The sequence below is a fragment of the Hylobates moloch genome, unplaced genomic scaffold (assembly GCF_009828535.3).
Source record: "Hylobates moloch isolate HMO894 unplaced genomic scaffold, HMol_V3 SCAFFOLD_10, whole genome shotgun sequence".
Taxonomy (NCBI): Eukaryota; Metazoa; Chordata; class Mammalia; order Primates; family Hylobatidae; genus Hylobates; species Hylobates moloch.
In genome coordinates this window covers 2,273,652-2,417,830 of record NW_026652285.1, presented here as the reverse complement: position 1 = coordinate 2,417,830, position 144,179 = coordinate 2,273,652, and the positions used below count along the sequence as shown (strand labels likewise).

The 144,179-nt window shown below is 39.7% G+C and overlaps 1 protein-coding gene across 7 annotated transcripts; it reads right to left on the bottom strand.

Moving 5' to 3' along the window:
• Window positions 1-39,645: 39,645 nt before the first annotated feature.
• PCTP (phosphatidylcholine transfer protein) lies at window positions 39,646-130,511 on the bottom strand. 7 transcript variants are annotated; one of them, XR_009215234.1, is made up of 8 exons: window positions 130,331-130,511; window positions 115,163-115,280; window positions 111,433-111,512; window positions 108,722-108,893; window positions 107,760-107,827; window positions 60,650-60,813; window positions 54,221-54,330; window positions 39,646-39,944 (listed from the first exon to the last, which is right to left on the bottom strand). XR_009215234.1 is itself a non-coding variant. In XM_058445395.1 (7 exons), exons 1-6 carry the CDS (start codon window positions 130,469-130,471, stop codon window positions 60,661-60,663), a joined length of 732 nt encoding a protein of 243 aa, XP_058301378.1. In that variant the 5' UTR covers window positions 130,472-130,511; the 3' UTR covers window positions 60,508-60,545; window positions 60,650-60,660. The 7 variants fall into 7 exon arrangements, 6 of the variants coding, with proteins under 6 accessions (XP_058301378.1, XP_058301379.1, XP_032018700.2 ...); XM_058445395.1 differs by lacking the exons at window positions 39,646-39,944; window positions 54,221-54,330 and adding an exon at window positions 60,508-60,545; XM_058445396.1 differs by lacking the exons at window positions 39,646-39,944; window positions 54,221-54,330 and adding an exon at window positions 92,339-92,421 and having other exon boundaries at window positions 60,738-60,813.
• Between the last annotated feature and the right edge of the window lie 13,668 nt (window positions 130,512-144,179).

Sequence of the window (144,179 nt, the reverse complement as noted above, 5' to 3'; positions counted from 1 at the left end):
TTAGGTAGTGGGTCTCAACCAGGGAGTGGTTTTGTTGCTCCAGGAGACACTTTTTCATTGTCACAACCAGGGAGAGAGAGCTACTGGCATCTAGTTAGTAGGGACTGGGGATGCTGCTAAACATCCTACAATACACAGGGCAACATCACTTCCTGCCCCCACTGCCCAACGAAGAATTATCCAGCCCCAAATGTGAATAATGCTGAAGTTGAGAAACCCTGTCTAAAGGACAGTTGAGCAATACGATGGAAGGAACAGAGCCTTTTGCACTCCCAGGACTGTTACAAGAGAGCAAAACAAATATCCATCTTGTTTGACTCACTGTTGTTTTGGTCTCTACCATGGCAGTTTAGCTAGCTAACGCAGGACAATATTATCATTATTCTTCCAGCCTCAGAAAAATTAATTTTTCAAGGTCTCTATGTTAATAAATGGCAAAATAAGGATTAACACTCATGTCTGTTTGAATCCAACTCATCTTCTTATATTCTGTAATAATTCTCCCCCTTGATTGCCATGGGAGAAGAAGAGATGACAAGAAGGAAAAAAGAAGGAAAAACTGAGACTACCTTGGGGACCCATTGGAAAAATACTGGTCCACGGGAGGGAGCTTCCTAGCTTGATTTTAGCACAATCACTAAAATTATGGTACTGGCATAAAAACAGGCACATCAGCTAACAGATTAGACTAGAAAACCTCGAAATAGACCCATGCAATGTGGTCAAGAAGGGCACCAAGAATACACAATGGAAATGAATAGTCTCTTAAATAAATGGTTCTGGGGAAACTGTATGTCTATACGCAAAATAATGAAATTGGATGCCTATCTTACACCATACACAAAAATCAACTAAAAATAGAATAAAGTCTTAAACATAAGACCTGAAACCATGAGACTCCTAGAAAAAAAATAGAGAAAAATCTCCTTGACATTGGTCTTGACAATAATTTTCTTATATGACAACAAAAACATAGGCAACAAAAGCAAAAGTAAAAAAGTGGATTACGGGAAACTAAAAAGCTTCTGATAACAAAGAAAACAATTAATAAAGTGAAAAGGCAACCAATGGAATGGGAGAAAATATTTGCAAACCATGTATCTGATAAGGAGTTGATTTCCAAAATATATAGGAAATTCCCACTGTTGGTGGGAATGTAAATTAGTTCAGCCACAGTGGAAAGCAGTTTGGAGATTTCTTTTTTTTTTGAGACGGAGTCTCGCTCTGTCGCCCCCAGGCTGGAGTGCGGTGGCGCAATCTCGGCTCACTGCAAGCTCCGCCTCCCGGGTTCACGCCATTCTCCTGCCTCAGCCTCTCCGAGTAGCTGGGACTACAGGCGCCCGCCACCACGCCCGGCTAATTTTTTGTATTTTTTTTAGTAGAGACGGGGTTTCACTGTGGTCTCGATCTCCTGACCTCGTGATCCGCCCGCCTCGGCCTCCCAAAGTGCTGGGATTACAAGCGTGAGCCACTGCGCCCGGCCTGGAGATTTCTTGAAGAACTTAGAACTACCATTCGACCCAACAATCCCATTACTGGGTATCTATCCCAAAGAAAACAAATCATTCTACCAAAAAGACATGCAAACTTGTATGTTCATCGCGGCACTATTCACAATTGCAAAGACATAGAGTCATCCTAGGTGCCCATCAATGGTGGATTGGATAAAGAAAATGTGGTATGTATATACTATGGAGTACTAAACAGCCATGACAAAGAAGAAATCATGTTCTTTGCAGCAACATGGATGCAGCTAGAGGACATTATCCTAAGTGAAATAATGCAGGGACAAAAATACTGTATGTTCTCACTTTTAAGTGGGAGCTAGACATTGGGTACTCATAGACATAAAGATGACAACCATAGACACTGGGAACTACTAGAAAGAGAAAGAAGGGAGAGGAGCAGGGATTGAAAAGCTAACTATTGGGCACTATACTCACTACCTCAGTGATGGGATCATTCATACCCGAAACCCTAGTATCATGCATTATACCCATGTAACAAAATTGCCTGTGTAGCCCCGATTCCAGAATAAAAGTTGAAATTTAAAAATAGACAAACGATCTGAATAGGTATTTCTCCAAGGAAGACATACAAATGGCCAAAAAGTAAAAAGATGCTCAACATCACTAATCATCAGGAAAATGCAAATCAAACAACAATGAGCTATCACCTAACACCTGTAAGGATGGTGTTATTGTAAAAACAAAAGACAACAAATGTTGGTGAGGTTGTGGAGAAATTCAAACTCTTGTACATTATTGGTGGGAATGTAAATGGTGCAGCCACTGTGACAACATTTTTCTCTATCTTGTTTCAAAACAGTGTCATCCTTCTCAAAAAACTGTGCCATAGTCTCCTACTGAAATCCAGATCTCTCTGGATTTACTCTTGCCCATGTCCCATCCACTTACCCCACAGCAGGCAAGGGTATCTTTTCTTTCCCAGCTTTCTCAACATATGATTGACAAATAAAAATTGTATATATTTAAGGTGTACAACGTGATTTTTTGTATACATTCTATGCATTTTAAAATCGTGACCACAATCAAGATAATTAATATATCAATCACCTTCAGTAGTTACTTTTATTTCTTTTTGGTGGTGAAAACACTTGAGATCTACTCTTTTAACAAATTTCAAGTATGCAATACATTATTATTAACAAAGGTTATCATGCTGCACATTAGGTCTCACAGCTTATTAATCTCATAACTGCAAGTTTGTACCCTTTGATCAATATGTCTCCATTTTCTAACCTTCTGACCCCTGTTAACCACTCTTCTACTCTGTTTCTGTGATTTCAACTATTTTAGATTTCAGAGAGGGATCTCCTAAAAATGTAAATTAGAGCTTCTGTTCCAAGATAGAGGACTGAACTTGTACATTTACTCCTCGACCTTTGGAAGGCCACTTGCAATGAAAAATTAAGTAAAAATTCATGTGCGTCCATAAAAACAAAAAGAATGAGAGTAAAGTCATTAGGAATAGAATGCTTCAACACCTGTCTGCAGACTCAAAGTTGATGGAGAAATATTGACTGGTATAACAGATTAGAGGAGAAAGCTGAACCCCAGAAGAACTCCAGACAGACTCTTGACTCAGAGATACCTGATGTAATAGGGGTAGGCGGCATGGTAAACACGGGTGTGAACATGTGTACACAGACGCTAACTACCTTTTTCCCTTCTCTGATCCTATGTCTACCACAAAACAGGCTTTTGTATGCTTTATGGAAAATGTAGTTGTTTCTTACTTTTAAAAAATGGAATAAAATGTAAAATATTGCTTCCAGTGAAAGAAGCAACGTGGTCTTGTGTTCTGGCACATTATGTGTCCCTCCATGCACAGCAGGACCCACTCCTGCTACACTTAAAACGAATCCTGTTAGTAAACAAGTTTCACTCCCAAACCTTGTCTCAGCTTTTCTGACACTTACTTCTTAAGCATAAACGAAAAGTCCAGGATCTATTGACCCTTGAGGAAAACTTTCAGCATGAAGGAAAAATAGCAAGAAGGAAACCATTATCAAGTTGATCTTGAAGGAAATACATAATTCAGGAAATTGAAAAGAAAAATCAAATTAAATCTAATTACAATTCTCAAAAACATCAAAAACTATTTCATCTATTAAATTAAGGAGAAAGGGACAATCAAATAATGAATCTTTGAAAATTCAAAATATGGTGAAAAAGAGAAAGAATGGAAGATTTTGAAAATTAAGGAAATCTCATATACTGTAAGAGCAAAAGGCAGTGATAAAAAGTTTGAGAGACTGGAGGTCTACCACTTGACTAATAGGATTTTGAGAGAGAAATCTGGAGAAAAAGCAGGAAAAAGCTATTAAATAAATAATAGAGGTAAATGTTCAAAAGTTAAAGAACATGAATCTTCTCATTAAAAGGCCCCTCTGAGTACTTAACTTGGTGAATTTTTAAAAAGGAGATACCTTGTTATCATTATGAAATATCAAAACACCTAGGATAAAAAGATGGTTCTAAGTGTCCAGAGAGAGAAAAAGCTAAAGGCAACAGTACAACTGTAAAGGAAGAAGAGTCATGCTGGTCTCAGACTTCTCCTCTGCAACACTGCTCACCAGAAGAAGATGGATACTGTCTAGTGGGCAGAGGGGACTCCAACTCCAGTGAAACTACCAATTAAATGTGAGGATAAAATAAAAGCAGGGCTAGGACATTACTGCCAGTGGATTTTGTTCATAGAAAGTTACTGGAAAGTTTAAATGAAGAGAGAGCAAAAAGTGGGATCCATAGAATCATGATTCGAATCCAAAGAGTAGTGAAGGAAATTCCCAGGTGACAGCTGGTCAGTCATCAAGCCTAGAGAATACTTCAGGATTGAGCAGGACTCCAGAAGAGATGGAACTCGAACAAAGGAGGACTTTGCCTGCCTTGCTAGGTTGGGGAAGTTCTCCTGGATAATATCCTGAAGAGTGTTTTCCAACTTGATTCCATTCTCCCCGTCACTTTCAGGTACACCTATCAAACATAGATTTGGTCTTTTCACATAGTCCCATATTTCTTGGAGGCTTTGTTCGTTTCTTTTTACTCTTTTTTCTCTAAACTTCTCTTCTCACTTCATTTCATTCATTTGATCTTCCGTCACTGATACCCTTTCTTCCACTTGATCAAATTTGCTACTGAAGCTTGTGCATGTGTCACGTAGTTCTCGTGCCATGGTTTTCAGCTCCATCAGGTCATTTAAGGTCTTCTCTATACTGTTTATTCTAGTTAGCCATTCATCTAATCTTTTTTCAAGGTTTTTAGCTTCCTTGCAATGGGTTCGAACATCCTCCTTTAGCTGTAAAGGAAGTTTGTTGTTACCTACCTTCTGAAGCTTACTTCTGCCAACTCCTCAAAGTCATTCTCCATCCAGCTTTGTTCCATTGCTGGCATGGGGCTGCGAACCTTTGGAGGAGAAGAGGCACTCTGGTTTTTAGAATTTTCAGCTTTTCTGCTCTGCTTTCTCCCTGTGTTTGTGGTTTTATCTACCTTTGGTCTTTGATGATGGTGATCTACAGATGGGGTTTTGTTGTGGCTGCCCTTTTTGTTGATGTTGATGCTATTTCTTTCTATTTGTTAGTTTTCCTTCTAACAGTCAGGACCCTCAGCTACAGGTCTGTAGGAGTTTGCTAGAGGTCCACCTCAGATCCTGTTTGCCTGGGTATCCAGCGGAGGCTGCAGAATAGCAAATATTGCTGCCTGCTCCTTCCTCTGGAAGCTTTGTCTTAGAGGGGCACCCGGCTATATGAGGTGTCAGTCAGCCCCTACTGGCAGGTATCTCCCAGTTGGGCTACGTGGGGGTCAGCAACCCACTTGAGGAGGCAGTCTGTCCATTCTCAGAGCTCAAACTCCGTGCTGGGAGAACTACTGTTCTCTTCAGAGCTGTCAGACAGGGATGTTTTTCGCTATTTTAAAAAATTATCAGAATGTGTCCTTCTCTCTCTCTCTTTTCTTTCTCTCTCTCTCTAACACAGTATTATTGGGTTTATTTTATTAATATTTTCTCCCAATCTATGGCTTGCCTTTTTGCTCCATTAGTGGTGTGTTTTGATGAACAAAACTTTTATATTATAATGAATTTCAATTTTTCAATATTTTCTGTTTTGAATGTTCTGTGTTTGGTTTAAAACATTTCTGCATTCTCCAAGATAATGAAGATATTTTCTTATGTTTTCTTTAGAAGCTTTACTGGTTTACTTTACAAATCTAGGTCTAATAGCTATCTTAAGTTAATTTTTGGAAACAGTGTTTTACTTTTTTCCATACAAATATCTATTGACACAGACAAAATGTCTTCTGTTAACACTTCTGTTTAAAGTTGTACAGGAAGCTCCAGCTAACACAGAAAGCAAAATAAATAAATAAATGAATAAATAAAATTTATAAATATCAGAAAGTGTATGTGGAAAATCTGAAATAACCTGCAAACAAAATATTCAAATTAATGTGTGAATTAGTGAGGTCACTGAATTCAAGTTCAATAAACAACAAAATATGCATTTCTACCTCCTAGCAGCAAACAATTAAAAAATAAAAATTTAAAACATTACCATATGTAATAACATCACAATCATCACATACTAAGGAATACACTTAACAAAAGGTGTGCGAGACCTCCACACTGATAACTACGACATTGCTGAAATTAAAGACACTTAAGTAATTATAGAGATGTATCATGCTTATATATCAAAAAACCCTCATAATTTTAAGATTTCTTTTCCACACTGATTCATACATTCAATAGATTCAGTGCAATCCTAATAAAAACCCTAAACGGTTTTTTTGGGGTGTGGGCTCATTGAACAACTGATTCTAAAATTTATATGGAAATACAAAGAGCCAATCAAATCCAAACAACCTTGAAGAAGAACAAAATTGGAGGACTTACATGGTTGCATATTAAGAGTTACTGTGTATCTTTGGCTGTGCACAGTGGCTCAGCCTATAATTCCAGCACCATGGGAGGCCAAGGCAGGGGAATCACCTGAGGTCAGGAATTCGAGACCAGCCTAGCCAGCATGGCGAAACCCTGTCTCTACTGAAAATACAAAACTTAGCGGGGCATGGTGGCGCAAGCCTGAAATCCCAGCAACTTGAGAGGCTGAGGCAAGAGAATAGCTTGAACCCGGAAGGCGGAGGTTGCAGTGAGCCAAGATCACACCACTGCACTCTAGCTTGGGCGACAGAGAGGGATTCCATCACAAAAAAAAAAAAAAAGAGTTACGATATATCTTCAGTTAATTATGACCTGTGCTGTTGGTACAAGAATAGACAAACTAAACTATGGAATAGAACTGAAGATCCAGAAACAAACTCACACATATGCAATCACTTCATTTACAATAAAGATGTTATTGCAGTTCAGTTGGGAAAAGAATGGATTTTTCAATAAATGTTGCTTAGATCAATTGGATATCCTAATGGAAATAAACCATTGTCTTTTAAACTAAGAAAATGTGTTTTTACTTGTATGTGAAATCGAAAACAGTTGAACTCATAGAAACTCAGAAATAATACCACACATCAACAACCATCTGATCTTTGACAAACCTGACAAAAACAAGAAATGGGGAAAGGATTCCCTATTTAATAAATGGTGCTGGGAAAACTGGCTAGCCATATGTAGAAAGCTGAAATTGGATCCCTTCCTTACACCTTATATAAAAATTAATTCAAGATGGATTAAAGACTTACATGTTAGACCTGAAACCATCAAAACCCTAGAAGAAAACCTAGGCAATACCATTCAGGACATAGGCATGGGCAAGGACTTCATGACTAAAACACCAAAAGCAATGACAACAAAGCCAAAATTGACAAATGAGATCTAATTAAACTAAAGAGCTTCTGCACAGAAAAAGAAACTACCATCAGAGTGAACAGGCAACCTACAGAATGGGAGAAAATTTTTACAATCTACCTATCTGACAAAGGGCTAATATCCAGAATCTACAAAGAACTTAAACAAATTTACAAGAAAAAAATCAAACAACCACATCAAAAAGTGGGTGAAGGATATGAACAGACACTTCTCAAAAGAAGACATATATGCAGCAAACAGACACATGAAAAAATGCTCATCATCACTGGCCATCACAGAAATGCAAATCAAAACCACAATGAGATACCATCTCACACCAGTTAGAATGGCGATCACTAAACAGTCAGGAAACAACAAGTGCTGGAGAGGATGTGGAGAAATAGGAACACTTTTACACTGTTGGTGGGACTGTAAACTAGTTCAACCATTGTGGAAGTTGGTGTGGCGATTCCTCAGGGATCTAGAACTAGAAATACCATTTGACCCAGCCATCCCATTACTGGGTATATACTCAAAGGATTATAAATCATGCTGCTATAAAGACACATGCACACATATGTTTATTGCAGCACTATTCACAATAGCAAAGACTTGGAACCAACCCAAATGTCCAACAATGATAGACTGGATAAAGAAAATGTGACACATATACACCATGGAATACTATGCAGCAATAAAAAAGGATGAGTTCATGTCCTTTGTAGGGACATGGATGAAGCTGGAAACCATCATTCTGAGCAAACTATCACAAGGACAGAAAACCAAACACTGCATGTTCTCACTCATAGGTGTGAATCGAACAATGAGAACACTTGGACCCAGGGTGGGGAACATCATACACTGGGGCCTGTCGTGGGGTGAGAGGAAGGGGGAGGGGGGAGGGATAGGATTAAGATAAATACCTAATGTAAATGATGAGTTAATGGGTGCAGCACACCAACATGGCACATGTATACATATGTAACAAACCTGCACGTTGTGCACATGTACCCTAGAACTTAAAGTATAATAAAAAAAAAATAGCAAAAAGTTTGAACAGGCCCTTCTCAAAAGAGAAAATCTAAGTGGCCAAAAAGTAAATGAAAGGTGCTCAATTTATTAGTCACTAGGAAAGTACACATTAAACTACAATGAGACTTATTACCGTATACCTACAGAATGGCTAAAATTTAAAAGACTAACAATATCAAATGTTGACAGACATGTAGGGGAACTAGAACTCTGTTCATTAAGTGAACTACTTTGAAAAATGTTTTGGCAATATCTCCCAGAGTAAACAAATGCCTACCCTACCCAGAATTCCACATGCTACTAGTAGGAATGTGTATATATAATATATACGTGAAATGACTTTCTATGTCCATCAGGAATGGTATGGCATCTACTGGGTGCCAACACTTTGCAGAGCTGAAATAATGCCCTCCAAGATATGTTGTATGCTGTAATTCATCATTCGGTATATGGTATTGTTTACCCATAGTTAGAAGACGTATGTCCGGACATCAAACAATGGAAATGGGAGTGGCTTCTCTCACTATTACCCCTAAAAATTCAATAGCAAAATTTTACAACTTTTGAACCATGCCCCAAAGAGTTAAAGAAACCAGTGACTAAGAGAAATTCTTGAATTTACAGGATGGCAGATAAAAACAAAACAATTTGTTGAAACTCTGAAATTCTCTCAGCTTGTAAGATAACAAAACTGGCTGAAATCGGTTAGAACCAGTATACCAACTGGAGTCTGCACAGAACAAGCTTACTGACATCACAGTCTGAACTTCCACCACATGTGTCATACTAATTTCCCCTGAATTTGCACATGTAATCCATGAAATAGCATGAAGAAATAACTGCGTATGTCCTAGGACTTTCTAGACCTCCCCTTTTCTGTCACCAGTCATCTACTAATCCTAGAATCCACCACCTAAATCTTTCCTAATAAAATTACTACCTAAAATCCAGCACAGGGAGACAGATTTTAGCTGGACTCCAGTCTCGTTGGTCAACCTACAATAAAAAGCTTTTCTTTTCTCAAAAACCTGGTGTCATAGTTTTGGCTTCTAACCAATTGTGTAGTAAGCCCTTTTGCTTGGTAACAATTTGACCTCTGCTGGTTCAAAGATCTTAGTGCCTAGGAGATGTATGTTTCCACCAGGGTACATAAAAATGGTCTTATTAACATAGAAGCTGAGACTGCCACCTGGCCACCTTGGGTTCCTCACGCCACTACATTGGGCAAACAATAAAGTTAGTGACCGAGGTGATTGATCCCGACTCTCAAGTGGAAATTGAGTTCCTACTCTGCCACGAGGCAAGGAGGAGTGTTGTATTTATTTTCTATTGTTGCATAACAAATTACCATAAATTTAGTGGCTAAAAACAGTACCCACTTTTATAGCTCACAGCTCCATAGATCAGAAGTCTGGCACTTTGTGGTTGAGTTCTCTTCCCAGGGTATCACAATGCTCAGAGAAACATCCCATAAATTGGTTCCAGATTGAGAAGGTATGGCGGATAAAGCAATGCTGCCTTGGGAAAATATCCAAATGTACATATGTTTCCCTGGTTGAAAAAATGCTTAGTGTGCTGTGGCTGTCAAATTTGTAGCAGAGAAACTGAAAAGGTTTTGTTGCTGTTGCAATAAACAACCGTTAGATCACAAAACAGGTTGAGAGTGTGGCTGATGAAGCAGAGAGCCTTGTTAGGCAACACAGGAATTATGTGTCTGCTTAGTGCTCCTTATACACAGGTTCAAAGCCTGTCTCAGCTATTTGCTTATTTTGTGATTAAAGAAGATACCGTCCCTCTCCAGACTCTAGTTTCATCGTCTAAAACAACGGCATAGTCAAACTAGGTCATTCCTCTGCCCTATTTGCATGTGACCTGCAAGGTGAGAATGGTTTTTACTTTTTTAAAAATGATTTAAAAAAAAAAGAATACGTGACAGGAATATGTGGTCCTGAAGTCTAAAATATTTACTTTCTGGATCTTTACAAAGAATGTTTGCCAACATCTGAACTGGATCAGTAGTTGCCATCGTGGACTTTTTTCTAAGGCAGAAAAGTACTAGTTTATATTAAACAAAATCTCATATGGAGCCCCAGAAAAACATAAAACAAATAGGTAGAACTGCTCTGGTTGAAGGGGTGAGAGGTTTTATTGGACTGTTTCCTCAGCTTCCCCCTAGTTCTCCTCACACCTAAGTCTCTCTTCAGAACCTTTGGGCTCTACAGAATGTGGGTTGAAAACATTGATTCTAGAAGGTCTCCAAGCTCTTCCAGTGTTAACATTTTGATATTGTTTTTCATATTGGCCAATGCTGCCAAGGAACACTTTGGTCTCCCAAGAGCTGAAATTGGTTTAATAATATAGCCCAATAATTATTAATGTGGCACAAGGGTGTGAACAACCACAGAGCTCCAACAAAATTACAGAACTGTGAACAAAGCAATTAGAACTTTGCCCTCTTTCCCCAAGAGTTTCTATTAGCTTCCTGAAAGCGTCCATTTTACCCCTAAAATCAGTCTTGCTGAAGCTGAAACCACCTCTAGATACAGACCTGTCTGATAAAAGAGACCAGTTTGGGCTTGTCTTTTCAATTTGAAAAGCCTGCTTTTTAAGTGTAAAAAAATAAGCTTACACTTAATCTTTTCTGAAGGGTTTTAAAATGCAGAAACTAAGTTTAATGGGAAATTCTTCCTGGGCTGTGTAACAATTCACTCCTTGCCAAACCAGAGATAAATACCAGTTCCTCTGTTCATAGGGGCTTTCCTTTTTTGGTCTAAGGGGAGAAGTTATGCAGCCAGAGAGTTGTACAAAGGTTCGGTTCAACTGTCTTTCTGGCATATTCTTTGTGGAATCTGCCTCCAAGGTAATGGCCTATATCTCAAAGCTATAATCTACCCACTAAGCCAAAGACTCTTCTGTGCTGAAACCTAGGAGTGAATGGGTGAAGTTGATTATTCTTCTACAACCCTATTTCATATCCTGGAGATTCTAATGCTCTCCCAAGATTTCCATAAACTCCCAGGGGACTAATATTTTTACAATTACCTCTGGCTCTGACTTCCTGCCTCTATTCAACTCTATATAGGGTGGATGGTTCTCTATTTCCACCCTGGCATATTCTCAAACATAATTTCTATCAAAAGCCGTTACAAATTTCACCAGGATGACAGTATGAGGAGTCTCTCTTCCCTTAGGTCCCAGTCAAGAGTCTGCAAAACCACTCCCCAGAGAAATATGCATAACTGATTGATACATATTTGGAAAGAGAGGCAGAGACAGGGAGAAATATATAGTATATAGATGTATATTGTCTATCTATTTATCTACCTATCTGACTATCACCAACCATTTAAAGCGTCTGGAAGTTATCCTAAAGTCTTCTAGAAATAAATAAGCATTTACACAAGAAAATCTACTAAAACTCAGTAAGACAAGTGAGGCATCACATTGGAGCCAATGTCCTCCCCAGAAGCTGAGCAGATGCCAGTGCCATGTTTCCTGTACAACCTGCAGAACCTTGAGCCAATCAAACCTCTTTTCTTTATATTAGGTTGGTGCAAAACTAGTGGTTTTTGCCATTACTTTTAATAAAAGTGCATAAGAGAGCATTAAAGGTTGGAAAATTTACAACATGGCCATGTGGCAGAGAAAAAAAGTTTTTCTGGAGAAGAATTTGGCCAGTCACGGTGGCTCATGCCTGTAATCCCAGCCCTTTGGGAGGCTGAGGCAGGTGGATCACCTGAGGTCAGCAGTTTGACACCAGCCTGGCTAACATGGTGAAACCTCATCTCTACTAAAAATACAAAAATGAGCTGAGCATTGTGACAGGCACCTGTAATCCCAACTACTTGGGAGGCTGAGGCAGGAGAATCTCTTGAACCGTGGAGGTGGCGGTTACAGTGAGCCAAGATCGAGACATTGCACTCCAGCTGGGTGACAAGAGTGAAACTCTGCCTCAAAAAAAAAAAAAAAAAAAAAAAAAGAATTCAAGTGGGCCGTGAAGCAACCACTTGCTAGAGATATTTGCATAACTAAAAGACAGCCAAGTGCTAATAGACAAGACAATAGGGAAAAGGCCTCAAAGGTATTTCAGAGATCTTCGTGGCAGCCCCTTCCACCATGGGCTCATATGCCTAGGAGGGCAGAATGGTTTTGTGGGCCAGGCCCAGGGCCCCACTGCCTTGCAGAGCCTCAGGACACTGCTTCCCACATCCTCACCTCTCCAACTCTAGCCAGGGCTCAAAGGGGCCCCAGTATAGCTCAAACTGCCACTTTAAGAGAATACAAACCATAAGCCTTAGCAGCTTCCATGTGATGTTAAGCCTCCTGGTGCACAGAGAGCAAAAGTAAAGGCTTGGTGGCCTCCACCTAGATTTTAGAGGAGGTATAATAAAGCCTGGGTGTCCAGGCAGAATCTTGCTGCAAGGCAGGAGCCCCCACAGAGAACCTCCACTAGAGCAGTGTGAAGGGAAAGTGTGGGGTTGGATGTCCCACACGGAGTCTCTACTGGGGCACTACCAAGTGAAGCTGTGGGAAGGGAGGCTTTGTCCTCCAGACTCCAAAATGAAAGATCCACTGTCAGCTTGCACCCTGCATCTGGAAAAGCCAGAAGCACTCAACAACCTGTGAAAACAGCTGTGGGGGCTAAACCCTGCAAAGCCACAGGGGCGGAACATTCCAAGGCCTTTGGAGTCCATCCCTCACAGAAGTGTGCCCTTGATGTGGGACATGAAGTCAAAGGAGATTATTTTGAAGCTTTACAATTTAATAACTGCCCTGCTGGGTTTTGAACTTTCATGGGAACTTTAGCCCCTTTGTTTTGGCTGATTTCTTTCCTTTGGAATGAAAATGTTTACCCAATTCCTATACTTTCATTTTATCTTGAAAGTAAATAATTTGTTTTTGATTTTATAGGCTCATAAGTGGAAGGGACTTGCCTTGTCTCAAACTAGACTTTGGACTTCTTTTTTTTTTTTTTTGAGATGGAGTCTTGCTCTGTCACCCAGGCTGGAGTGCAGTGGCGTGATCTTGGCTCACTGCAAGCTCCGCCTGCTGGGTTCACGCCATTCTCCAGCCTCAGCCTCACGAGTAGCTGGGACTACAGGCGCCCACCACCATGCCCGGCTAATTTTTTGTATTTTTTAGTAGAGAAGTGGTTTCACTGTGTTAGCCAGGATGGTCTCGATCTCCTGACCTCGTGATCCACCCCCCTCGGCCTCCCAAAGTGCTGGGATTACAGGTGTGAGCCACCGCACCTGGCTGAGACTTTGAACTTTTGAGTTAAAGCTGGAATGAGTTAGAACTTTGGGGGACTGTTGGGAAGACATGATTGTACTTTGCAATATGAAAAGGATATGAAATTTGAAGGGGCCAGGGATAGAATGATGTAGTTTGGATATTTGTCCCTACCCAAATCTCATGTTGAAATGTAATCCCCGATGTTAGATGTGGATCTAGTGGGAGGTGTTTAGATCATGGGGATGGATTTCTCATAAATGACTTGGCTCATCCTTTTGGTGATAAGTGAGTTCTTACTCTGAGTCCATACAAGATCTGCTCATTTAAAAGTGTGTGGCACCTCCCCACCCCTACTCTCTCTCTTTCTTCTGCTCTGCCATGTGAAATATCTGCTCCCACTTTACCTTTTGCCATGAGTAAAAGCTCCCTGAGGCCTCCCCAGAAGCTGAGGAGATGCCAGTGCCATGTTTCCTGTACAGGCTGAAGTGAGACAAATAAATCTCTTCTCATTGTAAATTACCCATTTACAAAGCATATTTTATATAGCAATGCAAGAACTGCCTGACACGAGTATCTTACTGAGAAGGCCAGGCCACAAATTTTACTTATCCCTCATCCAACTCCAAAATGCAGAGATTAAATTCTTGGTGAATATGCCCTAAAGATCTGGGTTTCCCTTCCTTTTTCCACCCAGCCTTCATGCATAGGATAAAAGTTTTCCCCCAAGCATGGGATACCAATAATGCTGGGCCCCTGATCACCTTCATTCCAGCTCACTCAGAGTGCAGAAGTTTTACACTGAAAGAAGTAAGATAAGTAGACCAGAGGCTATTGCCCTACCAAATACCTCACATAGTGGATCAGAGATGTCTGTCCAGGGCAACATGCAGCCCATAAGAGCAGAGAGCTCCAGATCTCTTCTCAAAGAAACTGACTGTTTTAAACAAAATGTGGGAAGTGTAAACCTAAGCTTCAAAACAATAGTTTCTCTGAATTAAGGGTGACAAGCTAAACCATACTCCAGCTGGTTCACTAGAGAGAACCAGAGGGAAAGACAGTTTAGAACCCTCCTGGTGTCAGAAAACATTCAAAGATGGGCACTGAAACTTACCCTTCCCCAAACTTAATTGGATCAAGCCATGGAACAATTTATGCCCCAGGGCATTTTTTTTTTTTAAATAATAGAGCCATCAGCCTGCAATTAGTGCAGCCTAACATGGATTTCCCTATTCTTTCAAGTCTGTGAGTATTTGCTTTATGAATTTTGAAACTCTATTGCTGGGTACACACATATTGAAGACTTTTATATTTTCTTAGAGAATTGACCTATCATTACCTAGTATTTTTCTTTATTCCTAATAAGATTTCTTGCTTTGAATGCTACTTTGCTTTATATTATTAATAATATAATTATTCCCACTTTTTCATTAATGTCTGCATGGTATATCATTTTTAGCACTTTATTTTTAATCTGCTTATGTTTAAATTAAGTTTCTTGTAGACAGTATAGGGTCTTGTTTCTTGCCCATTCTGACAATCTCTGAATTTTAATTTTAAAATTCAATATATTGATATTAAATGTGATATTAATATATTGAGTTAATATCTTCATCTTGTCAGCTCTTTTCTGACTTTAATTACTTTTACATCATTACATCCTTGCCTTTAGAGCATTAATGAAAACCTACTGCATATTGGGGAAAGATTTAGAAAGAAAAACTCCTATATGTACAAGAAAAACAGGAATAGTATGGAGTCCAGGCTACAGCTGTAAGAGGAGCAAGAGAAGACCATATCTATGATCCCCTAGGATACAATGCCTGCCATATTACTTTTATTAATAACTGCAAAAAACACAATGCCTTTTGTACCAATTTAATATTTAGTTCATTTTTTTTCTTTCTGCTTCCTTACTTTTGTGACTTCTCTTGGGTTAGTTGAACATTGTTTATGATTTTATTTTATCTTCTTCCTTGGCTTATCCATTTATATCAATTAGAAGCCAAGACATAAGCAAGACTGGGTGGATTTATAAAGAAAAAGAGCTTTAATTGGCTCGCAGTTTCACATGGCTGGGAAGGCCTCACAATCATGGCAGAAGACAAAGGAGTAGCAAAGGCACATCTTACATGGCAACAGGCAAGAGGGCATGTGCAGGGAAACTGTTTTTATAAAGCCATCAGATCCCATGAAATTTATTCACTATCATGAAAGAACAGCATGGACAAAAACATGCCCCCATGATTCAATTACCTCCCACCAGTCCTTCCCACAACACAAGGGGATTATGGGAGCTACAATTCAGGATGAGATTTGGGTAGGGACACAACCAAGCCATATCAGGCACACTACCTATGTGCACATTGGATTGAGGCAGATCCCCAGAGTCCCCACATATACCAGTGAGAAGCTGGAGGCAGTGGAACAATTTCCTCTGTTTCCCAGGAAACCACAGAGGAAGGCTCTTCAACAAACCCAATGTGTTCCCTTGGTTTAGAGAAGTCTAGGACAGCAGCAGAATTTCCCCTGTGTCCTCACGGGTGGTAAAGAAGCAGATGAGACAAAGTTTAACTTAAAGTGATCTATGGTTTAGAATAATATAGCGGTGACCTGCTTGACCCATGACTTGTCAACTGACTCTGTGGACCAAGATTCTTACCTGTCAAACTTATAATGGCATTACTTCTTGCACACAACTATGTTCCAGGCATCTAGCTAAGCACATTATATACATTAATCCCCTTAGCAACACTGGGACATAGATCCTGGTGCCATCTACATTTGACGGAAGGAGAGATTGTGGCTTAACAAGGTTAAATAAGCTGCCTAAGATTTCACAGGTAGTGAGGGCAGGGCTGGAACTCAGCATAAGTCTTTACAATGATGAAGCTTACATTCTTAACCACTAGAACTTAGTAACTCTACAGGGCCAGTGATAGGTTTTCTTTTCTTTACTTTCTGAGCTCCAGGGCATAATGTGTCTTTATACCCTACAGCTCAGAAACTTTAAAAAAAAAAAAAAAGGAAAAGACACCATATTCCCTTCTATAACATTTATCTAGCTTTTCTGATCTGGCTTAAAAACAAAATCATCCCTTCAAATAGTACCAGATCGGATAAAATTAGTTTGAGTTACAAATAGAAGTCTTCAAGGTGTTTTTAATACCAAATATCACTGACTATCATAGCTGAAAGAATTTTTTAGATAATCTAGCCTAGAGATTCTCAAAGTATGTTCCCTAGACCAGCAGCATCATCAACATGTGGGAAATGAATAGGAATGCAAATTCGCTGGCCCAACCCTAGACCTACTCAGTCATAAATACTGGAAGTAGAATCTATCAATCTGTGTTTTTGCAAGCCTGCCAGCTTATTCTGATGTATGATAAAGTTTGAGAATCACTATTCTAGTTCAATACTAGAGACCCACTGTGCATCAAAATATGTGTCAAGAAATGAGCTTGGGAAGTTTTGCGGGAGACAGATCAAATTAAAAGATTTGAGCTTTAACCTGTATGTAATAAGGTTGGAGGAGCTTTTAAGCAGGGAAGGCATATTTGGATTGGTATTTTATTACTTATTATACATATTCATCTATTCACTGACTCACCAAATATTTATTGAGTGCCTATAAGTTGTGAGTCTTTGAGCTAATAAACTGAGCTCTTAATCTATCAGTAAAATTAGTTGGATTGATTGAGCAAGAATGAAAGAATAGGAGGCCAATAACAGGTTTATTGTAAAAGTTCACATGGGTGATGACAAAAGCTTGAACAATATGGCACTGGAGGAGTAAAATGATTAGTAGACACTTCGTACATTCCATGCACTTCTCTAAGGCTTTCATTTACACCCAGTTTGGTATGTGTCTTAGTCCATTCAGGATGCAGTAACAAAATATCCTGAACTAGGTACCTTATAAACCATAGACCTTTTTTTCTAAAACCTCTGGAGGCTGGGAAGTTCAAGATCAAGGCACTGACTGGTTTGGTTTCTGTCTAAGGCCCACTTTCTGGTTCAAGAGGGAGTCTTCCTGCTGCTTTCTTACACAGTGGAAGGTGCTAGCTAGCCCTCTGTAGTCTCTTTTCTAAGGACAGTAGTCCCATTTATGGGTTCTACCCTCATAACCTAATCACCCCCCAAAGGGACCACTTTCTAATACCATCACCTTGGAAGAGATTCCAACCTATAAATTTTGGGGTGACACAAAGGTTTGAACTATAGCAGTATGAGAAGGTGGAATAAGGCTAAAATGACCTTGAGATTACCCAACTGAGGCAATTGGTTAGAATATGGTGATATCATTAACCCAATTGGAAATAAGGAAAGAAGAGCACACGAGGGGGTGGGATGACCAGATACTACATGGTATGGGAGCTTCATCAACCCAATTGCAATGGCATGACCTCTGATGGGGCTCCATAGTGACTTGAGTCATTAGCACAGAAGGTAGTCCAAATCCATTGAAAATATTCTTAATGAATAGAAAAAAATCTTTACATTGAACTGAAATGCTGACTTTTTGTAGCTTCAACTCACTAGTCTTGTTTGACTAGCAACTCAGAATAAATCTAATTTGGATATTCCCTAAAGCTGAATTCCCAAAGACATGGCTGTAAACCAAGTGTTTATACACTAACCCTGTTGACTTCTAGTATCATTTGCCTTCATTTCTGAGGATCTGCAATTTGGCAATGATTTGTTCACACCCTAATTGTTTCTTTTTCCATTACGTTCTTATTGACAGTTTCAATTATTAAAAATTGGACATTTTTATGTATCAAGAAAGCTTGCTATTAACTCTAAAATCATCTCTTTTTGAAAAGTAAGTCATTATCCCCTTCTGTAGTCATCTTGTAAAATTCTCTTTTAATCAGGTGAAAATGAACAAACCTAAACAAAATCCTATGCTTACCTTTATTGAATTGTAGGGTATTCCTTCATCATTTGGCCTCTTAACATAGATTTCTCTTAGGTGTTTTATTCACACCTAGAGGTCTGTGTTTTACTGTCTCAAAAAATATCATTATCACACATTTTTCTTACAAAGTAGCACAGTGGAGACCTCCAGGCTCCAGTTATCCTTCTAGCCCTAACATTTTTTACTGCACTCATCCTCCCTGGGCTAGAATAAAATCAACAGTTAAAGGTCTGCCCTTCAGATTCTCCCAGATCTATGAGTTGTTTTAGGTTTAAAGGCCAATTTTTACCATCTTGTTGTTGAGAGGCTACTGATAATACTGAATAGAATGCACATCTAGAAAACATCCATCGCTCAGTGCTTTTTCTGCTTTTTAAAACAAATGTTATTTTCTGATATTAAAATCAACACATATTCATAAGAAAAAAATGCAAAATAAATAAAAGCGTACAGAAAAATATCAAGATAACCCCAAAACAAAGAGAAACAATTACTGCATTTTATTGCAGTCTCTTCCTGAATTTTTTCTATGCATATATTTTTACAGTTAAGGCCAGATATCTTTTCTTCTGCTTTTTAACTTTATATGGCACTGTATCTTTGCATTCAAATTAATATTTTAACATTATTTTTAAATAGCCACGAAATGGTTGATCATATGAATATGTCAAATTCTAGCTTAACAATTCCTGAACTTCTGGTCGTTTAGTTATTTTCCAGTGTTTTGGCTGAAAAACTGGTGAAATCAGAGAATCTGCTCCATACCTCTCTCTGAGTTTCTAGTGGTAACCGGCAATGCTTCACGTTCCTTGGCCTACAGAGACATCACTCCGACGTCTTCCTCCATCTTCACAAGGTGCTCTTCTTCCCCAGTGTCTGTGTGTTCTTCTCTGTTTCTTATAGGCACTGTCATTGGATTTAGGGCCCACCTTGATCTAGTATAATCTCATCCACAATCTTGCTTTAATTGCATCTGTAAAGATCCTATTTACAGATAGGGTCACATTCTGAAGTTCTGAGTGGATATGTTTTTTGGTTTTTATTGGGAGAGACACTATAAAAACCTATAACACAGGGGTTTTATTTCCTTAACCACAGCCGTCTGAATGCCAAGGAGACTATCTGGCATGTGTTAAGTGTTTGCTAAATGTTAAACAAATTGAATTCCCTTTATTCAAAAATTAATTACAGCTGAGTGGTGACTGTTCCTTTACATGGCATTCGGTCTATATCTCCTTATAAGGCCTGCACTCGTTCATGTCATCTGCTGAGCCTTATAGGTGTATAGATTTAGGACCCCTGTTCATCAGGTTTATAGTACCTTTTTCTCCCACTGAAATGGGAAGAAAGGATGAGGGAAGTGGAGAAGGGAGTAATGCCCTGGGGTACTCAGGAAGGGCAATGCAAACCATAGCCAGCCAGCCTGGATTGGGATTCCGGCTCTGTGGCTAACTTAATGTGAGTCCCAACTGACTCAGTTTCTTCATCGGTAAAGTGGGAGTATAATAGTGTCTGTCACTTCGTTGTGAGGACTAACGAAATTGATTCTCATAAAGTGCATAATCAAAAAGTACAGAGCAAACTGCTAGAAAATTGTTAGCTAGCATCCAAATATCTTGATGCCCAAAGTTAATCCAACCTCCAGGAATGCAATAGGAATCAGAAAGATAGGAAACCTACAACCACGTCTTTTCGACCTTCCAATTAGAAGAGCCAAATTATTTCTTATTAGACTTTGAGACAATCTCACACACTTAAACCAACATTTACATTTTTAAATGAGAACCACACCAGCCTGCTTCCTTGTAATAATTTCCAGATGAGGAAGAGATTTTCTTTTTAAGCTAAACATTTGATCGTATTACAATCATATTTTAATTACTCTAGGGAAAGGATAAAGAAACTAGAGAGTGAATCTCTTGGATAATATATCTGTAGCTCCAGCTTGAAATTTTTTCCTGCTAGGTTACCAGCATCTCATTTTCTTTTCTCTCTTACTCCCACTTTGTCAATTATTAGCCTTACAAGCAATTTGGTAGAGGCTGAAAGGAAGAAGAAGATAATGATATTTGAATACCAGAACTTTCTCTTAAACAGTTTGCTAACTTTTTTCATTTGATGCTATAAAATGTATATTATTACTCTCATTTTACAAATGAATAAACTAAGACTTACAGATAAGTTGAGAAGTAGCTTGCCCACAGTTATCCAAATGTTATATGATGGAGCTATTTGATACAGCCAGTTTAACTTCAAAGTCTGCAATATTTATTATACAACACAATGTCCAGCAATTAAAATATAGTGTTATAAATGCAGTTACACACAGAGAGACATGCATACACCACCCCCCCCTACACACACAACTCAGCATGCATTTTTGCCCCAGTACTTTGGCCCATTTAAATACAACCTCTGTTACTAAAATGACTTTAACAAATTGCCTTATATTTTAATAAAGATTAGAAATTACAGGAAAGGTTAGGAGACTTGCTAGCTTTGGTAATATTCACTTTGCAAAGAAGACAAGGCTCATTTGGGATTAGCACTTTTTCTCAAGGCAAAACCGCTATGCTTCATGGTCCAAAAGCCTTATCATATAAGCAGATTAATTTTAATAGGGCACATTGGCTCATATTGTTATTTTTATGCAAACATGTTTTGAATCACCACTTTAAAAGGGAACAATCTAATTTTCTTTTCCTTAAGCTTCTTTTTAATTTTCTCCATTCTGTAAACAAATGAGCTCGTATTGAATACTTGAAGGAATCAGAAAGAATAGGAAACCTAGAACCATGCCTTTTCAACTTTCCAATAAGGAAAAACAAATTATGTGACCAAAAATTGGCAAAAAATATAGCCAAAGACTTACAAGTGATGGGATAACTGTCTGTAATATATGTCTTGTGGAAAAGTTGTTTACATTCTTTCTCTGAGGCCTGCCAAAGATTGCAAAATAAGGATCCTAAGTCTTACTGGGATTCAGAGTCCTTATTTATCCATATATTTGTAGGAAATAAAAGTACAAATTTAATGAAAATGTCTCTATCCAACAATAAAGTGGGCTGCCTTGGGAAGTTTCCAAGTCCTGCCATTGAAGGTGACTGGGTCAGTTGTTTGAAAATGACCTGAAAGTGAAGCAAATACCCTTTAAAGGCATTCAAGGCCTCTCTGAGGTTTCTTCCAGCATCAAGGTTCTTCAATTCACACATCAATGGGCGTGCAGTCATCTATGCCAGATGGTGTTCTGTCACTTCACTTTCAACATCAGCCAATTGATCCTAGTGACTTGAGCCTCTCCACTGTCAACTCTCTAGATCAGGGACCCTACAGGCCATGGATCAAATCTAGACAACCACAAGTTTTAGTACTGCCTATCAGCTGAGGATGGATTTTAACATTTTCAAATGGTCAGAAAAATTCAAAAGAGGGATGGTATTTCATGACATGTAAAAATTATATGAAATTCCATATCCAGTATCCAGAAAGTGTTATTGGAACACTCCGACATTCATTTGTTCATGTATTGCTGATGGCTACTTTTATGTTACAGCAGAAGAGTTGAATAGTTGTGACAGGTACCATATATCTGCAAAGCTGAAAATATTTGTTATCTGGGTCTTTTCAAAAAATGTTTGCTGATCCCTGCTTTAAAACACAAACCTATAAAGGCAGACATTGTGGTCTTTGTTGTTTGTCTTTGAAGCTTTACTATTCAGCACGTAGTGGCTTCAATGAATAAGTGAATGAAGGATGATCGTGTTCAAAATTTATAAAAAGCAGTTAAATCTGACTATAAACAGTTTCATCTTCTAGAGAGACCACCAAAAGCTTCTATCCTTCTTTCTAAACAAGCAGAGGTACATTGCATGCAAAAAGGAGATTCAACCAGAGCTAATATTGAAGTATCATGTACCTGTACAGCATAATGCCAAGCTTCTATTCTGATTGGCCTGGGCCGTACCTCAGTAGTCATTAGCAATTTTGGACATCACCCTGGACACACTACAGGTTATTATCTTAAAAACTTATGACTTATTCAGACCCTACTGAATTCCCAAAATTCCTTGAGAAACTTTGTCTTTTCTTGCCTTAATCAATTGGCAAATTTAATTCTCCCTGGAGGAATAATTGGAGGGAATTATTCTTTCCTTTCAACACAGAGAGAAAGCCAGCTCAGCAATCCAATGACACTTGCCGCAGGTTAGATGAATGTCAACACCTCCTCCTCCCTCCACACAAAAAGAACATTAAAACATGAAGTCACATTTAACAAAAATCTTGCAAACATTTCAGCAGCAACATTTTTGGAAACCCATTTTAGAATGTTAAACTGTGTTAAAGATGCTTACGCTAATTCTCATCTCCCCTCCCAGCTTTTTTAAACTGTTAGCCACATAGTACTAATTATCCAGCTGGCATTTTTGCAACAGAAGTTTTCCAAGTTGCCTCCCCAATTTGAAGCTGTCAGGAGAAGTGCTGAAGACTTGCATTTACTCCTACAGCTTGCTGCTCTAATTAAAGCAGTAAATACGGTTCCCTTCAAGGCAGAAGTAGGCAGGGAGGAAAGATCTCTTCCGATCCATTAGTCTTACAGTGTAGTTTGTAGGATTTAAATTCCAATTTACATAAGACCATGGAAGAACCTTTACACAGAGACAGCAGAAGAAAGGGGCAGCTACTGGATAGAGGCGGGAGGGAGGATAGCTCCAGTCCCAAGGCAAGAGTAGACAGGAGACGGGATGTCCTCTGAGGGGCAAGGACAGCTGTCTCATGAGTTTTCTTATTGCTCATTAGTTAGAACCAGACTGATATGGTTTAGAATTACAGAAATCTCGATGATCTTTTGGGTCACAATTAGTATATGGAATGAAGCACACAATTTTGTTTATGTGTTTGTTTGATATTTGCTTTATTTTTATTTGAAGAAGAAAAATGGTAAGTTAAAGTTCTTGTAACATTATTGCCTGATCTTTTTAAATAATTTTAGACTTGGAGAACAGTAGAAAGAAGAAAACACCTTTGTCACCTTAAATCTTCCGCCAAGAAATATCCATTATTATCAGGGGACTATCATCTCAAATATCATTTTTATATGCATAGAACAGTAATGGATTTGAAAACTTATTTTAAAAAGATCATGCAGTGATTTTGCATAAAAGCATTTATTTTAACTTGATTTTCATAGAAGGGGAAAAAGTGTAATGACCTTATTATTTTCCAAAAATATCCCTCTAAGACTGATGAAAGGCTATGTAGCAGTTGAAATCTATATGTATTTGATTTTTTTTTTTTTTTTTTTTTTTTTTTGAGACGGAGTCTCGCTCTGTCGCCCAGGCTGGAGTGCAGTGGCGCACTCTCGGCTCACTGCAAGCTCCGCCTCCCGGGTTCACGCCATTCTCCTGCCTCAGCCTCCGAGTAGCTGGGACTACAGGCGTATGTATTTGATTTTTTTAGCAAATTTCAATTTTGACCCTGTCAGTCACTCTACCAAAGAAAAATCTCACACTTTCTTCTACCTCTTCTAACTGCATTTTTAAATCTTTGAAGTAATTTTGTTACGTTTATCATTATCTTTATTATATTTTGTCATATGAGTAATCTATTCCATAAATATTATTTGCATAATTGGCTTATATTAGTTTTAGATTTAAAAAGATTCAGCACACACCACTAATACTTTTGTTACTATGGCTCCTTCAGTTCTCATTTAATTTTTTTTTGCTTTATGCTTTTAAAGCAGAACTTGTCAGCAAAGTGCATGTATGCAGTTGGGATAAGAAGGGTTGTTTGGTGGTGAAATACTTCATGTTTGAGTATATCTAATTGTTGTCTTATACTTGAAATACATACTTGCTCTACTCATTAGTTTTAGACACACTCCTAGAACTTTATAGTAAGATTTCAAAATTGAATGCTTCCATGGGAAAGAGAAATGTCCATCTGATCTCCCTTTTCTGGTTCCTGTAAGCATTTGAGTTTGTGACACTTGACTCTGGTCCAGCTCCTTCCTTAGACCAAAAAAAAAAAAAAAAAAAAAAAGCCAACTAATTTTAAATACAGATTCTCACCAGAAGTCTATAAAAATACTTAATCTTTGCCATTCTGATAAATAAAGAAGATTATATGACACTACTGCTTTAACATGCATATCTTTGATCTTTAGGATGGGTTGAATACTTTTTACTAGATTACTTGATAACTAGCTATATTGGTTTTTACAAAACTTAGCAAAGGTCCATCTGGTCATTCACACCCAGATCATATATGTACATTAACATAATAATAATGTAACTGGATCAGTTTAATGAATCAACTGTATAGAGGTCAGCATACCATGTTAACCTGATTAGATCATTCTGAACCCAGCAGAGTAATATGATTTTTGTGAATAGCAAAATACATAGAATAATGAAATTTTATAACTAGACTGCTGCAGGATATTCTAATACAGTGGTTAATAAACATTTTCAGCAGTGAAATCCATTTTTTTTTTTTTTTGGGACGGAGTCTTGCTCTGTCTCCCAGCTGGAGTGCAATGGGGTGATCTCGGCTCACTACAACCTCTGCCTGCTGGGTTCCAGTGATTCTCCTGCCTTAGCCTCCCAAGTAGCTGGGACTACAGGTGCACGCTGCCATGCCTGGCTAATTTTTGTATTTTTAGTGGTGTCGAGATGTGAAATTCTTTTTTTAAAAATCTTATATCAAAACCTAGTCAGTAAAACAGATAAGGTAGATGTGCTGTAAATAAAATGAAATAGGGCAGGGGGAGAATAGAATTCAGCCTGATTTTTCTCTTTCTGACTCTTAGGTAACTCAGAGTACCACAAGACCCTATAACTCTCAATTTGAAGCTGGCGTGATAATTTTATACCCTGAACCTGTTCTCTGCTTGGGACACAGAACAAGGATAGATACATCATTCAGAGCCTGTTTTCTGACCACAGGAGAATGAACCAACAAACTGAAAACAAACAGATCACCAGAAAATTTCTACTCTTTAAAAAATAGTCACTATACTTCCAAATAATTCACATCAAAATAGAATTAACAAAACATAATATAAGGAATTTGAGCTCAATAATGATGAAAGTACTGCTATTAGATGATGTGAAGTAAAGCTGAAGCTATTAAGGATAAAATTTATAGGCTTAAAGTGGATGTATTAGAAAATATGAAAGTATCCAACCTAAAAAAGTTGAAAAAAAACTTACCCTAAGAAAGTGAAAAAAAATCAAGAAATCTTAATGTGAACAAATTGATAAAATAGAAGACAAATTTATTAATATAAAAATTAAACAATAAAATGGTTCTTAAAACAAAACAGGCTAATAAAATTCATGGACTCAGCTAAAAAGGCTGATCAAAAACAGAGAAGGGGAAAACCCCTTAATATCAGACCTTAAAATGAGGTCATCGCCACAGATAGACGTTGCAGGTATTACGAAATAATAAAAGGATATTAACAACTTTATATAAGTAAACTTGAGCGTTTCAGTCAAATTGACACCTTTCTAGAAATCCCCAAAACTGAAATGAGAAGAAATAAATATTAATAATTTCATATATATTAATTAAATTGATCTATAATTTAAATTCTTTCTACTAAATAATCTCAAGGACTAGAAGGCTTTCACAGTGATTTCTCCCTAACATTTAAGGAAGAAACACCACCAATTTCTCACACACTCTTCCAGAGATTAGGGGAGGAAATGTTTAGAATTGGGGAGGGGAATATTCTCATCTCAAATTACTAGGTCAGCATAGCTTGATATTAAAATATGACAAGGGCATTACAAAAAAGGCAACTTAAAGGTCAACAGGCTAATGAACATAGATGTAAAAATTTAAAAAACATTAGTCTAAATATTAACAATTAGAATTCAGTGGTATATAAAATGATAATATAATCAAATGAGAGCTTATTCCAAGAATGCAAGTCAAGCAGGTGTATATTGAGACAATAATATTGTATAACAAACTACCCTCAATCTCAATTGTTCAAAGCCATAACCATTTGTTTCAACTTCAAGTCTGTAGGTGGGCTTTTTAGTTTTCTGGACTTGGCTGGCTTCTTCAAATATCTAAAGACAGCTGAGGGGAGTATAGATTGGCTTAAAAAAAAGAAAGACTGAAGAAACTGTTTGGAAGTATCCACTAATGCTGAACACATGCATATCTATGAACTATGAACTAGCAATTCTACACCTAAGAAATGCACATCTACACCTAAGAAATGCTCTCAAAAAATCTACAATATTGTTCATTCATAGCCGTGTTATTTGTAACAGCTACAACATAAAAATTATCAAAATATACATCTAGAGTAGGATTAATACATTATGGCATATTGATAGAAGAGAATTCTATTTAACAATAAAATAGTTGCTATAAGCAACTGCTGTGGTCTAAATGTTTGTGTGTCTGCAAAAGTCATATGTTGTAAACCTAACCTCAGAGGTGATAATATTAGGAAATGAGGACTTAAAAAGGTGATTATGACAGGAGGCTTCTACCCTCATAAATAGGATTAGTGGCCTTACAAAAGAAGCCCTAGAGATCTGCCTTCTCCCTTCCACCTTATGTGGACATAGCTAGAAGGTGTCATCTATAACCAGAAATGAACTCTCACCAGCCACTGAATCTGCTGGTGCCCTGATATTGGACTCCCCAGCCTCCAGAACTGTGAGCAGTAAATGTCTGTTTCTTATAAGCCGTTGAGTTTATGGTATTTTGTTATAGTAGCTCAAAAGGACTAAGACAGCAACAAAACCTATTATTAAACAAACCAAACCAGACGCCCCCAAAAGAAGTATCACATTATTTATATTAAATTTAAAAATATGAAAACCCACTCCATGCATTTAGAAGTCAGGTTAGTGACTCCCCACCCCCACCTGGAAAATTGTGACTGGAAAGAAATGCAAGGAAGACTTGGGACTTACAGTATCCTGTTTCTTCATCTGGGGCCTGGTTACGTGGACATGTTCAATGTATGAAATTTTGAGTTATGCACTGAAGTGTGCCTTTCTGTGAATATGCTATGCCTCAATTTTTAAAAGGTAATTTTATGATTCAAGATATATGGAAAATATAGAATATGTAAATATAAAATATAGAAAGCATAGAAAAGTCATACAATGAAGAAAAAATGTCATTAGGGATTGAATGACAGATCACTGAATGAGGGAAGATACTTTATACACACACACACACATATAAAAATATATATCACATATTATGTATGTATACTTACATATGTGTATATATATTTCTGGGTGAATATACATATTCATACATATACAAACATGTATAACATATATACATACCTATGTATGTTTTACACATATATAACATGCCATATGTAACATACATATACATATATAACAAGTATATGTTAAATATTTGGGTCTAGAATATACAAAGAAAAGGTAAATACAGACAACCCTTCCTTCAAATAAACCAAAGACTTGAACACCCCTTACAAAAGATGAGGAAATCCAAATTCCAAAAAACTTAATTTTAAAAGATATTCAGCTTCATTAGTCACCAGAAAAATATGTATTACAACTACCAAGAGCCTATACTACACATAAAGAATGGCTATAATGAAAATTATTGTCAATACCAGAAGACAGCATTGTTGTGGAGCAATAGGACTGTTTATGCACTGCTGGTAGAAATAGAGATTGGTGTAAAATTTTGAAATAATGTGTAGTACTAGGAATACTGTGTGGTACTGTGCAGACTCTAGGAACAGCAATTCCGCTTGTAGCTATATGTCAAACCAAAATGTTCTGTTTGCATATATTCTCCAACATGTATAGGAATGTTCATAGGAAAACTATTTGTATTAGCCAAGAACTGAGAAGAAAAAGTCTATTAATAGCAGAAAAAATAATCTATGGTATATTCTAATAATAAAATATAGAATTAGGAGAAGGAACAAACTATTGCCTTACAAAAAAACACAGAAACATTTAAGTAGCACCATATTGAGGAAAATTATATATTTTGCACTATTCTATTTATACGAAGTTCAGAAAACAGATACAACTAAATAGTGTTGAAAGTGTAGATAAATGGTGGTCGCCTTTGTAGGAAGGTTTGTTGAGGGGGAGCATGATGGGGCCTCTGGGGTGCTGGCTACATAGGTGTGCTCTTCATGCTGTACACCTATGCTGTGTGCAATTTCCTGTGTATAGCTTATGTTTCAAGAAGTTGTTTTAAGTCAATACCTGTGTAGGACAGAAAACCACCATAAGCAAAATTAAAAGACAAGCCATGAACTGAAAGATAATATTAATACATATAATATATGTTAATGTTGTTATATTTACAACATATGTTATAATATGTAACATATAAATATACATATGTTTTATATGTTAAAATATGTATATGTTATAAATTTGTTATAATTTAAATGTTATGTTGACTATTAACATATTACATGTTAATATATGTGTAACAGATAACACATAACATATAAAATATGCTATATATAATATATTATAATATAAATATATTTTAATATTATATGTGTAATATATAACATATAACTGTAAATATGTTATATTTATAGCATGTTATAAATATGTGTTATGTAAGTAACATATATGTTTTATATAAATAAATAGCATATGTTACATAAACATGTGTGTTATATACATAAGTTTCTATAACTAGATATATGTTATATTTAAAATATAAATTCATATGTTAATATATTATAAACAGACCTATGACATATAAACATAACCAATAATAAAAAGACAACTATTCTTTTAAAAATGTGACAAATATGTAAACAGTTAATTTGCAGGTGGTAATTGAAGGGACCAAAATCATTAAAACGTATTACACCTCCCCAGTTATCAGGGAAATGTAAATTAATACCAAAATGGGATACCTTTCTATGTTTATCAGATTTGCATTAATCTGACAATGCCAGTAAATGCTGAATGAAGTCGTGGATCAATGAGAAGTTTTGTAAATTCTAGTGTCTTAGCCCAGGCTGCTATAACAAAATACCTTAGACTAGGTGACTTAAACCACAGACATTTATTTCTCACAGTTTTGGAGGCTGGGCCGTCCAAGATGAAGGTGTCAGCAGATTCTGTTCTTGGTAAGGGCCCTCTTGCTGGCTTGCAGACAGCTGCCATCTCTCTGTGTGCTCACATGACCTCTTCTTTGTGTGCATGCTGACAGAGAGAGCTCTCATTTCACTTCCTCTTCTTATAAGGACCCTAATCCCATCATAAATGCTCCACCCTTGTGATCTAGTCTGAACCTAATTACCTCCCAATGGTCCCGATACTATCATACTAGGGAGTGAGGCTTCAACATATGAGTTTGAGGAGGGCATAGATATTCAGCCCATTATGGCTGGTTGGAGAATAAATTAGTACAATCACTTGGAGGAGAAGATCTGCAGAGCTGTTTATTCAACATTTTCACTCCTAGATGAATTCTCTAGAGAAATACTCAAACCTGGGTAGAAGAAAACATAAAATGATATTAAAAACACTAGGAATGAGTGATTAGAAATGACCAAAATATTCATCAACAGGAGAACATATAAATTAATTATTGTACAGCAAAATCTCTCTAAAACACAATAAATGAGGTTCAAACATTCAGCCAGGTAAGATAAGGATTTTAGTTATGAGATCTTGCAGGTCTTGGGTCTCACTATCTATGGTTTGGCAGTACTTGGTGAAGTTGTATAACCCAGCTTAAATATCAATGGGAGTGTTTCTTGGCCTTATATTTGGAATAAAATTCCAGGAGAGTGGTTACAGTATGAAGACTTTTCCAGTTCATTGTCACCTCCTTTTGTTTGAGGGTTATATTCAATGAAATTATGCTGAAAGGATACTGGTGATAAGAAGACATACTTTTGTCTTATTCTTCAAAGGTAAATTCCATTGCACTTGAATTTCACACTTATTCCGAGATTCTAGTATATATTACTTCAACAGAATAGTATATAACACTTAAAATGCATGAACTGGAGCTACAAATGTCAAAATGGAAATATCTCAAAAATATAAAGTTGAGTTAAAAAAAAATTGCAAAACAATACGTAGAGTCTGATAAAATTTGATTCAACTCAAATTCCAAAACTTGTAGAATTATATTGTATTTTTTTATATATATGTAATATAAGTCAAAAACAGTAATGTAGTGACACACAGCAGCTTCAGGATTATAGCTACCTCTGGATAGTACATACAGTGATTTTCAGTTGTGGTTGTTCCATTTTACCTCTTTTAAAAAACCGGAAGCCAATATGGCAGAATATTAAGGTTTTTTGATTCAGATGATAAATATATGTGGGTTTGTTATATCATTTCATTTAGTATGGTTAAAATATTTTGAAATTAAAAACATAGTCAGAAAAAAAATAAATCCATTGCTTTGACCCAATAAGTCCCTTCATCTTATGAAGAAAACTGAGACCCAAGTATGTATAGAGTTTCCCCACAGCCTGTATTTTATTTTCTGTCACTCTTTGAGAAGCGAGGTTTCCATCATTATTTGTGAGCCAAGTAATTAAAGTTTAGACATAATATGTTAGATTATCCTCCTTTAAAAAGAAAAGAAAAGAAAGCTGAATGTAGTAGAATAAACTCTGCAGTGTGGTTGGCCTCCAGTATTACCCAATATCATCCAATACAATGTGCTAGCTGAGAATTTGAGTGGGTCACCTTACAGACAACCTCCATAGTCCATTTCAGCTCATCTGAAAGCTCTGTTTTAGAAATATTCTGAAAAATCTTTAACTCTCTGAAACTGTCTGTGAAATGTTCTGAATTTCCTGGAGAAAGGGTCTGTCTATAGCACTGATAAGATTCTCAAAGTCATTTATGCTTCAGTAATGACTAAGATGACTATGTCAAACAAACTTTCATCACTCTACACATAATCAGACTTTTAAGAAAAAATAGGATCTAAGAGCTTTTTTGGCATCAATGGCCAGAGCTCCTTCCCCTTGCCCTAGTCCATTTTCATAAAATGACAATGCTTTTTCACATGAGTGATAGTTTGGATAGTTGAGAAGATATTGGTTTCCAAATCTAGTCAATCATTAGAATCACCTGAGAGCTTTTAAAATAATTTATCTAGGAAACCTGAATCAGCAGAGTGAGAGACATGGTTCGTATTAAAAAGCAACAATCCTCCGCTTCTGTAGGTGGGTTTTAGAATCACTAAATTAGAATATGATGCTAATCAGACCAGTTTGATCCAATAGGATCAATGAATTTCATATGGAGAAAAATCTCTGATCAATGATAACAAATTATATCTTTAAAAGCTTTTCTACCATTAAGTGATTTTTTTATAGAGGAGAAAAATAAACAGAGGACTAAGTATAAAGTAAAAGTGGGTGAATATAAGTCATTTTTCTCCTACTGAGAAGATAACTGAGACCTACGTGCCATAGAAAGTATATGACAGAATCATCATCCCATAAAAAGCCCACAGGAGTTGGTTGGATCTTCGTAGATCTTTGCATAAATGCTAGGATGGGAATTAGTATGCAAAGTATAACTGCAGTTTATAAGCCTTACGCAAACTTTGTGAAACTGGAAAAGAATCTCCAAAAATGTGTGATGTCTTGTAATACAAATGTCCTAACCCAATTTCACTGATAAACTAAAAATACAGAATGTTTAAGCAAAGTATATATCATGTCATATATATGCATTTTAAGAGCAGCTACCGTTTATTGTTATTCCTTATACAAAAAGCAGTTTAATAAGTTTTAGGTGCTTGTATAATCTTTTGAAAATCGACACTCCTATTAAATAAAAACTATTCATTATCTCCTATTGTATAGATGAGAAAACAAACTGATATATTACAGTGATATAACTTGATTAAGATTACCAACTAGTTATTATCTATATAATTCCAGAGTAGGATTGCTTTATGACTTTCATAGGCCCTAGGTACATTTGCCTTTGAGGGTCCCTTTCTCAATAAAAGATACAAAAAGTTACATTTTATGACCAAATTGGTATAAAAATGAGTATAATTTCGGCCACATTATATTCAATTTTGAATGGTTTTTCTGCATGATTTGACATGATCGTCAAGTCTTTCTTATTTAAACTGTTTATGTACAAACTAATAAATATAAACTTTAGTTAATATAAACCAAAATCCACTGTAATATGTCAAATTATATTGATAATTTTTTTGAATACAAAACCAGTCTTTGTATTCCTGGAATAAACTCTTCTTGGTTGTGGTATACTTTTATATGGATGAATGCAATTTGCTAAAATTTTTTGAATTTTTGAATCCAGGATAATGAGAAATATTGGTCTATAGTTTTGGTTTTTTGGCATTGATCTATGTCTATGTTTGGTCTTAGTGTTAGGGTAATGTTCGTCTTATAAAATGAATTGAATATTTCCTCTCCTTTTATTATTTGGAAGATATTGTGTAGAATTAGTGCTGTTTTTTTATTTCTATTTATTTATTTAATTTTGAGACAGAGTTTTGCTCTTGTTGCCCAGGCTGGAGTGCAGTGGCACAATCTGAGCTCACTGCAACCTCCACCTCCTGGGTTCAAGCGATTCCCCTGCCTCAGCCTCCTGAGTAGCTGGGATTACAGGTGCCCGCCACCACCCCCAGTCATTTTTTTTGTATTTTTAGTAGAGATGGGGTTTCACCATGTTGGCCAGACTTGTTTCAAACTCCTGCCCTCAGGTGTTCTACCCACCTCAGCCTCCCAAAATGCTGGAATTACAGGCATGAGCCACCGCACCTGACCCTAGTGCTATTTTTTAAATGTTTGGTAGAATTTGTCAGTAAAACCATCTGGAGCCAGAGATTTCCTTTTCAGCCATCTAATGTGTATTTATTTTAGCTACTGTATTTTTTAGCTGCAGAATTTCTATTTTGGCTCTTTTTTTAATACTTTCCAAACCTCTCTTGTGATCTTTGCCTATTCATTTACTTTTTCATCTTTTCCTATACATCCTAAAACATTATTATAGTAATATGTAACTCCTTCTCTGCTTGTTGCAACATCTAGTTCATCTGTGTTTTTGTTGAATTATTTTTTGATGATAGATATTATTTTCTAGCTTGTTCACATCTGATAGTATTTTATTGTATTAAATTGTGCATGGAATTACAATGGAGACTGAGTTATACCACTAGTTTGTTTGATTTATTCCAGTAAGTATGAACTCTTTTCCATGTGTGATAGCTAAATTGAGAGAGTGATCATTTACATTTTATTATGAGATAAGTTAATTTGGGATTGGACCCCAGCATTATAAAGTCAAATACATTTCTGGTTAGCGCAATTCCCAACTTCCAGCTCTGTTGCTGTAGGCACTGATGATTCTGGGTTTGCCTCTCATTATCAGTGTTTTATCCTGAAGCCAGTAAGGGGTTGGGCCACAGTTATCACCTTTGGATTGAATGGGTTAAGGCCAGTTTCCAAGCCTAAAGAATGCTTCAGAATGAATAAGTTCTTTATTGGTTTTGGTCCTGCCTTCACTGCCAGTTCACAGCAAAATTGTGGAGGGGGTAAGTGTTAGAAAGCATAATTATTCAAGCAAATTATTAGTGCATGAGGAGTTTTTCTGAATCTAATCTGTCCCATCTGCTCTCATGATTGCCATTAGTTCCACAGGTTCCTCTGGACCTAGTAAGGGTAAAACTTTCTTCTCCCTCTGCCTGTATACAAACCCAACCAATTACCCTCCTCCCAGAAGATGCCACTAGCTACTTCTCACCTATGAGGTACTATCTCTCACTGTAAGTTAATTCTTCAAAGCTTCCTTACACACACTTTTCTTTGATAGTCTGATAGGTAATATGACGGCTAATTTTATATGTCAACTTGACTAGGCCGTAGGTTGCTCAGATAGTTGATCAAACATTATTCTGGGCCTGGCACAGTGGCTCACACCTGTAATCTCAGCACTTGGGGAGGCTGAGGAGGGTGGATCACTTGAGGTCAAGAGTTCAGGAGCCGTCTGGCCAACATGGTGAAACCCTGTCTCTACTAAGAAAATGCAAAAATTAGCCGGGTGTAGTGGCATGCACCTGTAGTCCTAGCAACTCGGGAGGCTGAAGCATGAGAATTGCTTGAACCTGGGAGGTGGAGGTTGCAGTGAGCTGAAATCTCACCACTCAACTCCAGCCTGGGAGACAGAGTGAGGCTCTGTCTCAAAAACACAAACCAAAAAACAAAACAAACAAAAAAAACCATTATTCTGGATATGGCTATTTGGAGATGAGATTAACATTTGAATTGGTAGACTGAATAGTAGATTGCCCTCTGTAATATGGATAGACATCATCCAATAGGTGAAGACCTGAATAGAACAAAAAGGCTGACCCTCCCTTGAACAAGAAGGAACTCTCCCTGCCTGACTGCTTTGAGCCGAGACAGTAGTCTTTGGACTCAAGCTGAAACATCACCTCTTCTTGAGTTTTTAGACTGCCAGCTTTCAGACTGGAACTTACATTACCTGAGATTAGGTAATTTATAAAGAAAGGAGGTTTAATTGACTCACAGTTCCACATGGCTGAGGAGGCCTCAGGAAACTTACAATCACGGTGGAAGGCAAAGAGGAAGCAAAGCATGTCTTACATGGCAGCAGGAGACAGAGAGAGAAAGAGTGAGGAAATGCCACATTTAAAACCGTCACCTATCCTGAGAACTTACTCACTATCACCAGAACAACATATAGGGGAAATGCCCCCATGATCCAATCACTTCTCACCAAGTCTGTCCCTCAACACCTGGGGATTACAAGCAAGATGAAATTTGGGTGGGGCCACGGAGCCGAAACACATCAGGTGACCAGTCATGTCAAATTGAATCCCAAACAGTGATCAAAATGTTGAGAGTTTCAAAACTACATACTTGGAAATATTTAACAGAGAGAAGAGAATAACCAGAAAATGAGAGCTATTTTTAAATGACAATAAGACTGTCCTTACATAAGATGTTAGGTTTGTTCTTTGTTGTTCTAGAGGGCAGAACTAAGGCCAATGAGCAAAAATTTAGGGAGGCCTATTTTAGTCTCAATGAATTCATTCAATAAATGTGCTTTGAAACGCTACTACATGGCAATCACTGTTCATGACACTTGAGATAACCGCCACTGAACAAAGAAGACAAAATTCCTGCCCTACGGAATTTACAGTCTAGCAAGGAAAATCTAAGTAATGGGAATCTAAGAACTCAATGGAAGGAAAATGACTTGTCAAGAGTGGGAAAAATGACTCTTGAGTAGCTGAGACTCCTGGCAGAATCTTGATAATTGTATAGCATATTTTGAAGGAGATTCCTAAATCAGTACAGATTTGAGTCAGGTGACCTCTGAGTTTCATCTCACTGTGAGAGGCTCTGAATCTTTGACAATATAAACTACCTATAAAAACTATCATGGACTTTGCTATAAGTGTTCTCTGAGAATTAGAGTGACTTAATTTCTTCCTTGGATGTCAAAAGAGGGGGTTTATCACTCTCAAACAGCCATTCTATGGCAGTAATTTGGTTCTTACACATCATGTGCCACACAGACACTCTGCTTGGCCACCTTCCACCTGTCCTTCATATCTTAGCTAGAAAATCATTTCCCCTTTCCCTGACCCCTAATGCTAAATTCGGTCCTCTTTACACTTTATCTTACCGTTTACTTTTCCTGCACAGCACTCACCTCCATTTCTAATTTCACCCCCTCTATGTGTGATTATTGATGTAGCATCGATATCCCCACGAATCCTCAAGGCCCATTAGAGCAGGGACTGTACCTGTTTTCTTCACCACTTTATGTGCAGAAGCCACCCCTGTCCCTGAAACAGGACAAAGTGCAATGAATCTATATTTGATGGTACATGATGGGCGAATTGAGCAGGATATCTGGAGAACAGGAAATTTTCATCTTTAAGTTATCACGGGCATTGGGTGATGGTTTCATTGTGTAAAGCCACAGAGAAAGGAAGGAGTTCCCCAGGGTTGGGCTTTTTCACAGATTCCTCTCTATTCTTATATGTCTAGAACTCTGGAATGTCAGAGCTGCAAGAGACCTTAGAATTTATTTAATGCCTCGTTTGACAGAAAAGAAAAACTTGAACCTACAGAGAGGAGTAGGCTATGAATATGCATGAATCCATGGATACACAGGGCGCATTTCAAGAGCACTTTCTGAGAAATATTTGGCAACACACACACACACACACACACACACACACACACACACACACACTCCAACCCTCTCAAACCATCCAACTTAAGTTTGAAATTCATCCTAAGCTGTTGATCCGAAGATGGCTAAAGATGGGAGAACGGGGGGGAGGGGGTGTTGCTGGGCTGGTGCGGAGCCAGGGGCCTCACTGGGGGGCCCGGCCCTCACAGGCCCGGGGTCCCGGGGGTCCCAGGTGCTGAAGGAGGCCGCAGGGCTCGCCGCGCGGAGCTGAAATGCTGACAGGCCTCTGACTGCGCCGGGCACCGCAGTAACTTTCCGAAACCTCCCACGGCGGGGTGGGGGAGGGGAAACCCAAAATCCCAAATATAATTTAATTTCCAGGGTAAACATTTTCCTGTGAAAATGGCCAGGGCGTTCCTCGAGGCGAGGCGGCCCTCTTCGGCAGGACCACACTGCCCCCTTGAGCATCCCGCGGAAACGCTCCGCAGAGACGCAGGGGCCCGGGGACGCCGTCCTGGGAGCCCGCGGGGAACAGGGATGGAGAGACGCTAGGGCCCGGCTGCACCACCGAGACGGAAGAGGCTGAAGTGGCATCTCTTCTCAAGTGGGCACATAACCAAAACATTAATTATTAGTTAATAATAACTATTAAAAACGTCCGTTCCGTTTATCTTGAAAGACCTATGAGCAAAGTGCATTACTGGAAGTGGTCAAAATAAACACCTACTGGCTGAGCTGAAGGCTAAAAGGGAACCCTGCTCTAAAGCATCTCCTCTAAGATCCTGCTCCAAGTTGTTCAGCATTTATTAAGTGTTTAGTGCACGTCAGAAGCTGTGCTAAATCCGTGATAGATGTCTTTTTTTTTTTTTTTTTTTTTTTTTTAATGGAGTTTTGGTATTGTTGCCCAAGCTGGAGTGCAATGGCGCATTCTTGGTTCACTGCAACCTCCGCCTCCTGGGTTCAAGGGATTCTCCTGCCTCAGCCTCCCGAGTAGCTGGGATTACAGGTATGCGCCACCACGCCCAGCTAATTTTTTGTATCTAGTAGAGACAGGATTTCACCATGTTGGTCAGGCTGGTCTCCAACTCCTGACCTGAGGTGATCACCCGCCTGGGTCTACCAAAGTGCTGGAATTTTAGGCGTGAGCCACCGCGCCCGGTCTATATATTGTTATTTAACCTTTATAACAACCCTGTGAGGTGGAAGTTACCATTTTCTGGATTTTACAGAGGACAAGAACAGAGACTTCGAGAGTTTCAGCAAGTTTTCCATAATGATATCAGTAAATGGCTGAGCAGGGATTACAGTCTAGGTCGGTGAGTCTGTACTGGAATGTCAGGGAGAACCCAGATGATAATTCTGCCCGTCCGCTGTATGAATTTGGGCTGGCTACCTCCCCTTCTCCAGATCTTCTATTTCTCTATAAAATGAAGGTCCTGCATTAGACCTCAAGGGTTAAAACTCTAAGCTTCTATGAATCTATGGCACTGGCAGCCTGACAGGAATTAGTTCAATAGATTGGCAAATCAGAAGCACTGAAAAGAGCCTCAGGATGGGAAGGTTTGGACAAGCAGTAGTGTGGCAATGGAGGTCAGCTTTGCACGGGACACAGTGCTGGGGACCCAGAGCCTGGGCAAATGGAATGGAGGCATAGAGAGAGGAGCCAGGTCCAGATGTGTGTCCTATAATTACACAGATTCCACCTGCTTTCTAATTTGCACACAAAATGGCCTTGCACAGACAGAGTTGTTAGCTGGTCTATCTTAGATCAAAGATAAACTATTCTGCCATGTTACAAGGTGATCAGTTCCACTTATAGTACGATGTCTATGCTGGTTGGAGTTTATATGAAGACAGTGGGGATGTAACGTTTAAAAACTGTGGAAGTAAATGGAATTGAAAAGCCATTGATCGCTTCCTCTCTCAAATCTGTCTCCTGTGGGTTAGGGAGAAAGTCAGTAGGCTCTCATGGTGAACCGCTGACCTTGGAAAATTGCTTCTTAAAATAATAGTTATAACTTACTGAGCTCCATCTCTGTCACTGACATTAGTGTAATGATTGCCAGAAAGTTCCCAGATTCGTTACCTTGTGGATATTGCAATATTTGAGACCTTCAGTCCTTCAATTTAATTTCATATACACACATATACATTGAGCCACTATATATACTAAGAACTATTACTCTATTCTAGAAGCTGGGGTAAGAGATCATTTCAATTTTACTCTCAAGAAATTCTTAGTCTTTGGCATAAGAAACAAAAAGAGCAACTGTTAACATTTCAATCTGGTAAGAGCCATGCGAGAGGTTTGCCTGGGGTCTTATGGGACTCAGATCCCAATTCAGTTTGACTGAGAAAGAAAGGTTAGAAGAACTATGCGGAGGAAGAGATAAATCCAGTCCGGTGGTGAGGGCAGGAAGAATGTTCTAGACAAAGGAACTATCACGAGCAAAGACACTGCTGCATGGAACACTACGGTTTATTCGTGGAACTGCATAAAGTTGTTCTGGCAGCAGGAAGGATGCCTGTGGGACAGTGGCACAGGATAAGTCTGGAGAGGTAGATGGGGAGGGGGGCAGATCAAAAAGACTTCCTAGTCCTTCATAAGCCATTTGAATCTTATCCTAAAAGAAGTGTGAGGCCCCTGAAGGATTTCATGCAGCACAATCATCCTTAAATATAATCGGAAAACATTTTAAATGCTCTCATGGCTAAGACCTGAAAACAAACAAGATCAAGACTAGAAGAAATAAGATAATATAACATTATTATAATATAAGATATTATCAATATTATACATTATTACACATCATTAATATAACAAGTAGTTAGAATTTTTTTAGACTGTTGACAATTTCTGGACTTTACCATTGTAAGATGAACTGGGTACATGTAACATAACCTGTACTTGATTTTTAATGTGTTTACAGGCCATGATAACATCTATGAATCAGTGTCTTGGGTTTAGAACACTCTCTTACAAACAGTAAATAATTCCATTTTATTTGTGTCTTCTCGGCTTCGGCAGGACACTGTCACACCACATGTGCTTTCCAGGGTTTGTCTTATTTATGTGTCTTCTCTCTTTGCAGTTAGTTGGTCTACAATCAACAACAATATTCCCAGGGTTATAGACAGGAGGAGCCCTCTTCCATCCACCGCTGCCTCTATGAAATTCCAGCATCATTTTTCTGGTTTTCATTTGGAAACAAAGCCACTAAAGAGTATATTTGAAGAGTCTGAAATCCATAAAACAGAGAGCAAATAAACTGAAAATAGAACCGGAAAACTTATTTGTTCTTTCCCTTGAGTTCTTGTGCAGACTAGGAACTATGATGCAACCTGACTGGCTGACCATAAATTGTCCAATTTTTTCACGCCTCCAAGCTGACGCCAACCTGTCATCAAGATCTGGTCTGGATCTCTCCAGTCTGGTTCTTCACTTTTTAAACTAAAGCCTGGCTCTTTGCAGTCTCTTTCTGATTAACTTAGGATCTGGATTTTCTCAGTCAAATTTCTGCCCATTCAAGAACTGATATAACAATACACAATTTCCTGGGACTTCCAACATCTCAATGAAAATAAGGCAATGGAAAAAACACATAACTTAAACCAAACAGTTCCCATTTGCTCTGAAGTTCAAGAGCCAGTCTTGGATAATATACGCCTGTACTTATTCAAGTGTACCTTCACTGTAGACTTTCCCGACCCCCTTATTTAAAATTGCAATCTGCCCCCATGCCCCATTTCATTTGCCCCACACTAATTTTTGTGTATCTCTTATTGTAACTTGTTTATTATAGTTATTGTTTATTGCCTGTTGCTCCCCTCAACCCCAAAAATGTAAAGTTCACAAGGACAAAGACTTTTTCTTTTTTTATTCATTGAAGTATTTTAAGAGTATATGAGAGTACCTTGTGCATAATATATATTCAGTAAATGTTTTCTGAATATGGGAGGTGTACTTATGTATTTTTTTCTATATACACACATACTCCCATCTATATTTCAATAAGGAGAATTAGCTAGATTGGTAAATAGAGGTGAAGAGGTAGGTAGGTAGATAGAGATAGTTTTGTGTTTATATGGGAGTATAGGAAAAGGTATAAGGAGAGAGAACATTAAAACAGAATCAGCCAGAATGAGAATCACCATGTCATATCTCTAGACACAATGATTTCTGTACGAGTAATTTGCATACCCAATCTACAAATTTCTTGTGGAATCACAGAGGACTGATTGGAATTGAGATTCTTCCAGGAAATCCAGGATAGTCTCTGTGCTCATTATTTTGATCTCACCCAAGGTATGATGGCCCGCTCCTCACTTGGAATATTCACCTGAGATCCAGAATTATAGATCCTAGAGAAGCTTCGAAACCACAGACCTTGGCATTAAAGAGGTAAAGGAGAAAACTGGAGAGCTCTTCTCAGTGGCAATACCAAAGTTGTGACTCAAGAAAGTTTTATCACATCTCCATTTCCAAGTCAAACTCAGTAAAAATATAATCTGCATAAAAGCCATAGTAAGACTTCAATTCAAATATTCTGAGACACCTCCATGCTCACCCAACTCTACTGCGCCCTTCTCACCAGATGGCTACCCACAACCTCTCTTCTGTGGAAGTTCCACAACCACAATACTACTCTTCTTCTTCCCCTGCATGATCCACAGCCTATAGCGCAATCTCCAAGCCGCAAGCCCATCTAGTACCAATGCCTCAAGTGCTTCAATAATGAGAGTACTTTGAGAGCTTTAATTCTGAAAGGAGGCTACTAATGACATGGATTTCTCTCTAAAAATATCCACGTACTATGATTTCAAGTCTTTCTGCGTCTCTTTATCTTTTTCTGTTTCTGTCTCTGTCTTTTGCAAACACACATACACATACGTATCAATTACAGTAGTCCCCACCTTGTTCGTGGGAGATATGTTTCAAGGACCCCCAGTGAATGCCTGAAACTGCAGATAGCGTTGAACCCTATACATACAGGTTGAGTATCCCTTATCCGAAACACCTGGGACCAGAAGTGCTTAGAATTTCAGACTTTTTTGGATTTTGGAATATTTGCACTGCTTGAGCGTCCCAAATCCAAAAATCCAGAATCCAAAATGCTCCAAGGTATATCATGTTGACACTCAAACAGTTTCAAATTTTAGAGCATTTCAGATTTTGGATTTTCAGATTTGGAATTCTGAACCTTGTACTCTTGTTTCTTTTTCTATACATGTGTACCTATTATAAGGTTTAACTTATAAATTAGTCATGGTAAGAGGTCAACATTAATAACTAATGATAAAATAAAACAATTATAACAATATGCCATAATGAAGGTTATGTGAATGTGTGCTTGCACTCTCACTCTTGAACTCTCTCTCTCTAAATATCTTAATATTTTTGGATTGTAGTTACCATGGGCAACCAAAACCAAGGAAAACAAAATCATGGATGTGCACTACTGTATAGGGTATTTTTCTATGGCCTTAGTGAGCACATCATTCATTTCTGGTGGTTATAGATGAATTTGGAATAATTATCTACATAGATGTAAAACCCTGTTTATGCAACTGTGGATTGGAATTACATAAGCTTTATTTTTCTTTTTCAAGTAAAGTGTACAAAGATACAGTTTATTCCATCTTCCCTCTGTGGAATCTACATATTCATGTTGTATGTGATGAGTGTGTTGCTATGGAAATGATTATGGCTTTACATTAAGTAGCCAGAAAGCCAGCAACAAGAAAATTGGTTTTGTTTACTATTCCAGTCATGCATTTCTACTCTCACTCTGCCCCAGCAGACTCTATGCCCTGAAGTTTTCTAGAATTCCTTGATACAAGAACAATTCAGCTATGATCACTGGATGGCCACTTTTGGCAATGGTGGGTGCTGCAAAATTTTAAAAAATCTGTTGTTTTTTTTTCTTTGAAAAAATAAAAAGATATCCATCACTTTAAATGAAATTGAGTTTAAGGACAGGAATATATATTCCAATGGATCTCACCTTGAAAATGTGCTTCAGTGGTTGTTTACCACCAAACCTTTGATTTCCTGTGAGGACACTGGTCTTGCACCCCAGTTAGGTCCATGCTTTTCCACCCTGGGTGGTCATTAGAATCCCCTGGAGAAACTTTAAAAACCTATAGATATCTTGTCCCTGTATAAACCAGGCTCCATGGGGTTGGGACCAGACATCATAATTTTTCAAAAGTTCCCCAGGTGATTTTAACATTCAGTGCAGGGTTGAGAAACATGGAATTAGTTGGTGGGTAGAAGCCTCCTCTACCATCAAGGCAGCTTTCCATTTGACTTTCCTGCTATTTTTATGAAAGTAGTTGGAATCCTGGCCCAATAAAGAGCACTTATTGCTGAGTGCTCACTGCAGCCAGAGACTTTGCATACCTCATCTCTACAAAATCACTATTGCTCCCCTTTTATACAAAAAGAAATTGAGGCTCAAAGGGGTTAAGAAGCAGCAGCGATGGAAAAAAATCTGTTAAGTCACTGCTGTTACTCTTTACTAGAGGATTAAAATGACGTATGATAATAGAAAAAACAAAGTCAAGAGATACAGATTCTATCTGTGCTCTCTTATGGATGTTCTATGTGAATGTCTATGTTTTGTTTTGTTTTGTTTTTGTTTGATTTGGTTTGGTTTGGTTTTGTTAACCATGAGCCTCAGCTTCCTTCTTAGCAAAATGACAGAATTAGATCAAATGCCTTCCAGTTTCCTCCCAGCCTTAGCATTCTGTATGCTATCGTTGAAACTGCACAGCCCGTAAAAACAGATAGACTAGCTTTTTAATACTGGATAGGTTAAATAGCTCATTTATGAGCTCTGTAATCTCCAATAAGTACACTTCTCTGAGCTTCAGTTTTATCTTTAAAATTAAAAAATAAATCCAAGTTGTCTTCCAGATTGTGGTGAGGTCTGGGATAATGTACATAAAGTGCTTGGTTCACACTGGATATTCAATAAAAAGTGCCATTTGATATGTGTTTATTCAGTCACTCTTCATTCAGTAAATATCATGGAAGGTCTTTGAGATTCTGGGCTAAAATGATGAGCAAAAACCAGTGCTAAGTTTTCTCTCACGGAGCTTACAATCTAGTGAGGGAAGAGAAACTAACTGAGACGAATGCAAAATTGCAACTGCAACAAGCACGAACATGGAGCTAAGAGATGCTATAGTAGGAGAATTTGACCTGGTCAGGGAAGTTAGAAGAGGCTTCCTGAGGAAGTGAACCTTTAACTGAGATGAGATGTAGGAATATGTGTTAACAAAATGATGAGAATAGGGCAGAGGGGACAGCAGGGACAACCTTTGTGGCAGATTTCACTGTGGCTGGAGCAGAGATGAATGCGGCTGAGAGTGGTTATTGACCAGGCACTGAATAGGGCTTGCAGGCTGTATTAAGGAATTCTGTCTGAAGCTTACGAGCAAAGAAAGTTATTACAAGATGTTAAACAGGAGGGAAATATTATTAAATTTGCATTTTTTTGTTCTCTTTTGTTTGAGACAGGGTCTTGTTCTGTCACTCAATCTGGAGTGCAGTCGTGCAATCATAGCTCACTGCAGCCTCAATCTCCTGGGCTCAAGAGATCCTCCTGTCTCAGCCTCTAAGTAGCTGGGACTAAAAGTTCACACTATCATGCCCTGCTATTTTTTTATTTTTGTAGAGATTAGGTCTTTCTATATTTCCCAGGCTGGTCTCAAACTCCTGGCCTCAAGCGATTCTCCCAGCTATGGCCTCCTGAAGTGCTGAGATTAAAGGTGTGAGCCACAGCAGTCAGCCTGCATTTTCAAAAGAACACTCTGGTGTGAAGATCAGACTGGTGGGGAGTTGGCAGAGTGAGAACAATGAAGTGAATGAAGAAGCAGTGGTCCCCTGGGCAAGAGAGATGATGGTGGCTCTGTCAGAAGATGGTTACAGACATGGAGAGATACGATGGATTTGAGGATTAAAGGGGATTAAATAGAGAATTTTGGTAAAGGATTTGGAGTGAGAGGTGGTGAGGAAGACAAAGAGAAAGGAAGAAATGTGAGGATTCTGGATTACAAAACCAAATGAAAATTGGCGCTATTTGCCAAGACATGTGACCCAGGTTGGGAGTTTTACGGGGCAAAAGGGCATTGTAAAAGACGATAAGATAGGTTTTAGACATGTTGAGTTTTAAGGGCATCCAAATCTTCTAAGAGGCACATTTACCAAAGGCAAGTACCATATAGGTACCGAAGAAAGGAAGTTTCCCAGTGATGATTCAACACCACACAAATACAATCTAAGAGTCTTGTGCACCCATTCTTGTCTCTCCCCGATCCATTATGCACATGGAAGCCAGAATGGCCTTTACCAATGCAAATCCATTTAGGTTGCTATTGTCTGAAATCTTGTTATTACCACCCATTACTTGCAGCATTATGTCTAAAGTTCTTCATGCGGCTCACAGGACTCTCCCTCATCATTGGCTGCACCTCTATCCTTGAATGAGCTCATCTCACTTTCCTTCTACTCATTGTTGCCTCCATGTCATCATCCTTTCATTTCTCAGATATGCCAAACTCCTTCCTGTAACTACCATATCTGTGATCAAACTCCATCATACCACCATACGACCTTCACATCACCAGACAGTCCTGCTACTCCTCCAAGATTCTATTTAAACACCACAGTCTCAGGGACACCTTCTCTATTCCCTGCTCCACCATTGACTAGGTTAGATCCCCTTGATGTACAGTCCCCCAGCACTCTCCTTTTCACTACCTATCACAACAGGAATTACATAATTATTTGTATAATTTTGGCTTATAATAAGTCACTCTTACTAGAACAAGGGCTATGTATTTATTTCTTATTGATGCAGTCTTCACATGGAGGTGACCAAGGAAAATTTCATGGAAGAAGACAATAAAGCTATATCTTTGTCTTCAATGTGTCCCAGGAAGAAACAATGGCAGGACAAAGTATGGAGTTGAAGCCAATGTATATTCAAAAACATACTTGATAGTTTAGCCCTAGGCCTGGGAAGAACTTTAAGGAGAAGAATGCTGTTTCTGTGAAGAGTAGCAGTCTGTTTTGCTGAAGATAACCCAGGAAGTCTCCCAGTTCTGCCAAGAATATGCCTTAGGTGGCCATTGAAGGAAAGTGCTTCAAAGAGATAGATGAGGCAAGGATAGAGATGACCCTTCACCTCACAGGCAGACAGAAGTCCACTGACTCAACCTTGTCTTTGGGGCACTTGGTATGTTCAATGAAAAAATAATTAAAGACATAATGGTGGACTAAAGCACTCTTTTTTAGTTTCTAGTATACACAAGTAGTATCAGTTGCCAAAGGTTTTAGAAAACGTTTTTGGGCTAAAAGTACGTAGTTTATCAAATTCTATCCATTAGGTTATGTCACTTTTTATGAATTGGAAAATATTAATTATGTCATTTGATTGAATTTTTATGAGTAAACACCTTGGTTGAACTCATAAGGCACTCATTCTCCTACTTCTCCTGCAGGGTGGGAAAAAACTAAGTGAACCTACAGGGTTGGGTCATGTTATACCACAATAGGTATTTGCTAGCCTATTGCAACACAGAAGAATAAAGAATCTAAGTCGAGGTTGAAGATGCACTAGATACTTTTTATTTTTGTCTTCCCAATATCAATCTCGCATTCAGCAAGTGTTTTGTGGGCACACTTGATTCAGATTTAGCTGACTTCAGCCCAAAGCTCCAAAGCAGGACACATGACCCAGTTGGAATCAATTAAAATAGTATGTCCCCTCAGTTTTCATTACCGGTAAATAGGCAGTCTGTGGTCTCCCAACTCCTGTTGGGACTATCAAGAGAAAGACATCCTACTAGTCACTCTGCTGATCAGACCTCAGCCTGGCACTTCAGGTAGCCACCTTGTACCAGACAGGAGAGCCTGATGGAGGTTTGGGACAGTGATAAGGAAAGCAAACCCATGGGATAAAGGAAACATTGTCCTAGTGACAATGTTTGAGTTTTTATCACCAACTCTTCTTGAAGTGAGACTATCTCTGCATTTTATACTTCTAAGCTAATAAATCCTCCATATTTAAGTTTCTGTCCCTTGCAATGGGAATAATTTGAAACTGGCTATAGCAAATAGTAAAGGATATCAAAATCCAAAGAAAGATGAGGGCAGAAGAGGTAATAAGTCAATGAGCCAGAAGCAAAGTAGAAATCAGAAAATGAGGAAGGAAGATTTTTCAGCTACAGGTGAATGGTTGTCATGAACCAAGCTAGGAAAAGTAGGACTGCAGGAGATTAGGCTTTTGTGGTGCTTGAAGCATGGGACAGGTAGCAGTTCAACATGCATGAAAGGGCTAAAGAATACTGTATTTGCTGCCATAATGAAGTCCCATGAACTGGTGGCTTGGGATGGCAGGCATTTATTGTCTCACACTTCTGGAGGCTGGAAATCTGAAATCGAGGTGCTGGTGGGTCATGATCCCTCCGAAGTCTCTAAGGGAGGATCCTTCCTTGCCTCTTCAAGCTTCTGGCAGCCCCAGACTACTTAGTTTGTGGCAGCATCACTCCAAGCTCCACCTTCAACTTCCCATGATTGTCTTCCCTCTGTGTCTCTGCATCTGTGTCCAAATTTCCCTCTTCTTATAAGGCCATGATCGTATTGGATTTAGGGCCCGCCCTATTCTAGGATGACCTTATCTTAACTCATTACATCTGCAATAACCCCATTCCCAGATAAGGTCACATTCTGAGGTACCTGGGGCTGGACTTCAACATATCTTTTTGAGAGACACAACTCAACCTATTACAAATACTGACTCGCCTAAAACCTTAGAATTACCACCTGGGAAATTTATTATTTTGCATCCCTCTGCTCCCTTCCTCTTTTTCACATCCCCTCCACCATTCAATAGAACTCTTTCTAATTACTTTTTTATCCAGGATCCAAGCTGTCTGTCTATCAGGTTAACTTTTCAGTCCTCCTCTATTTTCAGAAAACTCTACCCATACACCATCCACACCCTTACATGCATGGGGCTCCCAAAGGGCACGTTCCTATACACACACACAAGAGATGGACCTCAGGTGAGAAGCTGATCCTTCCTAAACTAAAACCCCCTTCTAGGAACTTGGAATTGAGACTGGGAAAGACATGTGGGCTCTTTCCTGGTGGCTGGACCTTTTCTTAGGAGTCGTGGGCTGTAGCCACTTTTTCTCATATGGACCGAGAGGCAGAGAAAGCCAGTGTGGACACAGGAAGGGGAACAACATACACTGAGGCCTGCTGGGGGTGGAGGGCAGGGAGAGGGAGAGCTTCAGGAAAAATAGGTAATGCATGCTGGGCTTACTACCTAGGATGAGTTGATAGGTGCAGCAAATCACTGTGGAACATGTCTACCTATGTAACAAACCTGCACATCCTGCACATGTACCCCAGAGCTTAAAATAAAAAAAAATAATAATTTTAAAAACAGAGAGAATAAAACTGACTCCAAAAGCAGAGTAGATGCAAGAGAAAAGTAGGGGTGCTGTGGGCATTCCAGGCTCTGGTGTCAGTCAGCTCCTGAGACTCAGGGGCTTCCTCCTTGTGTTTGTGTTCTGTGAAATACACCTCTTTCATTATTCTAATTCACCTACATTTGTGTAAGTCAGTCTTCAGACATAAATAAGTTATAAATACATTATAAATATACACTATCAAAATCTGCTATTAAAGAAGTTTCTGATATGGTTGTACACACTGATATGTGGAGGATTTGAAGGCTCAACATGTTTTATAGTCCGGGATAATCTAGAGCTAGAAGTCTTAATCCAAAGATACGAAACTAAAGAATGGCAAAAAAAAAAAAAAAAAGGCAGGAGGCAAGGTCTTTTGGGGGGGGATGAGAATATTCCAATTTTTTCTAAATAACATTGTGCAAAGAGAATTCAAAATTAATAAGTGGTTCTCAAACTTGAGCATGCGTGAGGGTCACCTAGAATGCTTGCACAGAGATCTAGGACCGCCTCTGAATGTATGAATTGGTAGATCTGCACACAAGGGTTCGCCTCTCTGACAATTCCCAGGGTGATTTGATGCTGTTGGTCTAGGGAACATACTTTGAAAACCACTAATTTTGAAGTCTGGCATCGGGTGAGGAAACTGTGCCAGGCGGTGCATGCGAGCACTTAAAAACTTTTCTTTGTGTGGGAGGATACTTCCCTCGTTTGGACCAGCACTGTGGATATATTGTTCATTTTTGAAAAGCCTTTAGAGAAATTCAGACGAAGTATGTAGAAGGCACAATTTAAGTTTCTTTTGCAGATTGTTCCTTCAAAAGTATAAATTTTGGAAGTTACTTGTTGTATTCAGAAAAGATGCTGGATTCCAAGCCTGAGAACTTTGCTTCTGTATGTATACTAGCTGTGGAACGTCTTTGGGTCTCAGGTTTCTTATCTCTCAAATAAAATAATTGAATTATTTTATCTCTTAGATCACTCTTGGCTCTAATACCCTCACATCTATGATGTTGCTCAAATATTGCTCCTGCAACTCCCCTGAGTGATATTTCCTAAGTGAACACATTCAAAGACCATCTCTAACCACCTCAGTCCACACCCCTCTGAAGGACAGAGTGGCGGTGAATGTGAAGCATTCAGTACTTTGCAGTGTTTCCAGGGAACATATGACAAAAGCTGAACCAAGAGGAAACTGCCCCAGAGGAGAAGGATGGTCTCTTTAAACTCTTAAGCCATTTACACTGAATCGTGCTGAAGTTTTTGCAACCATTTAGAGCCCCAAAAGCCCTCAACTTAGCTTGGGGTGCTGATCAAAACAAATGGGGTGTTGGAAATCATACTCCAATGTCCAGGGCCCAGCAGAACACAGGCAATATTTGATATCCAGCAAAATTTTTTTAGCCCATCAAACATATTGATCAAGGGAATATTCCCTTGTGCCCAGAAGGCTCAGACAAGACACAATTTGATAGAAACATGCGTAAGCCATAGCATTAGGGATTACACACAGCAGCTCTCAAAGGCCTAGGGGCATAATACATTGCATGAATTTGGAAAACACACTCAGGTTGAAGCCAACGATGCTCTTTCAACCAAGTATTCAGGCATTCTTGCCTTTGTAAGAACTGCAAGCAAAGAAAGAACACCACCAATGAGTTTGCAGGTGAGAGACTTTAAAAACTGGGAGTAGAGGTGAAAGGAGAGAAGAACAATTTGCTATCTGTGTTCTTCATTCCAAGCCTTCCTGGAGCAGAAATTTCTCTTCTTCTTTTCCCCCTTCAAACGTCCTAAGGCAGTAGCCATTTTAGAAGAAGGATGTATCCGGACATTAAAATAGTAAAATTAATAATAGCATGATACTTTGTGCAATCAACATTCTAGGTACTAAGGAACACAGATAATTGAGACACAGAGCTTGCCCTCAAGGATCTCATATCCTCACCTGAAAGTGAGCTTTCAAAATATACCTCCAACAGCATAGTGACGGAGCTATTGTGGTGTGCAGAAAGGAGAGAGAGAAACCCAAGCTTGCTTGGGTGTTTCTGTTCTTGTTTTTGTTTTTGTTGTTGTTGTTTATTTGTTTGTTTGAGACGGAGTCTCGTTCTGTCGCCCAGGCTGGAGTGCAGTGGTGCGATCTTGGCTCACTGCAAGCTCGGCCTCCCGGGTTCATGCCATTCTCTTGCCTCAGCCTCCCAAGTAGCTGGGAGTACAGGTGCCCGCCACCACGCCCAGCTAATTTTTTGTTAGTGGAGATGGGGTTTCACTGTGTTAGCCAGGATGGTCTCGATCTCCTGACCTCGAGATCTGCCTGCCTTGGCCTCCCAAAGTACTGGGATTACAGGCGTGAGTCACCACGTCCGGCCAGGTGTTTCTGTTTTGATGGCAAAATGTCTGTTTGACTGGCTGGGTGTGGTGGCTCACACCTATAATCCCAGCACTTTGGGAGCCTGAGGCAGGTGGATCACGAGGTCACAAGATCGAGACCATCCTGGCTAACACGGTGAAACCCCGTCTCTACTAAAAATACAAAAAATTAGCCGGGCGTGGTGGCAGGCGCCTGTAGTCCCAGCTACTCAGGAGGCTGAGGCAGGAGAATGGCGTAAACCCGGGAGGTGGAGCTTGCAGTGAGCCGAGATTGCACCACTGCACTCCAGCCTCGGCTACAGAGCAAGACTCCATCTCAAAAAAAAAAAAAAAAAAAAAAAAAACAAGTCTGTTTGACTAAAAGCAGTTAAAATATTCCTTTTGTAACCAAGGTGTCCCTGCCAGCTGCTGAAGAGGGAGGGACTGCTGAGATACCCGGTCTCAGGCTGAAGTTCTGCATGGGTGGTGGAGGGTTTTTCCAGGAAGACAACTAACTGTGAGCATAATGCTGATGATTTCGTTCTGAGGCCTGTGCAGTTATTAAGGAGGACCAACCATGCATCAGCTATACTGGAATCCCCTGGAGTATTTGCTAATAACTCAGATCCTAGGGCCCCTCCTCAGACCCAGAGAATCAAAATGTCTATGAGAATGAATCCTTACAAGGAAATAAGAGGCAGAAGTATCATGAACATCTTTCTTCATCAACCCCTTAGCTGCGTAGTCTACACCAAGAAGGCTAGATGCAAAGAGGTGATCAGAATTCGCAGCTTTCTTTTTTTTTTTTTTTTGAGACGGAGTCTCGCTCTGTCGCCCAGGCTGGAGTGCAGTGGCGCAATCTCGGCTCACAATTCGCAGCTTTCTAAAGGCTGTAGACTTTGCCTCCTCTTTACCCTCTCTAAGACAATGAGAAAACAAAAGTGTATACTGTTCTCTGAAAGGTATAGGAAGAGTCAATATAAGATATAGACCCCTGGTTTACAGTTAAAGTCAGTAAGTTTGAAACACGCTAGGTAAAATAGGTTTCTTTACTGCCAGAAATTTTAGAACATTTAACAGGTTTATAGGTACTGTCAATACCTAAGAGGCTGTGCATCAGTCAAATTCAGCTGCAGATAATAAAACCACTCTTATTTTAATTAGCAAGGGATTTGACACAAGGAATTGAGAGCTTATAAAATTGTTGGAACACTGGCAGTGCAAGCTCCATGCTGGGCCTGCAGGAATAATTTTCAGAATCACAGCAGAGTACTGGCTTGCTAAGGGAACTCAGTTACGATCCGGAAACTGCCACAGGAACCATTCCATGACAGTTAAACAAATGTCTCCCTGCCTACTTACCCCAGTTTCAAATTCATGTCTTATGCAAATACATCTGGCTGGTAGCCTAATCATATCTGGAACTCTAGTGCAAAGGAGTTTGGGAAATACAGGGTTTAGGTAGTATACTTGATGTTGGAACAGATGTTGAGTGAGACAATCCATTGTATACACAGGCATGCCTGGTACACAACATTTTCTGAAGTTATGTAAGGACACAAAACCATTGTTTTAAAGAAGCCTCTTGAAAAGCAAGTGTTTCAGGGAACACCTTTTCACAAATACTAACCCAGGTCTGTCTCCTCATTGGCAAGGAAGGAAGCTGATGCCCAAAGAGGTTGGCCACTTGGCGGATGCTACCCCAGTGAATTAGCAGCAGAACAGGGAGGGCATGGAGCCAGGTGACCCTCCTCAGTTGTCCAGCCTTGCTTCTTGCACCACAAAGTGCCTTTGCTTCACTTTTAAGGAAGCTTGAACTGAACTCCTGAATTATGCAACAACAGAGCAAGCTAATAAGCTCTCCTGAACCTCTAATTAAGTACAAGGATAATTATACCCTGGAGTTAGGAGAGCAGCTGAGACTGGGAGTATTACAAGAACTGTCAGCTACCGAGTCGCTTTTTAAACCTGATGTTTCACCCTTGCTGCTTTTGGAGGGAAAGTGGGAGGAGAAGAAGAAAACCTGTTGGTCTCAGCCCACTTTGGACAGCCCATAATTGATTGAATGGGCTCTTCTCCTATTTGGGCAAAAGGGAAGAAGCCTGCTGCCCCTGCCCTGCAAACCTGGCAGGAAGAGAAGGCGCCGACAGCTGGCAAGAGGGTTTTCTGTTCGGAACAAATCTGCCTCTGTATCAGTTTTGACCTCATGTTTACAGCCACCCCTCTGAAATCTAATTTTTCTCCTGCAGGACTATTATACTGCTGCCTCACAGCAGCCGGCCTTGCACCAGTTCACGTGCTCCTAGGCATGTCTAAGCCTTCTCCCAGAAATCTGATTTCATCATGGCAACCTCCATCTCCCCTAACCCCTCAACTAAAAAGATTAATTTTTCTGTGTATTTCTCTGCTCAGCACTTACAAATGTGTTTGTTTTGCACTGTTTTAATTATTCTGCTTTATTAATGTCACGTGTTTTTCTACAATGTAATTGCAGTCCTAAGATACCTCAGATTATTAAGAAATAAAAGCAGTTGTTCCAGTGGTGGAAAGGAAACCATCTTTCAGATTCACAAAAACGATGTTATTTTTCCTGTCGAATTTGGAATGTTACCAATCAATTTTCATGTTTAAGGTGACAGGTACACTTCTCATGTAGCAAGCAGAAAATGATAAAGTAGTTGATCAAAACTGACAAAACCTAAAGCTAAAAGAAAAAAAATCACTGACTAGCCAGAAAATCACACCCAAATCAACATGTTCCTAGTCCATCAACAAAAATTGCAGTGCAGTTAAAAATTGTCAGAGGTAAACAGAAACACAAAACAGATAACAATGTGGCAGTCAATCATTCAGCCACAGCAGCAGAACTTTCTACTCTATGGTTTTCAAACCACCTCCCCCTACCCCGCAGCACAGTCAGATCTCCTGGGAGCTTGGAAAAGCTCCCTGATGCCCAGGTTTTTTAGCCCAGACTGATAAAGTGGAGATCTCTGGGGGCGGAACCCAGACATTAGTATTTTTAAAGCTTTCCAGGGGGTTTATATTATACAAGGTTGATTGCTCATTACAAATTCTCATCAACAGAATTCAAGCAATATAAATTCTTACATTTAATTCAACATGCTACCGCTATTTGTTATCATAAAAACACAGACATTAGGAGACATGCCTGAAATGCTTTGCAAGTATAAAACAATTTGCAAAATAAAAAAGCAATTTCACATCTCATTTCATCTTTCCATTTGCCCCATGAATCATGGCCCCTTTTTATAGATGAGAAAGCTGAAGCTCAGAAAAGCTGAATGCATTGTCTGATACCTATAACCAAATGTGGAAACACAAGCCACCATCTGTGGATTCTGTTCTCAGTGACAACAGCACCTCAAACATAGCAAGTTCTTTTACAAGCTTGTAGAGGGGGTGGGTGTGTGTGTGTGTGTGTGTGTGTGTGTGTGTATTTAAATTATTATCCAAACTGTATAGATGAGGCAGCTGAGGTTCAGAGGTGGTAAAAGATTGGTCAAGATCACACAGTTTATGCCGGGAACAGTGGCTCAAGCTTATAATCCCAGCACTTCAGGAGGCCAAGGCAGGTGGATCACCTGAGGTGAGGAGTTTGAGATCAGCCTGAGGTCAGGAGTTTAAACCCCATCTCTACTAAAAATACAAAAATCTGTCTCACCTGCTACTCAAGAAGCTGAGACAGAATTGCTTGAACTGGGGAGGCAGAGGTTGCCGTGAGCCGAGATCGCACGATTGCACTCCAGCCTGGGTGACACAGCGAGGCTCCACCTAAAAAAAAAAAAATCACACGGTTTAGACTTTAACACCTATAACTCTTCTACCAAACTGATTCACTAGGTAAGTATGTCTTTTTTTTTTTTTTTTCACATATTGGCCTTTGAAGCTCCTTTCTGCACCTCTTGATCATATCGGGCAAATCTCAACCTGTATATCCACTCAGGTTTCATGAAGTCTGGCTTAACTATCAATCTCATCTTGAACTCAGCCCCACTGTCTCCTCTTCTCTCTCCAGTGCTAGCTTTCCCCATGGCTCTGGTCTTTAGTGATGATTATTACAGGTGTCTGCTCCCTTGTTCCTGGGACACTTCATCCTTCTGCATCTCTTCCATTTTCAACATGTAGGGGGGACTGGGAAGAAGACTTGAGGGAAAGGAGCAAGAAGCTCTTTTTCTTGACTGGGGCCATATCCGGCCCTCCCTTGGCTGTTATGCCCACTGGGAAGCAGAAGTCCAAATATCGGTTTCCTTAAAGTGATTCGTGCCCACTTTTCCGAAGGCCTGGCACTGCTGCACGCTCTCATCTTGCCCCCTCCCCCATCTTCTGCTATTGTCTACAGCTCTTACTACTGGGCTCCCTCACCCAGAAGCCAGCCCTTTTGGGCACTGTTTTGGGTTAAATTGCTTCCCACCCTCCCCCACACAGACACATTGAAGTCCTGATCTCCATACCTGTGAATGTGACTTTACCTGGAAACAGAGTTTTTCTAGATGTCATCAAGTTAAGATGAGGTCATTAGAGTGGGTCCTAATCCAATGACTGGTGTCATAAAAAGAGGAAATTTGGAAATAGACATACAAAGAGAAGAGAATGCCACGTGAAAGCACAGAACAGAGGGAAGACAGCCATATGAAGATGAAGGCAGAGTTTGGAGTGATGCTGCCACGAGCCGGGAACGTTTGTGCAGGCAGAAACCGGAAGAGGCAGGCAAGGGTCCTCTGCTAAAGGATTCGGTGGGAATACAGCCCTGCTGACACCTTGGTTCCAAATGTCTAGCCCCCAAAACTGTGAGAGAACACACTGTTGTTGTTTTAAGCCCCCCAGTTTGTAGTACTTTGTTACAGCAGCCCTAGGAGTCTAATACAGACACTCTTCTGCCAAAATGTTCCAATCCAACTATCTATTCCGTTCTCACGTAGGAAAACTTACAGCTCCTTGCTTCTCCAATTAGTTATAGAAGAGTGTAGCGTACCAATTTTCTGTTCCTTTGCTTCCCACCAGAGTGCCCCTAGAAAGTTTCCTGCCTTCAAAATTCTCCAAGTGAGAAGCAGCACCAGGCACTATATTAATATACACCCTTGAACACAAATAGCATAAAATTCAGCTCTGTCAAAAACTACTCCATCATGCTTACTTGGCTGGGAGTGACAGTGGGACCTGCATCCTAATAAGCTTCTCGCCAGGGAGGGATAAGCTAAGCCCCAATTCCTGCAGGTCCTCTCTCTGACTCCCACCGATTTCTACAAGTGGTTTTCTCAGCACTTCCCTTAATTAGCCTGGACTTTCATTGAAAAAAGAAAACACCTGTGATCTTTTCCCAGCGAGGCCGAATGGAGTAAGTTCTTATCAGGAACATGGGCTGCTCTAACCCCTCTAATCCCTGATCCCAGTGATGTCTCCTCTAATGGGGAATGTTCCAATTTTGGAGACTGTGGTAGGTTGATAACAGCAAAACAAGTACTGCTAGCCTCTTAGTAAGTCCTGCTGGGATATGAGCAGTAGGTCTTTTTAAAATCTAGGTGTTTCAGCTAATGCTGTATAACAAGCTTCCCCAAAATCCAGTAGCTTAAATAATAAGTATTAAAACACACCATGCCATCAGCTGGGCATTCTTGTTTCCGTGGGCCAGGCTTAACTGAAGTTAGCTGAGCTTACTCATGCTTCTGTGGTCAGCTGCGGGTGGCAGGAGGCTGGCTGAACATTGAACTAGGATGTCATTGGCTGGTGGTTGGCTGGGGTGTCTTGACCTCATGTCCCTCCTTATCCAGCAGCTCAAGGCTTGTTGTCACGGGCTGAGCAGGATTCTAAATGAGTGGCAGAAGCATGCAAAGCCTCTGGAGACCTAGACTCCTAAGTGGCACATGGCTACTACTTGCATGAAAGAAGTCACAGGTTAGCTCAGACTCAAGGTGCAGGGAAATAGACTTTTCCTCCTTATTGAGACAAAGTGCAAAGTCAAATTGCAAAGAGCTTGGATACAAGGAGCAATAAAGAATTCTGGCCATTTTTTTTTCTTTTGGCTGTTTACCACAGTAGGTATCTTTTGTATCTGTTGTTGTATATTAATCAGGTTAAATTACATGAAATGCTATAATAAACAACAAACAAAAAATCTTAGTGGCTTTTTTCTTACTCACAACCCAGTCCAATGAGGGGCTGGTGTGTGTTGGAGAGAGAAGAATGTTTGCGCCAAGTAATTTTTCAAGGCTCCAAATTGGATTCAGAATTACGCTATGAATACTCCACACGTAGCCCTCAGGTGAAAGAAGAAAGAGCATGTGAAGGATCACATAGGATGTCTCAGAGCCCAAACCTAGAGAGGCTTACATCATTTGCACTGGCCTGAACTTGGCTAAGATTTCATGAGCCATCTAACTGCAAAGGCATCTGGGAAGGTTGTTTGATGACAATGAAGAAAACTAAATACGCTTTGCCTCTTGTCTTTAGCTTTATGGCTGTAGCCCAAATCCCAAGGCAACAGAAATCCCAATCTATATCCTTTTCACCAACTTCAGTATTCGTTCCTCCATATACCCAAGGGGACTGCTGGCGCCAGGCTTAGCTCGGATCACATTTTTTTTTTTTTTTTTGCTTATCTTTTTAATCCTTCAGAGATGGATACCATCATGAAGCGTGGCGTTTCTTCAGCTGAGGGAAGGGGATGAAATTAGCACCCTAGAGTCACCATCTGTTTCTGGCAACCCTGCTGTAGATACGGATTTCCTTGTGCATCCAAAACCTGCTAAGCCTTTACACTCAAGTACTCCTGTACCTTCCCAGTTTTTCTGTACCTGCTCCAGACGAGGCCATTTGAGGATGTTCTTGAACTCCGCTCTTTGATGAGCAGAGAATATTTCCCACTGCTCCACATTCTGTGTTCCTCTCCAACATCATATCACTGTGCTTACCAAGCCACACAAAAACTCCTCAGATGATGAGGCCAGGTACACTGGGTTCAAATTCCAGCTCTGCTACTTACACTTAACTGTGTGATCTCTGGCCAATTACCTAATTTTTCTGATTCTTGATTTTCTCATCTCTCACACTGGAATGATGCCACTTTCTGGGATGATAGTGAGGGCAACCATGATTGTAAAGCATCTACTCAAGGTAAGCACAGTATCATCTTCTTTCCTTCTTCCTCTTCCCCACCTCCAGTGACCACATGAGTGCAGTGAGAATGAGGAGGAATGGAATTGGAATTAGCGCAGTCCCAATGAGGGGGAATGGGATTGGAGCTCTGTTAAGTGATGTGTTGAGACAGGGTTTGGAGGCAGATGCAATGGGGAGGTGGCATATCACTTGCCTGTGAATGTTTAAATATGCATTAAGGATCCCGGAGTCATGGAGTTAAGAGAAACCTGTTTTCATTGTTGCAAGGAAGATTTTTTTAAAGAAATATTATGGGCAGAGAGGCTTAGGATTTAATACGAAGACATGCATTTTTCTCACAGTTGTGGGACCTTGTCACCATAGTACCACCCTCTGGTAATGTGGAAGTTTACCCAGATGTCACCTTTGTTCCCAAACCTGCAAGTCTATGATAGGCCCTAAGACAATGCTGATGTGGCAAAAAGATGATTCTACCTTCCCCTGGCGGCCAGGTGTTAAATCATCACTAGATGGCAGTAACATCTAACGCTTAATTTGGTGAATGATCATTTTTACCTTTGTTTTTCTTTTGTTTCTCTATTTCAAGCAAGCCTTCACTCAACACAAAACTGAGATAGCCTTGAGTTTTTCTCAGTCCTTATTTTGAAGTTGACTTAGAGACTCACAAAATTTTAAAGGGAAAAGAATGTCTCAAGCTACAAACAACAAACTTCTCACTGGACTCTCAGAGCTCTGATTAAAAGACTTCAGCCATGCCCTCGACATAGAAGAAAAGATCAAGTATCTAATACCCTCCATATTGGACAAAGGGTCATGAATTTGGACAAATTACTTTTTTTCTTAAATAAGAAAAGACATTAAAAAAATTTGTGCACCTGGTGGGGATGAGCCCACTCTTCTTAACGTAAGAGCCATTTAGTTCCCCAAACAAGTTTATTTGAACTTCACTTTCATTTTTTCTCCCAGATCCCTCTCTGTTACTCCCAAATTCATTTGTATACTCAATGCTGTTTTTTCTCAAGGAACCATTAGAATAAAGATGAAAGATAAAGATTGAAACATTAAAAAGGACTGGCAGTGCTACAAAGTCTATACCACGCTCTGGGTGTACCAAGGAATCTGGGGCTATGGATCCTAAGATGTTCCAAGAGGGAGTTTAGTGAGGCTTTGAATTAGTCCCAGAGAACTTCCAGGTCATTCCTGGGCCCAAAGCCTTGGTCTTCTCCAAGGCTAAATTTGTTCTGCAAGGAGACTAAATATGAAACCCAGGTCCACTTATCTCTGTGTTCAGGGACCGAGTGACCTACTGAAGGTCCAGCAGGCCTAGTAAATGTTGATAACAAAAGCTTCTCTCCCACCATGAAGTAGTTCCAATTACAGTTTATCATTGTTTGAGACTTTGACATTAGATACTTTGCGTTGTTACCTATAGTATTATCAGGCAAGCTGTAAAATGGAGCAGGAATTAATTTGAGACATGCACTAATTAATTTGAGAAATGCACTGAGATGGAACAAGGAATAACTCTAAGGGTGCAGGAGGTCAGGTCATGCCTACTGTCTTTGGGGCTGTGCCTGTTTCCATCCTCATTTTAGAAATGGCTGTACCAACAAGTTGTATCTAGTAATTGGCACCTACACTTAGATTGGTGGAAAGTAGCCAGTTTAACAGGCAGGTGGGTACACTCTCGGAGGTCTTTGTAAGCAAGAAGACCCAGGTCAGTAACCGGGTCACTGAAACTAGGGTCTCCAGAATTGGGATTAGTGCATTAGACAAGTTGATTGGTTGGATTAAAAAGAGGACATCAAGGTTGCAGTTCTATTCTATGGACTGAGTGAATGTAGGGGGAGAAGGTAAAAGAAGGGAGCTACCACCCAAACTTAGTCCCCTATGGTCATGAATACCACCAGTAGATATGAGATCTAATTGGCAGCAAGGAGTGTGCGAGTCCCTCAGACATCTGGGGCCATTAAGTCTCAAGTCTAGACAGTAGACTTAACGTGAAACCAATGTGCAATAGGGAGTCATGCAGCACTATTCATCTCCATCAGGTATAGCTCAGGTGGAGCTGTGCCTGCAGATGTGGAGCATCAGCAGAGCTAGCTGTGACCAGCTAGGGATACAGAAGCAGTGAAAACCAGGCTGGGGCTGATGCAGCATTGAAAAAGTTGTGCCTCTGGACATGTCCAAAACAGCTGCCACATAGGAGCTCTCTCGACAATTGCCTGGACTTCAATCCACTGAAAATAATGTTTCCTATCACAGGGAATTGATATACAAGATTGACATGCAGAAGGGGACACTAGGAGCCATCGTTTTGCCTTGAAGTGAAAACCCAAGACTGCTGTTTACTTCTCTTGCCAGTTTCTAATTTATATATTTACTTTCAAATTTTGCTTCTTCAGTGAATAAAAAAAGATCTGATGATGAGAAGACAGGGAGAAGAAAAGAGAGCTCTGAGGTGGAAGCTTTGCCGCCATTTTAATATCAGCACTTCCCAATCACTACTTTTTAGTCATTTGAAAAAAATGTTTTAAAGGATGAACTTAGTTGTGTTTTCTTCTTAGAAATTTAAACTTTGGGTGCAGAATATTCTGTCAATGGTAAGCAACATATCCCATCTGGAAGACAGTGAAGGCCATTTTTAAATTTATCAGCAAAATAGAATAAATATTTGTAATACTAGGGTAAAACTTCAGACAAAGCATTGTAGCTACTTATAGGAGAAAAATGTAAATTCTACTGCTCTTTGACCAACTAAGCAACTGACCTCTAAAAGTTTTGATAATCATATCCTCCAAGTGACAATGGCATTTTATTCATTAGAATGCGAGCTCCAAGAGGGCAGGTAATTTTGTCCGTTTTATTCACTGCTATCTTCCCAGTACGTAGATGATAGTGAACACATGGTAAATATTGTGAATAAATGAATTAATTCAGGGCTTATGAGAAAAACCAATGAGATAAGAAATGATACCTGCAACCATTTCAGTGTTTCAACAAAGACTCAGCTTCTTTTCTCATGTCTTTATCATGTCCTTCCTCTTCCTTCCACTCAATCCATTGCAGAGTGTTTGGGTTTGCCGAAAACTTGATGAGATCTCTCTGATTCTGAGCTTCCCGCTTGGTTCTGCTCTGATTCTAAAGAATCAAATGGAAAGAGCAAAGGATAATAGTGAGTACAGCCACAAAAATTCCTGGGGATACTTCAGGATGCACAGAATAAGGGGTTTGTATAGTCATGGAAGGATGCAATTCTACTTTTAGCCTCTGGATCACGAGGAATAGAATGAAAGAATATGTTCTTAAATTGTGTTATGTGAGTTGATTTTTATCCTCTTTCTCAAAAACCCTGCAAGAATAACCGTATGCATAGTTAATCCCCCCACTGAAATATTCCAACTGACAAAGGGTACCACTGTGCCATTTCCCACCAAAGGGTAACCACGCCTGTGGCTTCTTTCAGATTCGGATTATTGTAGGCTCTTCGGTCATCTTTTGTCCAAGAAGAGAAGACCACAGTCAAGGTACTGATTCTGCCAAACTCAGTCAAACATCCTGAAATGTGTTCCAACATTTGGAATTTGACAAAATCCCAGCACATTTGGCTTGGGTCCCCCTTTCCCCTTAATTACTGAGCCCAAACAGAAAATGTAATCCATCTGCTTCACAGTCATTTTCCCAAAACTCATCCAAATGTTCCTTGGTGAGAACTATTTGACGTCTTTGTCTTGTGGGCTTAACACCTTCCTTCTCACGTTTTGTTTCTTGGAACTAGGAAGCAGGCAGAGCCAACAGTAACAGGACTCAGTTTCAAACACAAGACGTAATCTGTAAAATCAGGTGCTGGGGGCGGAGGGTCAAGAGTCTCACCTCCAGAATGACAGCTGTGACATATCTGAGGGAGAATTAAGGAATTAAGGGAACCTCTAAAACAAATATGTCCTTAGAAGGCAGAAGAGCACAGTTAACTGAGGATAGATGCCTTGCCACCCCATATCCACAGTGCCTGGGAGCCAACACCTCACCCCAGTTCTAGGGTGAGAAAGTCAGAGGCAGAGATTTCACTAATTTCTACTGTTTCGTGTTGGTCACTATTGTGAACACCCCAGCCTTGTACACGAGGAGGCTCACAAGATCCATCTAATGTCCTTTTGTAAGACCCTGAAACTCAAAATGAGACAAAAATGAGTTAAAATCCTAACTAGTATGGTAATTACTAGTTTTGTGACCTTGGGCAATTTCCTTATCTCTGAACTCATGTTTTCCCTTCGTGAATAAAACTAAGTTTCCTGGCATATTTATTATGAGACTTAGGTAAGATTATATAGTGTAGCACAGTACCTAGCATTTAGAAAGTGCTAAATTAACAACAGCTATTTGTATCATTGGTTTTTATGACATCTTTATTGAGATGTAATTCACATGCCATGCAATGAACCAATTTATGTGTACAATTTAATGGTTTTTAGTAAATAACAGAGTTGTGCAACCATTATTACAATAAATTTTAGAAGATTTTATCACCCCCAAAAGAAGCTCCATATCCATTAGCACCACTTCCCATTTCTTCTTAATCCCAAGCAACCACTAATTTACTCTTTGTGTGGATTTGCCTTTCTGAACATTTCACGTACATGAAATGCTACATGATCCCTTGTGAACGACTTCTTTCATTTGACATAATGTTTTCAAAGTTCCTCCATGCTGTACCATGTATCAGTACTTCATTGCCAAATAATATTTCATTGTGCAGATATACTACATTTTATCGTCATCAGTCATTGGAAATTTGGACTATTTCCATTATTTGCCTATTATGAAAAATGCTCCTATGGACATTTACGTACAAGTTTGTGTGTTGACCTATGTTTTTATTTCTTCTGTATCTATACTTAGGAGTAGAATTTCAAAGTCAAATGTTAACCTTTTGAACATTAAACCTCTGTGTTTAACATTTTAAAAAACTGCCTTGTATTTTCCAAAGTGGCTGCACTGCTTAACATTCCTTTTAGCAGTGTATGAGAACTCCAACTTCTTCATATCCTTGCCAACACTTGTTATTATTCATGTTTTTCATTATAGCCATCCTAATGGGTGTGAAGTGGCATCTCACTGCAGTTTTAATTTGCATATCCCTGATTGCTAATGATGTTGAACATATTGTATGCACTTATTGGCCATTTGTATATCTTCTTTGGAGAAATGTCTATTCAGATTATTTTCCATTTTTTAATTAAGTTTTTGTCTCTTGTTGTATCATTTCTTTACATATTTTAGATACAAGCCCTGCTGTAGCCTGAATGTGTTTCCTCAAAACTCATATGTCAAAGTCTCATCCCCAATGTTATAGTATTAAGAGGTAGGGCCTTTAGGGGTGATTAAGTTATGAGAGTAGAATCCTCATGAATGAGATTAATGACCTCATGAAAGAGGTTCAAGGGAGCTATTCATCCCTTTGGCCCTTTCATCCCTTCCATCATGTGAGGACCTAACAACAAGGCACTATTTTGGAAGCACAGAGCAGCTCTCACCAGCCCCTAGATTTGCTAGTGCCTTGATATTGAATGTCCCAGCCTCCAGAACAATGAGAAATAGATTTCTATTACTTATATAAATTACCTGCTCTTCAGAATTTTGTTATAGCAACAGGAATGCCCCTTATCAGATATATGATTTGCAGAAGTTCTCTCCCATTCTGTGTATTGTCTTGTCACTTTCTTTGTGGTTTCTTTTGAAGCACAAAAGTTATTAATTTTAATAAAGTTACATCTATCTATTTTGTTTATTTTTTTGCTTATGCTTTTGGTGCTAGATCTAAGACATTACTGGCAAATCCATAAAAAAATTTGCCCCTATGTTTTCTTCCAAGAATTTTATAGCTTTAGCTCCTACATTTAAGGTCTTCGATCTATTTTGAGTTAATTTTTATATACGGTGGCAGGAGATCTAATTTCATTCTTTTGCATATGGATATCTGGTTGTCTCAGTACCATTTGTTGAAAAAGCTTATTCTTCCCCCATTGAATTTTCTTGATACTCCTTCATGGAAAATCAATTTATTGTTATTGAGAGGGTTGATTTCTGGATCCTCAATTCTATTCTATTGATTCATATATCAATCCTCATGCCAGTACAACACTGTCTTGATTACTATAGATTTGTACCAAGTTATTTGTAGTAAGCTATTTTTTTAGGCAGGGTCTCACTCTGTTAGTGCAGTGGAGTGATCACAGCTCACTGCATCCTCAACCTTCTGGGCTCAAGCAGTCCTACCACCTCAGCCTCCCAAGTAGCCAGGACGACAGGTGCACACTACCATGGTCGGCTAATTTTTTGTTTATTTATTTTGTGGATTTGGGATTCCCTATATTTCTTAGGCTGGTCTTGAACTCCTGAACTAAAATGATCCTCCCACTCTCCTACCTCAGCCTCCCAAATTGCTAGGATTACAAGCATGAGCCACTGCACCCGGCCTGTAGTAAATTTTTATATCAGGAACTGCAAATCTTCCAATTTCGTTCTTCTTTTTCAAGATTGTTTTTCTCTATATAAAATTATGTATCTTCAAACAGATAGTTTGCTTTTTCCTTTCCAATCTTAATGTCTTTTATTTCGTTTTCTTGCCTAATTATCCTGGCTAAAGCCTCCAGCACAATTTTGAATAGGAGTGTTAAGAACAGATCAATGGAACAGAACAGAGCTCTCAGAAATGATGCTGCATATCTACAACTATCTGATCTTTGACAAACCTGACAAAAACAAGAAATGCGGAAAGGATTCCCTATTTAATAAATGGTGCTGGGAAAACTGGCTAGCCATATGTAGAAAGCTGAAACTGGATCCCTTCCTTACACCTTATACAAAAATTAATTCAAGATGGATTAAAGACTTAAATGTTAGACCTAAAACCATTAAAATCCTACAAGAAAACCTAGGCAATACCATTCAGGACATAGGCGTGGGCAAGCAAGGGCTTCATGTCTAAAACACCAAAAGCAATGGCAACGAAAGCCAAAATTGACAAATGGGATCTCATTAAACTAAAGAGCTTCTGCACAGCAAAAGAAACTACCATCAGAGTGAACAGGCAACCTACAGAATGGGAGAAAATTTTCGCAACCTACTCATCTGACAAAGGGCTAATATCCAGAATCTACAATGAACTCAAACAAATTTACAAGAAAAAAACAAACAACCCCATCAAAAAGTGGGCAAAGGACATGAACAGACACGTCTCAAAAGAAGACATTTATGCAGCCAAAAAACACATGAAGAAATGCTCATCATCACTGGCCATCAGAGAAATGCAAATCAAAACCACAGTGAGATACCATCTCACACCAGTTAGAATGGCCATCATTAAAAAATCAGGAAACAACAGGTGCTGGAGAGGATGTGGAGAAATAGGAACACTTTTACACTGTTGGTGGGACTGTAAACTAGTTCAACCATTGTGGAAGTCAGTGTGGCGATTCCTCAGGGATCTCGAACTAGAAATACCATTTGACCCAGCCATCCCATTACTGGGTATATACCCAAAGGACTATAAATCATGCTGCTATAAAGACACATGCACACGTATGTTTATTGCGGCACTATTCACAATAGCAAAGAGTTGGAACCAACCCAAATGTCCAACAACGATAGACTGGATTAAGAAAATGTGGCACATATACACCATGGAATACTATGCAGCCATAAAAAATGATGAGTTCGTGTCCTTTGTAGGGACATGGATGAAACTGGAAAACATCATTCTCAGTAAACTATCGCAAGGACAAAAAACCAAACACCGCATGTTCTCACTCACAGGTGGGAATTGAACAATGAGAACTCATGGACACAGGAAGGCGAACATCACACTCCGGGGACTGTTGTGGGGTTGGGGGAGGAGGAGACAGCATTAGGAGATATACCTAATGCTAAATGACGAGTTAATGGGTGCAGGAAATCAAATCAACATGGCACATGGATACATATGTAACAAACCTGCACATTGTGCACATGTACCCTAAAACCTAAAGTATAAAAAAAAAAAAAAAAAAGAACAGACACCTTGGTCTGATTTCTGATCTTAAGGGGAAAGCTTTTAGCCTTTCACAATTAAGTATGCTAGCTGTGGTTTGTTTATAAACACCCTTTAGCAGGTTGGGGAAGTTTCCTTCTATTTCTAGTTTGTTATGTGTTTTCTATCATGAGGGGGTGTTGCTGTTATTAAACAACAATGCCGCTGTTTTCTTCTTCCCTTTTTTCCTCTCTTCCTTTATTTTTATTTTTATTTTTTGATTTCTTTCCAGAGCCTGGTAGGATACCAGGACAACATCAGGAAAGACAAAGCCACAGGCTGCCATGCGTTCACTCTCTGAAGTGCCCTATGAGCCAGCATCTGCCACCTCCTCCCTCCTGTCCACCCTTCTGACCTGGCAGTGCCCTTGCTGTTCTGGCACAAGATGCACCCCTACCACTTTGATCTGCTTCACTGGCTTACCATCTTCTAGTTTTGGGGTCTGTGGCTTCCTGTCACTCTTCTTCATGGTACGGATCTCTTTTCTACCTCTTTCCAGGTGTCCTACACTGCTTTGGCAGCTACTGGTGTTTGGAAAGCTAAAGGCTATTTTCCAGACAGAAGAATTTCCTTTTCACTCCTGTACCCAATTTAATTCCACAAATATTTCATGACCACTTTTTTTTTCATGCCAGTCATTGTTCTTGTTTGCTCCTAGTAATACTCACAATAACCTTATGAAGTTGTTTTTTGTTTGACCCATTTTACAGAAGAGAAAACAGAGCCTCCATATAACTAAGTAGTTTGTCCAAGGTTACATATATAGGAAGTGGCAGAACCAGAATTTTTTACAGATCTGCAAGATCTATCTGCTTAGAGCGAAAAAGAGGGACACTCACACAGTGACAAATGCTGAGATAGAACTCAGGGCACCAATTGCCATGTTGGAACAGCCAGGAGGAGCTGGGAAAGTGGTCTTGTTTAAAACCCAAGGCTGCTATTGATCCGGACTCTGCCAACTTCTCTGACCTCGTCTTTCAAAAAACACATGCCCACCCAGGCAAGACGTGCTGAACCACATCATGCAATCTCCGTTTCTGTGCTTTTTCATATACTGGTCCCTCTACTTCAGGCAAACTGCCTCCCCCGTGCAACTGTGAATTTCCAGATGCCTGACTAACTTCTATTCTTACTTTGAGACCCAACCTTGGATTCGTTCCTCCTGAAAAGTCTTTCTGACCCACACCAAGCTGTGCTCCATCATATCCTGTACATACCTGTATCACGGTACTCACCACACTTAGGTCTTACTCCCTCTCCCTCTCCCCTATAACCAATCACCAACGAACTGTGAGCCCTTCAAGGTAGAGTCATGGTTAGTTTTCCTCTGTAACCCCTAGGACCCAGGATAGTTCCTGGCTCATAGTGCATTCTTAGCCATGGTTTCTTGAATAACGAATTGAAGTCTTCGGGATGAGCTCTTGCAGACAGATACCCTCTCTGACTAGATTTAAATTTTCTTTCTGCCCAAATAGATTAAAAGGTGCAACATTTTCTTGTTCTCTTTCATACTGAGGAATCTGAATTCTAAACCAAGGAGTGCAAGCCTGTGAAATTTGAGCTTAAGACAATAAAGCTATTTTTTCACTTTGTACATGACAACTCACAGTCATCAGTTCTCCATGAGACAAACCTCACCAAAGATGATAATCCAAAGGAGGAAACCAAGGACCTCACTTTAAATGCACAGCAAGAGCACCCTCCCATTCTATTGGAAGAACTGACCTTCTTAGGTGCTTCCCCACATCCAGGGCTCTGCAGTCAAGGCCACCTTTAGGTTAAAAAGCACAAGAAGATCATTTCTTCAGCTATTAAACAAAATAATAATTTGACTTCTGGCTCAATGCCAGCTCAGTGAAAATAAGCCAACTGCAAGAAGAGGAACTTTCGGAACTCTGTGGCAACTCTTAGAGCAAAGTTTTAGCACAGCTACTCTTTGCCTTCTCCTCCAAGAGAAAGCTGTGAGGTCAGGTCCAGGATGACAATACCCAACAACCCCCAAAAGACTCCTGGTTTTAATCCTTGCCAATTTCCCTCCAAGCCCTGGCACAACTTGGGCTGAAAACACACATGCTATTTTCATTTAAGCATGAATGCTGAACCACTGGGTATTTTTTTCCTGGGTTTTCTGTTAACTCTGTCTACAAAATGTGGTTTTAAGAAATATTACTCCTGGTCATTTATCTAACAGACCATACTGTGATCTGTAAGCTCCATCTTTCTTGCAGCTTTCACATTCTATTAAAATGGGATCTTTTACCAGGAAATTTATTCAGACGGGGGAGTTCATTTGAGGTTAAAACTGTAAAGTGGCCAATTATCTCTCAGTCATTGGTTGCATATGATCTTTACCCCAAGCTTTGGAAATAAAGACAACATTTAGCAAACGTTCTGCTCCAAAGCTAATGTTTTGGAAAGAATAACAGCATGTTGGGAATAAATTACATGGTCTTTAGTGCATTTTAGTGTTATTGCCTGTTAACATGCAGCGTGGTGTGCCAACTCATAAGAGAACTCCAGTCTTCTAGGGAATCGATTTCTGATTTGTTGAGCTGATGGTGTCCGTGTTATATCATTGAACAGACGAGTAGTACAGGGGGCCATGTCTGTGGGACCTCACCTAGGGGAAGCTATGAGTCATAGGCTGTCTTTTCATTCTGATACTGTCCAGACCATTAACACGCCATGGGTAATGGCATATGAGGTCTTTCATCTAGGACTATCCAGTTACCCACTAATGAGCTATGTTGATCCTAAAAGAGTCATTTAATATACCTAAATCAAGTAACTAATATAGCCTTGCTAAAAGGCCTACTAGGTACGAGGTTTTTGGCCAGGCTCTGTGGAAGAATAGTAGGATGCTTAAAGAGAGCCTTGATTCCATTTGTATGAAATATCCAGAATAGACAATTTCACAGAGTCAAAAATTACATCAGTGGTTTCCTAGACCTGGGAGGACAGGAGGATTGGAGAATGTTTGCTAAAACATTTTGGATTTCTTTGGGAAAATGTTATAAAATTGATTAAGATGATGGCTGCCCAACTCTGTGAATATAATAAAAGCCATTGAAGCATATACTTTAAATCGGTGAATCGTATGTGAGATATGTGAATGATATCTGAATAAAGCTGTTAAAAAATTAAAGAAGAAGAACCTTGTCCTCACGAAGAGAGGAAATGTTAATAATTTCAGGTAGACAGCACTAAGGACTAGAGACAGGTGCCATAAAATGCCGAGGGAAATCCCAAACTGTGTAACTTCCATTAGATTTTGTAAGATTTCCTTTCTTTGGGGACTGTTTCACTCTGTCTTTGGTTTCACAAGACGAGAGGTCGTGTTTAGGTCTCTGAGAGTAGGAGCAGAAAGACAGCTCCTAATAACTGAATAAATGAAAAAACTCATGATAAGACAGCAAAAGGTATCCTGGGAGCAGGAACATCAGACTTGAACCTGTTGGCAGGGTCCCGATGCAAGCCAACCTCAAACCTCTCTTATAGCTGGTTGCAAGCAAGGTATTTTATTTAAAGGGGAAAGGAGTCAGGGATTTTTTTTTTCCTTTAGACTAACAAGAAGCTGCCTGTTACTGTACCTTCTCCAGTCTAGAGACAATTTTACTGAAGAGCACCATCCCCACACCTACTCAATCTCCCACATTCCTGGAACAAATGTATCTAGGATCAGAGCAGCCCACAAAATAAATAAGCAACAATTAGCCCTGTGGTAACTTGTAAGCCAAAATGTTACTCCACGCACAAACAACTCAGGTTGAAGATTAAAATAACAAACAACTCTAGAATGAAGATTAAAATATCAGAGTGTCAGCAAAATTAAGACAGGAAAGAAGCAATAGGCTTTGTAATCGACGCATTGAATTCTCTTTTGAAACAAATTTTCTTTTTATTTGACACAGGGTCTTCCTTCCTCTGTCACCCAGCCTGGAGTGCAGTGACACGATCTCTCGATCTCTCATCACTGCAGCCTTGACTTCCCAGGCTCAAGTGATCCTCCTACTTCAGCCACCTGAGTAGCTGGAACCACAGGCATGTGCCACTATGGCCGGCTATGTTTTTATTTTTAATAAAGACAAGGTCTCACCATATTGTCCAGGCTGATCTTGAACTCCTGGGTACAAGAGATCCTCTGGCCTCAGCCTCCCAAAGTTCTAGGATTACAGGCATGAGCCACCATGCCCAACAAGGAATATTTTTAAGGAATATGGGACGACAAGGAAAAATGCTCACTCTATTGTTCAGGCCACACCTGCTGCCATAGAAATTCTTTAGGCAGAAGGATAAATTGTATTTCAGGCTTAAGTGATCTATCTTTTAGTGGGGTGGGCTTGATTAATTTTAAAAGATGTATTTCCACATTTACCCTTGCTGAACTCCTTCTCTACTATCATTTTTTGGATTATTTCCCCAAATTTCCAATATTTAGCCAAAAGCAAAATTATCAAGTGTATTTACTATAAATAATTCCAAATAATTTCAAATATAATCATGCTTTTTAAACTTTTATTTAAATATCTTAAATATTATAGTAAATTGCTTTTGTGCATAACATTGAACTTCCAAGCAGCAATGCACATAAACATTTTAGAGAAGTTTACAAAGAGATGATTCTACTGGGCTGTGGACATGAATTCCAGGCTTAGTTTACTCAGTAAGTGTGGGCCCCTTTTCTTCCTGGGGATCTGCCACAATTTTGTGCTGTTCTTGGTTTCTGAGTTTCTCAAAGCTGAAACAGAGGCTGAGCTGAGGGTTCAGTAAAAAAGATGGTAGAGGATGCATCAGAGAGCCCCAAACTCCACTTGCCTTCTAGAAGTGTCTATGACACAATCCTGTCCCCTGGATGACAGTTCTGCTAGTTCCACACTGGAGTACTTTGAAGCTTATGGGTCAAAGTAAACTGAGTGGTGTGGTGTCTGTCTTGCCCCTGTGAGCCCCATTTCCCTGGGACATGCAGAGAGAGCATTCCTTTCTCCAGTGTTCACCACCACCTGCCTTCCATGACAGTGCAAGCATTGGCTTTGGGAAGCTGCCAACTTTCTAGTGTGGTCCTTGAACCCTTGACCTTCCAGGCAAACGCAATGATGCTACCAGCTGAGCGACACAGACCTATTTCCTGCGTCAATGACTAAACAGATCCAAAGGTATGTGAAGCATTTCTTTCCCCCCCCCCGACCTTGTTCAGCCTTGGCACAGCTGCTGGCACAGCCAGAGGTGCCTGGCCCCGGGAGCAGCTGCTAAGTGTCTGCCAAGCCTCCGGAGGGCAGAGCTGTTTGTCAGCTGGTTAGTGCATTTTTTCACCTTGGTTCTCCTAACTTGAAAATAACTAGAATACAACTCATTTTAATGAACACTTTTGATCTTTTTTTCTTCTGTTTCTCCTCTTATCTAATCCTCTTATCTATTTTATTATTAATGGGAACCATTAACACATGACAGGGTAGACAAATGTGCATGTCCCTTCATTTTCAAACCTCCTCCTTCCTCTAGAATGGTTATGAATAAGCTCACACTCTAGAATGAAGATTAAAATATCAGAGTGTCAGCAAAATTAAGACAGGAAAGAAGCAATAGGCTTTGTAATCGACGCATTGAATTCTCTTTTGAAACAAATTTTCTTTTTATTTGACACAGGGTCTTCCTTCCTCTGTCACCCAGCCTGGAGTGCAGTGACACGATCTCTCGATCTCTCATCACTGCAGCCTTGACTTCCCAGGCTCAAGTGATCCTCCTACTTCAGCCACCTGAGTAGCTGGAACCACAGGCATGTGCCACTATGGCCGGCTATGTTTTTATTTTTAATAAAGACAAGGTCTCACTATATTGTCCAGGCTGGTCTTGAACTCCTGGGTACAAGAGATCCTCTGGCCTCAGCCTCCCAAAGTTCTAGGATTACAGGCATGAGCCACCATGCCCAACAAGGAATATTTTTAAGGAATATGGGACGACAAGGAAAAATGCTCACTCTATTGTCGATTACAGTTACATAAGAATAGATGATGCAAGAGCAAAGACTATGCTGTATTCGACAAGCCAAAAGTGGAACGTGAATATTTTCTTTATTAAACTTCTGGCCAGGCACGGTGGCTCACAGCTGTAATCCCAGCACTTTGGGAGGCCAAGGCAGGCAGATCAGCTGAGATCAGGAGTTCGAGACAAGCCTGGCCAACATGGTGAAACCCTGTCTCTACTGAAAATACAAAAATTAGCTGGACATGGTGGTGCACACCTGTAATCCCAACTACTCGGGAGGCCGAAGCAGGAGAATCACTTGAACCTGGGAGGTGGAGGTTGCAGTGAGCCGAGATCGCACCACCGCAGCACCCCAGCCTGGATAACAGAGCAAGATGCTGTCTCAAAATAAATAAATAAATAATGTACTTCTTTTAATGTCATTATAATGTTGTTTAAATAGCATTTTTTTAAATAAGAGAGGAAAGGAAAACAGTGTAACAAATCGCAAGCACACACAAAACTGCCCTGCTCATTTTTAATTTGGTGTGTTAATTACTGGATATAAAACGAAACCTCATTCTACTATTCTTTTCATTCTTGCTCTCTCTTTGCAAGGCACAACCCAACCCCTTGGTACCAAGAAGTGAGGAACTGAGTTCAGCTCTGTTCTCAATCACTCTGGGAGCAGCTCCCATTTCCAGGATTCACCGTGACTGCCCACTCTCCCCGTGGGGAGGAGTGATAACTCTCATGGCTGTGGAAAGGCACATCACTGATTCTCTTCCAGAAGGGGTGACTGAGAACTTTTTCTAACTAAAGGATCCTTCTCATCTCTGAGTGACAGGGTTGTGAATGCCCAAAGCCTTGGCAAAGCACCCAAATTTTCTTTCCAGCTTACTCCAAATAAGATGGGGTGAAAAGCACTAAATGACACAGATTTAGCCTGGACATCCTGGGCTCCAAGCCAGGCAAGGCTCCATCTCAACAAATCTATCATCTTCCTCGGAGTCTGTGAGTGCAACATTCCTAAGTCAGCCTTGCAACATGGCGGTTAACATTGAAAATGGGGACTTTGGCTGAATGGGCTCCACTGGAAATGCTGACAGTCTGATTAATTTTTTCAAATCATTGACCTCACACTTTCTCTTGGTGCTTCCTTTGAAGATATGGGGCAGGGGAGGAATCTAATCGAGCACTCCCACATTGCATGTTTTCATATAGCTGTTGTAGCAAGCCTTGGCAACAGAATGTCTCGGCTTAAATCTTGGCACACCATTTGCTAACCTGCTTAACGTCTCTGAGCATCATTTTCCTTCTTTGTACCATGGGGGAAATACTAGTGCCTACTACCTCTTATGGGTGTTGTGAGGGTAAAATGAAGTGATGCCTATAAGGTATTCCCATAGTGCTTGGCACACAGTGTGGACTCAAGAAATGTTGGTAGTGATGTTTGTCATTATTATTATTATCATCTTTATTATATTACCCCTCCATTCTTTACTTTATTCACCTCAAAGTGAACCAGAAGCACCTTGATATGGAGATGTGGGCAGGAAACCCGGAATCAGATCTCTTTAGTTCTACTCACGGAATGGCCTTTGACAAGTTACTTTCACATCTGAATCTACTTCCACATCTGTAAAATACAGATCACGACACCCACCTCGGAGCGCTATTAGGAAGATTCAATGTAATAAAATACAGGAAAATGCTTGACACATACTGAGTGCTCAGTAAATAATGGTTGAATCAGGACTTAGGTTTGGGTCACTCACCCAGATTGTCCCATTTTAACTTGGGTTTCAACTAAAGGAGAAGGCATCCCACGCTCCTCTAGGTCACTTCCAGCAAAAACCAGCAGGACAAGGGAGCCAAAACATTAGCAAGCTTTTGGCAGATGCCTGACAAGGAGGGTGATCACAAGACCTCCGTGCAGAATTTTGACAACCGAATGTGCAAATTACACTTATTCAAGCTGAAATATCACCCAAGTGTGTTTTGGAACCACAGTGACCACATCCCAGCTGGACTGTGGAAGTGAAGCTGTGCGGCCAAGGGTTTTATTATTTTTATTTAAAAGTGTGAATCATCAGACAGGCAATGCTCTCCAGCCAGGTGCTGTATTCAGATTCCACGTCAATATCTACTTTTTTGGCAGCCGAGCAAAGAGAAGGTGCCAGTGAGAAACTGTTCTGGGTGAGAGATCTCTGTTTCAAGCAGGGTAACCTTGGGACTATCTCTTAAACTGCCTAGGACTCAGTTTCCTCATATGTAAAATAAAATGACAGTAGGAAATACTGCACAGTTGGTTGTCGGGATTAAATGAGATAATGTGTGACAAGTGCTTGGAAGAGAACATAGTAAGTGCTAGATATGTGTTTGCTATAACGATAATAATTAATGTGCTAAGGCCTTTAGGATTTTCAAAAGACATCATGTTTTTGCCTCTCTACAACAGGCTTATATTCTATTTGGAGGAAAGACTTTGTATGTAACAAAGGAAATGGTGACACAGAACTGTTTTAAATATATGACAACTGAGCATGATTCCTATAGTCTGAGTGGCTAAGAACAATTCTCTGCAGAAGAAAATATTAGAGGTAGGCCATGCAGAAAATGTAGAAACCAAAGTAATTAATAGGGAGAGAAGGGCATTTTATGGATGGGGAATAGCTTGGGAAAACTGTCCGACCTCCCCTGATGTCTTTGAAGAACTCTGGCAGCTTGGATGTAACTCTGCAAAAAAAGAAAAACCCAAGGTTTTACGACTGCTTAAACTGCCTAATTTCACCTGTTCCATACATCAATTCTTGCTTTTATTCTCCTGGTCATTAAGCCACTAACTCTCACTGCCCAGCTATTGTTTTATCCTAGTGTTGCCCCATTAGCTCAACACATAGTTCTGTCTTTAAATTTTAAACCCCAATTTCCCTCCTGACTATGATTTCCTCTAGTGGACTCTTAGGGAAGCATCCCAACAGGTTGACACAGTTATTCAAAATCTTTTTTCCAAATACTACATCCACAGGGAGCTCCTACAGGTCTCATGAACTGGATATGGGTAAACAGTGAGAGGCTCTGTTATGTTTTAGGGACAACGAGTAGATGAGGTTCACTCCTGTGATAAAGGTAGTAGAGGATAATAAAAGCACATTAGGCTCACGTACAATGAAGGAGCTTCCTAGAAGCACAGACAATTCAGTGGGACAGGCCCCCTACCCTGGAGTCTCAGTAGATGGGAAAGCCAGGGCTCTGGATTTTATAGGTAGGTGGATATTCAACTATGCCCAGAAACCTCCCCAGTGACTCTCATCCCAATTTTACCATTGCTTTGCTCGGCCTTCCCAGGACTTAACTACATTGACTTTGCTCGGCCAGGCACGGTGGCTCAGGCCTATAATCCCAATGCTTTGGGAAGCCAAGGCAGGAGGATCACTTGAGGCCAGGAGTTTGCGACCAGCCTGGGCAACATAGTGAGACCCTGTCTCTACAAAAAATAAAGATTAGCCAACATAGTGGTGCATGTCTGTGGTCCCAGCTACTATGGAGGCTGAGGCAGGAGAATCATTTGAGCCTGGGAGTTTAATGTTGCAGTGAGTGATGATCCCACCACTGGACTCCGGCCTGGGTGAAAGAGTGAGACCCTGTCTTTTAAAAATAATAATAATACTGACTTTGCTTCCTGCTTTGAACAATGTTATATATCTACCAACTAGAAGGTAAATTTCTAATAATAGCAGCTTTAGTCCTTTCTGCACGTTGTGTGTAGAGAAAACACACACACAACACAAAAACAGTAACAACAAAAGCAAAATAAGAACACTCTGGCCAGGGGCGGTGGCTCATTCCTGTAATCCCAGCACTTTGGGAAGCCGAGGCGGGCGGGTCACAAGGTCAGGAGATCGAGACCATCTGGGCCAACATGGTGAAACCCCATCTCTACTAAAAATACAAAAATTAGCTGGGTGTGGTGGCACACACCTGTAATCCCAGCTACTTAGGAGGCTGAGGCAGGATAATCGCTTGAACCCAGGCTGGAGTGCAATGGCGCTACGTCAACTCACTGCAACCTCTGCTTCCTGGGTTCAAGCGATTATCCTGCCTCAGCCTCCTAAGTAGCTGGGAAAAAAAAAAAAAAAAAAAAAAACACTCTGAGAATGCTCTGATTTTGAGAAACAATCTCAAGTCAGAAGTTGTAGGTTTCAGTCCTGGTTCCACAATTAACTAGCTGAGATAACAATATGTTACAAAATTTTCTAAGCTTCCCTCCCTATCCACAAAATAGAGATTATGACATCTGCTTACCTTAAGGGGTATAGAATACAGAGAGATAATAGATGTGATATCATACATAAAGAAACTTTTCAAATAAAGGAAAAATAAGTCAACTCAATCTAAATTTATAAAGAGTTTGCGTTTTGTTTTTTGTTTGAGAGAAGGAGAGACAATGAGGACAACCACTATTTTGAAGACTATAAAGGGAAAATTCTAAATATTATTTTTTCACATCAGAATTTTATTTTATCATTTGGACACAGAGAAGAAGTAAGCAAATAAAGAGCATTACTTCATAGTCTTTGGCCAAAAATGTCTTTTATACCCCAAGGTTGGAGAAGACTACTGATGTAGGATTTAGGATTGGCTGGTTTTTGCTCACTTTGCATTGTGTAGATGTTTCTTGAACACCATTGCCTCACCAGGTATTGAAGAGAAATATGTTAGAGTAGTTGGTCAATACTGGATTGGCTCAAGCCCATTATTCTTAGCTGACCTCTTAGAAAATATATATAAAATATGCTGGGCGGGGTTGAGGGGGAAGGAAATTCCTCTGTTTTTTGAGGAAGTGTTAGCTTTGGCTCATTCCAGGATGGACCTTCCAGGATTCTTCAGTTTTCCTTTCTCTTAAAGATCTTTCTTTAAGACATATTACTGCCCCTTAGTTATAGCAGGATTAAGGTCCAGTGTAATGGTGCTGAGCTTTGGACAGAGAAAAAAGAGTATGACTTGCTGGCTGATCTGAGTGATTAGGAATAATGTGCTAACATCCAAACTCTGTGAGTTTTGGGTTGATGTGACCCTTGTTTTGCCACATGTGCTTCTCATAATTGGAATAAAGCATAAGAAGGCCAGTGTGGAAATGTGAACCGCAACCTAATAAGTGCATATTATTTGCCAGACTTTTCCAGGCCTTTTGGTTAAGTTATTGGATCTTTGCAGCAAAGACTGAGCCAATATGGATGAGTTATCTCTTTTTTATGGATGAGTAAACTCATGTCAAATAATTTGCTTAAAATCAGATGGCTGATAAGTGGTAGAGAATGCTTCTCAAAGAAAGTGAGGTTAATCCAAGTTCTGATGGAGGTGAGGTGTGTCAACCATCCTATGGAGTTGTAAAGGCATTTTATGCATTACATTTGGCAATTCATAGATTACAAATAACTTGGCCCAGAAGACTGAAGACTTGGGTTCCAAACCTTGGTCTAATATTTATAAGCTATGTGACCTTTGACAAATCACTTCATATATTTGAGTTGAGGTACTCTACCTCACAATATTGTTCAGAGGATTAAATGATATAATATATATAAAGCTATCACAAGACTTGGGACCTAGGAGGCATTTAAATTGTAGTCACCACCATCATTATCATCATTATTAAAAGCATTATTTTCACCAACACAGTAATTATCATTATCGCTAATATCTACTGTATTTACCCTTAGAATTTTTGAGGGTTATAATAAGATAATGCATGTGAAAATGCTTTGTACCAAAAAAAATTAGAAGCATTTAAATCTGGGGGAGATTCAAATATAATTTCAAATGTAATAGATTGAATTTAAGAGAATTATTGTGAATTCCACGGTAGTCTTGACTCAAGTTAGTCTAGAGTCTTAACCCTGAAAATGCTGAAAGGTGACTTAAAGTGAAAAGGCAAACATATTTCACTAATCTTCAGACCATGGTGTTGGCACTTATAAAGGCCAACTATACATTGATTACTCAATTACTGACTTCATATTAAAGCTTTAACAAGAAGATCTAGCAAATATTCTACAGCACATTTCATCAAAAAGGGTGGGATATCACTCAGAGATTTACTGTTTTATATAAGGCAATGTTCTCTTAAACCTATGAATAGGGAGAAAAATAAGGATCTAAAAATTCTCTTTGTGCCCAAAGGAGATGGGAAGGAGGGAAGGAGAGTCCGTGTTTAACTAAAATTGTACATATGATTCTGATACATATGTCAGTCTTGCCAAGCCCCATGTGAAAAAGGAGTAGTGACTAAGACATAGAATGCCAATGACTAGTTTCTGCCAGTAGAAATCTATGGGTTGTTTAGTTTTATAAACACTTCTGAGAACTCAGCCTTTAATGAACACAGCTGCTGCCAACTCAGTGGTTTCCAAGAAGCAGTCATGGTGATGATAAAGAAAGAAATCCCATAACCTATCAACATGGTTTTACTGCTGTAAAGACTAGACTATCATTAATAGCTCATTTTTGAAGACTATTATGGCCTAACTTCTGCATCAAAGGAGAATTCTGGAAATCAGAAAGAAACTTCCACCATCACCATCACTGTCTCCCTCATTCTTCACAGGTTCTGATTTACTTTGTTTTTCTATACATCTATATAAGTTTCATTTTTGATACAGGGAACATTGCATCAAATGCAGTCTGAGTCATTAGCAGATTAGCACTCATCCATGACCTGTGTGAAACTTAGCAATATAAAAGGTCAAGTCTTCTCAGGTCTCAATTGAGAAATCTCTGTCTCTTCCAAAAACCTCTTTTTCATGATGAAGCTGATAACATTTTCCTGCTCTGTAATATATATGAAATGGAAGGCACAATCTTGTATAAATACTTACACAAACACTGTAATAGTGATGTCTACACTCCCATCTAAAACTCAGCAGGTATTAACATGTTCCTGTCCAGTCCCAAGGTTTAACTGGGGGACTTCCTTCCTTAATTCCTCACCCTGCCCTCATTAGTTGTACAGATGTTCACTTGAAACTTGACAGAATTCTCAACTTATGAAGGAGGATCATCATCCTAGGGTAGGATGTTGTTTCCTACCTGGCAGTCTTATTCTAGTCCTATATTCAGATGGTATTTTCAGAGGGTAAATTCAGTGGTAATTTTCTGGCTATGGTATACTCATAAATGTTTAAAAACTAGCTTCCCCAACACACAGTCTTTTCTTGTACCATTTGCCAATTTCTCTGATATAAATACTTCTACCACATATACATTTAAGCCACCAACGTAATGGTACTGAACTTGGATTTGGGAAGATATGCACACAAAGGTTTCTTGCAAGCCAGTATGAACCAGTACCTCCAGCACACCACTGTCATAAAGTCCTTCTCCTGGTTTATTGCTCTGGCACTCTCTGTAGAGGATCACTCTCAAATATGAAACCCAGATCTCCAAATTTTGAGTCTAGATCGCCTCTCTTTCTGTTTTTCTTGCTTGCCTATACTTCTATTTTCTAGTAATAGGACTCTGTGGTCCATGACCCATTTTAAAGAACTTAAGGCCCTTTGGAAAATAACTTAAGCACTTGGCAAGTTATTTATCTTTCTAAAGAGGTCAGGAGAACCCACCCTGTATTAGCCTGTTTCCCTTCACTTGGAGAAGAATAAAAATGTTTTCATTCTTTAGGATGTATCACTCTCGCCAAAAATGAGGCCAAAGAGATTTCTCTAAAGTCACACACACACACACACACACACACACACACACACACACACACACACACACACACACACACACACACACACACACACACACACACACACACACAGATAGAGAGAGAGAGAGACCATAACTGGAGTTCTCATACCCTACTTCAAAAGCAGGTCCAAATAAAACAAAATTCTCTTCCAAAAGATTGAATAGGTACAATATGAGGAACTACTCCCAGCAATGGGAAGAGAGTCAAATCCGGTGCCAAATGGATACACATTTTTAAATTGTATTGTGTAGATCTATATTCTTACTAAATGTGTCTTTTGTCTTCTTGTTTTTCACCTTCTGTCAGAGGTACATTAAAATCTCCTATCTTATATATATATATGTATATTTATGTATATATATACACATATATATGTGTGTCTACACACACATGGAATACTATGCAGCCATAAAAAGAATGACATCTTGTCCTTTGCAGCAACATGGATGGTGCTGGAAGACATTATCCTACATGAACTAACTCAGAAACAACATCAAATACTGAATGTTCTCACTTATAAGTGGGAAGTAAACAATGGGTACACATGGACATAAAGATGAAAAAATAGATACTGGGGACTACAAAACGGGGGAAGGTGGAAAGGAGGACAAGGTTGAAAAATTGCCTACTGGGTACAGTGTTCACTATTGGGTAATGGGTGCATTAGAAGCCCAATCCTCACCCATTATGCAATATACTCATGTAACAAAAAAACACATATAACCCCTGAATCTAAAATAAAATAGTTTAAAAAGAAACTAGGAAAATAATTTGATAATGAGGAGATGTATACTTCTGTTTATCTATTGACGTAAAACAACCCATCCCCAAATTCAGTTGATTAAAACAAAACAAAACAAAACAAAACAAAACAAGAAGTTCCCCACAATAATTCTGGGCTTGTCTACTTCACCTGGTTCTATCAATTTTTGCCTTATAAATTTAAAGTGATCTTATTGGGTGCATACAAATGCATGGTTGTGCTACGTTTCTGGTGAACTGACCCCTTTACTGCTATAAAATGTTTTTTTAAAAAAACCTATATTAATAATTTCACCTTAAATCTATTTTGTATGATATTACTGTAGTTATGCCATCTTTTTAATTTTTTTTATTAAACTTTAAGTTCTGGGATACATGTGCAGAACGTGTGGTTTGTTACATAAGTATACACGTGCCACGGTGGTTTGCTGCACCCATCAACCTATCATCTACATTAACTATTTCTCCTAATGCTATCCCTCCCCTAGTCCCCCACCCTGTGACAGGCTCCAGTGTGTGATATTCCTCTCCCTATGCCCATGTGTTCTCATTGTTCAACTCGCACTTATAAGTGAGAACATGTGGTGCTTGGTTTTCTGTTCTTGCATTAATTTGCTGAGAATGATGGTTTCCAGCTTCATCCATGTCCCTGCAAAGGACATGAACTCATCCTTTTTATGGCTGCATAGTATTCCATGGTGTATATGTGTCACATTTTCTTTATCCAGTCTATCATTTATGGGCATTTGGATTTGGTTCCAAGTCTTTGCTATTGTGAATAGTGCTGCAATAAATATACATGTGCATGTGTCTTTATAGTAGAATGATTTATAATCCCTTGGGCATATACCCAGTAATGGGATTGCTGGATCAAGTGGCATTTCTGGTTCTAGATCTTTGAGGAATTGCCACACTGTCTTCCACAATGGTTGAACTAATTTACACTCCCATCAACAGTGTAAAAGCATTCCTGTTTCTCCACATCCCCTCCAGCATCTGTTGTTTCCTGACTTTTTAATGATCGCCATTCTATCTGGAGTGAGATGGTTTTGATAATTGTGGCTTCTGATTTGCATTTCTCTGATGACCAGTGATGATGATCTTTTTTTCATATGTTTGTTGGCTGCATAAATGTCTTCTTTTGAGAACTGTCTGTTCATATACTTTGCTGAATTTTTGATGGGGTTGTTTTTTTCTTGTAAATTTGTTTAAGTTCCTTGTAGATTCTGGATATTAGACCTTTGTCAGATGGGTAGATTGCAAAAATTTTCTCCCATTCTGTCCATTGCCTGTTTACTCTGATCCTGGTTTTTTGTTGTTGTTGTTGTTGTTGTTTTTTGCTCTGCAGAAGCTCTTTAGTTTAATTAGATCACATTTGTCAATTTTGGCTTTTGTTGCAATTGCTTTTAGTATTTTAGTCATGAAGTCTTTGCCCATGCCTATGTCCTGAGTGATATTGCCTAGGTATTCTTCTAGGGTTTTTATGGTTTTGGGTTTTTTTATGTAAGTCTTTAATCCATGTGGAGTTACTTTTTGTATAAGGTATAAGGAAGGGGTCCACTTTCAGTTTTCTGCATATGGCTAGCCAGTTTTCCCAGCACCATTTATTAAGCAGGAAATCCTTTCCCCATTGCTTGTTTTTGTCAGGTTTGTCAAAGATCAGATGGTTGTAGATGTGTGGCACTATTTCTGAGGCCTCTGTTCTGTTCCATTGGTATATATATATATCTGTTTTGGTACCAGGACCATGCTGTTTTGGTTACTGTAGCCTTGTAGTACAGTTTGAAGTCAGGTAGTGTGATGCCTCCAGCTTCGTTCTTTTTGCTTAGGATTGTCTTGGCTATATGGGCTCTTTTTTGTTTCCGTATGAAACTTAACGTAGTTTTTTCTAATTTTGTGAAGAAAGTCAATGGTAGCTTGATGGGGATAGCATTACCTCTATAAATTCCTTTGGGCAGTATGGCCATTTTCACAATATTGATTCTTCCTATCCATGACCATGGAATGTTTTTCCATTTGTTTGTGTTCTCTCTTATTTCCTTGAGCAGTGGTTTGTAGTTCTTGATGTGGTCCTTCAAATCCCTTGTAAGTTTTATTCCACGGTATTTTATTCTCTTTGTAGCAATTGTGAATGGGAATTCACTCATGATTTGGCTTTCTGTTTGTCTATTATTGGTGTACAGGAATGTTTGTGATTTTTGCACATTGATTTTGTATCCTGAGACGTTGCTGAAGTTGCTTATCAGCTTAAGGAGATTTGGGGCTGAGACGATGGGGTTTGCTTAATATACAATCAGGCTATCTGCAAATAGAGACAATTTGACTTCCTATTTGAACCTTTTATGTCTTTCTCTTGCCTGATTGCCTTGGTCAGAACTTCCAATACTATGTTGAATAGGAGTGGTGAGAGAGGGCATCCTTGTCTTGTGCTGGTTTTCAAAGGGAATGCTTCCGGTTTTTGCCCATTCAGTATGATATTGGCTGTGGGTTTGTCGTAAATAGCTCTTATTATGTTGAGAAATGTTTCATCAAAACCTAGTTTATTGAGAGTTTTTAGCATGAAAGGGTGTTGAATGTTATTGAAGTCCTATTACACACCTATTGACATTATCATGTGATTTTTGTCATTGGTTCTGTTTATGTGATGGATTACATTTATTGATTTGCATATGTTCAACCAGCCTTGCATCCCAGGGATAAAGTCGACTTGACCGTGGTGGATAAGCCTTTTGATGTGCTGCTGGATTTGGTTTGCTGGTATTTTATTGAGGATTTTCACATCTATGTTCATTAGAGATATTGGCTTGAAAGTTTTTTTTTTTGTTGTTGTTCTGTCTCTGCCAGGTTTTGGTATCAGGATGATGCTGGCCTCATAAAATGAGTTAGGGAGGAGTCCCTCTTTATGTATTGTTCAGAATAGTTTCAGAAGAAATGGTACCGGCACCTCTTTGTACCTCTGGTAGGATTTGGCTGTGAATCCATCTGGTCCTGAGCTTTTTTTGGTTGGTAGGCTATTAATTACTGCCTCAATTTCAGAGCTTGTTATTGGTCTATTCAGGGATTCAATATTTCCCTGGTTTAGTCTTGGGAGGGTGTATGTGTCGAGGAATTTATCCATCTCTTCTAGATTTTCTAGTTTATTTGTGTAGAGGTGTTTATAGTATTCTGTAATGGTAGTTTGTATTTCTGTGGGATCAGTGGTGATATCCCCTTTATCATTTTTTATTGTGTCTATTTGATTCTTCTTTCTTTTCTTCCTTATTAGTCTGGCTAGCCATCTATCTATTTTGTTAATCTTTTCAAAAAACCAGCTCCTGGATTCATTGATTTTTTGAAGGGTTTTTCATGTCTCTATCTCCCTCAGTTCTGCTCTGTTCTTAGTTATTTCTCATCTTCTGCTTGCTTTTGAATTTGTTTGCTCTTGCTTCTCTTGTTCTTTCAATTGTGATGTCAGGGTGTCAATCTTAGATCTTTCCCACTTTCTCCTGTGGGCATTTAGTGCTATAAATTTCCCTTTAAACATTGCTTTAGCTGTGTCCCAGAGATCCTGGTACATTGTGTCTTTGTTCTCATTGGTTTCAAATAACTTTTTTATTTCTGCCTTAATATCATTATTTACCTAGAAGTCATTCAAGAGCAGGTTGTTCAGTTTCCATGTAGTTCTGTGGTTTTGAGTGAGTTTCTTAATCCTGAGTTCTAATTTGATTGCACTGTGGTCTGAGAAACTGTTTGTTATGATTTCCGTTCTTTTACATTTGCTGAGGAGTGTTTTACTTCCAATTATGTGGTCAGTTTTAGAATAAGTGAGATGTGGTGCTGAGAAGAATGTATATTCTGTTGATTTGGAGTGGAGAGTTTTGTAGATGTCCATTAGGTCCACTTGGTCCAGAGCTGAGTTCAAGTCCTGGATATCATTATTAATTTTCTGTCATGTTGATCTGTCTAATATTGACAGTGGGGTGTTACAGTCTCCCATTATCATTGTGTGGGAGTCTAAGTCTCTTTGCAGTTCTCTAAGAATTTGCTTTATAAACCTGGGTGCTCCTGTATTGGGTGCATATATATTTAGGTTAGTTAGCTTTTCTTGTTGCTTTGATCCTTTTACCATTATGTAATGCATCAAGTGGGTCCCTGATCCCTGTGCCTCCAGACTGGGAGACACCTCCTAGCAGGGGTCAACAGACACTTCATACAGGAGAGCTCCAGCTGGCATCTGGTGGGTGCCCCTCTGGGACGAAGCTTCCAGAGGAAGGAACAGGCAGCAATCTTTGCTATTCTGCAGCCTCCACTGGTGATACCCAGGCAAACAAGGTCTGGAGTGGATCTCCAGCAAACTCCAGCAGACCTGCAGCAGAGGGGCTAGACTATTAGAAGGAAAACTAACAAACAGAAAGGAATACCATCAACATCAAAAAAAAGATGTCCACACAGAAATCCCATCGAAGGTCACCAACTTCAAAGAACAAAAGTAGATAAATCCACGAAGATGAGGAAAAAACAGTGCAAAAAGTTTGAACATTCCATAAACTAGGTTTTGATGAAATTTTTCTCAACATAATAGGAGCTATTTATGACAAAGAATGCCTCTTCTCCTCCAAAGGATCACAACTCCTCACCAGCAAGGGAAGAAAACTGGATGGAGAATGAGTTTGATGAATTTACAGAAGTAGGCTTCAGAAGGTGGGCAATAACAAACTCCTCTGAGCTAAAGGAGCATGTTCTAACCCAACGCAAGGAAGCTAAGAACCTTGAAAAAAGATTAGAGGAATTGCTAACTAGAATAATCAGTTTAGAGAAGAATTTAAATGACCCGATGGAGCTGAAAAACACAGCACAAGAACTTCATGAAGCATACACAAGTATCAATAGCTGAATCGATCAAGCAGAAGAAAGGATACCAGAGATTGAAGATCAACTTAATGAAATAAAGTGTGAAGACAAGATTAGAGAAAAAAGAAAGAAAAGGAACAAACAAAACCTCTGAGAAATATGGGACTATGTGAAAAGACCAAACCCACATTTGATTGGTGTACCTGAAAGTGATGGGGAGAATGGAACCAAGTTGGAAAACACTCTTCAGGATATTATCCAGGAAAACTTCCCCAGCCTAGCAAGACAGGCCAACATTCAAATTCAGGAAATACAGAGAACACTGCAAAGATACTCCTAGAGAAGAGCAACCCTAAGACACATAATCATCAGATTCACCAAGGTTGAAATGAAGGCAAAAATGTTAAGGGCAGCCAGAGAGAAAGTTTGGGTTACCCACAAAGGAAAGCCCATCAGACTAACAGCAGATCTCTCAGCAGAAACCCTACAAGCCAGAAGAGAATGGAAGCCAATATTCAAGATTCTTAAACAAAGGAATTTTCAAACCAGAATTTCATATCCAGCCAAACTAAGCTTCATAAGTGAAGGATAAATAAAATCCTTTACAGACAAGCAAATGCTGAAAGATTTTGTCACCACCAGGCCTGCTTTACAAGAGCTCCTGAAGGAAGCACTAAATATGGAAAGGAAAAACCAGTACCAGCCACTGCAAAACATACCAAATTGTAAAGACCATCAACACTGTGAAGAAACTGCATCAACTAATGTGCAAAATAACCAGCTAGCATCATAATGACAGGATTAAATTCACACATAACAATATTAACCTTAAATGTAAATAGGCTAAATACCCCAATTAAAAGACGCAGACTGGCAAATTGCATAAAGAGTCAAGACCCATCGGTGTGCTGTATTCAGGAGACCCATCTCATGTGCAAACACACACATAGGCTCAAAATAAAGGGATGGAGGAATATTTACCAAGCAAATGGAAAGCAAAAAAAGAAAAAAAAAAAAAGAAAAAAAAGCAGGGGCTGCAATCCTGGCCTCTGATAAAACAAAGTTTAAACCAACAAAGATGAAAAAGATTATGCTATCTTTATGTACATTTTTACTTTTAACCTTTTTGCATTTAAATTACGTCTCTTTTAAGCAGCATATAGTTGTGCTTCTTTTTTCATCTAAAAATCTTTGTCTGTTTGAATAGTTAACTCACTTACATTTCAAGAGATTATTGATATATTTGGCATTAAATCGATTTCTATGTCCTTTTTCTCTGTTCTCTAGCTGCTGTTGCATTAGTCCAGTATTCTTTATTATTGCATTCCCCCCCCATTAGCTTACTAATACTTTTACAAATTCTTTAATGTATATCCTTGAGATTCAAACATAAATATTTTATTTATTAATATTTAACATAAATATATATTTTTATTACTTGCAAGACTATGCAAACAATTAAAAAATATTTACCCTTGCTGTCTTTTATGCTAGGGTTTTCACTTATTTTAATGACACAGATATTGTAAACCTTATATAACATTACTGTTCTTGTTTTATACAGTCAATACTCATTTACATTTAAGCACAAATGTAATCTTTATGTTGTTCTTCATTATTTTCTGCATTTTTCTTTTTTCATCTGAAATCATTGTTCTTCTATACAAATATCTTCTTTTAGTATTTTATGTACTATAACTCTGTTGCTAATAAATTCCCTCAGTTTGCATTTTCTAAATATGTCTTTATTATGCCAATATTTTTGAAGAATATTTTTCAGGGTATAGAAGTCTAGGCTGGTAGTTTTTTATTCTTTTAGTATTTTGAAAGTGTCATTCAATTGTCTTCTGGTTTTTATAATTTTTTATAAGTTAGCTGTAAGTTTTAGGATTCTTTCTTTAATGCTAACGTATCTTTTTTCCCTTTAGTTGCCCTTAATATTTTCTTTCATTTCATCAGTAATTACTGTGATGAATTTAAATGTGAGTTTCTTTGTGGTTTTTTGGAAGGATTTTTGTTTGCTTTGCTTGGTGTTTGTAACACTTTTTGAAGCTGTAGCTAATGTCCTTCAGCGATTGTATAAGCTTTTCAGCCACTATCTTTTCAAATATTGCTTCTGCTATATTATCCCTCTTCACTCTTATGAGATTGCAGTTACACATAGTTTAGACCGTTTTATGTTGTCCCATGTATCTCTTAGACCCTTTTCTTCATTTTCTATTTTTCTTTTTATTATTCTATCTGTATATTTCCAACTGACATTTTTACATTCATTAAGTCTCACTTCACTTGTGTTTAATCTGTTAGGCTCATATATGAGTTCTTAACTTCAGTTTTATTTTTTCAGGTCTATGAGTTTATTTGATTTTTTTAATAGAGTCTGATTCCCGGCTACAGTTTTCCATCTTTTTATTTAATATTTTGGACATATGAATCCCAGTTTTTTAAAAGTTTATGTCTTATAAATTTAGTATCTGGATCTCCTACCAGTCTGGCACTCTTGTCTGCTTTTATTCTTGTTTTATTTTTGCTTTTTAATAACTAGACCTCATATCCTTGCATACCTGGTAAATTTTTATTGAAGGCATTTTGTCAAAAAAGAACTGTAGCAACAATTTGAGTTTCTGGATAACACTTTCTTCTTCCAGAGAGGACTCAGTTTTGTTTCTCTCAGGCAGTTATACTAGAGGCAAGTCTCAATACAATTCTGACTCCATCTCTTTTAGAGCTGGTCTTTATGAACAGTGATCTATTTCCAGTTTTTCTGCAGTTGTACACAACCTTCCAAGTATCCCAGTGTGAGGCGGAACTAACATGAGGCAAGTGAGCCACCTCGGGCACATGATTTAGTGAGTGAGTGCCTCCTAAAATTTTATGCCATACATGCCTCATTTGCCTCTTACCAGTGTTAACCCTGGTACCAACTGAAATCCTGTGGTATTTACCAGGCATTTATCCTTGGCGGGTTCTAAATTCCATATTTTGCTTCACAGCCCCATGAGAATGTATAAGCTCTGCTTTCTCTTGGCTTTTTTGCCTTCACTTATAAATTCACAAAAATCTCAAGAGGAAATATAAAACCTTAACATTAGGTTCATATCTCTGCACCTCTCCTTTTAGCCCCTTAAGTTATCGCTTTCTTTGTAAATCTCCCGTACTTTAAAGCACATTTTTAAAAATTGAATCTAGCTTTTCCAGTTATTCTCTGCAGGATAGCTGCTCAGATGCTAACTAGTTATCATAGTCAGGAATGGAAATCCCTTTTGTTTTTCTGTGTGTGTGACAATGAAAAGTAGAGGGTCGAATTTTACGTTTTTCTCAAATTGGAAATATTCTTTCTGAAAATGTGAAGTCATCTGCATGCATCTTCCTTTTCTATTATCCATTATTTAAATGCTGGTGTTCCACTGGACTTCTCCTTCAGTAGTATTATCCCTGAACTATAAGACATGTTGCCTATATTCAGATAAATCCCAGGTTTAAATCTTCATTTCAGAGCACTCTCTGGGATTCAAACTCATGCTACAAACACTGTGACATTTTTACACTCATTATGTGTAAAAATCATGCAGAAATAATCTTTTTTCCTCTTTACCACTATTGATTTACTTTCTTCCATCTTAATTAATTATGGTTGCTTTTCTCAAGATCTGTCTTAAACTACAAGCTTCAGAAAGTCATCCTCTATTCTATTTTAAACTGCACGTAATTCATCAAGTCATATGTGCACAGGAGATCATAATCATATATAAACTTACCCCTATCATCTCCCATACATTGAGGTTGTCCTAATTAAAGACTAATGATATCTCACCTAGACCTTCCCAATGTCCTGCTAACCCAGGGATGGCAAATGCTTAGCTATGTCTGCTGACACTTCCTCTGCTTTCCTTCTTCCACTCATGGTAGGCATCATTTCTTTATATTGAAGCCTTTCCCAGTGAGTCCAGATGAAGTTTTAAAATCCTTCTCAAAACAGTACTCCAAAGAGACACTACCAGAGATAAACAAATTTACACCAACTTGTCGTCTCCCCTCTTTCATCTCCACCAGATGGTAAATAGTATAGACTGTGCTACCAGAGATATATCCCTATGAGAAATCCAACCATGTAATATCCATGTTTAAAAATTTATGAGAGTCTCTTCTTGCTTACAAAATAAAGTAAGAGCTCACTAGTTGAGTGTATTATGCCTTTCACAATCCAGTTCTAAAAGAAATTTTCAGATTTATTTATTATTACTGACACAAGTACTCTAATCTCTGATGGCAACATATTTATCCCATTCCTGCAATCCAAAGGTCTTTCATGCTGCCTTAATTCGTACTATTACCTCCCCCAAAAATTCCCCTCCTCATTCACTTTCTGTTTAACTCCTACTTACACTTATCCTTTCCTAGATGCCTCTGTGCAGAACTAGTCGATCCTTTATCTGTATCATCAGAACACTTTTTTGAACTATTAATAGAGCATATATTTCATTAACATGTTTTAAAGTGTTCACACATATGTATAGGGATCATTCCAGGTAATAACTGTGACTTTATTCAATGCAAAATGCCTAATGGATGCTCAATTAATATTCACTGACAGAATAAACAAAGTGGGCAATCAGTCTTTCTCTTTGGGAATAGTAATATTTCTATTATGATTGTTTATTTCCCTTTAGTCATTAATTCAACAAGTACATTTTTTAATATCTACTATGTGTTAGTCAATGAGCAACATCTATGAGAGAAATCTGCAATTTGTTGCAAGGCATCACCCTGCATTGAAAGCAACAGGAACCAAGTGAGAACCTCTTTAAGCAGCTTTTATGCAAACATTTCAATCTGTCACGCTCCCTTCCATGGGTGAAGGAACTGTAAATGAAGTATTTGGCTCTCAGAGAGTTACGGCACAATTCTTGGCTCACCTTGATAAATATTGATCTTGTATAAATTACCCAGGAAAGGCAGACGATGGTTCTCTGGGCAACACATACAACCCCCACTCCCCTTTATGCAAAGACATAAATCATTTATGAATAGAGCCCCACATGCTCTATGAATAAGTCCCTTGGATTCCAAGATGACTGATACTCAAGTATTTTTCTCATTTGAGGGCAGACCTAAATTTAAGCAAGCAGTCAGACTACATGAAGTTACAATGCCCTTTTGTTCACTGTAAGGTGAGAGATGCATAATAGGCTTTCAAGGGTAAACATCACATGTTTCAAAATAAACACCATTAAATGCGACTGCACATTTATGCCTTTAATAAAACTGATGGCAGGGGGATAGCTCTTTAGAAACATCTCATGTCATGTTCATTCAATTTTAAGTTTTAGGCACTGGTGAAAAGAGGAGTGTTAGTGTGTGTATGTGTGTGGAATTGGGGAGAATTCATTTTCTTTGACTACAGTTGAATCAAGCCTTTGGTTTCATCTGGCAAGTTGTGAATAGCACAATAAGGGGTCTGTGTGTGGTGAGGAGTCATTAAAATAAAGAACCAAAGGGCAGCAAACATTGGTTTTCTGGGATTCTTGTGGTAAGATTAATAATGAGAGTGTTTAACCTCTGGGGACTTCATCACTGAAGGGACAAGAAGGAGAATAAAAAGACAAACTGACAAATAGCTTGTGGTCTCTCGGCAGGAGCTGGAATTTGTCATTAGAGCTCACACAAAGGGTCAAAATGCGGAAACTTCTTGGGAAAAATAAAAGAATGTGACTTATGCTTTTAGGTGCTTTTATTTATGTGACTTGTTCCGCCTTGAATGTTTTTGCCCTCTAATTTCAACTTTTTCATATTCTGTGCAATTCTGTCAGCCTCTTTTATAATTTAAATTGCATATAACCCATAACTTAAGAAATCCTATTTTAGGAATTGATGGACAGAAAATCTTTAATGATGACTCAGAGACGTATATACAAGGAGAATTCTTGTAGAATTACTTATAAGGGGAGAAAATTTTTAAAAAAACCACCTAAACGCCCATAATAAGAGATGGGTTAAACAAATTGTAGAACATTCTTACAAAGGAATGAAATGTAGCAGCTAAAAATCAGGAGGTAGATATAAATATACTCCATAGAAGGTTGTCCAAGTTGTACTGACTTTAAAAAAAAAAAAGAAGAAGAAGAAGACTGTTGGACATTTAGAGTATGATTTCATTTACACAACATAAAACCACCATATCATGTATATAGATAGGCTTTATGATGGTTATGTCTTGGGAATGTAATTAGAGCAAGAGGGGAATGAGCTTTCACTTCTTACATTAAATATGGCTGTATTGGTTTAATTTATTATAATACAAAAAAGGAGGTTGGTTTTGTTCCGGCAGTTGAAAATATTTTTTAAAACAAGTTATTGCCTTTCAGATCTAAGCTTAAATGTTATCTAGGAGTAACTCTCTCATTTCTGCAATGCAGCCAACTTTTGTACCAATTTTGCAACAGTTGTTGCATATTGTTGCAATATTATGGAGAGAACACTTTGAAGGCTGGCATTCAAATTCAATTCCGCCACTTTCTAGCTGTAGAATAACTTGATAATTGATATAACTTCTAAGACTACATTTTCCTTTCTGCAAAATGGTAGAAACAATGCTATCTCCACAGGATCCTTGGGAGTTGTAAAATGAGAGGCATCAATATACTGGTTATTTGTGTGCTTATCTTGTGCATTCTATAGTATTTTAATTTCTTTAATGAGACCAGGGGCTACCTGCTCTCATTTATTATTAATTTATTCAATAGAGACAAGTTAAGTAACTATCGTGTTTCAGGTACTGTCTGCTAAGTTCTAGGACTACAATAATGAACAAGAACGATGGCATCCATTAAGTGAAGAAATCATGTAAAGAAACAGACAATCACCAAAGAGTTTAGTAAGAGAGTAGGAGAATCAGAAAACTGTCTCTGTAGGAAGTGGGTTTCAATTGAGCCTCAGATGGTGAATAAGCTTTATCAGGCAAAAAGGCAGAGAAGATTTGAAGAGTGTGTTAAGTGGAGGGAAATGGGGTGAGCGAGAGTGTAGAGATTTCGGAACATTAAGTATGTTCAGCATTGTCGGAATTTAAAGGGTTAGGAAACAGGGGTGAAAATGTGGGGTCCTGCACCTCCCTAACATGCCCCCTCATCCTCCCTCAGTGTTTCTGACTGTCCAGAATAATCAGACGAGGCTCACAAATATCACGGAAGGTTAGAATCAAATATCTTCCAGCAACTCAAACTCAGCATATGCTGAAGGATAAACGGGTCTAAGACTCAGGCCAGCATCATCTTAATATTAATCTAGACACCCACCAGACTCCAGCATATGTGAATCCACTTGGCCGTCTTCAGAGAGTTAGGACACAGGACAGAAGAGACGTTCTAAAGTAGGTGATCTGCAAAATGGAGGGGATGGCAGGGTGAGGTTGAAGGGCATAAGGAGATGCGTCTTTGTTTGTTTGGACTGGAGTATATGTTGGGGATCCATGATATGTTGGGGAACTCATCCATACCCTTGGTGCAAAGCCACTGAGAAAATCAGAGCAAAGAGTCAGAGAGGGAATGTGTGAGCATCCATCCCTATTGCTTAAAAATTAAGAGCCTCCAGATCCATACATAAAGCTCTGACATTAAGACAAATACTTGAAATGAAAAAGGTATACTGCATGTGAGTGAGTAACATAATAGAAAGGCTAAGAATCATAAAATTTCACTGCTTACTTAGATAGGCTTTTGAGGTCACTTGGTGACCTATCTTATTTCCTGGAGGAAGAAACTGAGGCCCAGGGATAATGAACTCTAATCACTCACCTCCCCAGGCATCCATGAATTATCTCTAAGAAGTACCTGCTGGCTGCTTCTAGTCCCATACACTAGGGATAGAAAGCTGAAAAAGTTCTTTTTTCTGGCCGCACAGTTCTTACTATCTAGTGGTAAGTTATGTGAGATATTTTACGACATAACACGGTGCAGTGAGAATATTTTGAGTAAGACCTGAAGGAAGGGATTTAGGAAGCCTTCACAGGAGGATAGAGCATTGAACCGTGCATCTCAAAGGATGCACAGGATTTTCGCAGAAATAGAAGAAAGGAGATACCATTGCAGACACAGCAATTAGGACACAGACAACATAAACCTACTAAATCAAGACAGGAATTGGCAATAAAGCATTTACAACTTAACAGCAATTAGAGATCACTTAGTCAGGATATTAATGGTACTTTCCTAACATTAATCCCATATCCGAACAAAAAGGAAAATTGAAGGTTATGAATGAATTCATATCTTCTGATACCATATTTGCTAAACAAAAGTATCCAATAACGCATTAAGGATCTGAGTTTCTGAGAATTTTATTTTTCAAAGACGAAAGAAAGAAGCATAAATGGGTACTAATCACTTAATTCTGATTTGTAAGAAAGGAAATAATGGTGGTGTGTGAGGTAGACAGATGGATAAAGTCATGGAAGTGGGGAAGGGTGCATATTAAATATGCCAAATGATTACATACATAATTTTACTTAATTTTCACAACAAAGTGTGAATATAATTACTCCATTTTAGGAATAAGAAAAATTGAGGCTCAAAGACATTAAATGACTTATCCAGAGGCAGGAAGCCAGTAGGTGCCAGGCTCAAAATTGGAGTCCTAGCTCATCTCCAATGTCAGTATTCTTTCTATTATGTCACAATTTCTTCCAGGAACCCTGGGAGAAAAAGGTGAGGGTATGCTGAAGTTCATAAAAAGCGAGTAAAACAATCCCAAGAGTTTAAGAGAAAGACATGTCCCATTGCATAGCTGAGGACTATAAAAGAAATATAGCTCATGAGGGACAGGCAGATCTCCCCCCAACACTTTAGCATGAAAAATTTCAGATATACAGAAAAGTTGACAGAACTGTGCAGTGAACACCTGGATACCCCATCACCTTAATTCAATAATGAACATTTTGCTGTATTTGCTTTATCCAGATTGGCAATTTTTTTCAGTAAAATTCTGACTATGTAATCACTAGCAATCATAAGTATAATGTCTATACATAATTATAAATATGTAAATACTGGATCATAAGTTCCATGAGGTCAAAGATGAGTTTATTTAACTCTGTATAGCCAATGCCCAACTTGGTTCATGGCACAGCGTTAGCCCTTGATAAATCCTTGTTGAGTAAATAAATAACATAATCCCCACAAGTAAAAATGGGGTTTGGCTAAGGAACCTGATAATATGCTCTCTAATCAGTTAGTAACATAGGAGAAGGTGTTCCATAGAAGGAAGGAACCACAATTCACCGGAGATCAATATATCAGAGGGTGGTCAGTTTGTTAAAGACAAGAGTAAACTGAAGCTTGTCTTGCTGCATATTCTGACATACACTACAAAAGGATGTGGAGAGGTTAAAGCTAGCATGGGACAAATCATTAAGAACTAGTGTGAACTCCTTCATTTTGGTTGGTAATCAATTACACAAGTACAGAATAAGGAGCCTGTTGCTTGGCAGAGTTTAGATATATAAAATTCGGAAGAGCGGTAGAAAGGAAATTGGTTATTACAATCCAGTAGTATAAATATGTGGTTTTAAAAAGATAAACCAGACTTAGACAGCATTGATAGAAAAATAGAGAGAGAGTACAAGCAGTAACAGTCCCATTGTACTCTGAGTGTCCCTCTCAACTCTGAGGGCCATATTATATGACAGTGCTGTTGAATAAATGCTGTGTGTCGAGAAGAATAGAGAAGGGAATTTTAGGGGATAAGGGGTCAGAAAATTATTGTAGATTATGATCATTAAAGGAACTGAGGATGTTTAGACTGAGGAGGAAACAGCAATAGAGAATGTGATAATTATCTTTAAATATTTTAAGTGCTGACCGATTGAAAAGGCAGTGGAGATAATGGCTCAAGATGGTAGATAAGATGACCTATAAACACATACACATATGGATCTAAAACAGAAATATATTCACGGCCAGGTGTGGTGGCTCATGCCTGTAATCCTAGCACTTTGAGAGGCCAAGGCCAGTGGATTGCTTGAGGTCAGGAGCTCGAGGCCAGCCTGGAAAACATGGTGAAACCCAGTATTTACTAAAAATACAAAAATTCACGGGGTATGGTGGCGTGTGCCTGTAATCCCAGCTACTCAGGAGGCTGAGGCAGGGAGAATTGCTTGAACCTGGGAGGTGAAGTTTGCAGTGAGCCGATTTCATGCCACCGCACTCTAGCCTGGGCAACAGAGCAAGACTCCATCTCAAAAAAAACATATACGTATTCGTATTTTATATACTTAAAAAACATAAAATATGATTACACACACAAACGCATGTATAAATACATTCATAAGAATTAAAACACAAGGATTGGAACATAAGAGTTGTTACATTTTGTGGTCCAGAAACAAGCAGAAAACGCATGAGATAAAATTGCAGAAAAAGCTATAGCTTAGGACATTGGTGGAAAGTGCAGCTCTTAAAGATGAGAAAAACAATGAAGACGATCGATGTTCAGAGGTAGTCTACCTCTGGGGTCTCTGATGAGAGCAGTAAGGTAGCCAGGTTAACTAACCAGTCTACCACACACACACACACACACACACACACACATGCTCACACGTGCATATGCACAAGCACACACATACACACGTATGCCAGAAACTGATGAATCTGCCTCGAGATGTATTCTCTCATGAGTGTGGGAGCTTGAGACAGAAAGATGGGGCAATTCCTAGGTACGAGTGATGCAGGATCCTATCCCTGGAAGCATGGCTGATGGTACCAGGAGCCCCACTGCTCTCACTGGAAATGGTGGAGAGGGAGCCACCGTGATAGCTCTCAGATCTGCTCTCAAATAAGCAGAAAGTTAAACTTGCAATCTTAACTGCACAAGATGACCACAAAATGAAGACAGACTAAACATCCAAGAAAAACCTATTGCACAAAAGAGGCAATAAACTTGATAAATAGAACTTATACCCAAAGAGATAGAGTTAACAGAGCAATTTTAACTGGATTTGAGAAAAAGAATAGACACTTTCTGTATTATTTCTGACAGTAAATCTGAGGTCAATAGATGAAAGTAACAGATAGGCAGATGTCAGCATAGCATAAAGTGAGAACTTTTCTTTTTTTTTTAATTGTACTTTAAATTCTAGGGTACATGTGCACAACGTCCAAGTTTGTTACATATGTATACATGTGCCATGTTGGTGTGCTGCACCCATTAACTCGTCATTTACATTAGGTATCTTTTCAAATAATTATGTTCATTCAACAATGGACTTCAACAGAGTATACACAAGCTCTACTCTTGACTCTATCACACGTAGCTATTTTATTTTATTTTATTTTTGAGACAGAGTCTTGCTCTGTCGCCTAGGCTGTAGTGCAGTGGTGATCTTGGCTCACTGCAACCTCCACTACCTCCCAGGTTCAAGTTATTCTCATGCCTCAGCCTCCCAAGTAGCTGGGACTACAGGCCTGCACCACCACGCCTGGCTAATTTTTGTATTTTTTGGTAGAGAAGGGGTTTTGCCATGTTTGCCAGGCTGGTCTTGAACTCTTGGCCTCAAGTGATCTGCCTGCCTCGGCCCCCCCAAAGTGCTGGGATTACAGGCATGAGCCACCGTGCCCAGCCCACATATGGCATTTTAATCAAACACTCAGTGAAAGATACAGAAAGGTGCATTATCAAAGGGCAGCTGAACTGAATTTAAAACAAAACAGCTGAACCAATGTACTAAAATTAATTAGCCCAGATACAACAGAACCAGGAACAAATAACCTATAAATACGGAGCCTGGCACAAAGTAGCCCTATAATCAATATTTGTCAAATAAACAAGTATCATCAGGGCAAATGCGTGTCCATCTTGTTCACCAGCAAAAGGACAGATATTTTGTTCACTGAATTTTCATTCTAATAGGGAAGATAGCTAACAAATAAATCTACGATATAAATGTAGGTAGTGATCATTGCTATGAAGAAAAACAAAAATGGGTAAGACGTGAGAGAATAATGTGTGATCATTTGGTTTGGTTTGGTTTGGTTTAGAGAGAGATTACTTTGGAGAGGAAAACATTTGAGCAAAGATCTAAATAAATGAGGCATTGCTCCAGTTACCTATCGCCACAGAGATCTTACTGGCTTAGAACAGTATTATCTTGCAGTTTCATCGTGCCTTGGCTTAGCTAAGTCCTGTGGCTCAGCCTGTCTCACAAGGCAGCAATCAAGAGATCTTCCGAAGCTGCAGTCACTGACAAGCTCTATTGGGAAGGATCTTCTTCTAATCTCACTCAGGAGGTTGTTGGCAGGATTTAGTTCCTCCCAAACTGCTGAACTGAGGGTCTCAGCTCCTAGTTGGCTCTTGGCCAGGGGCCTTGTCACATTGACCTTCCATAGGGCACTCATAATTAGCAACTTGCTTCATGAGAGAAAGCAAGTGAGACAATCCAGAGAGAGAAAGTGAGCAAGAACGGGCAAAGGCACAGTTTTTTACAATTTAATCTTGGATGTGACATCCCATCACTCTTGCTCTACTCTATTCTTTAAAGGCAAGTCACCAGGTCCACTCCACATACAGAGGAGGGCATTACAGAAATAAGTGAATATACAGATGTGGGGATTGTTGGGAGCTGTGTCAGAAAGCTGCATACCATAGGCAGTGTGCCATTTACAGATGTGGGGGAGAGCATTCCAGATGCTGGGGACAGTAAATGCAAAGACCACTGTATGTTTGAGGAACAGACAAAAAGCTAGAGAGGAATAAGTCAAGGAGGAAGTGGAGCTTGAAGAGCAGGCATGGGCCAGATCCTAAGTAATATGGAATTTTTTAGGTCTCAGTAGTTTGGATTTGATTATAAGTATAAAGAAAAGACTTTGGATGCATTAGAGCAGAAGAGGTTAAACCTTTCTTTTATGAAATCATAGTGATGGTAAATGGTATATTGGATTTACTTTTCATTTGTCTTATTTTTGATTACCTTTCTATGGGGAAGCTGACAATTACATGTCAGCTGCTCCCTGTATTATAAAAAATATTTTATTTTACTAGTTCTTAATACCCCAACTCTGACAAGCTAGTGATCTATAAGGAGACTATTTGAAATCAGATTGTTTAGAATTTGAGCTTCTCAATGTTGCTTAGGGAAGAATAATTCATTGATATTATTATTATGGTTGTTATTATTATTACACTGCAATCGGTTGAGCTTGTACCACGTCAACCTTATGCAAAAGCCAGGGACGATAAAAAGTTGGGATGGGAAGAATACGGTGGACGCAATCCTGATGGTGTATGTGGAGCCATTAGGGGAAGGTCTTCTACAGCCACAGATATTTAGGGAGTGGAAAGGAGGCCGTCTACTTCCTGCTGGAGAACAAACACTTAGATTGCCAATTCCTTCTCCCTAGTTATCTGGGTCAGTTAATCCCAGCTCACAGCTGCCAGCTGAGCTCTTCCCTGGCCAAGCTGCTCTGCTTTGAAATTCTCCCCCAGGCCACCTCGCCCAATGATGTCAGACGGGGTGAGTGGCCCGCCAGCCCTCCCCTCTCACAAGATGATGTGCAAGGGGAAACGCATGCTGTCTTTGCTCAGGAAACATCTGGTTGATCCGCTAGTCCTCAAGCGGGTCACTGGCTGTTTTATAAGTTAGTGGAACAGAATAGGATGGGAAGACATGGAGTTTCAGCGATTACTCAACCTCGCCATCAAGTTACAAACTAAAATGAGAGGTGAGGAAACGGCCTCCCTGGCAGGCGCTCTCCAGGGACTCGGCACCGTCGCTGAAGTCACATTTCCTAGCTTGTAATGGAAAACGAATGCTGTTTACAACAGCTTAAAGTAGCCGAAATGGGAACATCAGCCAAACCGTGTAGTGAAGGGCGAACTCCTACTTGGAAGCTTTCAGCAGTCCAGTAATTATTCAATACCAGGCCTAAAATATAGGCTCCTCATGAAGAATATCATTCAATCTCCCTTGGAAAATGAAACACCACATTCACTGGTAAGCAGAATCCATGACCACTTAAAAGCAGATCCAGCCCCTCATAAGCTGTTTGACATAAAACAAATGTTGCCGTATGCCCTGCATGGAGTTCTAAGTGCTGTTTTTGTCCTGATTGGTTTCCATTGACTTTTTCTCAGTTTATGAACCACTAGAGAGGAGTTGGATAAGATAGATAAGAGCAAATGAATTCGACGGGCTGTCCTTCCACCCACAGCCCCTTCCCCATATCTGTCCATGGGGGATACAGGTTTTCTTCTTTCAGGATTCTGGCCTGCAAATGAAAAGATCTTCTCTTCTAGCTCTGTTTTGCCTCCAGCCTCTCTCCCTTCCCCTAGCTACATCAGTAATATCACTCTAGTGAGTAGACTTCTACGGGGCTAGTATGAGCTCTCCAAAGGTGTTAAATTAGAATGAAAAGTCAAAAAAATTAATAAAGAGCAAAACCCTGGAAAACAAAGCAATTCTAGCTTTAAAAAAAAAAACAACTAAAAACTAATTTGTCCTCAATGTTCTCTCTTTGGTAAAAATTAGGTGGAACACAAGATTAAGAATACATTTTTTTTGGACCTGTCTTTCAGGCATTATTAGTCAAATTGAGATCATGGGACTCTGAGCTTGTTGCCCCACCATTGATTCATTTATTCCTTCGGCAGATAGTTTAGAATATTTTTGTGTTCTGTGTATTGAGTATATAATTTGGGAATAAGACAAAGTTATGTACCCTTTTGGAGCTGAAATAAATGGACAGAAAATAAATACATTTAATAGAAAGTATTACATGCTATGCAGACAAGGTAATGAAATAGGGATTGACTTCTACTGCAAAACCTCTCAGAGAAGGTGACATTTAAACAATGACTTGCATGATTTAAAGATTTCAGGCTTGTGTGGATCAGGGAGCAGGGCACTCTGGGCAGAGAGGACAACTGGTACAATGACTGATGCAAAAACAAGCTTGGCACATTGATGGAACAGAGGGAAGATTAAAAAGGTTGGAATGTGAGGGGGAATGCGGAAGCATGGGATCTAGGATCAAAGAAGCCTAGCTTTGAGTTCCCAGTCTACCACCTAACTAGCCGAGTTACCTTAAGCATATTATTTAGCCTCTCTGAGCCTATATTCATCATCAGTAAGTTGGAGATAGTATTTCCTATCTCACCAAAGACTAAGCTGTAAGTAAAGGCATCCAATCTATTGCCTCACACACAATAAGAGCTTCAAAATGTTAAATCTTTTTCCTTATCTTAGAACACTGGGCTCTAACCAAGTATAATGTTTAATTTTATGTGTCAACTTGACTAGGCTATGGGCTGTCCAGATATTTGGTAAAACATTATTTTGAGTGTGACTGTAGGGGTGTTTGAGGATAAGATTAATGTTTGAATTGAGCAGCTGATGGCTCTCCCCAATATAGGAGGTTCCCATCCAATCAGTTGAAAGCCTGAATCGAACAAAAAGGCTGACCCTCTTCTGAGGAAGGGGGAATGCCTCCTGCCTGACTGCTTTGAGCTGAGATACTGGTGTTTCTGGCCTTCAGACTTGAACTGAAATATCATTTATTTGACTTTTCAACTTGCCAGCTTTTGGACGGGAACTACGTCATGAGGTCTCCTGGGTCTCCAGCTTGCCAACTGAAGATTTTAGGACTTCTTGGCCTCCATAATTGCATGAGCCAATTCCATAATTCCACACATACGCACGCACACACACACACACACACACGCACACACAATCAGGTGCTGTTTAACAACAGAATACATTCTGAGAAATGTGTCAGGTGATTGGTCATTGTGCAAACATCGTAGTGTATACTTACACAAACCTAGATGGTATAGCCTACTACACAAATAGGCTATATGGTGTAACCTGTTTTCCTAGGCTACAAACCTGTACAACATGTTTTAATTGCCTACAGTATTCAGTACAAAATGATATGTATTCGTGTAGCTAAAAAAGGTGCATTAAAAATATAGGATTATAATCTTATGGCACCACTGCCATACATATCGTTGGGGTTTTTAGTTTATTTTGTTTATTTGTTTTTAGTTAGTGGTATGAACTGGAATGCAGTCTGTTGTTGACCGAAACATCATGATGTGGTGCATGACAAGGTATATCCTGATGGTTTTGTTTCTCTGGAGAACCTGGACTAATACAGTGTCTATCAAAGGTGATTAATAGAAGTAGCTCCAATCTGAAGATGCTGGATTTCATTTATTCAGCACCATCATAGATTAAGTTTTTTCTAAATCCAAGGAATATCTTAGAGGGAATAGATTTATAGTAAGGCTTCAATTTTGACAGAAATTTCACAAAACTTGGGGAAGATTTCCTCCACAAACAAAAAGAGTAGCCTGAGGCAAAGCATGGGGCAGGACAACGGGAGGCAGATAGAGATGTACAACTGGGAGTAACAGCTAATAACAGCCAACGTTTATTGACCACATTAAATGAAACTGGAACAAGTCAGAGATTTGCTGATCGCTTATTGTTTGGCACAGGCCAGGAGATCCAAAGTCTATAGATGAGGAGGATTTGAGCTGGTTCCTGATCTCCTGGTCCAAAAGGACACTCTTTTTGACCTATTCATGAGTTGGTATAGGCAAAGCTGCTATTTTTTTTTTACATGCTGTGGCTTAAATAAGAAAGAAGTCTATTTCTCTTTCTTGTAACAGTCCAAGGGAGGCAGGGTTATTTTGTCATCCTTAATCTTAGCTTTCATCCTTGATTCGAAGGCATTTGTTCCAGTTCTCATCATTTCCCAGACATGGTGAAGGGGGTAAGAACAAGCTGAGTTCATACCTTTTCCTTTGAAGATCCTGAGCTGGAAATGGCACATATTATTTATGCTCATATGATATTGGCCAGAATTAAATACCATGGCCACACTTTACTGCAGGGGTGGCTGGGTGGCTGTGCACTCCGCTAAAATGCACTGACTTTGGAATCATAAGATACAATAACACAACAACTAAGCAGTGTGCTACATGAGTGACTCCAAGTTTTCTACATGTCATGCCAGGTCCATTGCTAAGCAGTGGACTACATGAATGTGGGGCGGATTCTTCCATTCAGGAATTACAGCAGTCTGCAGAGGACATGGAACGTGTGCACAAGTGTTTATAATAATCAGAAAGGATGTGACCACCAACAGATGGAAGAAAAATGTAATACTTTAAGAGCTTGTAGCAAACTGCTCATTGTCCTGCAGGATCTGTTGTCTACTAATTCTAAAGTCACTGCATCCCACCTTTATGTACTCCACTGCCTGGCAGTGGGCCTGGCCTATCACACAAGAAACTCAGAAAGTCACTTACGTAGTGTACTGTTTAATTGTTGTTCCGTTATTATATCCTATGAAATGCAGCATCTACTATGTGTATCCAAAGAGACACACATAGACGTACACATATATAAATAGATGAGCAATGTAAATGATTTTTCTGAAGTCCTCCCATTTTGTTGGTTCTAAACTCTGCAACCTAAACAAACAATATGTTATGCTTCTGTCTTCTCAAGCAAAAAAAAAAAAACAAAAAGTTCTTCCTTGCAGTTAAGGATGAATATAAAAAAAGGAACTTAGGGAAAGTGGATCTGCTTACATTTTTTTGCCTTTCTTTTTTTCTTTCCCACTTCTGGCCCCTTAAATGGCTCTGCTCTGATGGGCTGCATGATGCAGATGTGTGAGAGGGTATGCTGCACCCCAACATGGGCCAAGAGAGACAGAGGGGATGTGCATGGGTGGTCCCATCCCTCCAGCCTTTTGTTTTTCAGTTAAACTTCAGAAACTGATGTTGCACTTTGGAAACTTGATTTAAGTATGGGCTACTCTGCATGCTGCCTGACAATGGAGAGGATTCAAAGTAATAGGCTTAAAGCACCTTGAGTAGCCCCACACAATGCTACCGGAGAGGCTGTCAGAGATGCTGGGGAATCATGGAGAAAAATGAGTGGTGTTAAGAATAATACATATTTTTAGGTCACTCGTCAATCTAAAATCTTTCAAAGCTTATTGGGACTCTTGGGATAAAGTCCCAAATCCTTGCCGTTGCTCTCAGGACCCCCCATGGCCTGTCTACTTCTCCAGCCACATACAAGATGCCTCTCCTTCATGTCAGTGCTTCAGCCAGACTGGCCTTCTGTCATTCTTCAGATGTGACTGACTCTCCTGCTGAGTCCTTCCTCCTTAGAGGTTTTGTGCAAATGGTTCTTCTGTCATGAACAGCTTTCTTCTGCAACCTTCATCCAGCCACAATTCCAACACATTCTCCTGTGCTCCTCAAACTTGGTTACTGCCCTTTTTTTTTTAACAGCACCTTTTATTTTCCTTTTCTGAGCACTTATCATCCTTCAGCAGCTTGTTCACTGAGTTTTCATTAGACCATAAGCACCTTAGGGGCAGGCACCGTATCTTTCTCATTCATCCCGCAAACGCCATGCCTATCCCAATGCCGATGGACTCCAGCCTCTTGAGAAATATCTATTAAAGAACTACATGTCTCGATGCATTTAAAGATAATTCTCTGAGCTGACTGGGTGGTGCTACTAGAAATGTGAGAACTGAATGGGGCTCTTCCTGCCTCATCTCTTGCAAGTCCAGCTAGGAAGTGGGAGGTTGGAAGGGCAAGCATTAGAGATGGGGATTCTGGGTGAGGAATCTCAGCCAGGGAGTCAGGCCAGGACTCTTGCTGTGAAATAGGAACATTTTCAAGGGAAGTGACCCTCTGCTGGAACTCCTCGGTTCCAAGGTGGTCATTAACTTTGAATTGTTATGCAGTGTGAATAATTTGCCTGTGGAAAAAATTTAGCACAAACAGTAGTGCTACTTTTGCCATTAAATTTCAGCTGGAATCCTGACTAATCACCAGACTCAATTCAAACTGTGCCATTTCTGTAACATTAAAATATAACCCATAGCCACACCAGCAAAGCCACCCCGTAACAGAGAGAGGAACTTGATACTTCAAGGAAGGACCAATGGGAACCTGGGAAATCTAGAAACTGCCCCCCTCCACCCCGCACCCCACAAAACGCCGACTTGGGGAATAATTTGGCTTGAATCCATGGGGATTGAGCCTCTATAGCTGAATGGATTTAGTCTTCCAGGTTCATGCCATTTGGTCAATCTTCTCTAAATCATTCATTCACTCATTTAGTCACCATTCGAGTGCCTACTATATACTACCCCAAGGACCAGTAATCAAAGTGATATAACTGCTTCTATCCATAAATGCTTATCGTCTACTTGGAAAGACAGATATGGGAAAAATAAGTAAAACATAGTACTAGAGGAATGACAATATAACTTACAAATTCCAAGTGATACATCCAGCTGCTGCAGAAAAACATACCCTGAGAACTCAGGTGCAAGCCCCTCTAAGTAAAGGCCTAAACCATCAGTTCTCCTATTTTTTTTTTTGCCCTTGGCACTTACTATAGCTCCAGAATTTTCAGTTTCCTATATAACCTCAGCTCGTGAGGACTGTCCACTACTCCAAATTAGCAAGTAAAAATGCTAAAATGTCATAACTCCATTCATTACAGCAAACACTGTGACCTTTTAAAATAAGTACCTTACCTAGAAACTCAGCATTCTTAGTATTTTTAGAGTTCTTAGCAAATTGTTTAATGTTAAAGAAATGGTTTACATGACACCATTCCATGCCAATTCTCTTTCAGTGACTATAATCTCAGTGCTTTCATTTCAGAGAATCTATTCATAAGATTTCAACTTGACTTCTATTAACAGGAGGCATTCAGATTTAGTTTATCTAGAATAGATTTCAGCTACATTACTGATAATGATATTTTAATGATAATTTTATGAGGCGTTCACTTACTTATATAATTCTATCCGGATGACCATAATGCGCAGGGCATAGATAAGCATGTTTTTTAGAGGGGCTCTAAGTTATGGAATAGTGCAGGTCCTGCTAGAAAGAAACATCGTCTTCTTTGTTTTGCTTGGCATGAGCCGAGGAAGATGCAACCCTACCTATTGCTGTTAGCGACAATGCCACCAGCAAATTCAGACCGCTACTGAACGATCTGAATTCTAATCTCGGTTTGAGCACCTGTGTTGGTCCCTACCTGAAGCTACCTACACCTGATCTTGCATATAAGTATGCCCAAAATTATGTTTTATGTTCAAGTCTACAAATTAGGCTGAATACCACTTGCAAATAAAGGAGATCTGACTGATGCATTCTCACAAGAGGAAGAAGGGAGGAAGGAAGTGGTACACAGGACAAGTAAAAACCACCCTATATTTATTCATTATAGAACATACTTTTCTTCCCAGAAAGAAAACAAACAGTCTGAGGTATCCCACGTCAATAAATCCCATTCTATGGCTTTACATCCTGAATTTCTGTTATTAATCAAGGTTCAGTATCATTATACACAGTGATTAAAATTTTTCCCTGAGATCATCCAGGCTGTGCCTTTGACATAGAAGTACCTTACCCTACCAAAATTCAGGAGAAACCATAGAAAACTAAAAGTCTTTTTGGTGGTAGAAAAGGCAAACAACTTAGGCAGAATTCCTGAGAAAAAGGTGCAGAGTCATTAAGCCACCAGTTAAATTTTACCTGGCTGTGAACTGTTATCCCTTCTACATTTCGAAATATTCTGGGAAGAAAATTCATCTTATTGCATAGAAAGATACTTTTTCTCAAGGCTATGCACAAAGCATCTTTGCTTTTGCTAGCTGCCACAGCCATCTTGATGCCTCAGTTTCCAGTAAAATGCAAAGCTTGAGAGGTACAGGCAGCCCTTCCCCAGTGACATATGGAAAAGAGAAAAAAACAGACATGGATGATGAGGAAAAATGTGGTTGTCATATTATGTGTCCGGTCAGGCCTGTGATACTTCTCCAAATGGTCTGGCATCATAACAGCTACTGCTCCTCTCCAAGTAGGAATGAGGAAAGACTTACTGGATTATCACCTCAAATCCCAGCCTAATCAGCTCCACAAAGCATAAGGCAAATGGCCATTGGCACATGTCGTCCAGTTTGGGTGCACTGAAAGTCAGCTCTGAACTGAATGCCGCTTCCAGCAGCCCCTCCCAAGTTGGAAGAAATCACAAGCTGCGAAAGAGCCAGCCTGCCCAAACAGTCATTCTTCAATGTTGTTGTGTCCTTCCGCCCACCCGTCCCCATAAAATTGCAGGACGGAATGATCGTGCTCCCTACTGAAGACTTCCCCTCCTAATAGCGAGCAAGCAAAGGTTTCCCTAGGCTGCCCCATACTGAATTGTAGAAGAAGGCAGCCCAGCCCAGGATGGGGGCAGTGAGAAAGGAAGCAGGCGAGTGAGCTGGATGTCAGGCGAACATGCTTAGAAAGGATGTGGTAGAGTGTGTAGGCCTCTGAAGACAGAAGCAGCAGGGGAAGGCTGAGCAGCGGTGGGTGGTGGCATTTCCAGAGACGTTGGGTGGTTGCACTTCCAGGGACACCATCCCATGGATGCAATGTTCCCAATTCTCTTTCTTAGGTTTTCTTGAGGTAGTTCTGACAGGCTCTTGCCATGTCTTTCAAGAAGTTAGGAACTCCATTCTGCAAAGGAAATGAGACTGTCATTTCTGTGTCTTCACAGTGGTCACTCTTGATTCTTTGGGATGTGGCAGAAGGTAAACAATGTCAGCTTTAGGACTAACAAAAATGAATAGGCTCCCCTAACTGGATTTCAACAGAATGTTGTTGCAGATGATGACAAAAAGTAGGACTCAGGACAAAAGTAAGACTAGTCAACAGGAACTTCTGTTGCAAAAAGGCCTTGTATGTTAGCTTTTTCTAGGAAAAAGCAAAGATGTTTCTGAAACAGTGTTTCTTGAAAAAAGAAAACACAAGAAATGCGCTTGGGCTGGATTGTTGCATTCTTCCAAAGAAATGAAAGGACTTGCTTTACTGAATTAGAAAATGCTAAGGATTGGGGATCAAGGAGCAGGATATATTATTATTTAGTTAACGTTGAGCACTGGGCAAGACTTTTCCTAAATATTGTCTTATTTACTCCCCTTCTATGCAGTAGAAGACATCTATCTTCATTTTTAAAAAGGAAGAAATGCATGGCTTCCTTAAATAAAACAAGACAGCCAGTAGCAGAGCCAGGATTCGAAATTGCATCTGTTTGACTCCAAAGCTGATGTGCTCTTTCACTCTTCCAAGGAATCTGCTGAGCTCTCTAGTAGTAGATCTTGTGCAAAGCAGGCTGATGGTGCCCATAATGCCAGGCTCCTGGGCGGTCTCTAGTGATACAAATTACCACTGCAGTTCCCTCCCTTACAGAAAAAAAGAAGATAAAAAAAGGCAACAACAACAAAAGTGGAAGCTTCCCTCAGGCTTGGACATATCTGGTTGTCTCCAAGCCAGGTCAGTCTGTCTTATTCCCCAGTAAGCAGAGGAACGTAGGGTCCAAAGGCACTATTGTTCCTACTAGGAGCAGACTATTGTCCAGAGGTTCCAGAGACTGATTCTGGTGGGGTCTTGGGGCACAAGCAGGGAGAGGCTGGCATTCCAAGCTGATAATTCTTTGTCTTTTGTCCCAGCCTCCGTCTTGGATGTTGGCAACCCCAGCCCTAACCAGAGTCACTCAACCAAACTCTTCATAAAAGAGCCTCATTACGCCTGAGACAATGTGTCTCTTCAGCCTGACAGCCCCGCGGGCTAAGTCAACATTTGTCAAACACACTCCCCCATCCCTCCCTGCTGCCCCTCCTCCTGGGATCTCACCTTGGCGGCCCAGTTAATGAGCCAGGACGGAATTTGGCCACCCGGGTTATCGAAGTAATACATGAAAACTAGAGAGGGAAAGAAAGGACAATTCAGAAAAAGGAAAAATACCAGAAAAATATAGCAACAAAACTGTGCAAACTTTATATCTTCATATTCAAGCTCAGAAACGGCAGAGGGAGGTAGCATATAATTCAGATGGACTTCTCTCCACTGACTTCCCTTACGGCATACTTAAATATAGGCACTTTTGAAAAAAGCCACAGACACATTTTGCTGCTATTTATTAAATACCTGGCAAGTGCTGGACACCTGAATATAGCCTCTCATTCAATTATTCTAGCAATCCTAAGGAGATAGTAAAATTAATCCCATTTTATAAATGATGAAACAGATACTAATAAAAATTAGGTGACATATTCAAGGTGACCATCTAACTATAGTTCAGATTTTTGCCTAGGACGCAAGGGTACACTCATTCTGGTAGAGCAGGTGGCCTCGCGCCCCACTCTCTGTCTGCAGCTTTCCTCCCTGGGGGCTGGAACTGAAGCTGGGCAGGTCTTGAGTCTCTGAGTTTGTTCTGAGCCAGAGCTGAGACCTCCAAGACAAACCTGCCAGCTTTCTTGCCTACCCTTAGGCCCAGCGTATGTATCCACAGGACCAGCTGGAAGTGAATTTCTAAACTCTCTGGCTTACTTATAATGATCTGGTTTCATCTGGACAATCCATGAGTCTGGAGAAAATAGACTGGGTCAGAGTTAAACATCAACCTCATACTCTACTCAAGTTTGCTGGGGTGGAATGAGGCTCTCTCTAGGTGCTGATCCTGGTCTGCTCTGCACCTGTGCCTGTCCTCTGGCCTTCAGGGATATGCTTCATGTACTCAACATGCCCCCCAATCAGCCTGGCCCTCCCGTGGGGGGCCCCTGGCTGGGTGCGCTGACAGGCACCATGGGTTTTACCTTTGCTCCCCTTCTTGCCGTCACTCTCGATCGCCAGGCTCTGCTTGTATTGCTTCACCCGGACCACCCCAGACCTCTCGCCAAGCTGAGGCATGGAGGTGCTCCGGGCCAGGACCACGTGGATCTTCCGCCCTTCCATGTCCAGGTCTCGCCGCTGCCGAAGGTAGACATACTGCATGGCCAGTCAAGGCAAGACACCGACACCAGCATTGCAGACAGACAGAAGGAAAGCGCCACAAGCTGGAAGCAAAGGGAGGCGATTCTGTGCCTTCCACTTGGCATTTGCTCCTTTCTACCACTAGTTCACTCACCTGCCCTGTCTCCCTACCTGCACTGCAAGACTGTGCCTCACACCACCTAGTGTTCTCACCAAAGAGCATGTATTACTTACCTGTGAGTGATCCCTTCATGCTTTCAATGATGTGAGGAAACCACTTTTCCTTTCTCCAAGAAGGCACTAGGAGATGACAGAGGAATAGTCACTAAACAGCTGTGTGGTCCTAGGTAAGCTACTCAGCCTTGCTGAGACTCAGATTCCCTGTGTAGGAAAGGGAGTAACACTGCCTTCCAGACAGGCTTGGTGGGGGCGTTAGAGAAAGACCTGGGCAGACTAAGCTCTTGACAGACAATGGTGTCATTCCTCTTTGTTCTGGCCTCGCCCAATGCTCTAATTACTGACCTCTATGCATAGTAAATGGTCAAGCAATGTTACAACTGATGACCATAGGAAGACATGGGACTACACGAATATTTCGTAGGCAGATGTCCTCTCTAGGCTAACACTAGTTCACCAAGAATAACAAAACCATTTCATGTCCATCAGCCTTGATAGAAGAACCCTTAAGTTTATGGCACTATTCTAGGGAGGATAATGAAAGTCTACGAAACAACAGGAATCACTACTTATCGAGCCCTTATCATGTAACATCATGCACTTGACATACAGCTTAAATTTCGATCCTTACAAAGACTCTGTGAGTTTGGTATGAGTATCCCCACACTACAGATGACAAAAGTGAGGCTCAGAGAGGAAAAGAACCTTGCCAAAAATCCCACATCCCAACTGAAGTGATGAAACCTGAATTGTTATCCCAGATCTGGCTCCAAAGCCTACTTAGAATTTCATAGCTGGATGGAGCTCAGATATTTAGTTTGTTAGTTACACTTTCACACAACAGAATTTTGGGTTTCACACTCAAAGGAATCAAAAACCTAAAATAATAAAAAAGTCACTATGCACAACACAATTAGACTTACTATAACACAGCAGCCGTCTCAGCCCCCACCCACCTCAGTGTCTTTTTTTTTTTTTTTTTTTTTGAGACAGAGTCTCACCCAGACTGGAGTAGAGTGTCACGATCTCGGCTCACTGCAACCTCCACCTCCCGGGTTCAAGTGATCCTCCCACCTCAGCCTCTGGAGTAGCTGGGACTGCAGGCGCCCACCACACCCAGCTAAATATTTTTGTATTTTTAATAGAGACAGGGTTTCTCCATGTTGGCCAGGCTGATCTCGAACTCTGACATCAAATGATCTGCCCACTTTGGACTCCCAAAGTGTTGGGATTACAGGCGTGAGCCACCGCGTTCAGCCCCACCTCAGTGTCTTGACAGCGCCCTCTGTTGCCCCACCCTCACATTGGACAGTCTATTGCTCCATGCTCTTATATACTAATGAGTAAAGTTCTTAAATGTTTCAGGAAAGAGATGTTGATTTGTCACTGGGTTCCTTTCTCCTACACCTTTTACTTTTTCTTTTTAGCAAATATTGTTCCACTCACTCCCCCAACTTTCTCAGCTCGTGTGATAGATATCATCTGATACTCCACGGAGGAAGAATTACCTTGATACAGTGATTAAAATTTGGCAGAACACTTTTGAAGTGTTGGCAGTTCATCTAATTCAGTGGCTTCCAAACTTTTTTTGGACTCCATGAGACCCTTTGCTAAAAGGCTCTTATACGGAACTTGAACCTATAAAACACTCCGCTGCTGGGATTGAAGAGGATGGTGAAGGAGTACAAATCTTACCTAGGAGTCATCCTACCTGCATCCTACCCACCCCCAAAATTCCATCCTAGCCCCCCAGCTTAGTCCTAAGGGGCCTTCTGAAAACCTTACAGTGCCAGCCAAGCCTCCCTACATTTCATTCAACTGCTTCATTTCATAAAGAAGGACATTGAGGGGAAGAAGCTTACAGTCAGGGTCCGGAGCCAACAATCAAAGAGGGATTGCTGTGGGGTCTACTGAGATGGGGGAGGTGGAGAGAGCTGGAAATGCAGAGGCCTGAGTTCCAGCACCCACTCTGCCACTAACCACCTATGTGCCTCTGTCATATCACCTCCCTGGGAACCCTTTTTCCCTCTGTAGACTGAGGGAGCTGTAACAAGCACTTTTTATAAAAAGTTCCTTCCAGGTCCCCAATTCTGTGGCCTGACAATTTCAAGGCCTAGGAAACTTCTTAGGAAAGTAAGAGCTGCTCTCCAGTGACCATAATTACAGACACTCCATGTGCTCGGGCCCAGAAATCACACTCTGAGCTCTCCAAACACCACACAAGAAGCAACATCTTTAGCAAATGCTGCTGCAAGTATCAGAGACAATGTTATCTGTGCCTGCTGAGAAACCAGCTCTACCTCTCTGCAATAGACCGCAGCTGAGGAACACAAAACACTTAGAGGGCCAGGGAATGAGTACCTTGTGGAAAGGATACGTCTCTGTTGGACATGGGAAAAGGGTACTTCACTTCCCAGTAGACTACAGTCTCTCCGTTGCATTCTTGTTCATAGAGTTCTAAAGGAAAGCAAAAGAAGTGAATGCATCTGGAAGCCTTTTTAGCTACAACTAATAAGGGTATGACCTCTTAGGCCAAGCACGGTGGCTCATGCCTATAACCCCAGCACTTTTCGAGGCCAAGGCGAGTGGATTGCTCAAGTCCAGGAGTTCAAGACCAGCCTGGGCAATATGGTGAAACCCCATCTCTATAAAAAAAAAAAAGCAAAAAAATCAGCCAGGCATGGTGATGCATGTCTGTAGTCCCAGCTACATTGGAGGCTGAGGTAGGAGGATCATCCAAGCCTAGCAGGTCAAGGCTGCAGGGAGCCAAGCCATGATTGCACCACTGCACTACAGCCTGGGTGACACAATGACACCACGTCTCAAGAAAAAAAAAAAAAAAAAGATGACCTCTTAGGTTATGGTAAACCACTAACTCATAAGGTATAAAATTCTAGAAAAAAGTCAAACCTATTAATTTCCACTGAAAGCTTATTGCCCCGGGACAGAGTCTAGTGGATAGAAAAACACAGTGCAAATAAAAGAAGCATAATCAATATTCTTGACAGAATGCAATGAAACAAAATCAGACATCAAAAAAATAGTCAGAAGTTTAATTCAGGATAACCACCAGATGTCACTAGAGTACCAATAGTTTTGCTTCTGAGCCCTTTCATTCCCCTTTAGGATTCCCTGATCCATTACAGCTAACCTGGAACTGAGTCACTCAGTCTAGCACATTCATAGGTCGGAAATGAAGGTTCCAGATGAGCAACGTCCTTCTTAAACAGTTAGAGATCAGCAGAACTGTGGCTTACCCCAAGTTTCTTTCTTCTCTCCCATGTTTCTTCGCACTATGCCACAGCTAGGGTGACCAAATTTCCCTAATAATCCTTCCATCTTACTATTGTGTGCAAACAGCAGCCAACTCTTGGAGGGAGATAGCAAAAAAAATTTAATGGCATGCACACCCTCTGTCCCCAGACTGTGCTGTGCAGTAAACTTCTTTCTACCTCCAGTTAGAGAAGGAGCCCAAAGTCCCTGGAGGAGATGCTAAGGAGGGATAATTTAGCTTTTGAACGAAAATCTATTAGAAGCACACTGTAGATTAAGGAGCGTGCCAGCCCATTAGGGTCACAGGAGGCTGATGACAGTCCTTAAAGGAAAGGGAGAAGTGGACATCTGTTGCTTTTACATGCTCAGCACTGATCCCCCTTGAGCGTCTCAATTTTCCTTCAGGAAATCACCCTTCCCCTACTTCTCAGCTGCAGGGTTTCAGCAAGACTGACTCTGCAGTAATTTCAGGGCTGGGAAAATGAGCAAGCCACGGCCATGGTGACTAATTCAGGGATGGCAGATCTGTCCAGAGTCGTAGTTAGTCACTCTAGCAAGTTGAGAGCAAAAAGTGATTTAGTAAAGCTCTCAGATGGACCAGAGTCAGATTTCCAACCTCAAGATTGTTCCAGCAAAGCCTAACTGCTGCTTCCACTGGATCAGAGAACCCGGAGTGAAAGCTGTAGATGTCGGGGAGCAAACATCAGAGGCTCAGCAGTTGTTTTCCCTAAAGTCAGATCCGTCACTGGCCACTGAAAAATGGATCTTCCATGCTGCCTGCTTCCTCGCATGGCTCTTTTCCAGATTGAAGCCACAAGTGGGTCTTACTGGCAGAGTCTATGTCACATGACTGTATCTTGGCTGCAAGGGAGGCCTGGACAGACAGTGTCTGGCTGTTCCCTTGGATAGGGAAGCATCCCACTGCCCCCTAAATAGGAAGGGTATTTGAGAACACTAAGTTGCCCAAAACCGTGATGAATGTCCACAGAAAATAAGCACAAACTCCAAGCTGAGCTGACAAGAGCCAATCCTGGCATCTGGCTGCCATCCCTAGAAAAGTAGAAATCTCTTTCCTCTGGGGTTATTCGTATGGTTAGAATATAAACCTGGATCTTCTGGCGGACATCTTGGCCATGACATAAGAATCTGCCTAGGAATTAGGTCAACACAGAAGAAAACCGAGTCTAGAGATGGAGAAAGAAACAATTCTCATGAAATTATTTAAGTTCCCTGTTGCAGCTGTCCTCAAAGTTAGAAACCCCTGGACTTTTTTCAATGCCATGAACTAAGAAACTCCTGTTTCTCTTCTTACACTGTCTTTAGTCGGCTTTCTGTTACTTGCAACCAAGAGTCTTGACTAAAGGCTTTATGTGCCTTTGGCTAGTTTCATAGTTCCATTCCACTATGACTGGGTTGGCAGAGGCTACACCAGCTCTAAGTGGCAGGAGAAGTCCCTATGTGATGTCTTTCATAACACATCACTTAACAGGGAAAAACATCACTTAACAGGGAGAAATCTAAGACTGATAGCCTGGTCGCCATGCTAGGCCCTGGAGGATCTGGACCCAACAGCTGTGCTAGTTCGCCTAGCAGTAGAAGAACCTACCCTAGCTCTTCGACTACTACTAGTACTAGTTCTATTAGCTAGTTCTACTAGTACTAGCAGTACTAACAATAGTAGTAGTAGAACTAGTACTAACAGTAGTCGAAGGCCTAGGTAGGTTCTCTTACTCCAACCAACCCAACAACACCAAACTGCTGGTGGCTATTGAACATATTGCTTCATGCTTTCCTGACCTTACTAATGCTGATCCCTGAGCCTAGAACGCTCTTAACCAGTCATCCTGTCCCTCTCTCACCTCCTCACATACATCTATTCTTCTCTGTTTGGAAAATTTTGATTCAACTCTCAAACCAAAACTTGGACCGCACCTCCTCCCCTTTCACGACAACCTAGATACACGGGAGGATCACACAACTTAAAAGTGGCAGCAAAGGAGCCCCAAGAGCAAATTGTGGAGAGGATCTAAGACTAGGTAAGGAGCAAGTCCTAGCAATAGCAAAAGTGCATTTCAGTCCCACATTTAAAATGCTTTTGGGCCAAAATTTAATAGGAAGTACTATGTAGTATAAGTTAATTTTATTTTTTTCTACTGGCAAGAATAAATAAAAATAGATTACACATTTATTTTTGGGGCAGCGTCTCCCTCTGTTGCTCCTGCTGAAGTACAGTCTTGGCTCACTGCAACCTCTGCCTCTTGGGTTCAAGCAATTCTTAGTGCCTCAGCCTCCTGAGTAACTGGGACTATAGGCATGCACCACCATGCCCAGCTAAGTTTTGTATTTTTAGTAGAGACGGGATTTCACCATGCTGGCCAGGCTGGTCTCAAACTCCTGGCCTCAAGTGATCTGCCCACCTCAGCCTCCCCGCGTGCTGGGATTACAGGTGTGAGTCACTGCACCTGGTCAGAATAGATCTACTTTCTAATGATTAAAAAAAAAAAAAAAAAAGCACCGAGTGCAGTGGCTCACGCCTGTAATCCCAGCACTTTGGGAGGCCGAGGCAAGCAGATCACCTGAGGTCAGAAGTTCAAGACCAGCCTGACCAACATGGAGAAACCCTGTCTCTACTAAAGATACAAAAATTAGCAGGGTGTGGTGGCAGGCGCCTGTAGTCCCAGCTACTCGGGAGGCTGAGGCAGGAGAATCACTTGAACCTGGGAAGTGGAGGTTGTGGTGAGCCGAGATCGTACATTTGCACTTCACCCTGGGCTACAAGAGTGAAACTATGTCTAAAAAAAAAAAAAAAAAAAAAAAAAGCAAGCATCACTCACCTTTAACGTACTCGTCCCATTGTTTTCTGTAGTCTGAGTCCATATAGACGTCTGCCAGTAGAGTTGGTGAGCAGTCCTCCAGAACACCGAAGACTTTATACTCATAAAGTCCAGTCTTCTATAAAAACAGAACAGGTAGAAATGTCTATTGGTTCCCAAGTTGAGAGAAAGCTGGATTCCACATCATATGAAAAGCAGCTGATGATGAGGTTCATGCCACACCAAACACTGACCTCCTCTGTGGTCTTGGTGACACAATGGTAAAAAAGCAGGTGCAGGCCCTGCTCTCAGGGATCTTAAATTCAGGTAGGCAGCAGTGCTAGAGAGAGCTATAACTGCCATCCAGGTAATTTAAATAGGGTAAGAAGAGTTGTGTGATAAATGATGCCTTGCAAGGGTGGGGATGGGGAGGACATCTATGTAATCAGGTGATCAGAAAAGGCCTCTACGAGAGTTCACATTTGTCAGAGCATCTTGTTCCAAATGTTAGAAGAAGCCAGCCGTAGAAAGATAGGAAAAGCCTGTTCCTGGTAGAAGGAAGGTCCTCAGATGGATGGGCTGGCATCTTTAAAGAACCTGGGGTCTGGAGAACTCTGGATAAAAGAGAGAGTGGCAGGAGCTGAGGTTAGAGAGGTTGTCAGGGCTGGACCCCAAGGACTTTGTAAACCGGGGTAAGAGGTAAAGATTTTATTCTCATTGCTATGGAAAACTAATGGATGGCTTTAAACAGAGGGATGACCAGATCTGATTCAGAATTCAGTTTAAGAATGACCCAATCAAATTAATTTTTTAAAGATGATTCTTGCTGCTTGGTAGAAAATAGATCATAAGAGAACAAGGAAATGGGTGAGAAAGCCAGTGCAATAGTTCAGATAAGAGATGATGGTGATTTCAACAGGGAAGTAACAACAGTGATGGCGAGGAGTCAGTGATTTCAGGATATATTTTGGAGGTAAAGTAAAAAGGAATTCCTGATAGATCCTGGGGAAAGGGAAAGCAAAGAATTAAGGATAACTTTTATAACCCAAGTTGGGCAGATGGGAATACCATCTTCTAAGATAGAAAAAAACTTGGAGAAGAGGTGATTGGTGGGATTTTGGGGTAATTAAGAGTTCTCTTTTGAACAAGTTGAGTTTAAGATGTTTGTTAAGCGTCCAAGTAAGGGCGTCACATAGGCAGCTACAGTTCTCGGGAGAGGTTATATTTTAAAAAGCCATGTGGCGTAGTAAAACCCAACACATTGTTTTATCAATTCCAAGACAGAGTTTTTCAACAACTGCTTCTTTTTGATTCTGTATAAAAGACTGAAAATGAAAAACAAATAAATCTGCTTCAAATCACGTAAGTTCTTTTTATTTGGAAAAAGGCCTTTCCAGATTCCAAAGTACAAGACAGTTCCCTTGTTTTCTTGGTAAGCCATATGCTTGTCCATGAGGGTCCTGGCCTAGAGTTGTCTCCATCACACATTCCACTCTCTGTATGGTGACGACTTACAATTTCTGACCCTCAGCTTTGCCTAAAGGCTCTATTATTAAAATTAAAGCAATTGCTATTAGATTAATTTCAACACAAAGGCAAAGAAACAAATGAACAAACATGAACTTTTGGATGAACTCTTGCGTCCATACGCTAAGGCCGTGTTACTGGTTAATCATGCATGAATGAAGCCCTCTCCTTAAACACTGTGCCATGGACTGAGGGGAAGTCAAGGAATAAGCATGCTGAATCTTTCTAGAGATCCTGAAGCTTTAAGGGTCTTCTGGCTTGGGTGGTATAACCTAGGGACAAATACATCCCGGTTTAGGAATCTCAGATGTATGTGAGAGTACCTGGCAAAAAATGAACGTAAAATTAAAATTGAATCCATAAGAATCTTCCAGCTCTAAAAGCATGTGATTTTATACCAAGAACTTCCAACCAGCAAATATCAAACTAGTCTATCTGAACCCCTTATGTGCCATGCCATGGATGCCCCAGTAGAAGGGCAGACCTCAGGGTCTGATGAGAGATGTCAGGAAGATAAACATCTTCTCTCTCGCCCCCTCCCCTCACACACCAAGAGAACTTAGTAAGGATTTACACATACCCACACATTTACACTCATACACACTTGTTTTCATTAGTAGGCTTTGGGAGGGAGACAAATAGCAATTTTTCAAGAATACTGAGGCCTTGTTTCCTACACATTCTAAGCAAAAAGAATTCTTATGTGTTAAGATAATGACCTCCTCAACCTTTAAATAAGTTAGCATTGGATATCTGCATAAATCAAAACACACTGTTCCCTTACACTGGTTCCCTTCTTCTCCTGAATGTAGTTACAACCCATAGTGACTTCCATCCTGTTATATGGCACAGAAAAAGAAAACAGAAAGTTCTCGAGGAACAGAAAAATAGAACAACCATGATTTGCGTGAATACAGAAGAATGAACTATTGTGACAACTTCCTTTAAACATTCCCTTCGAGGCAGAACTGAGCAATGCCAGAACTCCAGAGGAACCAAATGCTCAATAACACGGCAACACCTTTCCTACTTCATCAATACAATGTCCAAGTGCTGAACAGCCTGGTCCACATTCTTGAATCAAAGCATTTTCTCACCCATTATTTCTTTTTAAAAAGGATCTCAGCAACCACACTCATTTTTACTTCATATTTTAAAAAATAAAGTCTTTTATAATTAAAAAGATTATAAAAATGACAAAAAGAATTTTTAAAAAGTGACATGTAACCCCATAATCCAAAAATATCTACTGATAATATTTGACCTATTTCCTTTAAGTAAATAAATATGTCTGTACGTTATCAAATGGGAATCACATGGTATAAATAGTTTGTATTCCTATTTTTAACTAAATATTATACTGAGGTTATGAAGACTCCATACCTAACTCAATTATTCTCCAAAAAATATTTGTTTCCAAATATTTTTATGAAAAAAATTTCCAGAATATTCATGTTTGTGTAGAATACTTGGTCCATAATTCTATATTTTTTTTTTTACTACAAATGCTTTCTTAGAGATAAATTTTAGGATAAGCAGATTAACAGTTTAAGGCTCTTTATACTTTTTACAAACCTTGCAGAACATGTGCACCAAGCGTGTACTCTCATCAGTTCCAAAGGAGCATCTCACCAGCACTGGGCACCATTGTTTATACAAACAATTTGATGTGAAAAAGCAAAACTTATTTGGCAAAGCTTTTATTGCTACTATAATAAGATCTGATGTATAAGATCTCTTTAAAATTAAAGATATAAATCATTTGCAATACTGGCTTTATTTTTCCAAGCTTACTAACATTTGAATAAATGACTCCAAAGAAGTTTACTCAAGAGATTCTTGGCTTTTCCTGAAGCTCCTCCAGAAAACCACCTCTAACAGTGGTTCAATTTCCTTATCTAGACTAAAATATAATGGATACTTTTCTAATGCTCCAGTTATAATACATTTAGTTTCCTACAATTCAAATAGTAAAAGAATTATGTTGGTAGTAGAGAATTAGCCAGTATCATGTACAGAATACAACTGCCAGAAGAAACCTAAGACTTGATGCAGTTAACACTCCTTCTCCGTATTAAGAGAACCCCTGTGGCAATGTAAACAGCCAATAACTTCCCCGGTCTCCTCTGCAGGGAGAGGTAGCCATGTGACTTCTCCCTGTTTTAAATGTGGACATGATGGTTGGAACTGCTGCAACTATCCTATGACCAAGAGGAAATCAACATGAGAAACAGAGTAGAAAGACTCAGAAGGTTGCTGGCATCACTGATTGCTAAATCAATGACAGCAAACTCTACCAACAGGTAGAACTCTGACCTATTTATTAAGTGAGATAAACATGCCTCTGTTTGTCATTGATTGTTCAATTTTCTATTACTTGTAGCTAAAAACAATCCTAGTTGACATAGTGGTCCTTATCAACAATGCTGAATTTTATTTGAACCCGTCATCCTAGATTACAGTGAAGATTAAGAAATCCCCCACCTTTTGTGTTTCATTAAGTTTACTGCGAAGATCCACTACCCTTCCCCATATGACTTAGATTAAGACTTACGGATGCCCCGGTTTACCTATGACAAGGCCAGACACAGACCCTCCAGATTTCCCTTTCTTTGTCTTATAAATGATTAGCTGAGCTGCCCAGCCCCACTGATCAACCAGAACAAAATGCTTGTTAACCCAACAGGTTGAACTTTTCTCCTTCCTCCAGGCCCCTGAACTTTGGCCCATCCTAAACGTGACCCAGCATACAGTCCCTCCTGAAAACAGGCTGGGCTCAGGGCAAAGTATTCTCTGATCTGCTATCCGATCACGCCATCCTTTCATCCCACATCCCCGCATACTGTTCTTTCTAACGTTCTTTGCTCCTCTTTATGAAAGAACAGCTCTGCAACTCCCAAGATGCCTGCAAAGCTTATTGGCAAGGCACTTTTCCTACTGTAATACTTCTTTCTGTAACTCCTTGAAATAATCCATTTTAATACAAGACTTACCAAGTCCAGATTTATTTTTAAAAATTTGACATCAAGGGAAAAAAGCAGGTTGACATAAGACTTATGAATATTTACAAGAAATATAATTATACGTAAATTCATTAAAACAATACAGAAGTACATAAATGTTGCTGAAATGCACTGTCAAGGAAAAGAAGAGATAATGGACACTTTAATGGATATTAAATTGAAGTACAACATTTAATTTTGCACAAACGCATACAAGACCCTACATGACATGTTATAAAAAGTACTGTCTCCTTTGAATAACTAACTCAGAAAAAATATATAAATATATAAAAATATACATATTATTCTATATAAATACAATATGTTATATATAGAATATATATTCATATATTTATATATTATATATTTTATATATAATACCAGCAGATATATATGTGTATATATAATGCCAGTAGGTATATATATTTTTATATATACCTGCTATAGTACATATAGTGAATACCTGCTGGTATTCACTACATCTTAATTCCAAGAAGAAATCAAGCAGAGGCTTCTACTTGACTGCAGATTGGACTCTGTTTCCCTTGGTGATTTATTAGCAATACAGCAAAAGTCATGTATTTTGTATTTGAAGGAGTTTTCTAATCCCTTTGACCTGCTACAAATTCTTTCAATAATACTAGTCATTGTTTTTCTAAGGATGGTCCACTTTCCAAAGTTTTATATTCATTCTCTCATGTAACAGCTAAGATAGCCCTGTGATGTAGATAGGGAAGTTTGTGTTATCTCTACCTTTACAGAAGGAAATGATGCTTAGAGAGGCCAACTTACTTGCCTAAGTCCTACAGCTAGTAACAGGACAGACAGAAAGAAATGGAGTGTCTTTGCACACTGGCCCCTTCTATTCCCTACAATGTCTCCTTATTTAGCTGTATTTTCTCTGCATGTCATCCCCAAATCATTGTTCCAGACCACAACCTAATGATAAAGATAAAGAAGACCCATCACACAGGATCTTAGAGCAGGAAGGGGTCTTAGCTCAGCTGTGTAATGTGAGTGACTTGCCAAGAGTCAGCTGATGACGCTGTTGGTGGCAAAGCCTGGATGGGAACCCATTCCTTCCCTAAGCCAGTACTCCTGCTCCAGGCCACCCAGAACGGACCTCCCACTGAGATGCTCCCCTGAGTCCCTAAGCCTGGTGTGTTTGCCCAACAGGCCTCCAAAGGGCCAGAAGAAGTATTTTTTTTAGATGTTGCTTCTGAAGGGTTCAGAAAAGAACCAGGAGAAAGGCAGGTATAGAGAAAGGATGAATATTATCACTTTCAACAGATGAGGTACTGTGCCAAGTTTTTCCATATACTATTCCAAAGTGCTGGCTCATAAGTCAGAAAAGCTAGTCAGAAAAGACAGTGTGGTGGTTATAGCATGGGCTCAGATTCACCTTCTGGGTAGAATCTAAACTCTTCCACTACTAACCTGCAAAATGGGTCTAATAAGTTTCTACTTCATGGAATGATTATGAGGATTAAACTAGATAATCCATCTAAAGTTCTATTATGTGGTGCACATAATAAACACTTAGTAAATATTAGATATCATTCCCATTAATAAGGTAGGTTACTATTTCATTAATAAGGTAGGTATGATAATCTCCTTTTTCCAGATTAAAGAACTAGGATTCAGAACTGTAATGTACATTTTCAGGAAAACCAATATCTACAGTGAACCTGCTCTAAGCCAGGCTGGGCTTAATCATGAATACTTGCAATAATCCTGTGATGTAAGCATTGTTAACTCCACTTTATAAGTGAAGAAATGGAGGCTGGAGACAGGGGAATGCATGGCGAGGAAATCTGTTACTGTTATCACTAATTTTTGAGATGCCATTACTCTCGCTAACTTGTCTAAACATTAAACTGGTATATTTCTTAGCAATGGTGATTCAAATGCATGAAAAAAAACAGCTGTGCAATTTATTTTCAATTATATTTATAAGGTTAAAGTATTCTGAGAGATATTATTGTCAATAGTACACTTATTTGTCCCAAGCAGAATAAACTCTGAAAGAGATGCTATGCATTTACATATGAAATGTGTCAAAATGTCATAATGATTGCAAATGACATTTGCAATCCCCACACAGGAGTAATCTCCTATAGATGTCCCATCACCCAACCAGGCCTGGAGAAAGGCACCACTCATTCCCTCCAATTTATGTTGTTTATCTGAATTTACACCACTAACTACAAGGCGGTCTTGATAAATCACATATTCTCAAATCCTGTGAATGCACTCATGAGTGTGCACTGAGTTCTCTTTGCCTCTCACAGAAGAGCTCATTTCCATTCCTCAGAGGGACAAGAAACCCCCCCAATCTATTCATCTAAAAGTTGTCCAAGTCCATCCACTTTGGGGCAAGTAATAGACTCAGATGGTATGAAAAGTAAGCATTTTTCATCAAAGTAAAGCAGTTCTAATAGCAGAAGTCAAAGCTGCAGCTGCTGCTGGGAAGTATGTGCCAAGACTCTACAAGGACAGACAGTTGACTAAATCTGATTTAATATTTAAGACCTCTCTAAGAAAATGTGATAGGTCTAATCCCTAAGGGTTGCACACAGCTGGGTAAAACAATACTGATAGCTGATATTTACTGAGTATTTGCTGAATAGCAGGCACTGATTCAAGTGCTTTTACATGGATTATCCCACTTAATCCAAATAATGATACGATGTATGGACCAACAGTAAACCCACTTTTCAGACAGGAAAACTGAGGCTTAAAGATGTTCTCCAAAATGTCCAGAAAAGGCACATTTATAGAGACAAGAACCTCCATTCAGCATTGTCCCCGATTCACCCGCTGGCTCACTCCAGATGTTGGTATGGTATTAAGTCCAAGCATTCAGAATGCCTATACCTTTCCCTACAAGTCACCTCTCTTCTCAAGGGATTCCCAAGGCTGAATGAAATATCGGTTTTTTGTTTTATTAATAGCCACCTCCTGTAATCACCATACAGCAATCTGGTGAAAGACAGAGTGAGAGCATAAAGCTTGGCTTATACCTGGAGACAGAAGGGAGGCATCTTACTCCTTCCTCTCCCTTCCTTCCACCAAACCTGAACTTTGAGACCAGCATTCTCGCATGGCCTCATACCCACAGGCTTATCCTAAGAGAGAAGCAGGGAGAGCAAAAAACTGAGGCTCTAACTTATCTATCCAGTTGCACACTCAAGGGAGACAGAAAAGAAGAAGCTGGCCTTGGTCTACGGTGGGAAGTAGAATGCCACAGATGGGTGTCCTGGAGACATGGTGACCCTGCCCACAAGTAAATTTCAACTCCACAAGTGACCAGGGCTAAAGAATTATTCTATCAATCGTGCTGGTAATCAGAAGGGTGAGAGAAAAGAGCAGAACAGTTTTACAATCCTGAAGGAAAGGGGCTCATGATGCTAATTGGATTATTATCCCATCTGGGGAAATAGGAGTAGGGATTTCACGTCTATAGAGTGAAATCTGTTCTCCTGTGAGTTGGATCTGTGTTTCTCTCTAAAGTCCAAACTTTCTCTCAGCCCAGCCTGCCCAAATGCAGTTTTTCCGGTCATGCTGGCCTTTGAGAATTTTAGTAGGTCAAGAGCACAGGAAAGAACAGTCCCTGGGAAAGTACTGTCTGCTCCTGACCAAACTCTTTGATCAGAAGGCCTATTCAAGAGCAAAAACACAATGTAGGCTGTCCTTTCTCACAGTGCCAGACATTTAGATTTAAAAACTTAATAAGTCAAGCCATCAGCCAGAGCTTTTCAGTCCAACATTTATTTTGTCTAAATTGAAGCTGTGAGCCTCCGCGCACTGGTTTCACACTCCATGAGCATGCTGCAGTGGTTAATGGCACGGTAACGAAGCCCAAAGCTCCTGCAAGGCCTGCCTGCAGATCACTGAAAGAGCTTTTCTAAGTGACCCATGGCCCTTCTCTCAGGGGAACTTCTCAGCACTGCTCAGGGGACCACGTTTACTCCCGAGTGGCCACTAACTTAAACATCAGGGAGAGGGAGCCCTAAAACGGATGTTGCTTTTGTCTTAAGACATTTTTTGGTCTCACTTTCACCTTTCAATTTCCATTGCATCTCATCTCTAGGGTATTCTCCTGCCTCTGACTTTAGCTCTCAATGTCAGAACTGCCTCAGCACCATGCTAGATGCTCCCCATCCACCAGCGGTTCTCAAAGTGTGGTTCCTGGACCAGTAGCATCAGCGTCACTCAGCAGCTGGTTAGAAATATAATGCATAAAAAAGAAGAGTATCTATCTATCTATACACATACATACATGAACATAGAACTTATTCATTGATGAGAACGTGGATCACATTCATTGATGAGTGTGATTAGTATATACACACACACATATATATATACGTGTGTATATATTCATATATACTATATGTGTGCATATATACACACATATAGTATTTTCCACATATATATATACGTGTGTGTGTGTGTGTGTGTGTGTGTGTGTGTATCTCAGTTTCCTCATTTGCGAAACCAGGATACTACTTACCTTTCAGAGTTGTTGAGATGATTGAATGAAATGATACATGGCAGAATGGTTCTCAAACTTCAGTATATATTAGAATCTCAAACTTGAGTGTGCATTGAGTGTGCATTAGAATATATATACACACACACGTTTGTGTGTATACACATATATATATACATATGTGTATATATATGTACACACATATATACGTATATATGTGTATATATATGTATACACATATATACGTATATATATGTATATATGTGTATATACACACACAAGCATGTGTGTGTGTTTATACATTCTAATGCACACTCAATGCATGCTTTTGTGTGTGTACATATATATATCCAAATGCACACTCAATGCATGCTCAAGTTTGAGATTCTAATACACACTCAAGTTTGAGAACCATTCTGCCATGTTATCATTTCGTTCAATCCTCACAACAACCCTGAAAGGTAAGTATTGTCCAGGTTTTGCAAATTAGGAAACTGAGATTTCAAAATGAAAAAGTAACTGATCAATATCACCTGGCCAGTAAGTGGGGCCTGGCCCCTGGCCACTCTTCAATCCCATATCTACTCCAGTCCTGTGGGCCTCTTGGCTCCTCCTGGAAAATGAGGCAAGCTCAGCCTGGCTGAGGGACTAGAACCCAGTGTTCCCTCTATCTCAGTGGCTTAAAAGCCAGCATGCTCATATGAATCTCCTGAGAAGCCTATACATATATACACATTCATCATACACACACACAACACACGTGTATAAAACGGTTTTATTATGAAAGATTTCAAACATACACGAAAGGAGAGAGTACAAAATAACCCCTATGTGAAGGGGGAGCCCATCAAAAGGACCACCCAAGCCCCACCCTAGACCAGTTAAACCTGAATCCCTAAGGTAGGGCTTGGTATTGTTTGTAAAGCTCTCTCAAGTGATTCCAACGTGCTTGAACTTTGAGAAACACTCTCAGATTCATTTCTCCTCCAGATATTTGCGTTATTCAAATCGGCCAAATGTTACCTCCACAGAGGGCCTTTCTGGACTCCCTTATCTGAAGCACACCACATCACCCCTGGCTACCCTACCATGCCATCTCTCTATCCCTTTATCTCGCTTTATTTTCTTTATAGCATTTTCTTTAAAGCACTTTATAGCATTTTCCACTGGATATTTCATTATATACTATGGGCTTATTCTCATCAATGAATATGATCCATGTTCAAGAAGCTCATTCACTGAAGCAGCAGCACCATGTTCCTTCTTCACCACTTATCCCCAGGGTCTCTGAAGACAGTAGCACATGGGAGGCAGTTGATGAATATCTCCCAAATGCATAAATGAATGATAGAAGAACAGAGCGGAGACTCTCACACAGGACTCTCTGACTCCAAAATCCATGCTTTTCCCACAATACCTACGGCAGCCCCGGTCTAGTTTCGCTGTAGCCTCCGGAAACAGAATGTAGTTCTTGTCTGGAAGCAAGCTGTGTATTTGGTACTGAGTTTATCATAGTAGACTGTTCATGTTAGTTATTAGTTATGAGGTCTTATGTGGCTTGCTCAACAACTCTGGATCTTATTTCCATTTGTAAAGTAAGCCTGTTCTTGCCTACCTTCCACATCTGTTTAGAAGGATAAGTGAAAACTTATATGACAGCATTTATAATTTGCAGCATCAAATAAAGTTATTATCGTTACAACATACAGAAGAAATAAGAAAGGAAGGAAATAGAGTAGCCAAAGAAAGAAGAAATTGTGGAAAAAGATGATGGTGTTGGACAGCATGGCTTAGAAGAAACTTTCCAGTCCGGAATTTTGTGATTTAAGAGAAAAATAAAAAACAAAAAAAATTATCAAAATGCTGTACATCAAAATTGCCCACTTGTCCAAGAACAGGATTCAGAATCATTTGTGTCTACTATAAAAAAGGACACAATTCTATTATTTCTATTTTAAAATACAATTTGCTACATTGAAATCTCTTTCAAGAGCCTCTACTCTCGTTTCAGTCTTTGACACACAACAGTAACTTTGTTACAGCATCATTTAAATCATGGTCACAGTTTTCTTTTTCCCTATCCTTGTTTCAAATCCTGTTCAAGAGCCCCAAGAAGCCACATAGCTTTGGCCTTAGGTTGGCCACCTCTATGCTGAGTGTGGGAAGCAAAGAGAAGGATCATCACAACCAGCTCGGACCACACAGTGGCAGGCATGCTATGCACAATCGGGTCCTTAAAGGACCATCAGTTCAACCGACGCCCATAACTTCATAACTAAGCCACTAGACTCTTCAGGGGAGCCACTCTATCTTAGATCCATTTCCATAGATGGAAATCTGACCCATTGCAGATCCTCGATAAAGGCTGAGTGAAGTATATAAACAAATGGTCTCTGGTCTCCTTTCTGAATACAGTACTTGTGATATTATGAGCTATATATATATAATATGTACATATACATATATGTGTATGTATGTATATAAATATATAATTTACATATGTGTGTATACATATGTGTGAGGGGGTGTGTGTATTGGACATAGAGTATACACACACACCCACATACATACTCCAGTACTGTACATCCAATACACACACACACACACACACACACACACGTTTCTATCCACTGTTCCTGGTTCATAACTCTCATAGCCCTCGTTACAGTCTTTTGTATGTTGGTGCATTTTAGGCCTCAGGAGTTGAGCCAAGAGTTGCAAGACCTTCATTCCAGGGAGGGTCCTGCCCCATATCCTGGAAGAAGGAATGTTGCATGGAGAGGCCAGAAGAATCTGGACAGGCCTTCTTAGGTTTCCCCAATCAGTCTATTAATATGAGCTCAGACCCTTTCTGTCCAGTCACATTTCAACTGTTGTCCATGCTTCAATCATGCCTAGCCAATGAAGTTTCCATAAAAGACCCAAGAGGATGGGGTTCAGAGAGTTTCTGGATAGCTGAACTCATGGAGGTTCCTGGAGGGTGATGCATCCAAGGAGGGCATGGAAGTTCCAAGACCCTTCCCCCATACCTCATCTTATGCATCTGTATCCTTTGTAATATCCTTTATAATAAACCAGTTAGTGTAAGCAAGTGTTTCCCTGAGTTCTGTCAGCCTCTCTAGTAAATTAATTGAATCCAAGGAGGGGGTCATGGGATCCCCTATTTATAGCCAGTTGGTTAGAAGCACAGGTAAAACAACCTGGGGCTTTCAACTGGCATTACAAGTGGCAGGGAAGAGGGGGTTAATCTTGTGGGACTGGGACCTCAACCTATGGGATCTGACACTATTTCCAGGTAGGTAGTGTCAACACTGAACAGGAGGACACCTAACTGATGTCCACTGCAAAACTGACTGCTTACTTGGTGTTTGGGGAGAAATCCTCAGACATTTGGTCACAGGAGTCTTCTGTGCTTCTGTGTGGCTGGTGATATTGAGATAATGAAAAAAACACAGTTTGAGTTTTTTCTCCAACACAGTACTGTACCTCCAATAATGAGGACTCACGCTCCTAAGGTGGTCCATCCCACATGCGGGAAGCTTTATTAGAAAAAGAGCATGTGTGGCTTGGGGAAAGAGTAGGGGCTTCATGGGCAGATGGACTTGGATCTAAATCCCAGTTTTATTCACCACTTCTTAGCCATATACTTTGTATATGCCACTGACTTTCTCTGGACCTCAACTGCCTCGTTTGTATACAGGGAAGATGGCACAGTGGTCTGGGCTGGCTAGAGGAGAAGATGTCAGGTCTATGGAAAAGTAATAGGAGAGAATGATGGAAATGTGAGTCGAGACCAAGTTAGTTCAGTGTACCCACCAGGCACCATTTGCCTTCTGTTTGGAGAGGCAATGCAGGAGCATGTTGAAGGCACAGGACTGGAGGCAGACAGCTGGGTTTGGATCCTAGCTGGAATCTTGAGCAACCAACTTAACCTTTCTATGCATTCATTTACATATAGGTAAAAAGGTGATCATCATAGTACCTTATCATAGGGTTGATGCAAGGACTGAGTAAATCAGTACTTCCAAAACACTTAGCACCTGAATTATAAGAAATCATGCAATAAATGTTAGCTCTTACACTGATGATTATTATTATTTCTGCAATCAATAGGCCACTGAAAAGGTAGTGATAAGATCGCTGCTTCTCAGATGTTTGATTGCACCGGAAGGTGTAGGATAGACAGGAGCAGAGAGGTGGTAGGCTTAGAAACTAGTTAAGAGGTCACTGCAATTCTAAGTGAGGGGTGCCGAGTACCCAAAGTAGCAAAGATAAAGGAAAGAAAATGGGAGGAAATAAGCCAGATGCTAGATACGTCTGAGCAGTAGAATCAACAAAACTTGGCCAAAGCCTTGATGTGGCTGGTAAGAAACATGGAATAGCAGAGAAGATAAAAGAATTTTGCCTGGCTGGGTGTGGTGGCTCATCCCTGTAATCCCAGCACTTTGGGAGGCTGAGGGCTGAGGCAGGAGGATTGCTTGAGCCCAGGAGTTCAAGATCAACCTGGGCAACATCGCAAGGCCTCATCTCTAAAAAATAAAAATTAAAAGAAAGACTTTGTCTGAAAATGTATCAGTTTTCGAACTAAGGTACCTTTTAAAGTTACCCTAAGAAATTAATTCTGCCTGTTCTAGACTGTGAGCTTCTTGATCATCTTGTTAAACCCAACGGTCCTAGTACACAGCAAGCATTCAGAGTTTGTTGAGTGAGTAATCCATCAAGTTATAACATCTGTATACAGAAAAAAAGTAAATATGGCAGCTTAGCCACTTGCAGTATCTGCTGTGTTCTGGATTATGAAAAGGCTTGCCCTACTAATTTGTAAGTATTCAAAGTGGCATGTCTTACAGTCCCACTAACTGGAGAGGGACGGACTGCATCCAAAGCAAATACATATGTATTTAGACAGGAAATTTCTTCATAATACCTATATTCTCCATTTATTTAGAGTAGGGTTTCTTGACCTTGGCAATATTACAATTTGGGACTGGATAATACTTCCCCGGGAGAGGTATGGGGTCACTGTCCTGTGCATTGTAGAGTTATTTACAGCTATCAAATTTTCACACATATCTGACAGATTGGATTTGAACCCCCTAACAACCCTGCAATGAGGCAGGCAGAGTTTTCATTCCTGTTTAACAGGTGAGCAACTTCTAAATATTGCAAACATTTGTTTTCTGTTTTAAAATATAAAAATACTATATCTGATGTAAACAAAAATGCAATTGCCTAAAAAGGCAACCACATGTTTGACATTCACAAGATCAGGAACCCTCCAATCCCACCTCTGCTATTCACTTATCTGGGCCATTTCAGGAGTGACTTCACCTGGTTTAACCAGGTGAGCATGAGGTATCCTCCTAACTCTAACACTATAATACCCTGGTCCTGTATTAGGAAACTTCAGTTTCACCCACATTACCTGCAGGCGACTTTTAACCTACTTGCCATGCTGCGACTATTACACAAAGCAACGGATGACAAGCCTTGGATGACAGGCCTAAGGGGCAATGCCTTCCACCTGGATGGCTACCTGGTTCCAAAGACTTCAGCAACCAATCCCATTCCTCCTACATCTTTACTCCTTCTGCCTGAAGCTTCAGACTCAACTTATTAAGAGCAACTTGGAAGGAAGGGGCAACAACCAAAGGAAACACTAAAGAGTCACTAAAATAGTAGGGCCCTTCTCGGCAACCCCCGACACTCACCACTCTGCACATCCAGTCCTTGGAAAGTTCTGTTTCTTTTCCTCCTATATCAAAGCCCCAAGATACCGCCCCTCCCCCACCCCCAGCCCCCCAAATGCCACTGGCACGCATTGGAGAGTGCGGATCAACGTCCCTTGCAGACTTGTGCACGGGCCTAGGAACCAGCTGACCCACGTTTCAACTGTCATTAACTTCTAACTACATGTCCCGTCGGTCCTGATCTGAGGCTGAACTCCTATGACCTTGCAACTCCCCTGGATCTGCAGGGCAGTCACTTGGAGGCACCGCCCCTGCGCTAGCTTCAGAGCTTGAGACAGGGTCCGGGCGGAGCTCCTTCCTGAGCCGGAGAAGACCCGCCCCCGTCCCTCCCGCGACTACCGGCCCTCACTCCCTGCGGGGAGGTCGACCCCGGCGCATTCTAGGCCCCGCGGTCCTCCAGCGGGTTGGCCGCTACCTTGTCCAGCAGCCGGTAGATGCTGATGCCCGACGTCTCCACTAGGAGCTGCCAGTCGGCCCCGGCCAGAGCGGGCTGCTGGAGCTCGGCGCAGGCCTCCCAGAACTGCTCCTCCGAGAAGCCTCCCGCGGCCAGCTCCATCCTTCCGCAGTCCGGGCTCCTCCTCCTGGAGGGGCAGGCCGCGGACACCCTCGGTGTGGGCCTCGGGGCGGGGTGACAGGGCTGCCCCGGCTGCCCCAGCGCCATTGGCAGGAAACGGAGGAGGAGGCGGGGCCTAGACTGGAGGAGCGGCCTGAGAGTGGGGCCCTGGAGGGGCGGGCCTGGAAAAGCGGGCGGGGCTGAGCAAGGAGTGAGGAGGATAGACGAGAAGGAAAAGGAGAAAAATTGGACTTGACGTGAGGAAGGAAGGAAGGGCTAGAGAAGTGAGGAGGCTTCCAGAGGGAAGGGAAAAGGAAGAGGAAGGGAAAAGGAAGAGGAAGGGAGACAGTGATGTCACCTCAAAAACAGCTCCTCAGTAGCCCATCCCATACTCCCTGCTACGCCCGTAACCTGCAGACCTGTTTGAGTGTCTCTCATTTACCTTTCTGAATAAGGTAGAGAAAGCCTCTTTGGTAGACATGAGAGGAGAGGTGGGCAGAGTAGAAATGCTGGAAAAATCCTAAGGGGTCAAATGCCAGAAGTGTATTTCAATATAATTTCTCTTCTTTCTGCTATACATTTTAAAACATGATTCTGAGACGAGGTCCATTGGATTCCCCAGAAGACTCTAGGGGTTCATGACACCAAAACAGTTTAGAAACCTAATCCATAATGGATCTACAAGGTTGTTGCCACCCTTGAGGGTAGAAACTGATCTGAAAGGTGTCATACTATCCACCTAGGATTTCTGCAACTTGCATAATTTAGCTCACTGTGCAACTCAAACGTCTTCTTCTTCCTTTGAAGTCCCTTGAGTAATACTGTATTTCCCACCAGCAGACTGTACTACCTGACTCTGAATTAAAGCAGGTCGTTTAAATATCAAAACGATGTAACAGCCACATGAGTGCCAATAAACTCTGGAAACTCATGTTTCCTAATCTGTAAAATGGGTCAAGAATTGTGCTACCAGTTACAGCTGAGGAGGTGGTTGGACAAGGAATAATTTTGCTCAGTGACCGTCCAAGTAAATGTTCAATAAAAATTTCCACTTGTTTTGCGTTACTATATCGAAATGCTTTTCTTTCCTTACTTGAAAGAAAGTTGACGGCAAAGTCTTCATTTATGCGAATTTCCAATCAGGCAAATGATCACATTTGGCAGCTTGCTTAGTTAGACACAGCAGAGATAAATAATTGCTTTCCTCAAGTCAGTCCTGGTTCTGTTTTGTTTTATAGGTGTGGAAAGAGGGATGTGAAATTTTCCTAGACAAAATGCACAAAAGTTTAGACTAGACATACTTTCCCACTGTTTTATAACGCCTTGTAAATTTTCTATGTATTGTAAATCTATATTTTATTTAAATGGAAATTCATTGCTCGAAAAAGCAATTGTGTAAAAACTGTTGGCTATGAAGTATTTTCAAGTATCTTCAAGGAATCCATTATAAAGGTTTGATTTGATAAAGCTTTATTACTATATAGCAATAGACTAATGGAGACAAGCATAAGAGCACAAATGACATCATGCAAGATATAAGGCATGTAATTCAAATTGTATTTATTGTATGTGTTTAAAAGTGTGTTGCCTACTAAACTCAGGAGAAAAATAAATATACCCTTGAATATGCTGAAATTTACACTCAGTTATTTTATTACAGTTAATGAAAGAATAATGTTAGGAAATATTTTATGGTATCTCTAAAGTCTAAAAACAGCTAGGAAAGGGATCCAGGAAGGCCTGTTCTTGAGAAATTGCCTTAATAGCCTGTTTCCTTTGTGAAAAAAAACTCTGTGAAACAACTTCTGGCAAAATGGCAGCTAAAGCTCCTGGCTTCAAACATGGAAATGTTGGTTAAAACGTGTTGAAAATAGTTATAAATACATAGCTTAGCTGAAAAGTGAAAAAGGGTACTTCCAGGTTTCAGAAAGGGAAGAGAGAATGAAAGCCAGCAACACCAGCTCCTGGATATCCTTAGAATGGATGACTGGTCCTCTCCCCACCTCCCCATGCAATGTTTCCCAGTGGAGGAACTTCCATTAGGGAAATATGTTTGACCTCACTCATTTGCTCAACTCCTACTCTGGAGAAGATGGCTGATTTAAATACAGTCATGCATTGCTTAATAACAGGGATATATTCTGAGAAATGTGTCATCGGGCAATTGCATCCTAAAGCATACATCATAGAGTGCACTTACACCAACCTAGATGGTAGATTCTACTACATATGTAGGCTGTATGGTAGAGCCTATTGTTCCTGGGCTACAAACCTGTACAACAGGTTACTGTACTGAATACCAAAGGCAATTGTGACACAATGGTATTTGTGTATCTAAACCTAATTAACATAGAAAAGGTAAAATAAAAATATGGTGCTATAATCATATGGGACCATCATCATATATGCAATCCAACATTGACCAAAATGTTCTTATGATATGCATGACTGTAGTTGATGAGTTTAGGAGAAGGAACTACTGGTCAGGTCTAGATCAACCCTTCTGGCTCTCCCTTTTTGGCAACTGTCTACTTGTAGAAAATATGCATTCTCATCTGCCCTAGGTTGTATAGTAGACTCAAGAGGACAGGCTCTGACACCAGAATCTAGGTTTCCTAATGATGCCTGTGCCTGGAGGGCAAGTTTGATTATAGGCAGAGTGTTATAATCCTATTGTTGCCACAAACCCAAGCCCTGTTCTCCAAGCAGCTTTATTTGTAATAAAGGTGAAATGCTGATCCATTGTCTGATTAGCATCTACCTTTAATTTGATTCAGAATGCAGGTGGGGAAGAGAAGAGCATTGACTTTGAAAAATAACCAAGTAGACTCTCCATAAATACAAAACATAGTTATTAAAATTAAGAATTTAAAAGAAAGGTACTATAGTTGCCCTACCACAGTTCAAGAGAGATCGGGGAATAAGAAAGTAGCTGTGGTGAGTAAATTCCCAGGAAGCAGAACAGAGGTATAAAGAAATGGAAAACATGAAAGAGTAATTAAGAAACACGAAGGACACATTGAAAAGGCTAAACACTTCTGACTGAAGCCCGATAAGTAGAGAAATAAAGAGGCCAGGGGATGGGATGGGTAGGTGGGGAGAATACAGAAAAAAAAAGGCACATATAAAAATAAAGTGGAACTAAAGTTCTAACCTACAGAAACCTGGAACAAGGGAGGGCAAGGTCAGAGTTGTGTTAAGGAGGCAGATGCAAGATATTAACTTTAGTGTTGTTTAGTTTACTTTAACTGTGCATATTAAACTTTACGGATATGAACTCTCAAAACTCAATGATAAAAAAAACCTATCCAATAAAAATAGGTAAAAAAAATTTAAACAGACACTTCACCAAAAAATATATACTGGTGGCAAATAAGAGTATGAAAAGATGCTCAACAACATTTAGTCAATAGGGTCATGTAAATTAAAATCACAATTAAGTGCCACTATGGCTATTTTAGAATAGCTAAAATTAAAAAGATTAATCAAAGCAAGTGTTGGCAAGGATGCTGAGGAACTAGAACTCTCATACATTGCTGGTAGAAATGAAAACAGTACAAACGCTTTGGAAAACTGACAATTTTTTTAAAAAGTTAAACATACACTTACCATATAGTCCAATCATCATACTCCTAGGTATTCACTCAAGAGAAAAAAATAAAGCGTTGTTCAAACATCGACTTGTACACAAATGTTCATGGAAGCTTTATTTGTATTAGCCCCAAACTGGAAACAACCCAAATGACCTTTAATGGGTGAATGGATAAAACAAGTTGTGATATATTCACCAATGCAGTACAATTCAGTGTGTGTGTGTGTGTGTGTGTGTGTGTGTGTGTGTTCCTTGATCTGTCCATTAAAATGATCTGGAAGACTAGAAGCATTGGCACGCCATTAGCATTGAGCACACCTGTGGCCCAGTTCTTGGCTTCTATATATCACTGTCTACTAAAAGATTCTTTCAAAAAAGACTGATTCTAGAACTAGGGCAGGGAACTTCTAAAGTAAGCCTAAAACATATTGTTCCTGAGAATAAGGAGAGATGTTCAAAGACAATTAGAGTTATGTCTAAAAGATATGGAAGTTGGCTTGAAAGAGTTCCCAGTCTCCAAATTTGGGGAAATTTCACAAAGAATAGTTATAGTAATAGATTATAAAATATTGGATTTAAAAAGAAATCTGTGTTTCCACAGTGTTACTCAGTTAAAAAAAAAAGTAGGGAAGAAAAATAGGGAAGACAGAGAGGAGAAAAGTTTCTTCTTTAGAAAAGAATGCCAGGCCGGGCGCGGTGGCTCACGCTTGTAATCCCAGCACTTTGGGAGGCCGAGGCGGGCGGATCACGAGGTCAGGAGATCGAGACCACGGTGAAACCCCGTCTCTACTAAAAATGCAAAAAAAAAATTGGCCGGGCGTGGTGGCGGGCACCTGTAGTCCCAGCTACTCGGAGAGGCTGAGGCAGGGGAATGGCGTGAACCCGGGAGGCGGAGCTTGCAGTGAGCCGAGATCGCGCCACCGCACTCCAGCCTGGGTGACAGAGCGAGACTCCGTCTCAAAAACAAACAAACAAAAAAGAAAAGAAAAGAAAAGAAAAGAATGCCAAAGAATTCAGGTAGAAATAATGTCAACATTTGAAAACTTGCATTCTTTGACCCCCTATTAATAATTAATAGATTTAGGCAAGGATCATAAATGGATGCTGCAACCACTGGGTGAAAGGGTATGCAGATTAAACTTTGCATTTCATTGCAAAGAATCACCCATCGATTACTTGCTAGTTACAGTCAGGAAAGTGTCACTTTATAATGGGAAGATCTAGTGGTTGCCACCTTAATCAAGCTATCAATTACATCACAAATAGTGGGACAACTGACATCACAGCCTCCATGACGTGATGCAATAAGTTTATAATATCATCTAAACATTTTTGCCAAAATGTCTAACTTGTAACTAGTCATAAGACCCCAAACAGACAAACCCAGTAAGTGGAAAATTTCTCAGAATAACTAGTAAAACAGTTCAATATGAAAGAAGCTATTCTAATAGTCAAGGGAAATAACAATTATGTGCCATGCATAAATCTTGAGTCATGGATTAGGAAAAAGCCATTAGAAGGCATTTCTGGGATAATTGGGGGTATTTGTTTATGCACCACTTTTAGAAAATATTATAAAACTATTGTTAACTTTGTAGGTGTAAACAATGTTATTGTGGTTGAGTGGAATAATATTCTTATTCTTGAGAAATGAATGCTGAATTATTTAGGGGTGAAGCAGCATGATACTTGCATCTTACGTTCAGATGGTTCCATTAAAAAAAGTGTGATTGATATATAGATAGAGAAGCAAAAGTGACAAAACTAAATAATTGATAAATTTAGATGAAAGGTAGCCAGGATTTTATTTTCTATTTCTTCAACTTTTCTGCATATTTGAAATTATTCAAAATAAAAATTTAGGAAAAACCCAGATATATGTATTTATAAGAGACAAAAACTAAAACATAACTACACAGAAATGTGAAGTTAAAGGCATGGAAAATATTTACAAGTAAATCTGAAAGAAAAGAAAAGAAAGCTTGTCTGATTCCTAAAATATCAGAATAAATGGACTTTAAAAGAAAAAATTAATAGAAGTTTCTGAGTTAATGGTAAAAGGACAACTCTTCAGGTTCTCAGAATGCTTAAATTTGTATATATTCATTTTACAACTTAATCTTAAATACGTAAGTCAAAAGTTATCATCAGTATAAGGAGAAATCAGCAAATTCATCATTACAGTGGAACATTTTAAGGCTCCTTTTTAGGAAATTGACCAAGCAGACAAAAAAACTGGTAGATAGGGAAGATTTCAGCATGAAACTCATACGCTTGATCTAAAGGTCATATATAGAACCTCATACTCAATAAGTAGAACACACCTAACATTTGCAAATCCTCATAAAACATTCATTAAAATTGGCACTCTTGTAAGCCACAAAGGATGTTTTCAACAAATACAGAAGAATAAATAGTGTTCTCCAATGACAATGCAAAAAACAAGAAAAAAGAAAAAGAAGACGAAGAAGAGCAAATAAACAAAAATAGCCAGTTTCTGCCCCCTATACATTTGGAAACGAAAAAACAAAACAAATACATACTTATTCCAGGAGCTAGCCCACAGCTAATTCCCTGAATTAAATTCATTTCTGCTTAGATACCTAGAGAGTGTTTGTTTTCTGACTGACTTCTCACTGATACTATACACATGGCTTAAAATATTTAATATTTTAAACACCATTTCTAGCTATCGAAACTATAAATCCAATGGTATTTAAATAGATTTCCATAAAGGGTGTTCAAGGAACTTGACACACCAATTCTAAAATTTATAAGAAAGTGTTAAAGGTCAAGCAATTTGAAAACACAGGAAAGCAATTTTTTAAAGTAGGAGGGAAAAAATAAAAATATTCCCTATAAGATATTAGGATTTATCGTAAAGAAAATAATATAATATTGACCTAGGGATAGGGAAAAAATGATTTTTAAAAAACTCATGTAGCATCTTTCTATCCATCATCAAGTCCATGTACGTTTTGAAACACAGTACATAAGCAAGAATGGACAATTTTAAAACTGCTGTTGGCACAACTGGCTATCCTTATTTTTAAAATTATATTCCTGTGTCATATCATACAATAATGGAAATTTCAGAAATATTAAGAACCAACTGCGTAAGGCAAAACGTGGAAAATTTTAAATTATAATATAGGAGTAAAGCTTTATTACCTAACAGTTAAAAAAATTCTTAAAGACACAACACAGAACAAACCATAAAACATCAATTATTGCCTACTTTAAAAAGCAAGAATTCCTGTTCAGTTATACACTATAAATTAAAATCCATCACATAGATTGGTAGAAGACATTTGTTAATCACATAGCCAACAAAGGATCAATATTGAAAATATACAATGAAATTTTAGAAATCAATAAGAAAGCCCAAATAATGCAACTGAAAATATGAACAGTGGGAAAAAACCAAAACAGCATATAAACAAGGAAAAGCTGTTCTACTTACATAGTAATTGGAAAAATGCAAAATCAGTTGTACCATTTCATTTACAGAAAATTGGCAAAAACTTTAAAATCTAACTTTAGGTGTTGGTGAATTTTCAGGGAAATGAAAGTTCCAACATAAAACATTCTGGTTAAAGTGCAAGTAGTAATTTTAAAAACAACTCAACAAGACCTATTAAATGTGAGAATACACACAGTCTGACCCAGCAGTTCCACTTTTGAGTATACCTGAGAGAACTGATAATACTGCATAAGGATGCACATTATTTTAGTGGAAAAACCTTGGAAACAACATAAATATCCACCAACCACAGAGTAAATAATAAATATGTTCATCTGATAGTTTTTGAAATAAAAAATATATATACTTGTATATCATGGATAAATCTTGAAAACTGTTAAATGAAAAAAGCAAGTCACAGAAGGATGTACAGGGTAAGGAACTTAATAGTGTTTATAAACTATACATATGCCCTGAAGTGTTTAAAATGTAAATAGGAGGGATTCAGATTAACTTCAGTGGTAGCTGTAATATTTTATTTTTAAAAAAAAGCATAAACTAAATAAGGCATAATATTAATGTATATGCTGAGTGGTGGGTTCATGAATGTTCTATTACTATCTGCCCTTTTTGGTGTTTTTGAATGACACATAATTTAAATTTAAAAATTCTAATAAAGATATAATTGTAATGAAAAAATAGCAGAAAAAACACCATTTTGGAATGCTATTAAAAATGAATGAATGCATGTCTAACTGCATAGAGAACACACATGCATTCCCTGTTGATCAATTTTTTTTCAAAAACTTGAGATATTAAAAGTATATAGTAGTCCCCCCTTATCCTCAGGGGATGTCAAGACCCCCAGTGGGTACCAGAAACCACAGATAGTACTGAGCCCTACAAACACTATGATTTTTCTTGACTGAACCCTATATACACTACGTTTTTCCCCACCTATACATACCTATGATAAAATTTAGTTCATAAATTATGCACAGTAAGAAATTAACAACAATAACTAATAACCACATAGGATAATTAAGTAAAATAAGGGTTACTTGAAGAAAGGCACTGAATTATCATGACAATCTGATAACTGAGCTGGCTGCCTTCCAGCAGGTGAGTCACTTAACATAGACAGAGTGGATACACTGGACAAAGGAATAATTCATGTCCCAGGTGGAAGGGGGTGAGGTGGTGCAAGATTTCACCACGCTGTTCAGAATGGTACACAGTTTAAAACTTATGAATTATTTCTGGAATTTTTCCATTAAATATTTTCAGATCTCAGTTGAACGTAACTGAAACCTGGGAAAAGGAAACCACGGCTAAGGGGAGGCTACTGTATCTGTTCTCATTTACTAGTAAAAGCTATTGTGCACCAAGCAATTGAGAAGTGAATGAAATATGTGATATCATAGAGAAAACATCTGGGTAAGATCAGAACTTGTCACTGTCCCTAAAGATATTTTTCACGTTGCAGAATTAATTTGGTATGTGGATTCCCAAGATAAGAGTCAAGGACAAGTTCTAGTCACTTTAAGAACCAGACAAGTCACTTTAGGTTTTTAAACCTGTTTACTTAACAGTGACGTAAAAATAATAACGCCGATCCCAAGGCCTTGCTGACATGATTAAACAGGTGACATGAGCAAAAGCACTCTGAAAAGTGAAAGTGAAAACTTGATAGGCATTTCTAAATTCTACAGCAGAGTGGATTTTAATGTTTCAATTGCCATCCAAATCAGTTTAGTTCTAGTCTATTCAACCTGTACTACTGAATGTCTACTCCTATTAAAGTGCAGTAGCACACCTGTAATCCCAGCTACTCAGGAGGCTGAGGCAGGAGAATCATTGGAACCCAGGAGGCAGAGGTTACAGTGAGCCAAGATTGCGCCACTGCACTCCCGCCTGGGGGGACAAAGTGAGAATACGTCACACACACACACACACACACACACACACACGCACACACACACACACACACAAAAGCACTAGAGTTTTATCATGGTAGGGCAATGGAGAAGCAAAAAAAAAAAAATGTCATTTTATAAGCTTTAGAGACAACTGTTGCTGGCCTCTAAAGCTTATAAAATAACTTGCAACAGTCAGTTAATAATAGTTTAAGCCTGCCGAGTACTCATTATGGACTAGGAACTATGCTAAGTGTTTTCATTTAATCCCAACAATGCCACTGTGAAGTCAGTTCTATTATAATCTCCAGGTTGCACAGGAAGAAACTGAGGTTTAGAGAAGTGAAGTAACTTGTCCAAGGTCTCATGGGCAGGTCAAAGGCAGAGTTGGAGTTTAGAGTCAGTTCTGTGAGATTTTAGAGCCCCCTTTCTCATGTTTTGGGCATCTATTATGGATGTCGAATCTGCAGGCATGAAGCAGTGAACATAGCTTCTAACCCCATTACATTTATAAAGGTCTTCATTACCAAAAGGCTTTTTATGAACCATTATAGCCATAAATGTCATATAATGTCATGCTGAAAAATAATTCAGATATCACCTTTAATGTATTCTCTTTCATATTTATGTATTCATTCATTTGACAATTGTGTATTTATCATTAATAAATATTTGTCAAATGAGTGAGTACACTAATAGATAAAAGAATACATTAAAGGCTACATCTGAAAGCTCCTTCAGTATGAATTTTTATGGTTTCATGGCCTTAATGGCTGTTGTAGAGTACAAAGGTGTATCAGATGCCAAATCTCGTCCTTAACCAGTAGTCCATGTAAACACATGAACACAAACAACGAATTGGAGAAATCATTTTATGTATATGTTATGTGTTATCGAGTCTACCACTTTCATTTTACAGATGAGGGAACTGAGGCACAAGGATACATTGGATAACAACTTTGTTATTCGGTTAGTCAAACCACGTTGTCATACATCCATAAAGACTGAGAGTCCATGGTATATTTAGCCTGCTAACATAAGTAAAATAAGAACATGAAAATCAGATGTTAAGAAAGATGAGTTTACAGTTTTGCCTGTTAATACAGATACTTTATGTGAAACTCACTAAATAAAATTGACAGTTCAGAACACTAGGTTTGTTTGAATCCTGGAAGGGATCAAAGAATAAAGTCACCATTCACCTTTCTTCCAGTAAAGGGATTCCACAGACAAGCTGGATGTATTGTATTACGAAGTCCCTTCCGTTCCCTGATTCATCATGGCAGGAGATCCAAGTTCAACACCAGGATATTTCAGCCCGAAAGTCTAGAGTTACACTTGGGCTGTGATCCCCAGACTACAGAACTGCACCCTCATACTAATCAGCGTAAATGTCGGTGCCTTTTTTCCTGCACCTGAAATCTTCTCTTTATAGTGGAGGTCTCAAGTGTGGATCAGAGTCCTGGCTGTCTTTCTCTGGGAAAGTAGACTATGCTCTGGGTGACTTCAGCAGACTTAATATAGACCACTTCCACTAGGGAAGAAAACGTATTTGGGCACCTCCTACTTGCTTTTTCACTAAAGTTGTGTGTCCATGAGGACAAATCAGATTTGTTTGGAAGTTTGAAAACCTTACAACTATATTCTTCTGCTTTCTTCAAACCCTATATCTGATTTGTCAACAATTTTTCCATTTCTACTTCCCACATAGCTGAAATCTGTTCATTTCTTTCTATCTGGACTGCCCACCCAGCTGAAGCCACTATCAATGTTGCCCTGATGATTCAGTGACCTTCTGACATCTCCCTGCTGGATCCACTCCCTACACGGAGACAGAGAGAGCTGTGTTAAAATGCTAAGGAGATCATGCCACGCCCTCACAGAGCATTAAATATAATTCAAACTCCTTGCCTGCAAAGTCCTGTGTTCTCTTTTCAATCACCCCACCCCCAGGCTGTTCTCTCCTCTTCACCTGTCCTCCTCAGCACTTCAGCCATCCTTACCCTCTGGGTATCAGCTTGAGCACTGCTTCCACAGACTCTCCTCCCCTAATCCCAACCCTCCCTCAACTCTTTTTTTTTTTTTTTATTTCAGCCTTTCCTTTTCTTCTTGCATGAAATTTATTGCATTTATTATTGGATTTGTACCCCAGTAGGGGTAGGAGGAAAACAATAAAAAGTGAATAAATAAATAAATAAATATTAATTGCTTTCCAACACTAATCTCAGTTAGTTAGTAATTAGTTAAGCGTCTGTCTCCCACATCAGAGCATAAGCTGGACAGTGAGACCTGCTACCCTACTCACCACTGCCTCCCTGGTCACTAGCACACACCTGGCACATAATAAGTATGCAAATATCTATTGGGTGAAATAATATAAGAATTCTGGACATATATCTAGAATATATATATATATATATGTACATACAGAGGGAGAGAGATTTGGATCTAGAGCTATAGATCTATATGTGTGTGTGTATATATATGTGTGTTTATAAATGATAAATGAATTAGTCACCAAACTAAATTCTTTTGTTAGTTCTAGCAGTTTTTAAGTTGCTCTCCTCAGTTTTCTAAATAGACAATTATATTGTTAAGGGGAAAAAAGGAGATAACTTTACCATAGCTTTTCTAATAGCTGTACCAATCATTCTTCTTTCCCATGATATTAAATGAGCTGGGCTGAAACCATGGTTTTCATAATGTCTCAGCAGTTGCTCCTGATGTCTTTGCAGGAAGTAGGGTAAACTAGCAGGTACAGAGCTCTAGGCTCTGTCATCTTTGCTTTACAAATAAAAGCTAAGTTGTTGGTTTTCTGCATTCAGACTCTGAAGAAATGTTTATGAGAAGCAAAGGTTTTTATTTATTTATTTTTGTAGAGACGAGGATCTCGCTGTGTTGCTTAGGCTGGTCTCAAACTTCGTGCCTCAAGCCATCCTCCCAGCTTGGCTTTCCAAAGTGCTGGCATTACAGGCATTGCACCTGGCCAGAGAGGCAAAGGGTTCTTCTGATAAAAACAAACTTGACAATCACTGGGCTAGAACTTCCAAGCAATGTAAACAGTAGCATTGCAGTCTTTCTTGTCTTTTTAAAAACTAACATTTAGGCTGGGCACAGTGGCTTACACCTGTAATCCCAGCACTTTGGGAGGCCGAAGAGGGCGGATCACGAGGTCAGAAGTTTGAGACCAGCCTGGCCAACATGGTGAAACCCCATCTCTACTAAAGATACAAAAAATTAGCCAGGCGTGGTGATGCGCGCCTGTAGTCCCAGCTACTCAGGGGGCTGAGGCAGGAGAATTGCTTGAACCCAGGAGGTGGAATTTGCAGTGAGCCGAGATCACGCCATTGCACTCCAGCCTGGGTGACAGGGCGAGACTCCATCTCAAAAAAAAAAAAAAAAAAAACAAGAAACTAAAAAGTACCATTTATTAACTGCATAATATGTGTCAGTGACTATGCTCAGTACTTAAGTATATTATCTCACTACAAACCCAGTGAATTAAGTATCAGTATTTCCATTTCCACTTAACGAATGGTTTAAGAAGACTAAAGGACATCTCTAAAGATATACAGAAAGTAAATATTACAAATGGAATTCAAATCCAGATCCCTCTATTCCAAGGCATTTCTCATAACCACCAAGCCAAATAAGAGCACCTATTTGGGGATTTTAAAAATACTTTTTTGGGCCAGGCACAGTGGCTCAGGTCTAAGTCCCAGCTATTTGGGAGGCTGAGGCAGGAGGATCACTTGAGCCCAGGAATTGGAGGTTGTAATGAGTTATGCTTGTGCCAGCGTGGGTGACAGAGTGAAACCCATCTCTAAAAATATAAAATTAAATTTAAAATTAAAAAAGTTTTTTTCCTTTAGCATTTTGAAGATGGACTCATTGTATTTTTCAAAAATGGCCACAACAGTATTTTTCTTCCCACATAATCTCTTATATGACTTTAACACTCCTCTCGCCAAGAGGTAGAGCCTGTGTCCCTTCACCTTAAGTTGGAGCAGACTTCTGACTACATCAGAAGTGACGTTCTGTGACCTCTAAGACTTGGTGATAAAAGATGAAACAGCTTCCTCAGAACCCAGACATCATGCCACTCCCTCCCTAAAACTCTCCAATGACTTGACAGTGCGTTAAATACAATTCAAACGTCTCGCCTGCAAAGTCAGAACTCAGACATCATTTTAGAACCCAAAACCCAGACACCATCCCAGGAGGAAGCCCAAGCATCTTGTGAAGAGGACGTCTTGGAGGACATCTAAAGGGCCTGGCCTCAGCAGCCCTGGAGCCTGAGCTCCCCAGCCGCAGTTAGCACCAACTTGCCAACCATATCAAGGCGTCCTCTTGAAAGCAGATCCTCCCACCCACCCACTCAATCCTGTCGGGCTGCCCCAGCTAACACTATCTGGAGCAGAGATGAGCTGTCACTACTAAGCCTGGGCTAAATTCCAGATTCACAGGCAAAATAAATAACTATTGTTCTTTTAAGCCACTGATATTTGGGGTTGTTTATTATGCAGGAATAGATAACTAAAATAGAAGGCATCCATCCTATATGACTGTCTTTCAAAAGAAGGAACATTAGAAATGAAGAAATGAAATTATTTTAAAAAAGAGAAAATCTTATTAATAGTTACCTTTAGGTTTTGAATAGATATATCATGTATGTTAGTATAAAGAAAAAAAATTGTTGCCGACTTTCTCTGTGTAAAATAAATATAGTAAGTTTATACT

Bases quoted from the DNA above. Each gene is read 5' to 3' on its own strand.
- PCTP (XM_058445395.1), bottom strand. From the start codon at position 130,471: ATGGAGCTGGCCGCGGGAGGCTTCTCGGAGGAGCAGTTCTGGGAGGCC. The intron at 115,281-130,330 runs GTAGCGGCCAAC...CTGTTTTTATAG, and splicing joins TCTACCGGCTGCTGGACAAG to AAGACTGGACTTTATGAGTA. The intron at 107,828-108,721 runs GTAAAACCCATG...TTCCCTCTCTAG, and splicing joins CGGCAAGAAGGGGAGCAAAG to TTTTCATGTATTACTTCGAT.